This window comes from Meleagris gallopavo, chromosome 2 (genome assembly GCF_905368555.1).
Source record: "Meleagris gallopavo chromosome 2, MGAL_WU_HG_1.1, whole genome shotgun sequence".
Taxonomy (NCBI): domain Eukaryota; kingdom Metazoa; phylum Chordata; class Aves; order Galliformes; family Phasianidae; genus Meleagris; species Meleagris gallopavo.
In genome coordinates this window covers 17,154,826-17,283,688 of record NC_139405.1, presented here as the reverse complement: position 1 = coordinate 17,283,688, position 128,863 = coordinate 17,154,826, and the positions used below count along the sequence as shown (strand labels likewise).

General features: G+C 40.6%; 2 protein-coding genes and 1 long non-coding RNA gene across 6 annotated transcripts; 1 reads left to right on the top strand and 2 right to left on the bottom strand.

Annotated features, from left to right (window-relative positions):
• Nucleotides 1-21,207: 21,207 nt before the first annotated feature.
• Nucleotides 21,208-33,563, bottom strand: TLR5 (toll like receptor 5). 2 transcript variants are annotated; one of them, XM_085219170.1, is made up of 3 exons: nt 33,388-33,533; nt 27,653-27,769; nt 21,208-26,172 (listed from the first exon to the last, which is right to left on the bottom strand). In XM_085219170.1, the coding sequence occupies exon 3, from the start codon at nt 26,163-26,165 to the stop codon at nt 23,583-23,585; it is 2,583 nt and encodes an 860-aa protein (XP_085075296.1). In that variant the 5' UTR covers nt 26,166-26,172; nt 27,653-27,769; nt 33,388-33,533; the 3' UTR covers nt 21,208-23,582. The 2 variants fall into 2 exon arrangements, with proteins under 2 accessions (XP_085075296.1, XP_085075294.1); XM_085219168.1 differs by lacking the exon at nt 27,653-27,769 and having other exon boundaries at nt 33,388-33,563.
• A 16,562-nt stretch (nt 33,564-50,125) lies between these two features.
• On the bottom strand, nt 50,126-119,527 carry SUSD4 (sushi domain containing 4). Of its 3 annotated transcripts, none has more exons than XM_085219173.1 (8): nt 119,241-119,527; nt 80,499-80,711; nt 72,713-72,892; nt 69,536-69,724; nt 55,299-55,490; nt 54,678-54,822; nt 52,077-52,459; nt 50,126-51,184 (listed from the first exon to the last, which is right to left on the bottom strand). In XM_085219173.1, the coding sequence occupies exons 1-8, from the start codon at nt 119,461-119,463 to the stop codon at nt 51,156-51,158; spliced, it is 1,554 nt and encodes a 517-aa protein (XP_085075299.1). In that variant the 5' UTR covers nt 119,464-119,527; the 3' UTR covers nt 50,126-51,155. The 3 variants fall into 3 exon arrangements, with proteins under 3 accessions (XP_085075299.1, XP_085075297.1, XP_085075298.1); XM_085219171.1 differs by having other exon boundaries at nt 118,854-119,526; XM_085219172.1 differs by lacking the exons at nt 69,536-69,724; nt 72,713-72,892 and having other exon boundaries at nt 118,854-119,525.
• Nucleotides 50,951-56,728, top strand: LOC146544885 (uncharacterized). Its single transcript, XR_014881900.1, has 3 exons — nt 50,951-51,051; nt 51,819-53,495; nt 56,492-56,728. It is a non-coding gene; the product is annotated as an uncharacterized LOC146544885 (long non-coding RNA).
• Nucleotides 119,528-128,863: the final 9,336 nt, after the last annotated feature.

The window sequence follows — 128,863 nt, the reverse complement described above, 5'->3', positions numbered from 1 at the left end:
CACGGATTTCAGAATTCCATTCAACACAAGACTCCTGGAGAGTAAAAGAGAATAGGGGCTGGTTCCAGTGTGACAGTTGAAAGCTAATGAGGCTATAGGCATTAGTTTGTCTCTAGAAAGCCCATGAGATAGAAATAAATATTAAGTTATTATAGACTTGTAGGTGTGAACAAGCGGAGGTTGGGATCCTGTTCCACTCTGAAATCTAAGCAAGGACTACTGTATCCTGCGAAGACATCTCTTTGTAAGAGTTGCCAAAGATTACCATGTCCCCTGGGAAGCTGATGAACATCAAATACTCTACTGAATTGGGCAGGGTATTCAGTAATTGTGGTGATGATGCATAGCTTGGTACATGAAGACTATAGGAAAGACTGACAGTGGGAAGGCTTTGCTGTAACTTGCTCCTGCAGTGAGTCTTCCAAGTAACATCTATTTGATTTGAAGAGAGGAAAGAAAGACTGAATGTAGGAGGACAGTAGTTTGCTGGTGTCTCTGAAGTTAGTTGTACCTTTTCTTTAAGAATGAATTCCTTGAATGAGAATCTTCCTGGGAGCAGGACTTGCATCTTGAACCTGATACCTCAGGAAGAAAAAAAACACGTATTAGACTCCTCAGTTGTCTGTGTTGCCCATAGGCTCTGTATTTCAGATTACAGTCACATTTGTGTGGGTAATAGAGTGATTAGTTTTTTCAGTTTTTAACTAAAATGGTATGATAATTTAAAGTAAGCCCTTCAAAATATAACACCATGCTTAATATATAATCACTGTGAATGCAGAAACCTCCTCCAAAGTGTTTGTAGATGGGTTGGAAGCTTCTGTACTAATATAAGGGAATTTTAAAGTCATTATATCATTGTGTTCTTTAAGAAAATGAATATCCATAATTTTACAATAATCTGCAATTTGTTCTTTATTTATTGATGTAGAAGTATTCATTTAAAAATACTTAGGATTAGGAACACCTCTAATTTTGTTATATGGAGTATTAGCGGTCATTCTGAGAGAGATCTAAATATGCAGGTTGACAGATGACAAAGTTGTAGCAGTTTAAGAAATGTCAAACGTCATCAAAATAGAATTTCTGTATATAGACAATATTATGCTGCTTAATATAGGTAGCAGATGGCTGATTCAGACCAAATTCACACTGACTTCATTGAATTGGACCTCAAATTTTTTCCACATGCTGGCAAGCTGTATTAAATTTCACTTCTGTCAGTAACATGCCAGTTGATGATAAATTCCCTCTGTTGATGATAACTTTCTCATCCAGGTGACAGAGGAGCCATTGAGGAGAGGTGCTGTGCTGATCCTCATTCTCACCAACAAGAGGAGACTTGTGGGGAATGTGAAGGTCAAGGGCAGCTGTGGCTGCAGTAACCATGAAGAGGTAGAGTTCAAAATCCTTAAGACAGTAATTTTTATTTACTTATTGCCTTTTCTTGGATGCCCTTGTAGCTTATTTTTTTTTCCTGACATAGTACTGAATCTGTTATGTGTCAAACGTAGCTCTTTTTGACATTAAAATACACTGAAGGTAAGTAATTTTCTATGTATTTCTTGTAGCTATCAAACTGCATTTAGAAGCAGGTCTTCCTCTTCTCTTGCTCAGATTTTTCTAGACTTTCTGAAATACAGCTTGTGTAGCATAATCTCTGATCCTTTCTCATTTGAGATGCATAAATCCATTTGGAGAACACAATGCGTGAGCTTTCTAACAGTTCACAGCAGTATTTTGCCACTAAATAGGGCAGAAATAATGAGTACAGTGTTATATTGCCACTACTTCGAATACTTCTACAGTATTCGAAGTTTGTAGCTACATGACTTGAGGGTTTTATTTGGCATAGCACTGAAATAGTATAATCTTCAAAAAGGCAGGATTGAGTCCCTGTTCTCAAGCATGAACTTTGTAATATAAATGACAAGTAGTGGGTCATTCTTATCTTCTTTGTCTAACATTATCTTCACACGCACACCAAAAACAAACAAAAAACAAACAAACAAAACTCAAACAAACAAACAAAAACCCAAGAACACTGTTTAAAAAAAAAAAAAAAAAAAAAACTAATTCAGGAAGTATTAAGCAAAGCATCATAAAATTGAAAAATGCTCAGATTGGAGTGTTTTGCCAAGAGGGGAACTCTGCTGCTTTCTCTATTCTGTAAGGACCTCACTTAATATGTCCCATATGAACAGCAGGCTGCTGTAGAATGAGAATTCAAGAAACTCTCCTCTGACATCTCTTGATGGTGTCACGTGCCAGAGAAGTTTGACATGTGTAATAATTTTAACAGTACTGGGAAAAGATACCGTACCAAAAGAAAATGTCTTAATGGAGAGGCTATCATTCAGATGTTGCTCTATCTGGCATTGTCATCAGTTGCAGCTGAAAAGCAACATGGAACTTGAACTAATAGATTTTAAATGAGAGATACATAAGAATTTGAGACAGCTCAGTAGGTGCGCTGAATTAACTTAGATCTATTGGCTTCGAGTAATCCAGCTAAGGCGAAGTGAGGAGAGATTGATGCCTCAAGTCTTTATTTGCTTTGAAATAGTCTTCTACACAATACAGAGAGACTAAATATGTTGAAAATATGTGGAAACCACAGTATTTGAAACTAAAAACTTATGATCTCGGAGTCATAAGCTTTTTAAACTCAGTAGTGAACAATAGCATGTAAAAGTTGTTGATGTTTAATTAGGGAACTGTAAACTTCTCTGGATTTAACATTAGTTGTGGTTTAAAAGAGCAAATTTCATGAACTTGCAATAAATGTTGATGCGTGTTCAAGAAGACCTGTAACTCCGTGCTTCCAAATAGTTTCTAGCACTATAACTTTGATATAGTCCACTTGGCATCTATTATGCTGGTCCACAGGCACCGTAGTGCAACAGATTCAGCCGTCACTAGTCAGGACTTTGGATGGAGCCTGAACTGCCTGCTGAATGATCAGCTCAAAACTGGGACCAACCTTAAGAGCAAAACAAGAGTCTGTCTGTCTTCTGCCAGATGCTAACTTGTTATGGGCAACAGAGGAGGGAGGTTGAAATCTGTACTTGTGTTTTTCCCTTGAAGAAAGAAGCTGACTAGCACAGATGTTTCAAAAGTCAGAAGGCAGATAAAGTCATCTCATGAAGCCCTTATGAGGCTGTATAGGGGTAACTGAAGCTTTGTGGAGGTGCTTGGATTTTTGGTGTGCCAAATATATGGCTGGATTTTCTTAGCTGTTACTGATTTCCAAACTGATCGTCCAGCTTTTCATTTCACCCAGGTTATATGTAAAAAGTGACCTGATCTGTTTCTGTTCTGGCACTGTCAAAGAAATACTATGCTCATGTATATTTTAGGTATATAAAGTCTAGAATAATACTTCCTAGTCTTAAACTCCTATTGTTATAAACTGACGTTTAAAGTTGTTGTCATTACTTCAGCATTTTTATTAATAGTCCAGCCCTGCAGAGACACATAAACTCTGTTTTCATTTACCATTTTTAGTACTTCATGATTGTATTTCAGGATGTCTTTAAAATGAAAAAAGTGTAAATGCTGGCCCTGCATACACAGATGATTCAAGGTATCTACAGTTAGCATTAAAACTACTCGAAACAAATGACAGAAAAATAACAACTTCATCTGTAACAGTAGAACAAAAGCGTAATATGCTTCATTTCTAGTAGGTCTCTGTACGCAGCCCTGTGTCCAGCATGCACCTTTCCAGCCCACATCTCAGGGCTACTTCCACCCTTGTTCTCTTTCGGTTCTTCTTCCCGGCTCAGCTCTGGTTCCTTGCAGTGTCTGAATGTCCTGAAGTACAAGAGCTGGTTGTTGTACTGCAAGGGGACAACCAGTCTGGAGAGGCTGCAACTATGCTGTTGCGTGCCTGCTTTTTAAATACAGATTCCCAGACACAGACATTGAATGAGACCCGCTCTTGTATCTCTCTTCGTTTTCTGAGCATGAGAGTGATTGATCTCCAGCAAAGCAGGTGTGATGGCCTTACACAGCAGGGAACCCTGGACTGTGCAATCCCCAAGGATTAGTCCCCAGTCCTGAGAACTCTCAACCATTTATCTTGGGTCTGCATTTGCCTTTTGTCTGTTGTCATTGTGCTGCTCTGTGAGTTATTCTCCCCCACTCTGGGCAGCAGAGAGCAGCTCCCTCCTGGTGCTTGTATCCTGAAATCCTTGCTGCCAAAAGGCCTTGCTGCAGGATGAGCTCCCCTTGCTCACGTAGGGCCTTGTTGGAGCCCCTTGTCAGTGGAGGAAAGCTGGAAGGAGTCATTTATTTAAGTGGCCTTGCCCTGATATAGCTATTGTTTGCATTGCTCTGCCGCCTGGGGACTGGGAATGGAGCAGGGGCAGCATGAGTTTCTCAGGAGACAGTAAATCTGAGGGCCACGGATTTCAATCTGGTTTGTCTTCTGACTGTGCCAGAACTCAGACATTGTCTAACATTTCTTGTCTTGTTCCTGGTTTTTGATACACTTTAGCCTGAAAAGCCTGATTGATGTGCAGACCTGCTGGAGTCTTCGGCATTTACTCTTGCTCTGGTTTTGCATTGTATTTTAAGATAAGGAGAGCAAAGATTTGGGTCAGATGTTGTTGTTGCTGCTAGTGTCTTCCTCCTTCTCTCCACCCAACTCCATGCTATCTGGAAATGGGTCCACCCTTCCTTAGGAAGCCCAGACAGCAAGGAAGCCACAGCCTATTTGTATTTTTAATTTAGATGTGCCTGAATGCATGTGGATTTCCTCAGAGCTATCGCAGCTCTCAGGTTGGTTTGTTTTCTTCTTCAGAGGATCTGAAGTCTTATCTCCAGTGTATCCAACTAGACACAGACCATTTGTAACCTCTCCTGCAGCGGAAGGGAAATGGGGAAGACAAACTGGAGCAATGCCAAAAGACTACTGTTCTCAACCTCTGACATCCCTTCTCCACAGGATACCAGCTGATCTGTGATTGATTATCTGAACTGAGATTTGGCTCCCAGCTTGGAAGCTTTGCCGTATACTGAAATAGTTCAGTATAAGAGAAATCAGAGAGCTCCTGACTGCTTGAGTAGAGGTGCAGCAGACAGTATGTCAGCACCTAGAGCTCTTTGCTGCCACTGAGAAGGTGGTGTGCATCCTGGGCTGTGGGGTCATGCCTGAAAACCCTCTGTTGCCATTGGGTTTTTTTTTTGTTTGTTTTTGTTTTTTTAAAAAAGGGAAAATGGAATAGGAGCATCTTCAAACTACCAATCCGGGTGTAACCTTGTGGAAGCACTTTTATTTCTTCCCAGTGACAATCTAAGGAGCCCACGATCCTATTTTAGGAGCAGTGCCTAATACGGAACATCTCCCTCAGAAGGTTTTGAAGGATTGGATTGTCTTTCTGGCTAATGGTGCAGTGTAGTCTTTTTCTTTCTTGTTAACTGATGTATCAATGGGTTGAACCTGGGTGTGGAATAACGTGGAAAAAGTGCAAAAGCAGAGAGAGAAATATTTTCTTCCCTCATTGAGGTTGCAAGCTTGGTAAATGGGCTACTTAGTTTCCATAAGTGTTTTTACTTGATCAGGTAAAGGAAGGGATTGACATCTTGTGATACTCGCTCTGTTTCTCCTTGCCACCACAAGACATCAAAGTCAATGTTGCATTGTGTTTGAGGCCATTTTATACAATATTATGTAATAATTGTCTTTTAAGGACAGAGAACCCTCTCTTCTTGATAACTGGTCATCTATTTCATGATAGTTTATCATTGTTTACAGTACTCCCTGTGCTTTTAGCTCAGCTGTTCTCTCATCTTCCCTATGCTGATGCTTTAAACTCAGTACATGTTCCAGCAGTGTGCTGGCTTGGGAAAGTTTAATTCACTTGGCTAATCTATTGTTCCCATTTGTTTGTTTGCATAGATTTTAACAGGAAAAGGTGTGGAGTTTAGTCTATGGCAGCAGACAGCATGCACCCAGGGCACCTGGTAATGCTTGTTTGTGTGCACTATTTGTATTAATCAAGAAGTTTTGAATCTTGCGTGCTAAAATACTGTATTTCCAATTCAGAGTCTTCCAGTATGTAAATATAGAAGCTATCCTTTCTTGTAACCGAGAATGAAGAAAAGTGAGTAATTTCCAGTGGGAAGCAATTCTTGGGAAGTTTTAGCTCCATATGTATAGATTTAAATGTGTGTATAAAAATACAGGATAAGTAAGCAAGCAAGCAGAAAATTGGCTTTTTTAAAAGGTTAGGTATGGTCATAAAGGTGAGGCTGTTAAAAAATCCTGTTCTTACAATATTTACTTCTAGTGTTTATGCAGTTCAAGCTTTGAAATGCATCAGCATACTTTACTTAAGGAAGCTCAAGTTTACATTAGTTTCTAAAAATGTCATCTTTTACTTCTAGCTTTCTATGAAAGTTTGGTCTTTCTTCCCATATACAGATCTGTCTGCAGTATGCCAAGTCATTCATTACCTCCAGAGGGGCTGCCCTTCTTTGTTATACCTGGATTTCAGGCAGATGCACAGATGTCAGTGGGGCAGCATGTGGCTGCCTGCTCCTATTCTCCAGGCTTCAGTCCACTGTGGGAACCTAAAGCCTGCTCTCTGCCTCTTCAATACCAATTCAAGGTACTGATCTAGTTTTAAAATCAATAAATAGATCAAGCTTCAGCAACAATAGAAGTTGAATATTAATCTGTGTTTGGCTGTAGCTGCTGCACACTTCTAGGACCATTCCAAACATGCAGCCTCAGCATACCCATTCTCTTGATTACTGATAAGGAAGACATCTTAGAAGTTATCAGATGAATCCAAAATCAGAACACTCTGTGGATGCATTTCAGAGCTTTCCTAGAAAGCCATTTCATACTTGGGTACTTAAATTATGAACTTCATTCTCATATCTCTAAATCTCCCACTTGTCCTTCCTCTATTAACATGTTTACATGAACAGAAGAATGTTGATCCCCAGAAGGGAAGACTGCCAGGCATAACGTGGTATCTGCTTGATTTCTGCAACTTTATGGATAGGACAACAGTAAAAGAAAGTGCAAAATAAGGCAGGTAGATTTGTTCTCCAGCTTTTTTTAGTTTTCTGCATTGCTTCTACAGCTCTTTGTGTGTGTTCCAGATTTTACACATAAATATAAGATCAGCTCTGGAAGGCAAGGGTATTACCCAGAGAGGCACAGATACAAGCAGTGAGGCACAGATACAAGCAGTAAAGAGAGGCAGGTAATTAATGTACATATTAACTACCCCTGATTCAGAATTTACACAGTTCCAGGAGAAGGCACAATCTCATAAATTACATCTTCACTATTTTCATGACTATTCATGTTAAAAATTGTGTGAAATAGAAAGATAAGTCCAATTCTCAGATGATGGGTTAAATCTACATTAGTGGCAGATGAATAAATCTTTCTTCTGACTGATAAATAAAGCAAAGACCAAACTTGCTGCTCCCAGGTTTTTTAATATTGATTGAACTGGAATAAAAAGGATGTATGTAGAGGCAGATGAGCTGAGCCTTAGTCATGTATGTGCCTCTGAATGAGTATATTACTATCTTGTTGAGTACTAGACTTTAATGCTTTAGAATTGAGTTAACAGTGCCAGTTTGACCTTACAGGACATGCAGTTAAAACAGTCAGAATTAAACACTGTGTGCAGAAAATGACTGGAACTGTATTATGGGTCCTTGGTGGATACACAGACAATATGCTGGGAAGTAACTAGTACCTTAATGGGCAGTCATTAATGCATTGACATGAATTGTAGAAAACAGCCATGTGTGGTTCATCTGCCAGCATTTAAAGAGGAAAGCCAAAATTATTATTTTTTCATCTTGATACGGGTTGCTGCTCTCTCTACTCTGTACTGCTATAGGAATTTTCAAGGCAAATGAGTTGTCTCATTTGCCTTTCCTATTGTCTTTCCAGTGCACCCAGTTGTGGCTGTCTCAAAAAAGATTTAAATCCTTCTTGTGTTTCCATTGTAATTATGCTGAAGTATTGAGGGATGAGGGTGGGGAAGCTATTTTTTCTTGATCTCAGCTGACAATCGGTTTATCCTCCTGAAGTACGACAGCTGATCTTTGATCATTTTTCATTAGCTGGTGAAATATTAGATATTATTCATACAAATATATAATCCAGCTTTTGTTCTCTGAGCTGGTTCTGCTGGAGGATATCCAAGCTGGAGAGAAATGAACAAGGAAAACCGTGCACTGATGCAGTGTGCCTGATGTTACAGGCAGTGCGTAACGTGATTGCAGGTTTTTCCTGCCCTCATTTCCTCTTCCTGTTGGTCCTGAAGTTAATGAAGATTTGAAAAAATTATTCAGTATTTTGTTTGTATAATAAGTATTGATAGTATGAACAGTGAAGTTTTTAAACATGAAACATACTGACATTTCCTTGGGAAATTATAAGTGCTGTTGCTGTAGGGGGTTATATTAAATACAGTGCAGGTAGTATTTGCTCAAGTGAGGCAGGAAGTCAAAACTTTCCTCGAGACTTTATAGTTCAAGAATTTCTTATAAATTTTGCCAAGAAAGCAACATGTCTATGAAAACAGTTTCTGGAGTAAATCAAAATCCTTGTTGCCCTTAGGGCCTCACTGAGATCTTCTTCTCAGATATCAGCTGCATGAGAGATGAAAATAAATGTGTCTTTCTGACTGAATGCTCTTCTGCTTTGTCTTTCCACCAGCCTGGAGAGAATTAGTGGAGTCAGAGCTCTGGAATGCACATGGAGCTGTCAGGAATCTTGATATTCGAGGGGCCTGAGCCTTAAGTGAAAATCTAAGATGAGTGGCTGAACTAGCAAACTTCTAGAGAAAGAACAAACATATTACATTTAGCTATTTAAAGAAAGAAACTATTAATCAGACCTATAAATTACCATCTTTAGCTGTAACTAGCCATAGACTGGCAGTAGCAAGTGCTAGTTTTGTTCTGCTTGCCATTCAGCGTGGGAAAGTGGGTAAGAGTAAGAGGCACAGTAAGTCCTGTGCTCCTGTAAATGTTCTTAAAGAGAGAAGCTGGAGGAAGAAACTAACAGTCTTCTTACCCACTTGGTCTTCAAACTGATGGCTGAATGACAGCCAGCTTCAGAAACTCAGATCTCCTGGATTGTTGTTGAAACTGTTATGACCATAATTTTATTCAAATACAGTTTGAAAAATCTTGAAATGTTTTGTAACACTCACTGTTATTTTAGTGCTTATAAAGCAGGGAAGATATGAGAAATACAGAAAACACAATTTTGAAGACCTTTGCAAACAGCATAACCAATTTATTAATTAATTCAAAATATTTAACATTTTTACCGAAGATGTCAAGGTTTCTTTGTGGCTGTTTGACATTTTCTCTTTTTGTCTCTTCCTGGACCTTCTCTATTTTACCACTAAAAAAGTGAAAGAAGAAAAAAATAATTAAGAAATACCAACTAGCCAAAAAAAAAAAAAAAAAAAAGAGAAAGCTGAAGCGTGTTTTGTTTCATAGGAAGATGATTCTCACAAACAGATTTTTGCTGGAAATTAATGTTTTACTGGTTCCTGAAATGAAAAAAAACCCTCAATCTGATAAGGTTAGCTTGTTCTGTCTGAGAACTTTGATCTCTTTCCTGCCCCTGGCCTTTGTGCAGCTTTGTCTCCTTTTGTATAAATCACAGCCTGGTCTTTTCACTCCAATTTGGGAAGAATGTCAGGTATGCCTGTGTCAAATTGCCCGCATAACCTTCACTGCTTTAAGGCACACACTGACGGTCGCCTCTGTGTGACAGAGCCTAAGGTATCTGGTTTATCTGTCACTTCTAGGTAAAGTCACCTTCTACACTGACTTTTTCAGCTAACTTGACTAAAATTAGTGTCTGCCCACAGTTTCAGTGAAGTTATTTGGGCATTTTAGATTCTCATCAAGATTCAGATGTGTTCTTGAATTTCTATTTGCAATTACCTTCTTTTCTAATTTCAATTTAGACTATTCCAGTAGTGCTTAGTTCTACTTTTTTGCTGATTTCTATTTTTCAAACAAAAACAATTTATGTTATTTTGCTTAGCAAAATCTATGCAGTAAATGACTTATTTTTTCTAAGCAAACCTTCTTTCCTGTGGAGCAAAAGCTTTTAGAACTTATGAAGAGGCAGGTCCATACAGTGAAAATGCTATCAGAAAAAACTGGATTTCCCACTGATGTGTTTGATGTGTCCACCCAATCCTTGGCAAAAACTGATTTCAATGACTAAATTAACCAAAAAGTAAGCTATTGGATTATTCTTTCAGAAGTCTTTGTATTTATATAGCCAAAGAAATGGCTAAAGCAAGAAACAGGACTATGATTCTGGCCTTCACTTCTGCAACAACTTGTACTTTTAAGTTTCTCTGTGCCTTACCTCTCAAGACTAAGCAGTGGGAGAGACCATGCTGACAATTCAGAGTACTGAGAAAAGCTTTAAAAGTTCTCAGAAACTACAGGCTGTAATATAGCACAGATTATCAATAGTTCATCCAGATGCTCCCAGTTTGGTGATGAAAGGGACTAGTTACTGAATGCAATTTACCAAAAATCTCATTGTCTTATCACACAGATGGGCCACAAACAAATGGAGAGGAAACATGGAGATGTGAGCAGAACCTCATTTTGTCATAGTCTGGTTCCAGAACCAGACTCAGGACTAACCTTGGTTTTGGCTGCATCTTCAGATGTCTTCCATTTGAGAATAGATTCAAACCAATCTCATTTGGCTGATGTAAGTGGTTTGGGTTTTGTTCTGTTTGTTGTTTTCCAGTATGATTTCTTTAATTATTCCCCCAAATTGTATAGTTATTTACATTTCGTACATTGTACCTTGCAGCCACTTAGTCTTCAAGATCTCTATCCAGTGTTGTCGTACTTGGAAATACAGATTAGTCAGGTTCATCTGGTATTTCAGATATTGCTTAGAAATGAGACAGAAACCACTGAGTTTGAGTCTGATTTATTCCATATGATACTAATACTATATAAAAAGATGCTATATAAATATATGTACTGTATGAATAGATGCTGAAACACTTCCATGACTTAACTGTTCTCTTCAGATACTTGTACTTAGCCATCCTGAATCCATCTTGTTCTAGGTCAATTGCATTTGTGTTTGGATGTTGGAAGGAGTTTCGTTTTGTAGCATGTGCAAATGGAGTGAAAGTCACAGAAGTCATTCATGTATAATCTAAAGCCAGATATAGTACTCAAAACTAAGGAATTTTGCCTTTTAAGTGTTCTTGATGGATTACCTGGTTCTTCCTGTTCCAATAATAGCTTATCTGATCCTTTCTCTGACAAATGAAATCACATTATGAAATTACATTAGTGTGCATTGAGAGAGTACCAGTTATCTGCTCTGACATTTTATATATTGATTGAAACCCTGAGAGGCAAGAATGTCATGATTTATAACAGTACAGTGGAAAACTGAGAAACAGATGAGGTAAGGTTACAAAACACGAGCAGTGAATGGTACAGGCCTGACAGAGCTGCTCTGTGATCAGGATGTGGGAAGGAAGGACATGAGGAGTTCTTGTTCCCTTGTAAGTTGTTCCTCTTGTAAGTTTAGTTCGCTTGGCTGTTTTATTTTTCTATCTTGTCTTACCAACCTATGTGGAGCAAAAACTACTGATAGCAAGAGTACATAGTAATACCTAACCCAGCATTTCTTATTTATAGGTCTCAAAAACTCTTCAGAAGGGTAAATCAACAAAGATGCCCAAATGTAGACAGCCCAGCAGGTTGGCAAGGCAACCAGGATAGCCTGCAGCACTCACAAGGCTCAATCCAGAGGTCTGTCCTTTGGGCTGTGCGGCTTCTTACCACAAGAGCAAAGAAGGGTGATGTCAAGAGTGTGTTCCCATCCACAGTCTGAAATAGCAAGTCAGGTTGCATATAACTTAAACTGTTTTGTGCGGCATGTTTGGTTTTGTCGGCCTGCCAACCTTGGCCACTAAGAAAGAGCACAGAGTATCTTTTAGTGGAGGGTTTTTTAAAACAAGTTGTTGTTGTTTTTTTGTTTTAATTGCTATTTACACGTTCCACCCTCTGCCCTTTTTCAGCTGCAGGGAGATCCTGTTCTATTTTAAAAGCTAGGGCAGGAACTTGAGGCTAGAGACTGCGGCCAAATCAAACAGGAATCTCACCAACCTAATAGAGGGCTGGCTGATAATAAAGGCTGTCTTCCTAAGCCTTTAAAGTTCTGTTCCTCCAAATACGTTCACTTATCTGAAGCCTCTGGCTTCCCATGAGAGGGTATAAACATCTCCCTGTGCAGCAGGGTACCCTTTGACATTAAGAGGAAAATACAACTCAAGATAAGTTGAAGAGGCTTTTATGTCTAATCTCAGTAAGCATTCAGAGGCTGTGAATGTCTTTTTATCCTGAGTTGTTGGGGTTTGTTTTGTTTTGTTTTTTCCTGGGAACACATTTTGCATGGAGTTTTATTACATCCCTCACAGCTTTTTCTTTTTTTCTTTTTTTTTTTTTTTAAGTCCAGCTGTCAGTGCAGTACTTGTTTGGTCAGGACTTGTGTGTTTACTTGGCATCTTCAGTATATAAAACTAGCGCTGTTTGCATGGCTTCCATGCAGCCAATTCTGCTAATATTTTAAGGCTCTGACTAATGACGCTTGAAAGTAAATGTTTTCCAATTTTGACATTGTACCTTACTCACAAGAGCAAGTTTGATGTTTTAATTTTTTCACTGGCAGAAGTTTCGATTTTGTCACTGGTATTCCTAAGTAGAGTGATTTAAATAGGTGGAAAAGTTTTTCATCTTTTTGTAGGTGTTGAGAGGCTGTCAGTGAACAGCTCATAGAAAGCCCAACTCACTTTCATAAAAATGCGTGAGCTTATCCATGTGATTGCTGAGCCCCTGCACTCCTGCTGCAATAATGATCATCTCCTCCAGGAGTGTTGGGCTCCAGTGTGTGCTCCCAGACCTGTTCACAGTTTCTTGCTTCATGTCCTTTCCCTGAAGCAGAAACAGAGCTAGCTGGGCACTGGCTTGGGAGAAAACAAGGACATTTTAGCGTCACACTTACTCTTGTGAAGTGGAAGCTTCTTGAACCTTCTCCTTTAGGACAAGGGGTAGTGGCTTCAGGTTGTGCCAAGGGGGGTTCTGGCTGGATATTGGAAGACATCTCTTCTCAAAAAGAGCCATGATGCAGTGGCACAGACTGCCCAGGGAGGTGGTGGTGTCACTGTCCTTGGAGGGGTTCAAGAAACACGGGGATGTGGCACTGAGGGACGTGGTCAGTGGGGATGCGTTGATGGTCGAATGTGATAATCTTGGAGGTCTTAACAATTCTGTGATTCTGTCATACAAATGAAGTGTGGGAGTCCCCCTCTGCCTCCCAGGCCCTTCCACACCAGGTGTTCCCTATGTCCCAGCCACCTTACAACTATATTTGCTTTCTTCAAAAGTAAAAATTCCCTTGAGGCTCATGACACAAACTTGTTTTTAGATAAAGCACATATTCAACCAGTGTAATTAACCTTCAGTTTTAAAACCTCTGTTTTCAGATCAGCTCCCTACAGGCTATTTTTTCTGTTTGCAGGAATGCAGGAGTGATGCACAGATGGTCTGTCAGGATACTTCACCTATTCATTAAGTTTCATTAGATAACATTTGCACTTTGCCATTTACGAATGTGACACTTTCTGATATAATTAGTGTTACTCCAATCAGAATAAATGGCTGTTTCATTTATCTTAAGTGGGTCATTAAAGTGCCATTCCTGTCTTATGCCTCTGAAGCTGACAACCATACCTGCACACTCCCTTTTGCGAAGTCGAATCTAATTTCAGAAGGCAAATGGAGAAGGTAATGCATCAGGGCAGATGTTGCTTGTGGCTCCTGCTGAGAGTAGTTCCAGCTGATTTTTGCATGTACTTGATACTCTGATATACTGACAGAACTATTTGCTAAGGCACCTTTTGAAGAAATTCCCAGAGGCATCAAAAAGCTGGGAAATATTTAAAATACATAAGCATAATCTTCTGTTACTGTATGAATTCCTTTTAGAACTGTGTGGTTGTTAGAAGGAATATGCACAGGCTGTGGCTTATCGAGAGCAGTCCTCGGATCTTTGTTTTCCACACTTTTATTCAGGATGTCCTCTCTCCAGAGATCATGCTCATAACCTGGGTATAGCAGCTCTTTGTATTTCTCAAAGAGGTCCTGAATCATTAGATAGCACAATGCTATAAACACCATTTTCTGAGAATTGAAGGGCAGATTTCTGTGATTCTTATTTGGGGAAGGAACAGAGATATCTTTTTGGAGAGGGAGATTTGAGAGCAGTGGGTCACCATGGACTCTTCTGATAAATTCTCCTTTTAGATGTGGAATCCTTTGACAGCTACATGTTTCAAAAATGCTTAAGGCCACATCTGCAGGAGAGTCATCCTGATAGTTTTGGATATTGTAAGTAACAAGCAGGACTGAGGCTGAGATCATCTAGTTGTCCTCACGAAGATCTAATGTGATTTTTAAATTTCTCAAGAAGGGCAAAGATTTCAGAAAACAAAGCACATACTACTTTACATCTTGCTGTGGGATTAATCAACACAAGATATAGTAAAAATGGCTTTTCCTGAAACTGGAAGATCAATGAAACTCCCGGGGTAGCTTTCTACTGATGAAAGTGTGTCAGATTTTAGATTGCTAAAAATGTAAAAAAAGCACACAAACCAACAACAAAATAACTCACTGCCAACAAAAATCCACACATTTATTTTTCTCTGCATTTTTTCGTTTTTCTCTAGTTTTCTCCAATTTTGAAGATTTTTTTTTCTTATGGTCTCTGGTTTTCATTTTACCATGACTTCTCCTCCCAGTTCATCCAGGTTGCAACCATCAAGATATTTCTCTGGCTCTCATCTCAGATGACTCATCAAAGCCAAAGCACCCATTAATCGATCACCATCTTACTGATCAGCTTTATTTCTAGTAGTGTCTAGTACTGAGAAAAAGTTGTTTGAAGATGTTCTTCCCATCCTCCTCAAAATCAATGGATATCGTGAAGGTGAGCTGCAGTCAATATCCTCTGTGACCACTATCCAGTGACTAGATCAAAATATATAGAGTAGTGAAAAAAGACAAGTGGGAGCCAAATAGGAGGGATTTGTCCTTCTAGGCACATTGTGATAACTCATCAAGTGTTATTAATGCTTGTATATGGGAGCCATAAAGGTGAGGGTCTGGCCAAAGGTTCATAGGTTCAGACAGGATGTGCTGTTTTGTAATGCCAATGAAATACAGTCAACAGGATACAGAGGGGATTTCAATCTGAGTGTAAGGGCTGTAAGGAGTTAAGGAAGTGTAAGGAGTGTAAGGCTGTAAGAGTGTAAGGAAGTTACCGATATACATGAAGTACAGATTCCTCCATAGAAACTCTTTCTCAACTTCTTCCTTCAATCTCAGGTAAAGGGGTAAAGCAAAGGTCAGAAAGCAGTGTGTTACTAAATTAAGAAAGTCAGTGTTCTGAGGTCATCTGAGAAGCAACAGAACCTGTAGCGTGGCAGAAGGAAAGAGGAGGCTTTGCAAGGAGAGCCACTGTGGTGCTGCAAAATGTTTTTGGTGGATATCACCCCTGTTGTTTTATCTCATGCATGTGAAGTGTGGGCCAGTTTCTTGATACAAAGCCTGCTCCCAGCATGGAGAACAGGTACAAGGAATACTCCCTTCCTCTGGAAATTGAGAACAATCCAGCTGTAGTGGGTATCCTCTAGTATTGGAACTGTATCATAGACACTGGCACAGTAGAGTCACGCAGAGGAAGTGTCAAGAGGCTTTGTATCTACATACTGTATAGAGCTGCCATGTGAATGGGACAGTGCTCTGATGCACCAACAGGGCAGTGGGCACCTTGCAGTTGGCTGGCTGCAGCCTGGTTCCTCTCTTTCCGCAGGGATGAGCTGTTGGATGACTGGATCAGCCTTCCCCAAAATGTTTTGCTACAGTTGCTCTCAAGCTTTTTATAGGCCTTCTTCTTCATCTCTTAGCTTGCAGGTAGCTTATTCCTCTCCTTCAAAGTGTATGGCACATGTTCAGACTGCACGTGTGTCCTGGTGTGGAAACAGTCACACTGCCAAATCCTCCAAACGTTGTAAAATTCCAAGACCCAGTCCAAGTCTCTTAAAATAGCACATGTCTGAGCAAACTTCCTGGGGTTTTTTAAACAGCCTTCTGATGTGTGTGTTGGGGTATGAATGGAACTGCGGATTGCTGGAGTGTCAAGGGAATGAATGTATATATACCCAAATGAGAATATTATGAATGAGTCTCTTCAGAGAAGAACACTGATGAAAAGGACACTGTTAGCAAAAACAACCACAGAAGTACGAGCAAATACTTGGAAGGAAGAACACCCAGGGGGAGTGGGTTCCCACTTTCTAGTGAACTACATTATTTTCTTTTCAGAAGTTATGCTAAATAGGAAAGATTTTCCACTTTTAGGAAAAAAAAAAAAAAAAGAAAGAAAGCCCTGAAATGATGTCTGTCCTCAGTGAAAGGACTTCAGGGCATGATGGTAAGTGCCAGAGAAATGTACTTCCATGGCAGTAGGACAGACAGAGCTCTCTTAATAGGAAGTAAATTTTTTCAAAAGTTATGCTCTCATCTGTCATCATGGGATTGAAAAGCCTGACCATTTTGGATGTATTTACCATTGCAGCCCTCTGAAGATAGATGGATTTGCTAGACTCCCCATGAAAAAGATGAGTAAATGTGGTAGTGAAGACAGTGATCTGCCCAAGATTCATTCAGAGTTGAATTGGTCACCTTCATTTCAGGCTATCAGCTTCTCATACCATTCTCTATCTTTCATTTAGTCCTTGTATCTGCAGTGTGAGCAGATGGGGAGCTGGTAGGGAATGTGTCCTCTGTAGTAATGCAGCTCACTGCTTTCTTTACCTTGGAAACTACCACTAGCTTCAGATCCAGTTTTCTTCTAGTTGTTAGTAGTTCTGCTTTTGCTTAGCTGGGTTCTTCAGCTTTCAGATCAGACTACAGATCTTCTGCAACCTGTCTTTCCTTTCATGAGGTGATTTGTTTCCATCTTCTGCCAGGACCAAGGAAAGGAGAATTGTGTAAAAATGGGAAATGGGGCGGAAGGCTAACCAGGCTTTTCTAAAGCCTGTCCCAGGTTTCAGAAGAAAAAAAAAGAAATTCTTCGCTTTTTAAATTCTATCTTTACCAACTAGAATCTGCTTTCTCTGCCTTCCATCAAATTAGTGGGCATGGTGGTGATGGGTTGATGATTGGACTAGATGATCTTAGTGATCTCTTCTAACCTTAATGATTCTATGAAATCAGAATCCTCACTGCTCCTGATGAGGAACTGTAAAGCCAGAAATGTGTGAAACTCAGCTTGCTTCTTATTGATCTGCCACATATTCCTTGTTCTTGCTGGTGTGTTCTTGGAGAGTACCAAGGGATCTTGGTAAAGGTACCATGTGTTGTGGATTTCTCTTTGCTCCACAGAAGCTTGTAGTTCTCCTTGTGGTGTGGGTTGTGCTGGAGGCAGCACTGGCTGCTACAGCTAAAGGCTGGGCTGGCATCTTCTTACCAAGTCAGGCCTCTGGCAGGAGAGGCATAGTCCAGATTTCAGAGAAAGAGCTTTAATGGCTCAATGAGTAATCAATGTAGTGGATTTATCCAGGTAAATGGTTTGCAGGTCTTTCCTAGCTCTTATTCGTAGCATACCTATTCCTGCCACGTGTGACTCACAGCACAGGATGGTCCTTTCCTGGGTGGAAGCAAATACATTTGCAACAAAAAAGCAGTCAAGGAATTCTTGACAACATAGAACTAGGGAGATAACAAAAAGGAGTCACAAAGCCCTCAAAGATTGGAATTAAAGAAGCTGACGCTGAGAATTGCTTCCAACATGAGCAAAAGTAGCGTACAAACAGTGTAGTTTGTTGTTTTGTATGAGGATTCTCTGTTTGCTCCACTGCTCTTCATGCAGGCTTGAAGCAGTCTGATAACACTGTTATACTCTGGAAGCTTGCAAATAGCAGGTGTACAGCTGATCAGCCAAGCGCAGTGACTGCTCATAAATCTCTTTTTGCAAGAGGCTGGTGAACTGGCAAAGATTAAGATACTCTGAACAGCAGTGTAGCATTAGAGGCATGCTAAATAAAATGAAGACTTTTTTTATAATTACTGATATATACATACTATGTAATTATTATCATTTAAAATACCGACTTCCTTTCTTTGAACATCATGTCTAAACAGGAAAAAGCTAACCTTCCTGTTTGGAGAATTGTTAGTTTCAGAAGGAATATATTTTTCTCTCCTACTTGCAGTTTTCAAAGATTTTATTTTTAATACAAATGGAAAAGACAAACAATAGGCTATCTGAAAGGAAGGAAAACTGCACGTCTGAAGCAAACAGTCTGCTATGAATAGATAATCTTTGCTCTACGAAATAATTAATGTCACATCAATATACCAAATTTTGCATATTGGGAAAGGAAATGTAGACTTATTTTTGGCAGTGGCTACACTGTATGCACACACAGCACAGAAAGCAAAAGGTAAGGAAGGTTAGAAAGGGAAGAGAACCCTCCTCCAATCCGTGTGCAAGAGAGAATCACTGAGGAGTTGGGCTGGCCCAACAGTAGTGCCTATATATGATACCAGATTGAATAAAAAGTCTGAATTTAACATTTCTACCATGTGCTTGGCATGGAGTGTTCTCTGTGGTTGGTGTCTATACTCACAGTGGCCTTTTGGTAAACCTCAGCTCCCAAAATGTGCTCTTGTAAATTTTGTTGAAGGAAATACCTGTGCAGCAGCATCTGCAGTTCTGTTCCACTGTACGGAATTTTGATGGCTGCACAGTGAAATTGAAGACCAAGATGCTCAGCTCATCTTTACAAGGGATGAAATAGAAAACGTAACTAAAATGTGCGTATGCAAAAGTGCTTGTACCCCAAAGCAGAACAAAATCTTTGTCATCACAAAGGTGTTTGTAGCTTCCTGGAGGCTAACATGCAGCCTAGTGGAAATGTCACCAGCAGAGCTTTTGTAAGGACTACTGATGTGAATTTGTCTGTGTGGGAAGTCTTCATGTTGTCATTTCTCCTTCAGGTTATTTCATTTCAGTTAAGGCCATGTTTTTGTTGAGCCTATCTATTAACAACAACTACAAAATTTTGAACAGTTGAATTACATATGTGCTGAAGGCAACCATCTAGGGAGGCTTGGAAAGACAGCCTGTGTTGTCTTTACCATCTTCCTAAAGTTGTTCCTTCCTTACTCAGAGCCTGACTAATTTATTCACACTTCCTACTTAAGTGGAAGTATTGAAATACTTAGATTATTTCTTAAAACATTGGCTCTTGTATCTGTGACTGCATTAATTTCCACCTCATGATCACAGACAGGTAAAGATGTGGTCTTACAGAGTCAAATAACACTTATCATTGTTTTGTAATCTGTCTTTTGTGTGTGTGTGTGTGTGTGTGTGTGTGTGTGTGTCTGTGTGTTTGTTTTTTAATATACCAGTCTTCTGAATTTGAATGCCTTATTTCACACAACTGTAAGCTTGCATTTGGTATAGGGTAATGAAACTTTGCAACTATTTGCTAGAGCTAGTCCTCCTTAATCTACTTGATTTATGAGAGAATTCTGTTTGATCCTGTTTGCAGACTCAGACATCAAATCTTTTTCCTTCTCTTGTCTTTGCTTGCTTCTAGTTTCCATTTGGAATGAAATGGAATGGAATGAAGTGCCCTTTTGAAGAGAAGATGCTTAGGCTGCTTTATATACCCTTCCTAATTTTGGTGATCTCACGGAGATCCGTATGTGCTGCTCCTGCTCTATTTGCAGTGTTTTCAGTACTCACTCCTGCCACTCAGTTGTATATTGCTCTTCATCTGTAAGTACTTTGCCAGGTATTGGTCTTGCTTTGTGATTTAACTGTACTGCTGAAATTCACAGTTCTAGCAAGAAGAGAGCACATTAAAAGCCATTGTAAAATATTCAGTATCATATGAAATTGAGAAGGTGGCATACAATAATCTGAAGCCCAGATGGTCTCTGGCAGTAAGAAGTAGGAGAGCTGTCATGCTGAGAAAGACCCAGAAGTCAGCAAATGAGCTGAGATAATGATGTAGCACACGAAAAAGAAAGGCAACATGATCCTGAGTAACACATGCATAAGTGTCCCACTTGAAAGAGTGAACTCTGTAGTCTTATCTGTGCTACCACAGAGATAGTATAGCTGCTGGAGTGGGAGCAGTGACAGATAGTAAGTGTAAAATAAGAAGGCAATAGCTCTAGCAGCATGCTGAACCATCTCCCTAAGGAGGCATTAGCAACTGGGGTTAACAAATGTAACTGGATGACACTTTGATGAGCCCACTGTGTGTGGATGGGAAGGGGAGCAGAGCCCTGGTCTCGATGTGTGTGAAATAATAATCATGTAAAATGTGAAATTATATGTGGTCATATTATAGGTGAGTTTTATTATCCAACACAGAAACATGTTTGTGGAACCTGGGTTCTGGCCTCGAGTGCCCTGACTTCTAGTAGGAGTCCATGTAGACTTTGGACCCTAACAGGTTTGCTAACTGTAGCTCTTGAACTGCACTGGCTGCTTGACCGGTTAATGTTTATAATACACGTTGCAGTGGTGGAAGCAAGGTCGTACTATCAAGTATCTCAGCTGATACCATGTGGCACAGAGTCACTGTCCTCTGAATATTTGCCGTGGTGCTACTGCAAATACAATTCACCAGATTCCATCCTAATAGCTTGTTTTAGAGCCAGTGTCACACTTCACACCCTATTCTGGACACTCTCCAACAAGTTAATGTCTTCTATTGAGGAAGGTGAGTAAAACTGATGAGAGTATCCTTAACTGAAGAGCCATAAAATTCTAATAGAGCAGTAATGTTCCCAGTAAGCCTAAAGGGAATCTGATCAATAGTTATGAGGTTGGAGCTCAATTTATGGCCCTAATTCATCAAGCATAGATGTTCTCCATTTTTGTACAGGATGCTTTTGCGATTTCTGCTGAGCAGAGCAGTATAAAGTCTGCATAAGCCTTTTCTCAACAGTTCCTCTGGCTTTGTCATTTAAGAAGAGGTGACTCCATGGTGGCGGTGATCAGAGTCCTATGATCTATTTGAAGTCAATTTTTCAGTCTATAGAACAGACTGTGCCAACTGGGAAGACTGCATTTATTCTCAAAGACTCAGGCTTGGAGTGGTTTCACAAAGGATAAAAAAGAAAGTTATTTCAGATTTCATTAAAGTTTCACCCTGGATTTATTCATATGCCTGCAAACCACTCTGCAATCGGGAATGGTTCAATAGCATTTTCTGCAAAAATCCTTCTGCTGTAAGTGCCAGCCTCTTGGAGCAGAATTTGCAGAGCAGACTGAGGCTGGGCTACCTCTATTTTTATGACACCTCTGTGGTATAAGGATGTTTTCTCAGCTGGTCCTTACAATTGTGATCACTTTACACTTCCAAAATTGTATACAAAGATGGAGGCATACAGTGAAATTTCATCCAAAGTCTTCATTGCTTTTATGTAAAAAGTCAGATCTGTTCAAAGTCTGAAGTATATGCAAGTTTGATCTAGCTGCCTCCCACCCATGGCAAAAACAGTAGAAAGAAGGATTTAAAACAGAGTGGCAAAGCCTTAGTTAAAGCCATCTTGGCAAACTATATCTACTTATATTCAGTAGTTTCTCCATATGTTATCTGAATTAAATTTTAAGTATCTGAAACGATAAGAGTGTGTTATAAGTACAGAGTAAGGCCCAAACTGGAGAGGGCATTCTATTACTACAATGAAAAATGTTTTGTGAAAGTCATACAGATGTAATTTAAGAATGCTTTTAGAATTGCCATGTCTTACACCATGTGCAGATGCCTCAGCTAACAGTCTAGACCTGCACATGATCTTGATTGTACAGATTCATTCCTCCTTTGGCTGCCTGTCAGTGATGCTTAATGATGTTAAGTACTCTCTGACATAACCTCTGACTTCAAAGAATGCCTTTAAGTATTTGCACTGGCTAGGGTAAAAAAAAAATAAAATAGTTTGACATTTTTAGAGACCTGAAAGAAAGGCACAACGATAGCTTTCCTAACAGCCTGCAGGGTCTTTGGGAAGCTGAGACTGCTGCTTCTTTCTCAGACCTTCTGCAGCAGCATTTGTCTGTAATGTCAGTGGCTGCAATGGACAGAGGCAGGAGTGTAGAGAAACCCTCGCCGTTACTTGAACCAACAGCGACACCCAGGGCTTCCTGAGCACAGCTTGGTCCCTTTTTCAATCCCTCTGCCCCAAGCAAGCTTTACAAGGTTTAGCCCTTTTCTGTTCATGGATGCCTACACTGATTGAGACAGAAATAATATTTCACTGTAGTAGTTGTATTAATAGAATATTGAAAGTAAATTAGATCAGTCACAAATGCTTCTATACTCAAACAGCTGCATTCACATGAAGTGGATTGTACCTTCTTATTTCTGTGAAATAGTTAAGATGGTAGTTTTTGTTTGCAGCTCAGGTCAAGACAGCCAGTTTGTAAACCCATCTGTTCCTGCATCTTCACTACAGCCCATACTGGAATTATTTTGGTGAGGCTGAGGAAGTTTAGCTGCACAGTGCTGAGCTGCAGTTGTTGTTAAACCACAACAATGATGGATCAGACTTTTATTAAAATGACCCTGAACGTCTCCCTGAAAACGCATAACTTAAGAAAAGAAAGGTAAAAAGAAGAAAGAGCATACCAGACATTTATGACTCTAGAAAACTATTTCAATAGAATCAGAAAAAAAAAATCTTAATTGATCAGGATACAGGACATACCAAGAACAACCCACAAGACACACAAGTTATCCATATATTCCATCCACTGAATGTGAAAGCTTCCCGGGAGCCACTCATGGCTATGGAGGTAGTTTCTTGTTTGGTTTTCAGGCTTGCTTCAGATGTGAAGGGGATACCTGCTTCTCTCTGCAGGGTGGGAGGCAGCTGAGAAAATGACCAATTGGAACAGCAGCAAATGAAGCATCCCAGTAACTGTGGTTTCGCCACCATGCAGAGGAAGTGAAAAGGGGAAAGAAATGAATGAAGTTCAGAGGCTGTATGTTGCAGTTGAGAATCTGAGCCTAGCTGAGTAGAAAACAAACGAAATCTATATAGCACCATTTTAAAACATAAAGTTGTAAGGCACTCCCACAAGGTACAGTGGTCTCTTTTTGAAAGTAATAAAAAGTAAAAATGGGCATCCTCCTGTCACTGAAACAGACCTGGAAGTATGTAACACTCTGAAAATCAATAGTAAGTTGTTTGAAGCTGAGCATCCAAAATGTGAGGCATTTGTGATTCATTTAATTCTTCTGAAAATAAGTGCCACTGTCCATAAAATAATTGCACTTTCTTGGCTCTCAAGTTGTTTCCAAGTTTAGTAGGATTTAAAACGAAACTCTCTACCTGCTTTTTTAGGGAAGGATAAAGCAGATCTGTTTTGTCCTCCCATAGCACAGCTAAAATAGAAAGTATTGAGAAAGCTAGCGACCCATCAACTGTCAGTGTGAGACTGTCGCTATAGTTTGCAGCTCCATATCACTGACATTCCTTTGCACTCTTTTTTCCTTCAGAATTTGGGAAGAAAGGTTATCTAAAAACCAGTCTATATCTTGATAATCTTCAGGCCAACGCAGATATCGACTTCTTTGTAAAAAAATTCGAATTGGCTTGTGCTTCATCAGTTGATATTGAGAAAGTGATCCAACTACTACCATAATGAGAACCTCTTTCAAATCACTGAAGTATCTGCTCTGGGCAAAATTAAAGGCTTCTACACACCACCCATCTTTGAGAAAATGCCTGGTAACAACACAGATGGTTTTCCTGCTCTTCCATATAGCATCACGAATATTGTTGATATGTTCTTCCCCAGGCAAGAAATCTCGTTCCTCAAAGCACAAGGTAAATCTGTTTTTATCAAAATATTGTGAATCCAAGTGCTTCAGCAAAGAATTCTGGACCCATTCGAAATCATTTTTGCTGTAGCACAAATACGCGTCATACATGTATTCACTTGTATCTGCTGCTGGTGGATGGCTTCCTATCAAAGTTTTGGTGATGGTCTTATACCAGACAAAACAAATCCCCCGACAGCGAGTAAAAATAATGGCTGACATCAGAAACATCAGAAGGGTGACAGAAATGAAAATGAATACTGAGAACCTGAGTGTCTGCTGGAGTTCATCTTCATCACAATCATCATATGTCAGAAGTGACACTGGTACCCCTGCTAATGCAGGTGGATACACACAGTACCTGTCAGACTCTGAGCCAGCTAGGGTTACATTGGTTTCATTTAGCCACACTAGAAGGCTTTTTAAAGCACAATCACAGACATACTTGTTATGTGTTATATCCAGAATACTCAAAGTCATAAAGACTTCAGGCTTAGGGGAAAAAAGCTGGTTTCCAGACAAGTTTAGGTTTATTAGGCTTCGTGGAAAAACCCCAAGAGAGAGGTGAGACAATAGGTTGGAGGCTAGATTAAGTATTTTTAGAGATGTTAGACCACTAAAAATCTCCTGTGGAAGAGCACTAAGGTAGTTGTTGTTCAGGAATAGAATCTGAAGTTTAGACAGTGTCCTGAACACATCCAAACATAAACCTCTCTCCCACACAAGCTGTAACATGTTTTCTCCTAGATCCATATAAATCAACTGGCTATTTTCTATAGCATTAACATGTTTTTCACAGTAAGAGATACGATTCTGTTTTAAGGAAAGATACTGCATATCTGGAACTTGGAAAAGAACATACAGGTCACCCAGATTTGCAAGCCAATTTCTCTCTAATTCAATATGTGTTGCTGCTATTGCTGCGTGAGCTACAGATATCAGCTTATTGTCACCTAAAAAGGCAGTAGTCAGATGTGGAAAGGAAGGGAGTTTTTTTAAGGCATTGTCTCGGAGATCAATTATTTTCAGACTTACTAAGTTACTGAAAGATTTTTGACCAATCATCCCAATGTGATTTTGCTGTAAATCAATATAGATTATACTGTGTAGCCCCTCAAAAGTATAATCGTACAACTCACCTAAAAGGTTACTTGAGAGATTGAGAATTTTTAGGTTTTCCAACCCAGAAAATGCTTGTTTTTGGATTTGATTTACCTTGTTTCTGAAAAGGTTTAGAAATTCCAGATTACCAAGGCTTTTAAAGATTAAAGAATTGAGAGAGAAAATGAATCCATTGGAAATATCAAGCAAACGAAGATCACTTCTTGCTAGTCCTGTAAATGTATCCTTATCTGGATTTTTTAAGTTATTAAAGCCAAATCCTGAGCCCATTGTATGAAGGCGAAATGATAAATAGTTGATTTGAGTCCCCTTAATAGCTGTACAGAAATATTGGACTGTCTCTGTGCTCCAGCCATTCTCACTAACGTCCAGTGAGTTAAATGTAATATTTCTGAAAGGATTTGGGCATTTGGCCCAGACCATTTTATCTGTCTTATACAGAGTGTTAGAACTGAGGCTGAAAAATGAAAAGTGTTTTCCTTGGAAGCTGGTAAGATTACTTTCACACAGGTTGGATATCTTGTTGAATTTCAGGTTCACAGCTTTCAAGATGGTTAGATTATAAAATAAGGGGTGTGGATGAAGTTTTGTGATTTGGTTTCCTGAAAGATCCAATTCTTCTAATGAGCTCAAATCTTGAAAGTAACGCTCCTCCAGGATGGAATCTCCAAGGTTGTTCTGAAACAGACGGAGTATGGTCAAGCGTTGCAAACCCGCAAAAGAATCAAGATCCAGCAGAAGAATGTTATTGAACCCCAGGTCCAAGACACGAAGGTTTGGCAGGTTCTTGAAAGCTTCTTTTCCTATGTAAAGGGGAAAGACACGTTGTGTTCCAATTTCCAACAAGAACAAATCCTCCAGCAGTGGAAATGAAGTTGCAGTCACTTGTCTGATATAGTTGTAAGTTAGAAAAAGCTTTGCAGTGTCCTTTGGCACAGGTGGAACACTTGTGAGGTTGCAGGAATTATACATGGACACTTGGTCTTCTGAATAGCATCTTCTAGATGCACATATATCTCCAGCTAGTGATATACCAAAGACAATTATTAGCTGTTGATGTAACATTGTGAATCTGCATAAAAGAAATTAAAATATTAAGATTAATTCTGCTATTGACAGCCTGTGCAATAAGTTGTATAACAGCTTTTTAACAGTTGTAGAATGAACGACTACTGTCATGCTAAAAATGACATTAGGATAAATCCCAGATCGCTTTCTTTGAAGTCTGTGAGGTATCACCTGATTGTCTGATTGCTCAAAATATGGGTCCCGAAGACACATGAGTTCCCAAGACATGAAAAGTAACCCTACTGCTATACATCTTAAGATGTAACTGCTGCAAGATATAAAAAACTACATTTGCTGAACTGTAAATTGCTAAGCTATACAATAAGGTACATAGCATAATTTATGTATCTCATTGATTAATCCATTAATTTATTCCTACTCTGGATTTTCCATGCGTTATGCCATCTGTATGCCTGTCTCTCTCTCTCTCTCTCTCTCTCTCTCAGGCAAAAACCTCTCCAAAACAAGGCAAGTCTTTTTTACTGAGCATGGTGTAGAGTAGAGTGAATTATTAGCACCAAAGTAGTTGTTTCTGTACTGTAGGTAGAAAAAACAACACCACAGTTAATTAAGATTGCAGCCATCTGTCTCTCCTTTTTAAACAACATTCCTTGAAATGATTTACTGACTGACAACTCAGTGTAAGTTTTTTGGTGACCTCCAGCACAGTCTGCTTAAAATTGCAAAGTGTAAATCCTGGTGGAACCAAACCCTCTGATGGCCACCAAACAGCTACAAGGTATGCCTGTTTCAGAAAGGAAAAAGAGTTGGGCTTTAAGCTGGTAATTAAAAAGAGGTAAATCCCATTAATTTTTATGATTTAGGCACACTGCTCCTTAAACGCGCAAGAACAGAATTCTATGCAGAATTTAGATCTTGAACTAAAATTTTTTATGCTTATTGCTATTGTGTAAGGGGCACAGACTCTGAGGAAATGAAGAAGTATGTCAATAGAAAACAATCTGATACTCACATTTCAAACACCAAACGAAAGTCCAAGACATTTTTAACAGACTGCTAAATAAGAATTACTAATAGATTATTACAATACAATCAAGTCTCATTAACTCTGACACAGTCCCATAGAACCTAACTCTTAACAGAGTATCAAAACTCTGTTAAGAGATTTTAACTGCATCTTTGAGGAATTATCCCTAGTACTAGAAAATAATTGTCTTTTCTACTGCCCCATTTTTTATTTTATTTTTTTTTTACCTAGCAGGCACTGTTGAAAGGCTACACTCTAAGTAGCAAACTATATAATATTGTAAGTCTTCTTAATTACTACAAAAGAGATAGGGGGACTGAGACTGTGACCTTTGTAACATATATGAGCCAGAAAGGAGCTAGCTGTCCCATGGAGAGTCACAAAGAAATTGTCGTTCCCCTTTCCATGCCCCCAACAAAAAATACATTGCAGTACACACAGGTAAATTATGTGTTAGGTATCCCGTTTTTGCTGATGGCCAAGAACATTCACTTACTTGCTTTTAAGAAGAGTGATACAAAGGGGAAATTTCAGTTTCAGAAGTGGTTTTGAGTCGCAGTCATTAGCGTGCTTACTGTCCTCAGCTGCCTCCTCTGCTTCTGCCACATGGGCCCTGGGTCAGATATAAATCAACATAAGACAGTTTGCCTGATGCGTACTTAGGAGAACAATCAGCTGATTTCAGTGGTTCTGAATTGTCAGCCAGAGCTTTCAGAGAATGAAGCAGCAGAGGTGCTGGCTATCTGGACAGGCTCTAGAGAAATCACTCTGATAAAATTATCAAGATTTAGATTGTTAAAGATTTTTATCATAACTTATTGTAATGACCATGATAGCTTCCTGTAAAGAATTTTCCTAGGTGATGGCTCGTGCTAACTTTCACCAAAACATCCAGGCCATTTTCTGTAGGTCAGTGAATCCTAGATGAGTGGTGTGCAGTGGTACCAACTGCTTTTGATATGTGTCTGAGAATCTCACCTATAATTGCTTCAAGTCTGTAGAGGGAATGAACCTGAATCCTACTGCCAGCTGGGAAGGCATTCTTTCCCTTCAGCTTCATATCTATAGGTCTTGCAATCTGGAAAGCAGGATGTAAGATCTCGCTTGCTGTTATCCTGATGTCTTTCTATGAAAGACTGCTAGCTGTCACAGGCACTACAAAAGCTCCCAAGGGAAAGAGAAGAAAAATATAGGTTCAAACAATGTCAGCGTGTATTTCATGCCTGTAAAACTAATGCATAGAGGCCAGTCTTCTTCTTTCCCTTCCATACCCAGAAGAGACAAAGACCATCTAATTGTCCGTTTTGATTTTTCATCCATGATGAGATGTCTTTGTATTAAAAAAATTAGTGATTTAACAGAAAATTAATCTGTGCACTGATTTCACCATCACTCTACAGTTTTGCTTGTGAATGTCTACAAAATACACTTAATCCAAGTTCTGTATATACGTATCCAGAGCCAGGCCAACTGAATAGAGACTGTTTTATATTTCTTTAACCAGAACTGCAGAGTTTGCAACAGATTCTGTGAATAAGTTTCTAGACAGAGTGGAGCCATACCTCTGCTTTCTGACAAATTCTAAGATTTGATTTAATTCTCTAGTTTCAAATCCAATCATCAAGAGATAATCATATCATTTCAAATGTTACATTTCTGATTTTTAGATATAATACATTCTTTCTAACTTCTGTCCCTCTTCTGTGTTCACCAGAGCTGTGGTACAATCAACTGAGGGTCGTGCCCAGATGGAACTTCTAAATTCCACTTGAATTATTTATAGCCTTAGTAGGACTTTTTTCTGACACACACTGCTTCTCTCTCCACAGCATCCAACATTACTGACAAAAATTGCAGGACATCAGCCTCCAAACCTTGGAAAATGACACATCTAAGTGGAAGGAGACACTGAAAGAACCGTGAAACAGTTTACTGCAGCTTTCCAGTATTGCAGAACAAAGGAAATACTGATTGAATGCAACATTATGCCAAAGAAGCACGTATGGATAAAATGAAGAAAACAGGAACGTCAGGTGCTAATTCTGTACTCGATACTCAGCTCTGAAGTTGAAGCTAAACTAGCTTTTTTAATTCAACAAACCAAAATTAAGCAACCATTCTTGTAATTCCAGGAGTTTATCATCTTCCAGAAGAGCCCTTAAGTTCTTGGATTGTTGTCTGCTCAGTAGCCAAGCTTCAGTAGGAGAAATATAACATACTGTTACCTGACATACATACTTGCTTATAGCCTTGTGGTTAAAGCGGTGTCTTTAGTAGATACAGCCTGAAGCTTCTCAGACTGAGGAAGGCTAAGAACCCAGATACTCTGCTTCCTTAATGGTCTAACTGGGTCATGATATCATGATATCTCCTTTCTATGCTCAATTTGAAATAAAATGTCCATGAAAGGTGTGCTCTGCTCTTGATTCAGGGCTGCAGTTCTGTCAGAGATGTTCCATGCAGGTTCCCCAGAGGATGCAACTTATGTGCAGGGCTGTTCTGTGCAATGGTTTGCACATACTGGGAGCAGCAGAAGAACATGGTGGGGCTGTGTAGGTTGATGGCTGAAGGAAGGGCATATGGATCAGATTTTGAAGACTTGGTTGTCCAAATTCTATCGGTATTCACCTGAATAGATTAATGTGTTTTTCTCATTCATCAATTCTTGGGTCCCTTACTACCACACAAATGAAGGAGCCTTCCTTTCCTGTTATCTCTGTATATCCTCAGCCACATCCTGATTCTGTAGAGAACAGCGAGTCATTTTTACTTCTTGGAGAAAGTGCAGATCAAGGAAAGTACCCTCATCTAAAACGTTACATGTTTTTCTTCACTCATGGTATCACTTATGGACATCTACCTAAGGGACTGGTTATACACACTGACTGAAGGGCTGCCTGTATTTGATATTTGGTAAAATTTCTTAGGAAAAAAAAAACCAAAGACCTTCAAAAAGCACCCTCTTTCTTTTAATCTAACAGTAAGCCAGCTGACAAGGAGTTTGTTTATAATATTTATCTAGGCCACAGCAGAGATCTTAAAAGATACATCACAAACAGTAAGGCCAGCCACATAAAGGGCAGTGAGAATATGCTATTGTGAGAATATGTATCATTGCTGTTATCCTAATAGATCAAATCTACTTACTGAAAGAAAAATAAGGCTCCACGCTTTTTCCCTAGCTCTAAGCCATCATAATATATGCATTTGAGCTTGTAAAAAGTTGTGCAATGTAAACAAACTGTTAGTGTGGGGTCCCTCTAGCCAATTACAATCTAAATTAAAAAAGAAAAAAAAAAAATCAAATGATTAACGAGTGTGCCCTTCCAACCCCCTGAGCCTCTCCCTTAAGCTGCTAGATGCTTAATCCAAATACAACATTTTCCAACTTGAAATCAGAAAGTATGCTATAAGGCAGGTGAGTGGTGAGGCAGTTCCTTTCACAGATGGGAGACCTAAAGCAATAAGGCATTATGTGACCTGACAGAGCACAAGTGTCATAAAAAACAGCCACTGATTTGGGTAATGAGAAACTACGTATTGGATGTCATTATCTAGTTCCTGTTCATCACTTAGATTCATTTTTATATGCCCTAAGATCATATGACGAGATGCAGACATGCACACTTCAAAGACCACGATTCCTCTATTCTTCTGTTATTACAGCTCTTGTAAAACAATGTGGTCTCCAGAAGGACAGGAAAATAAATCTGAGTGTTGCTTGGGAGGGAGACACTCAAAACAGATCCAGGCACAGAGAAAGTGCTGTAGCCCCAGAGTCCAGCCCCTGATGCTGCCTTGAGCATCTCCCTCCTGAACAGCACCAGCCTGCTTTTCTGTGCTGGGCTGGTGACCCCACTTGGTTCATCTGCCATCCCCAGGCAGCCCTGGCTGCTCTCTCTGATAGGGTTTGATGAAGGCTGAGAGAGACTCAACTAGGCTTCATAAGGGAACCATCAAGGTTTCTAGTAGTCTTCCAAGCCATGAGGAAAGGAACTTCTCAAGGCTTCCTTAAGGGCAGAGAAGATTTTTTCCAACTCACTGCTATGATTGTTTCCCAGTGGGAGCACCTACTCAAAGCCGCATAAACCATCCACATGCTGGTGTTCTTGCTGAATCTGTGTTGGTTTCTTTTTCTTTGAAAATTAATATGCAATACCTACCTGGTTTAGACTAGAAGATGCTCTAGGAAAGACAAGTAGCTATTGTTTTGGACTGTGTTTTTCACAAAGTGAGTTTAGCCCAGGGACAAAAGGGCCCTTTTTTTGTGCTTTCACAGTAATTAGAAGCAGCCAGGTTTAACACTCTCACCTGAGAAAGATCAAAGAGATCATAAGAGGTAAATATCAAGAATGACAGCTAGGTTGGAGGTTGCATTTTTTAACTTAGGAGAGGCCAGCGCTCAGAGATTTGTCAGAAAATCCTGAGGAAGAAGTGGAGAAAGGCATTCAGAGCACAACTCTTAGGGCCGGAGGCAGAATTTGGTACAGCCTTGCCTACAAAACCAATCTTTTAATAAGGCTAAGCTGCACTGTGATGCCAGTTAACTGGTGGTCAGGCAGAAAGCAGCAGTAAGGGTTGGTAGCTGAAGTCAGCAAATATTACTCAATGGCTGGAATGGAAGTAACATGGTGGTCACTCCATCACTCCTGCAACTCAGTCTAAGCAGAGTATTTAGTAAGGAATTATTAAAAGATCATATGGACAGGTGCCGATAACAGACAACAAAGAAATATTTGCTTTTGCAAATATGTTTTCTGCACAAATATTTTTTAGAAACTATTGAAACATAATAAGCTGCAAATGTAGGAGAGAGACAACTTAATTGAAGTTGGAAACCTGCTCTGCTCTTTTCTTCAGACATTTAAATGGTAATTTCTGAATTTCTTTGCAATAGGATTAGAGTAAATTTAAGTTAGTTCTAACCTGCCACTGGAGGTGCAAAAATGTGAGAACTGTATTTATAAGTATAGGTGAAAGAAGCCTGTAAGCCTGTGCTGTAAAAGCCATTGTTCACAGGAGATGTAACAAGTGAAGAAGGTAGAAAAGCAGCTGGCCTGCCTGAAAGTCACTGCATGAAGTGACTGCTGAGCTCCTGTACAACGCAGTGCCAAACCCTCCTATGTCAACAAATACCCACTAACTGCTGAAGCACTGATTACTTTGGACTCATTGAGTTTCTAGAAGTTGTTGCACAATAACAGCGCTTCAGGAAGAAACTGAAAGCTTGTCACCAATTAGGAGGAAGACGATGTCTCATCTGCCCTCAGGCATAAAGCCAAGCTGGATGAACTCTCCCATGACCCGGGAGATGGTGGTTGCTCCTTGCAGTAAGTCACAGAATTAAAGGTGTACCTTAACAACAGATCACTGCACAAAACAAAGCAGCACCTACTGCTGCATTTGGACATATTCTGAGCTAGAAGTACACTTACATCAAAACAGTTGTGTGGTATAGCCAGATTTAGATGCAGACTGCTCGGCCTTAGCAGACCCAAGGCATTGCCAGGAGTACACAAAGCAAAGTGTTGCATGCTCAGACAGCTGAGCATGACAAAAAAGGGGCAGAGAACTTCTCTGATAAGCAGGCAGGTGGAGTGGGGCCTCGTCAACTCCTGCCTCGGATGCCTATGTACCTCTTAAGAATTTCACACCTTGACTATACCAGTGCCTCACCACTCTTTCTGAGAAGTATTTCCTCGTATGCAACCTGAAGCTCCCCTGGTAGCTTTGTCAGCCTCGGGGGGAGGGGAAGAGGGGAGTTGCTGGATAACATACTGCTTTAAAAACAGGTAAAGTGCAACCCAGGTGACAAAATCTCCCGCAGGGTGGATACCAACTAATGGCTCAGAGGGGAAAGGCTGAGGTGGGAAGGAGCAGCTCGGCGCCTGGACAACCACAGGCTGCAAAGGACCTCCGGAAGGCCATCAGCGGGTCAGGCGCGTGGCATCCGCATCTGCTCCGACCTGCCCGGCTGCCGGGGAGGCAGAAGGTGAAGGAACACAGTGCACCCAGCGCCAGCCCTCCTCCCGCACCGCTGAAGAACGAAGCCCACCATCACGCCAGGAGAAGCAGAGCGTAGGGGTAAGCGCTCAGCTCGCTGCCCGCAGCACGGGGACACACGGGTAATTCTTGGATGCGTGGCCACGGGACGCCCGGCCCTCGCTTTGCCCCGTCCCTCCCGCTGCTCTGCCCGCCCCGCACCCCGTGCCTCACGCCGCCCGCACTCACCTTCCCCGGCCCCGGGCCGGAAAGCGGCCGCGCCTCCCGGGAACGCCCGGCACCGGCTCCCCTTCTCTCCTCCCCCACACACGCGGCGGAGGGCTGCGCGGGGTTTCGCTGGCCGCAGCTGGAAGGTGTGCGCGGGGCGGGACGGGTCGCTACGGGCACGCGGCAGCAGTTAGCAAATGCCTGCAGGGGGCGGCCTTCTCGCTGCGGCGCGGCCCGGGCTGTGGTGGAACACCTGTGGAACGCAGGCACGGCAGCAGCTATATGGATGCAGGCTGACTTGCTGCCATCAGCCGCCGTGTGGGGATCTGCACAACGAGCAATATCATCTGTATTTGGTGATCCTATCGACTCACCTCGGTGTGAACAATGTAGGAACGGTGTTTGCTGCTTGGTGCTCGAGTTTTCATGTTGACAGGCACGTCTATGGAGCAAGCTTCGGGGGGACCTGATAGCAGCCTTTCAGTACCTGAAGGGACCCCCGGGAAAGCTGGGGAGGGACTTTTATAAGGGTGCATAGTGACAGGACGTTCTTTAGGAAGAAATTCTTTATTGTGAGGGTGCTGAGACACAGGCACAGGTTGCCCTGAGGCTGTGGATGCCCCTCCCTGGAGGCATCTAAGGCCAGGCTGGATGGGGCTGCGAGCAACCTGGTCTAGAGGGAGGTGTCCCTGCCTACAGCAGGGGGTTGGAACTACATGGTCTTGAAGGTCCCTTCCAACACAAACTGTTCTGTGATCTCTGTCACTTCTCACCCTGACCAGGGTCACACTGCCCTTTCAGTAAAAAATTTCTTCCTAACATCTAACTTAAATCTTCCCTCTATTAGTTTAAAGCCATTCCCTCTATTCTCTCGTTGTCAGACCATGTAAAAAGTCGATTCCTCTCCTTCTTGTAAGCTTTCTTTAAGGCCACAATGAGGTCTCCCTAGAGCCCTCCATTCTCCAGTCTGAACAAGACCTATTCCTTCAGCCCATTTTCATAGGAGAAGTACTCCAGCCCTCTAAGCAGCTTTATAGCCTTCTCTGGACCCATTCCAAAAGCTCCACATCTTTTTTTGAGCTGGTGGCCCAACAAACTGATGCCAAATGGTAGTTCTGTATCTACTGATTTATTTACCTGGTACAGTGACTCTTAAAGAAGAATACAGTATCCAGGAATCAAAAGGCATTTAAAATATGAGTACAGAGTAATTTTTATTTAAAAATTTTACTCTAATCTTCTGGAAAAGATTTTTGTAAAAGAGCTTTTGCATTGGCCAGATAACTTTTTAGCACTCTGCTGCTTGGCCTTATCCTCAGTTGTGACCTGGGGATTCATTTACATTGCATAGGAGAGTTTCCAAAAATGTTAGATCTACAGGGTACGCTGTGTTAACCAAAGCATCGCTAATCAGGACAGCTGGAGATGCCAAGCAGAATGAGGGTTGTGTCCTGAGAGTCACCCATGAAATGAGTCTGGACTCTGCTGTGGTTGTACAGCTCTAAACCTCTTTTGGAACCAACTGCCTAAGACAGCCATTACACCTAATTTCCAGCAGTTGTAGCACTCCTCTCCTGCTCCTCCAGATCACTTCTTCCAGAGCCTCTTTTCTCATACTAGGATCTGACTTCTGCTTCTGTCTCTGATGTCCCACCAGACCATGAGGAGATCTCACTGGGAAGTTCTCTATTTCCAGCTGACGCTCTTTCGCTTTACATGGAATTGATTGGGCCAGAGATGGCAGCAAGGTGCCTGCCTCATGCTAACCTGGCTTTTGTACTGTGAATTATTGATATTTTTGTCACTTCTCCTTTAGGTATTATAACTAACAGTACATGCATGTATTTTAATGGTATCAATGCAACTCTTCTGTGATCCACTTGTGTTAAATCAGGAGGGACACTGCAAGACATTCAGGCACTGAAGGAATAATTCCAGAGCCACAGTAATGTACTTGTGTAGCTAGAGATTAATTGTGCTAAGTTTGGAATATTGCATTTAGATGGAACACGAGGAATTAGATAAAGCCAAATAAAATAGCTTAGGAAAAGTCCTACAAAATTCTTTCAGATCACTTGGGTTGTTAAAAAGTGTTTGTTCTGTGCAAATTTGCAGCTTGAGGAAGCGGTTGTGATACTTAAGCCCAAGAAATATAATACTGATTTTCTGTTTGGTCCTGCTTTTCTCATTTGTAATAGAAGAGATGGAACTGGATATTTTTATATATATAAGTTATATAAGATATATATAAGTTCAGAATATATTCAGGAGTGATCTCTACCACAGTGATAAACTGGAGAAGACAGTAAGGATGTAGCAAGTCTCATGTTCACCCAGTCTGCCACCCCTTTGCAGGTAGTGACAGTAACACTAAGCAACAGAATTTAGATGTTTGACCCCAATTTGCACATACCTCACCCTGTGGAAGTATCCTATTTGGATACTTCAGTTTCCATTCCTTTATTGTAGCTTGTTGATACAAGTGGGAAACATGCAAGTATTGTGGGTTGTTTGTTTTGTATTCTGTTAACATAGGCCTCTAACTGTTCATCCACATACATAAAAGGCTGGGATGTTTTATTTTGAAGTTACTGAAGCAAGCCTGGAACCCAGAGAGAACTGAAGTGACACCTTAGCTGGTTTCAGACTATGCATAAAAACTTTGTAAATGTCTAAAGCAGCAGGGAAGCAAGAATCCTTTCCTAGCTTTATGTTTTGAGAGTCTTTTATTTAAAATATTTGGTACATTTCAGCATAGAAGCTCATCTGAGGGTGATGCAGCATTCACTGCTGCTTGTTAACCACACCATTACAGGAATGGCTTTTGTGAAAGGTTGGAAGTCCAACCTAGAACTTTTTTAGTTGGGTGCATTGAGTTTCATTTCTCTAAACTATGCTCACACGTTATTATTACAAGTGAAATCTTGGTTCTGAATTAAATCCTTTCTTTTCAATTATTAAAAACCTCTGAGTTTAAAATACATAATTCACAGGGCTCTATCAAAGATGCTGACATACTCAGCTCCTGAAAGAAATGAAACAGCTCCGTGGTCTGTTAAGCAGCCCATTTCTTTCTCATACTCCCCCTGACATACACACATCACATTTTTCACAGCACTGTGCTGACACCTTTAAATGCCTGCTTGCACAGAGGAAGCAACATAATTCCAAACAATGCAGAGCGTGTTGTGTTTTGACTACAAAAAGAACACCTACACAACCATCTCGTGTTGTTCTGTCATTTGCAAGAAATAACGGAAACTAAAACCAAAGCTGTCTTCCTGCACTGTGTCTGTGCAAAGAAGAGGTGCTCCCAGCTCTCCTTTGCATTATGCAGGTCACATACATGTGGTGAGTGAGATACCCAGCAAGCAGGCTCACCTGCAAGTGCCACTGCCTGTGGTTCTACTGAGCTTCAGTCAGACACTGCTAAACTCTGACTGGGATCCCAGTCACCATATAGGGTTAGGAAAAAAAGGAGAAGAAAGGATATTCTCTCTACTGTGTGCATCAAAACACTGAAAATTACAAGCAATCACCCACAGATTTTTACCATGTCCTCAATTTTTTGCAGTCTCTTGAACTTAAATACTGATACACTTAATTTTAAGGATATTAGTAATTTCAAGAACACATCTTATATGAAAGTTCAGTTCTAAAAGGCCAATATAAGTGTTAGAAGCTTTTGTAACAAACAGTCATTTGTTTCATATTTTGGTAAAGACTTCAACAGGTTAATAGGGTGTTTACTGCAACACTTTATTACCAGCTATGATGTCTTCTATACTTGTGCTTGTAACATTTCCAGTGCATACCACTCCATTTTCAACGTGCTCATAAAATATATTAATAATCTACAATCTTTATAAGCTCCCTTAAAATGCAACCAGGATATAATCTTTACTGAAATAAGATCCAAACACATGCTCTCCCTTGTATTTAATGGAGTGGATTTAATACTGAAAAAATGTGCTTCCAGCTAGAGAACAGGCCCTTGCGTGTGCTGCTTCTGCAAATGATGTTTGCCAGCTATAAAGAACTCAAGCTATGAAATTCTAAGCCACAGAAGGTTATCTATGGCAAATGACTAATGCTTTCTAAATTAAGGCCTATAACTGCACTCTAGTGATTAATGCATTAAATTACTGATTTCTTGTGTGTAAGTCTCTTACCAAATGTATTTCTTATTGTGCCTCTGGGCTCTCTACAACGTACAATAAGCAGGTGAAATACATGATCATTGCTCCCAGTTTTCCACTAAAGCAGGCTTCAACCCACAGAAGATCAACACTGTAATGAAGTCATTATTTCTGGAGACGTGCATTTACATGTCTTGCATAGCTAATGAGATTAGGCCTCTTTACCTTGAGTCTCAGTTAGAATTATCACGTGAAATATCAAGAATTATTTCGTATGGTTTTTTCCCCACCTGGATTTCACAACAAATGGACAAATCTGGGGTCTTAATAAACATCCAGCTTTAAAAACTAAAAGTCAAGCTGTGCGCTGTTGAGTGGAGAATTACTCATGTCTTAGAAAGGTTTTATCAAAGCAGTGAACATAACAGTTTGTCCACAGAATGGATAGAATAAGACAAGATACATCTCTGCATTTTGCAAGATAATTATTTTCCCTTTGTGCATAGGTAAGGATCTAAAATGAGCCTCTACAAGTGATATTTTTCTGCTGCAGGTAGCATCAATTTTGAGCAAGATGTGTGTCGGTGAGCTCTATTCTTACTGAGCTTGAAGGCTTCAGAGAGTCAGTTTTTGCACTCATGTCTTTTTAGCCTTGGCTACCACTGAGTTCAATCAGAAATAGGATTATATTATGTTATATGAGCAAAGGAAAGAAAGATCAGCAAAGTTTGATCAATTTATGGAAGTGCTCTACCAGTCTTGATGTTAGAATAACTCAGCGTACTACACTTTAGCTTAAAAAATTCCCATATTATCATTTTAATACTTGCTTTAAAATGGAAGATGATTATTAGACTGAAGTTTTATCTGTTGAAATTATTGTGGTCAGATCTTGCTAAGATAGCTTAGTGTTATATTTATCATGCTTTGAATTCTGAAAAATAAGACAAAAATACCCCAAAGGACGGTGTTTTAGGCACAATTCTGGTACAATTTAGATACATATGGTTGGTTGTAAGAGAAAAATGTGCTCCCATGCTTAAAGCTGCAGAGTCTTGCAGACTGTACAGCCCCAGACTTCTTAATTCAACACCTGTAGGGTGCACAAGCCAGCCCCAGCTTTGGGTACTACTGCTGGGCAAGACAGACAGAGCTGCAACATCCTGCCTCCCATGGCCATGCAGAGCAGACCTTCATTCAGTCAATGCCCACCAGCCAGGCATTATCCTGTTCCCCCTGTTCTGCAAAAAAAGCTGACCTGAGCTGAAAGCTGGGCTGTGGTATACTGGTCTACGCTGGCTTCTGTGCTGCTGAATTACCCAGCATTTGTATGTGAATGTACACATACAAATATCCATACAAACTCAGGTCTCTATCCACAGAAACATCTCAGGAATCACACAGTGATATCAGGTAAGACAGCTGCTAAAGAGAGAGAGAGACCCAAGAAGTAATTCCTGCAGTGTTAACAAAAAGGAGACATGAAGGTAAAACAAAATCCACTGGTAACACCAAAAGAAATGTCCCATGAAATTGAAAATTGAACATGCTGACAATATGCCAAGTTTCTGTCTGCAGCTGGGATTCAAAAGTCAGCACCTCCAAGACAGCCTCGTGCTTCCTCCTGCATTCAAAACATCTGTCACTTAGAAACAGCATATTTGATGGGGATGGCTCTTTGCTTCATTCTGGCCACTTCTCCAAATGTGAAAATAACAGCTGAATTGCAACATGTCATGTTGTGCCATTCAAAAACACAAAGGCTGAGGACAGCAAAAGAAAAAGCACAGCAAATTACTTTTTGCACTTCCAGGAACGTTATTCTTTCCAGGATCTCCAAAGTGGTTTATTAGCAAAGTGCATCATATCCTAGAGAAAAGGTCCAAAGCATTTTTTTTTTTCCACATGGAATGATGTCTTGCAAGCATCAGAAAAATGATATGAAATCTTGATACTAGCTCCCATTTCTACCAAGAATCAAGAGCAAGTGTTCACAAAGAAGGATGGATTCCTACGAGTTCAAGAATAAAACCCAGCACGCGTACATTTGCACATGACTTTTCAGCCTGTCACTTCATCTGGAAACCTCAAGTGTGGCAAGACACTAGTTCCCTGTCTGGGTGACAACTCTGGTAGACATGCAGCTTGTAGAATCATAGAATAGAATTACAGAATCACTAAAGATAGAAAAGACCAAGATCATCTAGTCCAATGGTCTGCCGATCCCTACCACGCCCACTGACCATGTCCCTCATGCTACATCCCCATGGTTCAAACATCTCTGGCGACAGTGACTCCACCACCTCCCTAGGCAGCCTGTGCCACTGCCTCACCGCTCTTTCTGAAAAGAAATGTTTCCTAATGTCCAACCTGATCCTCCCCTGGTACAACTTGAGGCCATTACCTCTTGTCCTATCACTGTTACCTGGAAGAAGAGGCTGATCCCCCACCTCACCACAACCTCCTTTCAGGCAGTTGTAGAGAGCAATAAGGTCTCCTCTGAGCCTCCTCTTCTCCATACTGAACAGCCCACTTCTTCCTTCAGCTGCTCCCCATAAGACTTGTGCTTCAGACCCCTCGCAGCTTTGTTGCCCTTCTCTGGATATGCTCCAGGGCCTCAATGTCTTTCTTATATTGAGAGGCCCAAGACAAAGCAGTACTTGAGGTGAGGTCTCAGCAATGATGAGTATCAATGGCAGCACCTGCCATGGTGTCACCACAGCCCTTCCTGCAGAGTGGCCTGGCACCACTCAGCCTGCTGTCCCACAGCTGGTGATGTCCTTGTCCTGGGGTCTTTGTTGCAGCTTTGTTTCCCCTCATACCTCCTTATGCAGAGCCCATTCTGACCAAGCTGTTCTTATGCTGACAGCAGGTTGTTGTCTAGGAGTATTTGAAGGGAAAGCTTACAGCAGGAGGTAGCTCAGTAGACGTCCCATTGCTTCTGTCTTCATCCACACCTGAGAGTCCAATCTGTCTGATAGGAAGTGTTTTTCACATTTATATGACCTCTTCTTGGATTTTCCTATCATCTGCTTTGATGTGACAGCAGTTTCTGCTCATTTTGTGCTATCGGCAAAAGCCCAAAAATACTGCTCTTATCTACACCTGTTCCCGCCATAGAAAGTGCTGCCTAAGGAAACGGGAGAGACTGCAGAAGCTATGACTCACTGCTTGTGAAGCAAACACCTCTTCAGAAATCACAAAATGGCATGCTTGCTGTTTTAAGTAACCACAAAAGTTGCTGGGTTTTTTTTTTTTCTTTACTTTGTATATTTGAGACAATTTTGTGTTTTATGCTTGCAGGACTGTTGGATTTCCAGCTGGCTTGCCCGCAGTGCTGTCACACTGTGCGAGGCTGTGCAAGGCCAGGATGAGAGGCAGCAGGTAGAAGGGTAGAGAGAATGGGGAGCAAGAAGAGCCTGGTTGTCATTACACTGTTGCCTCACGCCTCACCCATTTTTTTTAAACCTGATAAAGATGATTGAAACTTTCCTGGTTTGGGTTCTCTGCACTGATGGAGCTGTATGGGTCAAGGCCCAGTACAGATGTGCACAAAATTACAGCCTACAATTTTCCATGATGATGCTGATGGAGAAGTCTCGAGTATTTCCCAGATACCACAGATTTGTGCTCTTTGCATTTCCAACTTTTTTCTTGGAATCACAGTTGTGTTTGGCATCTCTATCTACATCTAAGTCTATCCACATTTTGAATTTAAAATCTGTCACTCTGCTTGGCAGCAGTTCCCCCATACATTTTTAGCATATACTCACTGTTCTCCACAGACTTGTTCTTCATTTCTTTCTCCAACTAAAGCTTTAGCTCATCCTCCTTTTAAAGTATAAAACACTCTCTTCACTCTGCAAAACAGAAAAACAGCAGTTAAATACCAAAGGTCTTCAAACTTTATTTGATTTTCAGTTTATGTTATCACAAACAACTGTCTGAGCAGTGCCCTGGGGTGCATGCCTTTGTCATTCAGTAAACAAATCTTTTCTACTGTGTTTAAATATGTACTTACATGGCTAAGGCTGCTTCTTTCCAGCAAAAGCACTTACAAACATATATCACATTAAGCTTTGAGATTTCAACACAATCAGAGGCTGATATGTTGTGGGTTTCTGTGCTGATTTTTCCTTCCAGGTTCCTAATTTTGAACACAAAATTTGGCTGCCTCACTGTGGATTCCCTATTTCGCAAGGGCACAATTAATCTGAGTAGAAAAATGAATGTGCAGCACCAACATGACAACATGGCTAAACTTAAACTTCATTTGTTTGTTTATTTATTTTTTAAAATTGTTTGATTCACTTAGTTTTCAGTGGCACTCCCTTTGGAACCAATGTTGAAAATGTTCACTGCCTCACACAGCTGAGGAATATGTGGATACAGTGAGCTGATAGTATGCTGCTGATTAAAAAATCTAACACAAGGAAACAGAGAAAACAAATAATAAAGCACTGATGCATGGAGAGGCCTATTCTGCCATAAACTGTGGCAGAAGCATTTCATTTCTTGTGAAAGTATGACTGTGACCTTTGCTGCCTAAAATATTTAAAATCTATGCTTATTTTTTTTTTAACTAGTTTTTAGTTTAAAATAATTTTATGAAAAAAAAAAGCAATTATAAGATGAAACAGTGTCAAGTTGCTGTTCTTGCCAGAACTGCCAACTCTGGCAACCCCCCCTTGTGCTGGAAACCAACACGAGACCTGTGAATATGAAATCTCTTTTTAAAACCAGGTTTGGAAGGCAGAAAATCTTCTCAAGAAAATCTGTCCATGTTAACGGATGGATGTCATTTCCTCCCTTGTTAGCTATTCTAGAGCAGGCAGATCTTTAATTTACATCTGCTGTCTCCTAGTGACATAAAATATGGTTTGGTGACACAGTCTAAATGAAGAAACTGAAGGTCAGAGAACAATTAATCACCTTCTCACTCATAACTTCACACAAAGATATTAGGTATATTTGGGATACTTTGACATCTGAAGATGAAGACAATGCTTTGCTGAATTTAAAAGGTGCCTCAGAGGATAGTGGCTTTGTTTTCATTGAAACAAATTGGAGCCTCAGGGTCCCACATGGTGCAATGAAACTGTCCTTTCCCAGTGAGCAGCTGTTAGTGCCTGGAGCTGCTGAAGACTATTGATGATATGCTGAAGACTATTGCATGGCATCACACTGTGAAGGCTTACATGAATGCAGAATAGCCTCAGTTCAGCTAACTGGAGATGCAGCATCAGAGAGGTGACCTTAGGCTGAATGCCTGGCAATTCTTCCCCCACTTAAAACAGAGAGAACATAATCATAAAATCATAGAGCGGCTCTGGTGGAAAGGGACCTTACAGACCATCCAGCCCTAACTCCAACTAGTGGGCAGGGCTACTCCCCACCATCTTGGGCTGCCCAGAGCCCCATCCAGCCTGGCCTTGGGCACTCACAGCTTCTCTGGGCAGCTGTGCCAGCCCCTCACCGCCCTCTGAGTAAAAAATTTCTTCCTAACATCTAATCTAAATCTCTCCTCTATTAGTTTAAAGCCATTCCACCTTTCCCTATCACTATTAGACCGTATAAAAAGTCAGTCCCCCTCCTGCTTGGAAGTTCCCTTCAAGTACTGAAAGGTCGTGATGAACTCTCCCCAGAGCCTTCTCTTCTCCAGGCTGAACAAGCCTGCTTCTTCAGCCTTTATCACCTAAATCTTTTAGTAACTATGTCTGTCTCCAGTGAGATGCATATATGGCTGGTCAGCGCAGCACCATAAGCTCAATTAAGATGCTGGACTTACAACTGCCACAATATCCTGTTAGTGTCTGGCTTCAATACTGCTGTACTGGAGCTACACATACTCTGCAGTGTGAATGCATACATAAGCAAACCTGGTGCGCTGGTTGTACAGAACACCAGGGGCATCTGGCCTTGGCACTGGGCTAACCATCCTGTTTGCTGCAGCACTCCAGTAAAAGCCAATTATACCAACCTTCAGTAACATTTATATCAGTGACAGACTGCAGACATTTATAGTCTTCATCAGTGAACAGGCTCAGCTAGGCTAAATTGTTCTGCAAAGCGTTATAGTAAGTAATTATCAACAACAGGCAGCTATGGTAATGGTTACAAAAGAAAGAACAACTGGTTGTGCAGTCATTAGCTCTAGAGCATCAAATGAGGCAGGCAAACAGCATGGGCTGTGGTGGAATTAATAGGAGGGAGGGCAGCAGCAAGTGCCATCTCCCACAGGGAGGGACAGCAGTGGGGGGCTGAGGTAGATGCTGAAAGACACTTGCTTTGGCAACAGCAGCCTGTACACAGCAGTGGATAGATGGAAGTCAGATGCTGATGGTAATAAGGCGCATTAAAAATAAATCTAGCCTAATTAAGTATTTAAGAAAAAAAAAAGACATGAACCTGACAGCTCAGCAACTGGCAGCTGTTTAGTTCTAGAAATTATCCCAAGGATAACAAATCCATACTGGAGCACCAGGAAGCGGGCAGATGAAGTGCCCTGCTGTGCACCCTGCGTTCCCTGAACTGGGCTGGAAGTGTCCGTTTTCTGAAGCTATGGGCCCTCCAGTTTTGGAAAAGAGGGTATTTTTAACATCTCTAACACTGAACTCCCCTAAAACATTAGCTAATTCTTTGAAAGCCTTTGGCTGTATGCTTGTTGAGAAGCATTCACCTGCACCTGTGAATTCAGGGCCAATGAAAGTGAGCTCACAAGCTCAGGACATCGGCAGACAGATCAATCACGTACGTAGTGATGTGGGCTTCCCTCAGCATCCCTCTCTAACAACTGCCATGCACCATTTGTCACCAGAGCGAGGAGTCCTGTGTCCCTTCTTGTCCTCTCTGCTGAGAGTGTAAATGAGGAAGGCAAATATGAGCAACCTCTTTGGAGGGATCGGATGTTGCCTGCTGGGTACTGTGCTGCAATTAAGCAACTTGTTTCACATCCCAGCATGACTGAGACGGCAAGGTGAAACAGAAGCAATGCTAGTTAGAAAAAGAGAAGGACAGTCAAAAGATGTGCAGAGGGAAAAAAGAAAGCAAACAGTAAGATGAAAAACATAGACTCAAAACAAAAGAGCATATCATGCATGGGAAGCAGAGGAACATATTACAAGCAGAAGCGTGCAAAAGAGGCTGCTGACCCCTCCAGACAACAAAGCATGTCTTTCCTTTCTGCTGCTTGACTCTATTTTGGGCCAGTTACATTAACCAAACAGCTCCCTCTGTTCCTCCTGGAGAACATGGGGAACTCATTCACATATTGTCCTGGATTTTACTAAAATGTAAGTGGCCTTTCTTCCTCCTCCAAATTTCCGGTTGAGATTTGTCTGTTTTTTTTGTTTGTTTATTTTGTTTTTATGGCTGCACATCCTGAAGTGGGACAGTGATAGCAAAGCAGGGCCTCTTCCTGCCATAATGCAACCCCCTGGAGAACTGCATCAAAGAGATGAGAAATGCCATGCTGTGGGTTTGGGGCAGATGTTCACTTACTTTCTAGCTCTTCCTGCCCCCAAGAATTCCTGCGAGCCCAAGGACAGGAGCTGGAGATGAGCATCTTTCATCCTTGCTGCTCCTCATCTGACAGTCAATATGCTAAGCTGTGCCAACAGATGCAGCACAATGCAGACAGGAACAAGCAGTTCTTGTGACATAGGAAGGAAGTTTTGCATAAACATGACAATGGTTTCTGCACTACAGCACCTGAGCTGCTGTTTTCCCTTGAACTCAATAGGTGTCTTCAGATAATTGCCAAGAGAGGATTTACTTCACCTAATGCACAGAGAGTATTAGAGGGGCTGCATTCATTTGGCTGCCTGAGATAGATGCAAAACCCAGAAAATCCCATATTTGGATTTGTCACAGAACAAAGTTTTGAAATCTATGTCACTGTAATGCAACAGGGCTTAATTCACAGGATTTCACTGGAGTTCAGCACACGCTACGTGAAAAGCTTCTTTTGGTGGAATAGAGAATATTTCTGGCTTTGATAAATCATGACCAGTTTGCCCAGCACCATCGGTTTGATATGCAGTCAGCCACTGTTTATTTGAAATCTCTCACAACAGAGCTTTATGGCAACTTTCTCAGACCATCTCCTCCTGCCTGTAACCTCCCTCAGGCAGGAAGGTTTTTCCTAATATCTAACCTCAGTTTCTGCTGCAGCTAAGCCTATTATCTTTGTCCTATTTATGTGGATGCTTCCCTTCTACTTTGCAAAATATGCTTCTTACAGAAAACCAAATTCCTCTGTCCCCTCTGGTCATCTGTTGTTTACACACAGCACTACACGGTCTCTAACGTGACCTGTGAGTGCAGGCTTTTCCAATAGTTGCTGATTCTCTCTGCATGGCTTCCCTCCAGCCACTTCACATTTTCCTAGAAGAGGGGAAAAAAACTGCTCATCACTTGACACAGCACTCTCACTGAGGCCTGACTAGTGCTGAGTGGAGCTGAAGGATCGCTCCATGCATTTTAAAAGTTACCGTTCTGCGTAAACATCCTCATATTGACATTTAACATTTTCACAACAGCCAGGTCCTGTTGAGTCATGCTCAGGTTGTGATTCACTCCCTGCAGAGCTGCTGCTAAACCTTGGATCCCCACCCTTCCCCCAGTGCTCTGCAGGTCAAGCCCTTGTTTGTAAGCTGGTGTTGAAGGCTGGCTTGTTGCTCACTTTTTCCTCCTCCTCCTTTTCATTTTTTTTTTAAAAACAGCATGCCAAAGCCACTTCTTGTTTTTCTTTTCTGGAGTTCTCAGTAAGCACCCTCCCCTCCCTCTGCTGACAGCACATGGGTTGTTTGTCTTCACTAACTTGCTGCTTCTCCCCTCACCAACAAAGGTTTTCCCAGGTTTGTTTTTTATTGACATCTAGACAGCTCAAGTGAAAACAGCTCATGATTTGCATGAGATGCACTCCTCCACCCATCTGGCTTCATTTGCACAGGGAACATACTGTCACGATCTTTGAAGCTCTCCAGTCCCTAAGGGCCCCCAAAGCATTTCCCTTCCAGAAGATCTAGCTCAGAGCTCGAGGTGACCCGAGCTCTTTGGCCAGGGCTGAGGGCAGCTCTCAGCCCAGGGAACCAGCTCACAAGTTGGGGTGTGGGTGCAGATCCAGGGACCAGCAGAGCTTTTCCTGGCAATTCCAGTCCAAAGCAAAAGAAAAGCAGAGACAGTCCTCTGTTCTCCCCTCAAGTGTGCAAAACCTCTTAACTCAAATCACACAAGTATTTTCCCCATAATACCCTTTCAGGAAGCCCTGTAAGCAAAGAGTAAAAACCTCTTTTTCACCTTTGCAAGTTATATTTAGTACATAGCTATCAAAGGACTGTCAAGCAATATCAGTACATCAATGTTTTCTAGTGGAGGTGCAATTCTGCACTTTTTAAAATAACAATGGTCTAATAAGCCATAAACTTAAATTTATTGAGCTACTCTGTCTGACCTCCTTAGCTGAATGACTGCAATACAATGCACACTGCAGTGTAAACCCGTAGAGCTCCAAGTATCATCCAGAAGCTTTCATAACAGAAATTAATGAATAGGAGTCCAAAAATTTCATAAGAAATGAACTTTTGCAAACTGTTAAAAGACCAGCTAAGGCAGATTGCATGATATTTTGCAGAGCACCTATAGTAAGTTCAATACTTTTCATGATATTACAAAACAAAAATCACTTAACTGACCATAGGCTTGCCAGGTACTCCAAAGCTGGTGTTACAGCACTCAGGTTGTTTGCTGGTGTGACGATGAAGAAATTTGGCTGGCAGTGCAAATACTTCTGGAAAGCATAGGACCTAAAAAGAAAGGAGGTGGCAAAGAAGGTACTAATACCTCACAGATATGATGCAATACAAAAAATTTCACCTGAAAAAATTGCAGATCTTATGTAGCAAGAATAGAAGATAATACGCAATATCATAGAATCATCTACATTAGAAAAGACCTTCAAGATCACCAAGTTCAATCTGACCACGTCCTTAGGTGCCTAGCTATATGCCTCTTAAATGCCTCCAGTGATGGGGATTCCACCACTGCCTGCAGCAGCTGGATTCAATGCTTGACCATCCTCTCTGTGAAGAAATTTTCCCCAGTATACAATCTAAACTCTCCTGGTACAACTTGAGGCCATTTTCTCACATCCTATCACTTTTCACCTGAGAAAAATGTCTGACACCCACCTCACAGCAGACTCCTTTCAGGCAGTTGTAGAGAGCAATGAGGTCTTCCCACAACCTCCTCTTCTCCAGATGGAACAATCCCAGTTCTCTCACTTGCTCCTCATATGTTTTATTTTCTAGTCCCTTCACCAGCTTCATTGCTCTTCTCTGCACACCCTTGAGTAACCCAATATCCTCCTCGTGGTGAGGGGCACTACAAGATGAACATAGCAATCGAGATGTGGTCTCACTAGAGCTGAGTACAGGGGGGATGATTACCTCCCTGTTTCTGCTGGCCATGCCTTTTCTAATACAAGCTTGGATACATGCCAAGGGCTTTCAAGGCCACCTGGGCACACTGTTGGCTTATGTTGAGCCTGCTGCTAACTAGCACTCTCAGGTCCTTTTCTAACAGGCAGCTTTCCCCAAGCCTGTGTCAAGTACACCCAGCACTTACCTTTGTTGAATGCCATACGTCTGTGTGTGGCTCCTCTAATCAGATTCCTCTTCAAAACCTTCCTGCCCTCAAGCAGACAAACAGTCCCACCTAACTTGGTATCACCCGTGAACTTCCTCTCATCCAGATCTCTCATAACTATACTAAAACAGATCCAGTACTGAGCCATGGGGAGTGCCATTGGTGACTGTCTGACAGCCAGACTGATCTTCACAGTGACATTTTGAGCCCATCCAGCCAGCCACTTCTTCACCCAGCAATCTGTATGCCTGTCCAAGCCACAAACCACAGTTTCTCCAGGAAAATACTATGGGATGGCATCAAATGCTTTACTAAAATCCAGGGAGACAACATCCACAGCCTTTCCCTCACCTATTAAGTGGGTTATCTTGTCATAGAAGGATTGTCCTGATTGTATGGTGTGATGACATTCAGGATGATCTGCTCCATGATATTCCCTAGTACTGAGGTCAGACTGACCTGAAATACATGTTCACTAACCTCCAATCAACTGGGGCATCCTCAGTTAGCCAGGTCTTCTGGTAAATGGCAGAAAGTGGGTTGGTGAGCATTTCACCAGCTCCTTTAGTACCACTGAATGAATCCCATATGGTCCCACAGACTTATGAATGTTCAAATAATGTAGTAGGTCAGCTTCCTACTGGAGTTAGGTTCTTCACCTAACTCTATTTCATCTTTCAAAGCTCCAGCAGGGCTGGGTACCGTGAGAACAACTGGTCTTACTGCTAAAGACTGAGGCAAAAAAAGGCATTAAGTACCTCAGCCTTATCCTTACCTTTCATCACTGCATTTCCTTTCACACCCAATAAAGGATGGAGATTATCCTCAATCCTCCTTTTGCTGTTGCTCTATTCACAAAGCATTTTTTTTAAATTGTTCTTTGCTGCACCAGCCAAACTGAGATCCAGCTGGGCTTTGGTCCTTCTATTTTTTTTGCCTGCACAGCTTGACAACAGCTCTATAGTTCTCCTGAGTTGCTTGCACCTTTTTCCAGAGTTCATAAACTCTTTCTCCCCAAGTTCCTGAAGAAGATCTCTGCTCATCCAGGCTGATCTTCTCCCCCACAAGTTTGGCTTTTGGTGCATTAGAATGGACTGCTCCTGTACTTCCAAGATTTTTTTCTTGAAGAAAGTCTAAGATCAGAAAGTAATCTAAATCAAAATGATCTCATCAATGAAACTGGGGTATAACTGAAATTATACGAATAATTGTCTCTCTACTGCACACTATTCTGGTGGCTTTTTTTGTTTTTTTGGTCTCCATTAGCTTCTTACTGATATATAGCATTGCTGACAGAGTGCTTATAAACACTTTCTCGAATGTTAGCTGCAGTCTATCATACCACTGCCCCGACTCATTAGTGGGGTCAGTAAATGTTGCCACAGTGCAAAGAAATAATTAAATAATCATGAAAAAACAAGAGAGCGACTTGTGGTGATCCTCTACTTAGAACAATAGAGATATCATAGGCTTACTTCGAATATAAAATCAGAACTTGGTCTCATTTTTTCCCTTTGCTTTGGATAAGCCCACGATGGCAATCTCCACCATTAACATATGGTGAATTCTTTCTCAAAACACTGCCAGTCTAACATATGTTTCATCTGCGCAATACCATAAATAAAGTGGAAATTTGCTTGGCTTTCAAGAAGCACATGAAGCAGCCAGGAATTTTTCCTGACAAATAACGAATGGCCTGTGATACGGCAAGGATGAACTATTCCTACAATCTTTAGTATAATGCTCTGGCACAGCATGCAGAAGAAAGCCAACAATAACAGGTGTAGATAAGCTGTGTCATTGCTGCACCTATTTCATGTGCTCTGACTAAATAAAACCACTCTGTCCAATTGGAGCTAGATAATGGATATAAAATGCTATAGAGTGGGGGTTCTGCTGTCATTCCATCTTTCAGGTGGGAGCTGGTGAAAGAAGAAAGGAAGGGAAAAAAAGGCCAACTAGACACAGTCTGATAAGTCAAAAGAACTGAAACTGAACTTTATTTTTTTAAAGTATTCTACAATAATGGCTCAGAATACTACCGCAGCGCACAGGGACAAGGCAGTGCTCTGGGCTATGACTGTAGATTACTCTAATGCATGTATTTGTCAAAGCTTAAGGAAGGTTGAAACGTGGCAGTTCAACATTTCTTAAGCAAATATTTCATTATTTTAACGCTTTCTAGGTCTTTCATATGATAGCAGGATTTATCAAATGCAGTGTAGTCACAGAAGTCTTGCATAAATACAAATATTGATACTTTACCTTGAATATTGTACATTATATAAATTCTGCCTTACCTTTAAAAAAAATCTCCAGGTCATTATGTGATCCGGAGTCTTTCCTTTTCTTTCTCTGTAAGAGTTTTTAAATATATATATATATATATATTTATATGTATTTGCTATCATACATCAAAGTACATACGAATCCCATTCTTTTCTGCAGACATGGTATGAAACAAAATAACCAACAACCAAACCGTAAGCTTTCTGATTTACATAGGAAAGTCAAAGAAGATCTTCCCTCTTTTGCGTGTGTGTTTCGGGACTAGGGTTTTTTTTGTTTGTTTTTGGTTTTTAAGTTTGAAAGGATTCTTCATAAACTAGAGGTCCACAGATCATTTAAAGCAGTCTTTATAAGCAAATTTACATACTTTGACATGCTTTTGTGAGGCAGTTAGTATCAAAATCCAACAGTATTTCTACAGAACCATATGACTTTCTGCGATGCAGATATACATTTCATTTCTAAAAAGCCACAGTTCTTTTTCTACATCTGCTCTCATCAAATCCCCAGGATTCATTCATAAAATTGCTGTTCCAAGTGCTGATGTTGTTATCTCCACTGTGGATTAAGATGTACACACAATCTGGTGACATCATCATGTGGAAGATTGGTAAGTACCCTCCCCAGATCCACAGATAGTTTTTTCTATCTCTGAGTGCTCAGGATTCATGTCACCCAACAGTGCAATGGGATGATGACATGTCTCCATGCAGGCTAAGGGTCTTCTTCCATCAAAGGAATCTCTAGAGAAAAAAGAGAAATGGTATTGATTACAGGCTGGGTCTTGCCTTTAGATATTTTCAGAGTAGCATTATTAGCAACTCGGAAAAAATATAAATGCAAAAATCTGAACAATACATAAAGAGTCTCCAATTCTCTACCCCATATGAAAATCACAGAATCACAGAATTGAGTTAGAGGGGACCCTTAAAAATCATCTGGCCCAAATCCCCTGCAATGAACAGGGACACCTACAGCTCGATCAGGTTGCTCAGATTAACCTACTAAGACTATCCATGTTTCCTAAAACAAGTTAGGCCCACCAAAGCTAAGTGCAAACATCCTTTCTACTACATTTAACACGGAATCGGCATTCAAAGTAGGCAGAGCCTTACTGGCATCTTCATCATTCCTCCCACTCCTTCCAGCTGTCCTCTCCCACTTGTGATGCCATTAAAAGTCAGCCCCAACGCTATGGTGCAGGAGACTTCTTCCACCCCAATCTTCACCCACACTTCTTTAAATGTCTCTAAGGAAAGCTAACTAGTTTCTTTATTAAACTGAGAGGCCTCTGTCAGAACTAAATGAAATTGTATCAATGCATGCTCGTGATTTAAATGCAAACAGTAATACACGATGATCTCCTTTATACCACAGGGTTCGTTCCTGCATGTTCTTATACTGTGACTCCCATGTCCATAAAGTGTATGTAAATGCTCACATGCCTTAGACTGAAAAGTTTATCATGCATGCAGACACCATGAGCTTGTCAGCGAAGGCTGCTAATTCTGACTGGATATAAAACACATGGTGAAAGTAAAAAGCAGGTTAGCTGGCTTTATTGTTGCTCTGCCTGTACAAGCAAATGTCTAAGGACTCGCATATGGCACCCAAGTGCCCCCATGTGTGACTCACCATCTGTAATATCAATCCGTGGGCTCGTGGACACAGCCTCCCCGGCAGTGCTCCGGGATGCATCAGTTCGATCTGAGCCTGCAAGCACTGCTGCTTGGCACACCGGGGGTGAGTACAAGCTTTGGAGCAGTTCAGAGGAGCCTGATTGACTCTCACAGCTCTCGAATTCACTTGGCAGCATGTCTGTAATCCTGGGGCCAGGATAAGCAGGAGGACTTTGATCTTCTGTCTGCAAAATATGTCCCTGGTCCACTGTGGCTGAGTATCCAGGTGCCAGAGCATTCAGGCTGCTGCTTACAGCTTCATCGTAGGAAGGCAGCATGACAGGAACACCATCCACTACCACGAAGTCGGGGTCACCCACAGAGCCCTCCTGGTTGCCTCTAAGTCAAACACAGGAAAATGATCAGAGAGCCAGAGGGTTTCATAGAATCGTTTGAGTTGGAAGAGACTCTTAAAAGCCATCGAGTTAAACTCCCTGCAGTAAACAGGAACACCTGCAGATAGATCAGATGCTCAGAGCCCTGTCCAGCCTAACCTTGGATGTCTCCAGGAATGGAGCACCCACCACCTCTCAGGGTAACCTGTGCCACTGCATCACCACCATGATTGTTAAAATCTCCTTCCTTATATCCAGTCTAAATCTCTCCTCTTTCAGTTTGAAACCATTTCCCTTTGTCCTACCACAACACACCCTGCTAAACAGTCTGTCCCCTTCCAGACCCCCTTTGGATACTGGGTTTCTGAAGCACCTTGGAGCAACTGCTGAATGTAAGGAAACACAACACTTCCTAATGGCACAAATTGATGCTGCAGGGCCATTAACATTCACAGAGATGTTTGCCTCACAGGTCTGCAAAAATCTGTTCAGATTGACAGTCAGGTGGAATCCGTTACAATCGGATAAATGAAACAAGTAATGTGAAGCTCAGTTTAGAGAAGGGAAAGAAAACATGTGCTTGGAGGAGATAAGGAGTGCCATTTGCTGTGCCACGCAGAGTAGGTATCATGGATATGAGATCACAGATGTTACTCAGCAGTCACAAGTGTCTGAACCCCTGAAAAGATGTGGGCTAGAGCAAAGAACTGTTTGCAGCATATGTAAACAGACTGTTACTGGATGGCAGGGTTTTGTTGCCAGATATTGGACTCCTTCAGTTCTCGCTTTCAAAGGATGAAGGCATTTAGCACTAGGCTGGTTTCCTTTAAAAACAAAACATTTATATTATGCTGGGAAGGTGTGGTAAACCCCGAACTATCTGTTTTATGGTCAATCAGATCACAACAGAGACTCAGCAGGAAGGAGTTGGTCCCAAGTACCATTGGGAAGAAGAGGCCAGAAAGCCACTTCAATAGGCTAGAAGAGAGCAGGCTACCTGTGGTGGAACCTTTTATCCTCAATTCTTCCCAGTTACACAGGTATATGGATACTCCCCATATCCTGTACATATGAATATGTATGTTAGTTTATACATTACTTCTATAGAATCATAGAATCATTAAGGATGAAAAAGACCACTAAGATCGTCTACTCCAACAGTCAACTCATCCCCATCATGCCCACTGACCACATCTCTCAGTGCCACATCTCCATGGTTCTTGAACACCTCCAGGGACAGTGACTCCACCACTTCACTGGGCAGCCTGTGCCACTGCATCACCGCTCTTCCTGAGAAGAAATGTTTCCCAATGCCTAACCTGACCCTCACCTGGTGCAACTTGTGGCCATTACCTCTCATCCTATTGTTGTTACCTGGGAGAAGAGGCTGACCCCCATCTTGCCAAATAAAACATATATTTTTGTGTACATACACTTAATTAACAATAAAACTGCAAAGTTCATTCTCCTGTATTGGCCTGGGGACATATTCAGTAATATACAGCTTTTTACCTTTCTCCTCTATACATGGTAGAATAGAGACAGAAGAAAAAGAAAGAGGAGGAGTCACTCAGTCAAAGTCCATAGCAAACTGAGCACAGACCGAAACCTCAGAGTGGATCTAAACCCAGATACAGCACTAGCTCTGCCTAAACTTTAGCACACCTGTCTTTGTTCTTCCACTGGTACGATAATAATACCATCTACCTGTCTCTTTATGGGTGCTATGACAAATGCCTAATGACATATGCTGATAGTATTTCATGGAAGTAAATGAAGATGTAGGAGATGTTTATGAGGGGACAGCAATCCTTAAATTTAATTTTGTCCACAGGAAAAAAAAACACCAAAAAAACCATCTTTCATAAAATTCACATTACTGAATGTACAGAACTTAAAAAATTAAGTCCCTCAGCACCCAACATTGAGTATTTTAAACTATTTTTGCTGCCAATGATTTTCACACAACTGTCAACTATTCTTACACGCAGAATCAGGAATTCTCAGTAGTTAGCAGAGCTGTAATTGCACCCAAAATGAATCTGGACAACTTTGCCTTTTCCGTAGAACAGGTACGGAAAGTTCTACAGTTCCAGGGGTGCCCGTCTCTGCAGGTAGATCAGAGAGTGGAAATGGAATGAAGAGCCCCAGTCTTAATAAAACAATAAAATAAAATAGTAATAAAATAACATAATAAAATAATTAAAGAAAACAGTGCAAACCTTGGAAGGAAATGTGTCTTAAATTTGGTCTGGAACATTCTGGCTAAAATGACTAGTAGAAGTACTAATAAAACGCTGGTAGCAGTAAATGCCACTATTTTCCATGTAGTCAGGAGGGTCTCCTGCGTATTTGGCCAGGTTTGTTCTGTAACAAAAAGACGATAATACCAGTTATGTCTGATCATTACTGTTGCTAGTTTATATTAATTCAACAATACTCAGAAGGGCCAGATAGGATGAGAGATTTCTTATATGCATGTTTTACATGCACATACATATACATGAATCAAATTTACACTCATTAATCTAATTCCAGATACCAAAGCAGCCTTAACAACTGAGGCCGGACCTTGCTTTTTCCTCTTGATGTTATTTTTACACATGCAATCATAAATTTAGCTTATCTATATATTAAGATACCAACATTCAAAAATACATCTGAAAAGCTAAGTATTGAAATGATTTAGGATCATTCAGGAAATAAAATATACTGCATTTAATGGCATCTTACATCAACAATTGTCACTTGAGCATGAAATAATGAGTTTCACCAGACATTACCCACCTCCTCATTTGCTGAGAAGGAGGTGGGCTACAGGAGGACAGAGGCTGCTCCCTTACCTGTTTTGACACAGTAGACTTGGTAGGAGGGGAACCACTCTCCATACTGGCAGGTGATGTATTTGTAGTCATTGGTGAGGGTGTAGCCGGGGTCACAGTAGAACTCTACCACTGTCCCGTGGTTGTAGCGCTCACAAGGCCGCGGATGGCAGATGTAGTCTCCATGGCTGACCATTGGAGGTAGCGGACAAACTTGGGCAAAACAAACAGAGAGAAAAGGAGAAAGAAGTTAACCACAGCGACTGACGAGTGTGCCTCAAAACCCCCTCCAGGCTCCCTGTCTTGTGGGTAGGTACATCTGCGTGGCACCAGTAGATGGATGCACGCACCTCCTGCAGCAGCATGGGAGCTTTTGGCTTACACCAGAAAGCTCTGTTGTCTGCTTAAGGACATGAAAGATGGCACTGGTGAAGCCCTCCAGCCTCTGGGCGAGGGGCGGAAGGAAGAAAGGGACATGCATGGCTATAGAAAGGCTACACGGGGATGGAGGGAAATGGTCAGAATAAAGACAATCTCTTTCCTTATGAAGCATCTCAAATTCAGCTGTAAGATCTTATTTTTTTTTTCCCCATTAGCACAGTTGACTGATTGCACGCCCTAATTAAATTCTGCAATATTCACTTTTATAAAGAAATTTGCTATCAGCAGTGCTGGAAGAGATGCTTGGCACACAACGCTGCTTAAGCAATTACAGTTGTGCCACTGTAATTTTGTCTCATTGGGCTAAGACCACACCAGTGCTATTTGTGTTTTGTTTTCTCTGAGCAGCCCTGGTGATTCCAGCAGGATTGCTGCTGGGGTGAGGCACTGAATAGAACAGAGGCTGAGGCTGTGTTAATTAAGTACAGTGGTGTACATGAGGTTATGTAAATAAGACCGAATTACAACATAAACATGTGAACTTTTATTGTAGATCCCGAAACAAGAAGAAATGCCCCCTCACACTGCTGGGAAATTAATAGTTCAACAGAGCTGAAAGAGCAGTCTCTAGGATGCAGCAGCTATAAAGCAGCTTGCAGGCAGTGCTTTTAAAAGAGAGGAAACTTATATACTGAAAAAGTATTATTTGATTACTATTTTCTTAAGTATTGTTCCTAGCACAAAGGAAAATAGGTGTAATGATGTCTAAAATGGCTACTTGCTGATTGGAAAGGGCTTAATCCAGCTAACTGGACTGTTTTATCTCCCTCCAGAGGCAGTAACGAATGGGATTGGAGCCTCATCTGTGGTCTGCCCACCCCTCTGCCTTGTGCCTCCCTCACACAGCCCAGCCCTACTGCATTGATTTAAAGAATGAAAATGCCATCTCTCCAAAGAAGAATCTTCCCAGAAATTACAATGCAGCTGCTTCCCTCTGTGAACCTTGTTACATGAATAATGTATTTCATAAAAAAATACACAAGATATTAAATGAATCTTCAAGAGAAGCTGATTACAATGTGCAGCACTGTCTGTTCCCCATCCCCTGGAGACATGGTTTTGTTTGCATTTTCACTGGCAAGGCTCAGTAATAACTTGAAATCAGAGCAAGTAATTCACATAAAAATTCACATCCTCCATACTCTGCATACTTTCCTCTAGGTCCATGAGAAATAGGAAGAGTTTACTGAGAGGTGAACTCAAGACTGAAAACAATTTTCTTAAGAATAGGGCAAAGGTGTGCGTCTGAAATAACAGAAAAGCACCTTTGTCTGTATCAGTGATCATTCCTCTATTACAAAGAAAACAATCACAGAAAGCAACAATTTTAGCCTACTGTAAGGAAACCTCATATATTTTTATTATCTACATTTATAGCATGAGAACAAAAACAGTAACTTAAACTTCTTTGCAATTGAGTTTTGGCAGACGATGACAGGCGGCAGGAGATGTGTGGATGCACACAGCCCTCCAAGCTACAGGGAAAGTAGAGCACATCTTATCACAGAGGGCAACTGCTCTGATAAACAAATTCCTGCTCTCCAGCCATGCACCTGCTGCCTTTCCTGACACACCAAACCCCAAACCTACTAATGTCATTAACGGCCAAAGCAGCCTTCTGAATTAAAATACAGAAATAAATAAATAAACAAAAGCCTCAGTGCTGGTCTCCCAGCTCAGGAATAACATTTTCCAGTCAGATTAAAAACCATGCATTGTGGGTACAGCCCATATGCGGAGCTGTCAGTTTGTTTACAAATGGAGATGTGCTTTAGAAAACCTGAGAACAAGAGCATTGCTCTTAGTGTAGGATATGTCCCTACTGCTAAAAACGGGTGCCACCCCTCCCACTGACACCTTCTCCATTTCAAGGGAAATGATCACGTACTGATGCTGCCCAAAAATGTCTGTAAACATTTCTGTAAAGTGCTGTACTATGTTCATTGTGAGCTGGAGTAAGATTTTAAATGGTTGTACATCCCAACCGCTCTAGCGTTAAATTACAACAGTGGTTGCAATTAAATGGGTTTCAAAATATCATAGCACAGAATCATCAAGGTTGGAAAGACCACTAAGATCATCTAGTCCAACCAATGAAGGATTTAGGCTCAATGGAAACAAGACTTTGTTCTGATAGCTGGGATGTCAGAATCTGGGTTTTTCAGTCACAGGACTTCTCCCTCATCACCTCCTATGAACGTTATGTTCATCAAGTTTAAGGAATCCTCCAACAGTAGTATGGGCAAACTGGCCCCCACATGCATTTGTGAGCAGGGTGATTAATGATCATCAACACTCAGGTTCAGAGCCTCTTTTTCCAAATGAAATAAAACCAGATGAGTTACATCACCAGCAACCAAAGATTAACTTATTTCCACACCTGGGCAGTTAGTCATACATCTAGTTCCTTTTTCAACGCACTCCATTTTCATCATCATCCTGGCCCACGATCCTTTAGAGTCAATGGAGGACACAATGAAGTGGCCTTTGCTTTAATCATAGAAGACCAAGATTTCCATTCTGGAGGACTGTTGAGCACTCTTGGCTCTCAGTAGACAGGCTTTTTGTGCAGAACTAGCTGTCTTACAAGGCCAATTCCTGATATTTCCATAGTATCATGCTAGATATCAGTGCACAGTACCAGTGACACAGACTAAAGTAGTGTGGCAGATCAAACATGAACTAAAACTCAGGTGGCAAAACTTCAGCCCAGTGAAGTTTTCTAGGGAAGTTAAAATTCTTGGAACCTCAATGATCATTCCTTGGCTTATTTGGCAATTGCAGGCCATGGACTTCAGGCAAATGCATCAAATGCATCCTCTGCGCACCGGATCCAGGATTTCTGGATTAGTCTTTATAGAGCAGTTGGCCACAGGCTGTAAGGGGACTCACAGAGACTTTACAGCAGTTATTTTCAGTCAAAACATGAAATCATTAAATAAAAAGAATGAATGAACATGTTCATATCACAAATAAATCCCTTCCGGTAAGCTCAGGACTGCTGATGCTCCGGGAAGCTGTAGGGAAGAATTCCTGACTGGATCTGACAGCCAACCCCTCCTGCTCTGAGGAGCAGTTGGAGCTCGGGGCTCTCCAGCTATGGGCTTTCTGCTCTCACCAGTTTTAGCCAAAGATTAGTACTCTGATGAAGAACTTAAAACCTGGGTTCCAAGCCTTACATTCCAAACACAGTTACATACTGCCTTGGAGAAGAGGACCTCCTTCAGGCGTATAGGAGATAGTTATTAACAGAAGACAAGAATACATCCTAGTGCTGATGTCCTGGAAGCAGAAGAAATGTCTGTGGTGTCCTCTGCAAGGCACCAAGCACAAGGCAAGGGTGACTCTGCTCCCCACCCAGTGCCAGTGGGCACTTGTACATCAGATCAATGAATGAAGTTCTCCTCATTTTTTCTACCCATTATGGTCAAGGAGCTTTTTAAGCTCTACCCAGAGGATGCTGCAGTTAATCTGCACTGCTGACACTAGGACTGTAGGAGGGAGAGAAAATGTTTGGCATTAGCACAGTCTCAATTAACACTGTTGGCACAGAATAACGGTGTCACATCACTTTTTCAAAGCCAGTGGTAGAGAGATGACAATGAAGCTTCAGATACGTAAAGTGCTCAAAATCTATTTTTAGCCAATAGGTTCACAGGCATTCTGGTTAGTAGTTTAGAGTAAGCAGGATGTAAATTATTCAGGTTTTGCCTAGTTTTTGTACAGAAGCCAGAAAACAAATGCAACAATGTTTGAAACACAGACTGCTGAAGTGCTACGAAGAAGCAAGAAGCCTGTTCTCCAGCTTTGATTTTTTGTGTAGTGGGGATTTTTCTCCTCCAGCCTTTCATGTATCATACTGGTTCCTATGTTAGCTAGATAACAGAAAAACCCAGTGTAAGGCCAGCTGTTTTCTGTTTCACAGAAACAGGATGGACAGTGCTAGTGACATTTGCACCAAATCAAAAATAAAGCTTCTTCCAAATTCACCACGAGTCCCTTTTTATTATGTAAAGAGTGAGAAAAGATTAAGATGAAACTTCATGACAAGGAAGACACTCGGAAGCCCTCGTTCATCACTGCTACCCTCCTGCCTAGCCATCTTCTGCTCTGTGCACCTGGCTGCCTGTACACAGTCGAGGCAGATGTATCCCACTGCAGTGCACAGGGCATCCTCAGCTCCTCACACTTGTTAAGCAAGAACAGGACACTCAGTAAAAACCCTCTATTCTACCGGAACACAAATTCTTACTTCCCTGGAAAGCACAGTGAGTGACCTATATATATTTCTCCCAGGCTGTCTGCTTTCCAGCCCTCTCATCCCCCCATGCAGCCAAGGGGCCAGCTGACAATCCTATGCTTGGCCACCAGATGGGAGAATGTGAGAGTGCAGTTGGGAGAAGCAATTGCTTTTCACTAAATTGCATTTCCATGTCAGAACTGCTAAAATCCATAATTCAGTTCCAGCATATTGCATATGCATAATCAGTTCCATCCCTATCACTGTTTATGGCAGGAGAACGCAGCAGTTCTCTGCTGCATCCCAGCAGACCCAGTTTCCCATCTAAGCCTACTAAGGGTCCTTCTCCCTATGATATCTTTGAATGAGCACATCCTTGTGTATGTCCAATTTGAATTCTTATTTTTACAGTAACACTGAAGATGAAACCTGTTTGTTTCATACTCAGCCAAGAAGCCTTTCTCATAACTCAACAATTGCTGTCCTGTGAAGGGAGTTAGTGCTCATTTTAGCTGTGATTGGAATAAGTGAGAATTTGTGGCCACAAAATCGCATTTTGAAAATAAAGGCATGCTTTGAGAAATTTTCCTGATTATTCTCATAGCAAAACAACAACAGCACCAACATGGCTACCAGAATAGAAATAACAGTGGAAAAAACAAAGTGACCACCAGTTTATAAAGTAACTCCTAATAAACCCAACAAATAGACACAAAGAGAAGCAAAGATACAAGATCATAGAATCGTAGAATAGCCTGGGTTGAAAAGGACCACAGTGATCATGTAGTTTCAACTCCCTGCTATGTGCAGGGTTGCCAACCACCAGACCAGGCTGCCCAGAGCCACATCCAGCCTGGCCTTGAATGCCTCCAGGGATGGGGCATCCACAACCTCCTTGGGCAACCTGTCCCAGTACTGAAGTTGCCAGGAAATTTATTTATTTATTCTACAGCAAGGATTATTCAAAATACCTTGTTCTTACCCAGTAATTTCCAAATTCTTCTCAGTCTCCAAGTACTTAACCTTCACAGTGCCACCCACATTATTTTCCACTGAAAAGACAGTTAAGCAACTCCTCCTTGACCATTCAGCAAATCAATGGCAGCTGTACTGGATCTCATGACTCCAGGCTGCTTGCTCTCATCCCTAAACAACGACTTGGTACTCACTAAAATGGCAAGGGAAATCTTTCAATGTGAGCACAGTGAGAAGCACTTTTCACCTTCCACAAAGCGTGAAATGAATCAAATAATCAAGTTTTTAATGAAAACTTACTTCTCCGGTCTAGCTCTGGCCAATACCATCTTGCTGAAAATCACTATCACTGATACTAACTGGTTGAGCCTAAGTGAGACATTATAAAACTGGTTTCAAGATAGTTTTAATGGTAGTTTAACATTAACTGGTTCCCAAAAGGAAACAGAAGGTGATTTACAACCACATATAGTACACAGAGCTTCCTTGCTCCTTGGAGTTACAGATTATGGAGCCTGTTTTGCAGTTTCAGTCAGCTGAGCTCCTACAAGGAGTATCATAGAATCATAGAAGGTCCTGGGTTGAAAAGGACCACAATGATCATTTTGTTTCATCCCCCCTGCTATGTGCAGGGTTGCCAACCACCAGACCAGGCTGCTCAGCGCCACATCCAGACTGGCCTTGAATGCCTCCGTATCAGACCAAATCCACAGTCACCTTCAACAATCCTTCTATATACAGTACACAGCCAGTGAAACATTGATCTTACTGCCAAAGCCTTCAGTTTCAAATGCATTTCACACTATATATGAGCAGAAACTCCCTCTGACAGAGCTTTCACCCATAAATTATATGTTCACAAGTGCAATTTTTGTTTAAACTACAAAAATTGATTATTATGAGTTTGCAGCAATGGAGAGCTTAGGATTCTTTTAGCAAGATGCCCACAATTATCTTCAAGGAAATATTTATACTAATTAATCACAGAGGAGTGTTTAAAGCATCACAGTCTCATTTACAGCGGATCAATTTTGCTTTCTTCATCACTCAGTTCTACTTTTCTTGCCATTCTCAAGGCTGGCTGACTTTATGATCACTAATGGTCTTTTTAAGACACAGAGAAGCAGAAACTGAATACTTGGCCTCATTTCTGAATGTGGAGCCAGCAGCTTGTGATAATTTTTCTATAGAATTGATGCCATTACGGGATCTTTGTAATTGAGTTTTCCTGCTTTTCCTTTCCTTGCCTGAGTTCCAGTTGCCATCAGGTACTGTGCTCCAGTGACCTACTGTTAAGAACTGCTCTCAAAAAGAAACAGAGATAAATACTGAAGCTGGATTCCTGTTAAAGAAATCATCAAACAGAAAAACTTTTCTTGGGTAGTAGAAAGACCACTCCAGGAAGTCTTTTCTCCCCAGTTAAGTGACATTTGCTATGAGCAATTGACATAATAAACTACACTTGTTTATTGACTTGTGATTGGGATGCTTACGGGTTGATTGCATTCGTTTAGTTTGCTGGGGACTGCACAGACACATACCAGGAAGGAATCAGAGAGCTGCAAAGAAACCCACAGCTTGGGCAATAGAGAGTGTCAGTAGGGTAAACCTGAACCTGGAAAACGCTGGAGGAAAATGTTCAATGTGCTTAGAAGTAGAATGTATGTGGAAGTGGGAGACAGTGCTGCTGGAAAGCTTTCTAAGAAACCAAGACATGTAGGAGCACTCACTAGGAACGTCTGAAGAAGCCAGAGTTTAGTGTGAGCTGGATGAACGAGGGTTGTTACATTGTTATAACTCTCTTTAATTGCTATTCCTCTTTGTTGGTAGGAAATAATCCCTTGAGCCTGCTTGGTGTTACTTACACCTGTCAGTAGGGCCTGATGGAGGAAAGGAATGCTAAATCCAGCTGCACCTGCTGGAATAAGAGAGCTCTACCCCAGGGCCTAGATGAACGCTGAGAAAATAAAAATGTACCTTCTGGGAAAAGAAAAAACACAAAGACCCATCCCCCATGGTGATACTAGGGAAAAAAAAAAATAGTAGTGGGGGGGGAAACAGCAGTTGATAATACCTCAAAACCTGCCTACAAAACTGGAAAGATGTGAAAGAGTACCAGTTTCTGTTATTTGTGTATATTTACCAAGTGCATACCTATGCTGTTTGGTGAAATTATCTCTATTTAAATGTTGGTTCTTGTCTCTGAAAGTGAACAAACCTACACAGCAGGTAGACCTTCTATTGCATAGAATCTACATCTGTACTTCCCACTGATTATGAAGAACGTCCTGTGACTGCACTGGGTAGTCAAATTTAATCAACCTGTCCATAAAGCACAGACAAATTTGATTCCAAGCTAGACAATGTAGTGCTCTTTTCCCTTCTGAGGAGCCCTGCCAGATTTAAGTTAAAGATTAATACTATAAAACAGCCCTCAGGGAGAAATTTCGTCTGCTTTTCCCCACCTAACCCTCAGCATATTTAAAGCACCATGGATAAAATACTACATGCATCTGGCAGCTATCACGGAACTGCAGGGCAGAAATTATGGCTCTATAAAAGAGTTTGGATGTCTGGCTGATTCACGAAATGCTAAGGAGTTTCTGAAAGGTACACAGGTGACAGAGCAGGTGTAAAACAATGATTTACTTTGACAATCCCGTGCATCTGGCAGAAACAGAAGACATAAAAGAAACAGATTACAAGTTGTTCTGTTTCTTTCTTGAAAAACTATGAACAGTGCAGAATGTATCTACTTCAATCACAGCAAAGATCAAAGAAGATTTCTGCAATGCAAAAGAAGTGCAGTCACTTAGAAATATAATCATATTTATCATCTTCAAACAATGTATTCAACTTGGAGACAGTTCCCTAAACTCTCTGTCTCTTCATGCCACCCCTGATGAGATCTGTAAAATGTCCATTTCTGTCTATCATCCTGTTCTGAGATGTGTTCTGGTCTTCTTTCTACTTTGCTTTAAAATATATCTGCTGCAATTGAGTGATCTGAGGATTATGAAGCAGTACATCCGCAGAACAATACCATTTGTCTGCTGAGTATTTTGTGTCACTGTGCTCCCTCTGAATTCAATTCTTCTCCACACCTCTTCAACTGTGGAAAAAGATCTACAGATGAAAGGCAGAATCCTCTAAGAACACAAAAATTCAGACATTCCAAGTCATCTCTGAGGAGCTCTGTAACATGTTCAGCCCCCACATTCGTAAGAGTGGCCAGACACATGCACCATTTCTACAGCTTTGGGTGATGAACAGGTAACTACTACCTACAGTCCAGAAACTCTTACTATGACTGAAGTACTTTTTTTTTTTTTTTTTTTTAAGAAAACTTTCCTTATAGATTTATCACATCTGCTTCCTGTGACTCAAACATCCCAAGGGCGAAAGACTATCAGCCTATTTTGTCCTTCAGTTAGTGGTCCAAAGGAATCACAATGTAAAGGTGTTCCCCAAGTAAAGGAGCGTAGGACATTGTTTTTTGCTGCTACTTGAGCATTTGCTGTAGACTGTCAATTCTGAGAAGTATTTCTCTAGGCACTGATTACATTCTGAAACTCCACTGCAGTCAGTGCAGTTAAAAACAAGGCTATTATTTATTTCTTAATACTGCAGAGTAAATAGAATAGAATAGTTCAGTTGGAAGGGACCTTCAATGATCATCAAGTCCATCTGCCTAATATTTTCAGGGCTAATCAAAAGTTAAAACACATTACTGAGGGTAATGCCCAAATGCCTCCTGAACATTAACAGGCATAGGGCATCAACCACTTCATGAGGAAACCTCTTCAGTATACTCCAAGGCCATCTTCTCCATAACTTTTCCAAGCACTGAGTTAGACAGACAAGTCTGTAGTTGCCCAGGTCTTCTCTTGTGCCCTTTCTGTAGACAGGTATAGCATTGTCTAGCTCCCAGTCAGCAGGAACCTCTCCAACCTCCCACCAATTTAGTAGACAGTTGAAAGTGGCCCAGCTACAATGTCTGCTAATTCCTCCAGCGCTCCAGGATGAATTCCATCAGGCCACATGGACTTAGGAAAGTTGAGCTGATACCACAGTATTTCACAGGTTGCTCATATTGCTGCCCTCTGCTCCCCCTACAGGATTTTCATTTGTTTGAGATCTGCTGCATCAACATTATGATCTCTGAGAACATGCATCAGTTTGTCATATTGGAATTTATCTAAAGCCTTCTCAAAGTCAACAAAGAAAGGCAGAGAGAAATCCTTTTTTGCTAATGTATAATATCTCAGGCTTAGGATTGCTTACTTTATTCTGACTCTTAAATGTAAACTGATCACAGACTGACTTTTCCCCTCTCCAGTGTATTGCTGTATGTTCCATCGACAATTGAAAACATTTTAAGGATAAAGCTTATCAAATGTACAGTGCAGTCTCGCTTATGGTATTTGACATCAGTAATTGTTATGTAAGAATGATGATTTTGAAGCTTTCTTTCAAAGTATCCTGTGTGTAATTGTTTAAGGAGTTTAAGCTACTGTTTTAAAGTACTAAGTGGCTATGGCATTTCACCTACAATAACACCTTCCTCCAGTACTCTCTCATGCTTTTTTCTGCTTAGGTTCAACGTCACAACCATCAGATCCTCTCTGTTAGGGTCTGTCTCACTGTATTATCTTCAGAATCTTCATGTGAAGTATCACTTAGAAACTCTATCCTTGCCTGTATTCTTCCCCGTCTTTCCAAAACATTTATTATATATCTGTAGCATGCTTCATCATTTATAATTCTCGTATGACCAACTCCCTTTTGTTCTTCAGCAGTTTCCTAATACTTTATGTAGACTGTTTGGGTTTTTTTTTGGCTTCCCTTCTGACTTTGCTGGGCAGTTTTCTAAATTCCTTCCATCCCTAATCTCACTCAGTTTTTGTTAATTTCTGTAACCAGGAGTTGTACAGTGTTATGACTCTTCATCCCCACTCACAATGAACTGGTTTTATGTACCAGTTTTGAAATTCCTTCAGTTTTCCTCTCTTCTATTCATTTGATCCTCACTTTGAAGTCTGTTACACAGGTTTGTTTCATTTTCAGTTGAACCTACCCACAAGAACTTGTAATACTTTGTTTTACATACTCTCAAGCTTAACCTATGCTCAAGAATCTGTTGGTTCTAGCATACAGAATTAGCTTCAGAACTCTTTTGATATCTCTGTGTATCTGATTTCCGGCTTTCGTGCTCAGTTGGGCTAATGCTGAAACCAGGCATTGCAGGTACTAGAATCACATCTGCTGTTTGTTATCTCAATCAACTTGGTTTCCCTCATACTCTTAAATATAAAGCCAGGATTACTCGATTACACTATGCATACACTGCTTCATATTCCAGCATCAGAATTACAAGCAAATTCCCCTTGCTTTTCCTTTCCTTGCCTGATTCCCTCCTCATTCTTTGTAAGAGCTTTTCTTTACATCTTGTTGGAAGACTTCCAAAGGGAATAAGATTAAAATGGAGAGTCCAGATGGCAAGGTGTGTAATCATATGCAGATCATGTTCTCCCAGTACTAATGGCTAGACTTTTTTTTTTATTATTTCCCCAAATCCTTTGTAATATCTTTATTCACACCACAAACATTTTATATTTCTATTTAGTAGTTTGGCTGTCCATTTCTTTTCACAGTTTCCTTACATTCTGAAGTGTTTGCTCTCTTCCAACATTTTGGGAAACCATCTCATTTTACAGGAAATTTTTATACCACATATGGTAAAATCTGCAATTTATGTTTTCTTTTTCCCCATCTTTTGTATAATTGATTTTACAGAAGGCAATCACTAACTCGCACTAATTTCCGCAGATGGATAATTAACCCCAAACTTGTAATTTAAAAATCATATTAATAACTAAATTAACAATTTTCTTTGTTTTTCATATTTCTTTAGTACTATGAAGTTTCAGTAAAAAAGGAAGTTTAAGAAACTTCTGTATAATTATGGAGTTCCGCTACAAAAAAAAAAAAAAAAAAAAAAGGGTATAAAGAAAGTTAGAGATGTAAATCAAGGAATAGAAGAAGAAAATTCAGGGTTAAGATGCTTCAGCTTACCTTTTAAATGACTGTAACAATTTCCAACACTGCCAAAACAACACAATTTCCTCTAGCACCATTCTCTCATATAGCTGAACCATTTCAACTGAAGCTTCCCAAATGATTCAGCTCGAGGCAGACACTCGAAAATCAATGTGAATGTTTTAAATTTGGCAAAGTTACAAGCATTTAAGAAGAGGATCTCATAACAGTAAATACTTGGCAATCTGTGCTAGCGGCGTCCTCATTTGCCTGAGCTACAACAACTTCCCTGATCAGAACTAGCAGCTGCTGCTGAGAAGCCCCTGCACACCACTGCAGTGCTGGCTGCACATCAGTACTAGGTAACACAATCTTCATGCAGAAAAAACCTTTTTTTTTCTTATCAAGACAATGTCCTGAACATAACAAAGCCTCTCACAGGAGCGTGTGAAAGCTCTGCTCTTGCCATGCTGAGAACAAGACAGGGCTGAGCATTGGATAGAATGAGGTAGGGCGGGAGCAAGCAATGGATTACACAAGCTGATTATTCCTTCCTACCTTCAGCTACTGTGATTCTACATCTGAAGTGCATAAATGCTATCAGCATACACCCAAAACTCCAAACCTCACGTACATCTGCTTTAGAGAGACAGCTGCTCCATACAATGCTGAAAGTGAGCCAAGTGATGCCTAGCAGAACCATGCAGTTAAATGGATCTGCAAACCCTTCACCAGAATCAATCTGACCTAAAAGGAGGCAAAATTTCTCAAGATTGACAGATAACATTTGTGAGAAAGGTTTCAAGAATATACAACAAAATGAGGAAGAAAAATTCTGCTTGCCGCACAATAAAAACTCCAAAATAGTGTACGTAGCTTCAAATCATTGCCACATTGAATTACTGAGTGGAAAATATTATTGGGAGAAATTTGAAAATGGAATTAATTTGTTATTTGCAGATTTCCTCTCTGAAAAATACTTCTTGGTGAGATTATACATATAATATATATAATATATATATACATATACGCATAAAAGGAATACCAAGGAATGAGCTTGAACTTGGTATGCAAAGCGAGGAATAAAAAAATATGCAGGGAGGCAGTTTAGTTCACTGGAGTGGAAAACTGCAGCAAGATTTCAGGGGTATGGCACTCCTTGCATAAATCACTTAAACACTTCCCAATGCGAGCATCTAACGTTGATTTACTCCATTCTATTGGAGTTAATGTTGAAATTTGTGGCATACCAACTGACATGTTCCTACAGCATCTCTCCTAGGTGAAGCTGTCTGTGGTGGCCTTCAGTGACGGAAAGGACACTGGCATAGCTTTCTATGTTTCATACACTGGGATATCTATATATTAATGCTCCGATCTTCCTAACTGAAGAATTGTCATTATTATTAAAAGGGTTCACTTTCTTTGTTTAGGACTAACAGGGCCTTCTATTTTTTTTCGAGTTATTTATTTTCTGTGATGTAAAAAGCAACAACAAGCAAACATCCCAAAAGGTATTACCTAGATCTAGTATGCAATTAATTTTTCATGGTGAGCTAAATCAAAATAAAAACAAAACAAGCAAACAAAAAACCAAAACCACAAAACCCTACAAAAGACTCATGTCATCCCAAAACTGCAAAGGTATTTTAAACTTTGGAAAAGGATAATTTCATTACTTTTGTGTATTATGCCACTTTGTTGATGCTGTTGACAAATTCTTACACTCCCAGAATGTTTAGTGTTTAGCTCTCTGAAATTAGCATCATTCAGACATTCCTACAACTGCTTTAAACTAAGTTCTAAATATAGATATCTACCTTGAAACAGCAAAAATGTACTCCTTCTAGAGTATGTATTTCAATTCTGCTAACTTCCTGGGATGCTTTTTACTTAGGATGCAATATGAAGATGACAGAAGATGGTTCACAAGGTTTTGATCATGTATGGAGTATTCCATTCAGTGTCTTTGCAGTGTCCCTGCAGCTGCAGCCACAGACTATTTCTTTTGGATGGCTAATATCTATCACACTCTGACCACAGTTTTTAAGTTCCTAATCAATAAAGTCATTCACTTTGGTTGCAGATGCTTCCTTAAGGATAACTACTGTGAGAAACAACCGATTCTGAAGTATGCAGCAGCAGCATGTGGCACTGAATAAAACTGCCCAATATAAGAGTCCGCATGGAGCATTTTTTGCTTAACATAGAAATGTGTCTGTATCTATAGAAACACTGACCATCTGTATGTGAATGTGAACTCCATAACTCCCTCCATATTTTCATCAGAAAAGCTGCAAAGATTTACATTTTCAAGGCAAAGCAATCATCCCTGTTAAGAACTTTCCCTCTTGCAGAGAGAAGCCATGAGATGGACAACCCCAGCAGCTGACTGCAGTGAACTGGAGCTGGTTGCATGCAATACAAACTGGGAGCATTCTGCGTGGCCTTCAGGAACATTACACATAGTAGAACTGGAGATATAGCCCTGGCTTAAAATCACATTGAGCATGCTGATTTTTGCAAAATTAAAAGCAAGATAAGCGAACAATAAGACATTTACCTTCCACATCAAGGCACCTAGGTGGGCTATCTGACCAGATAAGGTTATACATGCACTCAAGGAACTCTGCCCCTTCTAGTTTATATCCAGGAAAGCATTGATAATACACCACTGTTCCTACTGAGAAGGAGGACTCGAATTCAGAAATATTAATGTAACTATGAGGAAGAACCAATGGCCTCAGGCAACCTGCAAATTAAGAAGAAGGAAGTATCTTTTATTACAAGGTGCTTATCTTATTCATTTTAACATACCCAGAAAAGAATTCCTAGATTGAAGAGTACAATATTTTTCACCTTCTCTACCATGAATGGTATAACTACATGTTCTCCCTCAGATACGTATGCCTCATTATTCTTTTTGAAACTCTTCTATTATTTAACCCACATGCTTTGTTAGTACGGGATTAAGTCTCAACAAATCCAGGGAAGGTTTACTGAAAATTACAGTATTTTGTTGCACAAACATTCACTGCTTTAGCAGATGCCAATTCCTTTTTGAGGTAGAATCTTAAATAAATAAAGACTGTCATTTATATAAACCATGAATTTTATTTCTCCTCTTAAAACAGTCAGGTAGATCTTAAATATTCAAACTGCTCTTGTGATAAAGTGCACACAACTGTAAAACATCTGCAGACAGAATTAATGATTTTGAGGTTGCAAACTGAGAAAGTCTAAAGGGATGTCATTTCCTATGAGCAGTCATATGATAAACACTGAGCGAGGGCTCAGATCAAACTATCAAAAGTTTAAAATACCTGTTATCAACAGAAATGTTAAATGTAGTCAGAGGCTCCATTCTACCTCTAGAATTACTCTCGAGGGATTTGTGACACGGGTGGTACTCAGCTGTGACAGTTAAGTGGTCACCAGCTGTGTTTGGTGCAGAAAAGAAGAGGAAACAGCAGTGAAATGAATAGATGGCATGACTTTCTGACAGGTTATTCACATATATTCAAGGCTTGCTTTGAGGTGGCATTTAGAGAAGATATTGTACTAGAGAAAAAATAAAGGCCTCATGGCATTAGAAATCACCCACTGGATAATAATTAATAGTGTTGATTTTAAATTTGCGTTAATATCTGATTACTAATCAGGGAATGATAAATATTACAAGGTTAGGAGACAAGCAGGAGTTTCATTATGGCAACCCAGAAATGGGTCTCTTGACACTGCAAGAAATTTGTGAAGGATGTCTACAAAGGCTCACATAATGTTAAGCCCGACAGAGAAACTAGAACCAGAGTGAGAGCATCTCTTGTAAGATAGTAGCACTGCTGTGGATGCCCAGCTACTGTCTATAAAGGAAAAGTCTCCACAGTACTTGAAGTGATTATTTCCTTCCAATGGCCACTTGAGGAAGAGGGATGAAAACAAACACAAATATGACTCTGACAGCTGTTTTACTAGCGGGTTATCTCCTTGCACAAGTAAACCATAGGCATCCTATCTCCTACTTACTGCCTGTACCACAGTCAGATATGCCCCTCACATTAACTGCTCCTGCAAACCAGGCAGCCTGCAGAGGAGGATGACATGAGCAGCCTCCAATGCGACAGAAGGGAGGAGTGCTGCCTGCCCAAGTTTGCACTATACTGTGGAAGGTTTTGCCTTTCTGACTCAGAACTTTAATGCCAACAAGGTCTTTGCAGTGCAGGATCAAGATTTAGTGGAATTTGTAAAAATTCTAAGGGTTTGTGAAAATCCCCAGTCTCCAAACACCTCCAGCTGAGCCTGGAAACTTCCTTTTGACATTTTTTTGCCAAGTAATTCACATCATTCCAGATCAGTAATTATCATGACTACTGCATGTCAAAAATAGTCTGAGGCTTGATTTTTCTCTGTTCTACAATCCTTTCCCGTTGTTCTGTCAGAAGAAAAAGACATCTCAGCATCATGAGACTACTGCCTGTTATAATCAAAGGGCCATATAAATGTAATTGTCAGGCTCCCTACTGCAAGTATTTGAGAGCCTTTGACAGTATTAGTGTCTAACAAGGCCAAAAAAAATTCTGCAGTTAATTCTGTAACAGAATTATTGATATTAGCAAAATAAAGAGGATACTGGAATCTGAGTTATCTATTCTTTACCTATCTGGTAGTTACAGCACTTTGCTCTTATGCAATCGACTTCATAACTTTAATTAGCATGGCCTTTATTTTTAAAAGCAGTAAACATTGAGTACTGAGTAGCAGCAATTGATTGCTATTTATAGTATAAATATAGCAACTGAAGAAAGTAACAACCCAGGGGTTATTTCCCATTTAATGCTGGCTGTCACAAAATTTCCACCTGGATCTTTGGTAAATACAGTACCTACAAATCCACCTTGTTTGAGTTCACCTCACCTATCTGCACATCCTAACATCCTGGTTTTTGATCTCTCTCTTTGGGATGGTGAGTTGGCATGGGTTAAGCCACTCTTCTTCTTAGCACAGATAGATAAAATCTTTCGATGCTCTTGAGCTGGCCAAGCTTGAATTGGTTAAAAGGCAGTAGTACTAAGACACACATGTCAGAAAGGTGAAATTAGAGCAGACTGGGAGTTAACTCTCATTAAATAAAGCTGGCTTACCCCCAACCACTACTTGCAGTTGAAGCAAAGCTGGATTCTCAGACTAATACTAATACTGCAAGTTCTATGACCAATGATTTTTCTGGACAAAATCCAATCTTCAGTTTTCGATCAATATCAATCAGTTTAATGGACTGTGAACCCAACTATCAATTCTGCTGAAAACTCAGAGAGATGAATAGGTTCCAGGATCTTCTCTCTTCTACCTGTGCCCACTGCACATGGCAAACAAAGGTAAATTGCAGCAAGAAGCTTAAACCTCTCTATAAATTGGCACAAAAATGTAATCTGCCCATCAAATCATTTGCTGATATTCTGATTTAACCTTGACTTCTTTTAAAAATGTGATGCATCTCTGTAAGATTATAAACTATCAGATAAAACAATTCATAATTCAAGCATGGATATGTTCAGAAACCAGTATCATCTTTTCTGCGGCAAGCAGTGGGGTGGAGAAACCAAAGTAGAAGAAGAGCTATTCAAATACTCTACAGTGGGACTGAAGAGACCACTGTCATCCTTAAAACTGCAGGAAGAAATACTGGCAGGCTATCACAAGGTGCATGAGCTATAAAACAGGATGTTCTGGTGTACTAAACCTTGACAAATGGGCAGATTATCCCAAGTTCCATCGTCTTGACAAATTGAAACCATGTTGTCTAAGTCAGGGTAACGGATCTGGAATCCTTCATGACAGCTGATTATTAACTTATCTCCAGTCCTGTAAGTCTTGTTATGAATCTCTGCATCTTCAACATGTGGAACAAGGCAATCTGTGACTTCATAAAGAAAAAAATTGACTTAATTAAAAATAGCACGGCTAGCTATTCAGTAATCAAGCTCTTAAGCAAAAATTATCAGTTAATATAAGTGCTCTGCTTAAACCATTTGGACAAAATGCATTTCAGCAAATATATACTTTCCCTAGTTAACCATCAGTTACAAAGTCTATAGTGTGGTACTAGAATCTGATGTTACAGTAATGGACGTTTTTAAACAATCACAATTAAGATAGTTTAGGAAGACTCCTTTTAATTTTCTCCTTCCATTCATCATGTGCAAATTACACCGCACACTGTGACTACACGACGGTCCATGCGACGGCAGACTCTTTGACAGCACCAAGGACAAGATGAAAGAGGAGATAAAATACAGATATGAACGAGGAACAAAGGGAAACTGCAGTGTTAGCAGAGAGACAGAATGAAAATCAGGTACTGCTACAAGGGCTTATCCAACTTCATTTCACAGAGTTCATTTTGAGAATGTATTCATGTTAATCTCATTGATTCTGTTTTAAATCAGGCCATTTTATGTGCCTGAATTCACATGCCTTGAGAGGGTGTGAGATTTTAAGCAACTAAGCGCCATCTCAAGGGTTTGTAAAGACATTCAAAAAGTGGAATAGCTACAAACCTCCAGCGATATACAGTCATGGGCTCTCTTACCTGTCTGAGATACATTTATCAAGCACTATAATCAATTCAAGGTATGCTCTGGTGCCAAAAACACTAAGATATGAAATAAAACTCACATGACTAAAAAAATGAAAGATATCATGAACAGTGGAAGGAAAGGGTGAGGCACAGTTAAAAACATTCTGCTAATACTGAATAATTAAGAGAGATGCCAAGAGGATATGAAGGAACAGTCCAGGTTACTGAAAGTTCATCCTCCACATGAATGCAAAGTGAGACTAAACAGAAGAGAGGAAAATATCACATACTGGGAAAATATAATCAAAATTATCTGGTTTTCTGCCAGCAGTCAATCTATGACACAGATGGGGATAAAATTTTCCAGGCATCAAAACCCACAGAGTGGTTCAAATAACAGCAAGCAAATAAAAATATTGCAAGCCTGTTCTATGTTGTTTTATTTTCAAATATTTCTACCACAAGGAGTAATCGCTTTCATTTAGGAATGTAGTATTTACTAAAAAGAAGTTTCAGCAGTCCTTTGAGACTTGCATAAAAGTGAAAGTTTCTGCCATTTTCAGCAGTAATTCGTGCTGAAGAGGTGGAGGGAACTCCAAGTTTGGTCTTAGCAGGTTACAGCGAGCATGCACAAAGTAAATCAACAACTTGCCTCTTTGTTTAGAAACACAACTTTAAGCAAAGTAAACTGCAGTTTAGCATAGCACATGCAAACTACTAAGAGCAAACATATTTCATGATGTCTTCATAGAATCACTACTGTTGGGAAGGCCACCTAGTGCAACCACCAGCCCATCCCCTCCATGACCACTAACCATGTCCCTCAGTGCCACATCTCCAATTTCATAAACACCTCCAGGGAAAACTTCATTTACTTTGGCAAAGTAGGTCATTATTACTCTCAGATTCAACCATTAAATTTTACTAATATGAAGTGGAAAGGCGTTGCTTCCCCATTTGAAATATATCACCCAGTGTACTTTATGTTATAAAGATGGTTTCTAAAATACACTGTACATGCCTAAACTTCAGTATTGGGCTCGGATACATTAGTTCAGAATTTCCCCATTTCTCATGTTGCTTTATAGGTATTCACTTATAGACGTCCAAGTCTGGGATGATGTGTTCCTTGCCAGGAACCTACAAAATGCACTAGGCTAAGGATGTAGGCATCCCACTTCCAAGACTGAGCATTTTTCACTCTTGCTGGCAAGTTAATCAGTGAAGCAGACAGCAGAGGTTGCTGCATAAGAAATGCCTGATGCAAACCTCGTCTACTGTCATGCAGAGGCTGCCCCGGGCACTTCCACAGCTGGGATAAGATGGATGGGGGTCCTGCTCTGCAGCCCTGCAGGAGGAGGGCTGAGATGGATAACGGAAGATAATATCAATGAGCAGCTCACTCTCTTGGCACAACAGCTTTCTGTTGCTACACAAACAAAAAAGATATATATATATGCTGCAGTAACATATGAGATTTCACTTCCAAAACGGGGGAAATTGATTCTGTAACAATGATCTATAACAGTGACATCATTCTCATTATTCCAAATAACAGCTATAGATTGAATCAATTTAATCGGATAGATGCTGGTGGAGAACAGTGCAAAGTTGCTCACTGTACATTATATGCTCACTAGATCCTGGCTGGCTTTGATAATGGCCCTATTACAAGCCCCAGCTAAGTATGGGACTTTCGTACAACAATATTACAGTGCTTTTTCCTGATGCCCCGTGAGCAAATGGTTTCCCACTGGCTGAGTTTCTATTGTTTAGCACTTAGCCAGGAATAAATTGCAGATGCCCCCTCTCTGCAAACAGCTGGATTAGCTGGCACAAACTCTGTTTGGAAAAGTTGAGAAGAAGTCACCAAATTTTAAAATGTCCTGTCCTAGAAAATAAACTGCTTTATTGCAAGCACTTTTCTGCAAACCCATGGAAGTCTCTAAACCATTTAACGGTGTCTTTAACCAGCATCAAACAGTAATGGCTATGACTTACATTCTTTTCTGCCACTTCTATGTGATCTGCTTGTACTGAATGTGTGAATATTAAAATGGGTCGGCCAAGAGCATGCCCTTGTTAGGAACAATTCCTTTTCTTCCAGAGGCACAAAGGCAGTGGTCCTTGTGCAGATGGGGGCAGCTGGCAGGCCCCGCACTGATGTCATCCTGACCTACTCTTGATGAAGATGCACACTAGGAGTCCTTGGCTTCAGCAAACCATGCTCTCACATGTCAAAGGAGGATATTTTAGCATATAAGATTTGTTAAACTCAATAGTCCAAGTGCTCTAGTTTGTATGCAAACAATACAGTGGAACATTGAACCAGAGAATGATAGAATGGTTTGGGCTGGAAGGGACCTTAAAGCCCATCCAGTTCCAATCTTCTGCCATGGGCAGGACTGCCACCCACCAGCTCAGGCTGCTCAGGGCCCCATCCAGCCTCAAGCATCACTCAGAGATGTTCCTTCCAACCCACAGGGAAGAAGGGCCACCCTCTCTCCTTACAGCAGCATCTACAGAGTTAAGGCATCTCAGCAGGAGGGCTATGGAAATAGTCACAAAGACTCTACTGTATGCAGGAACAACTATCCTCTTAAAAACAAACAACTAAGATCCAAATTCTCTCTTTCGGTAATATTGAATCTATACTACTGTGCTAGTAGAATCATTCCGAAAACGTGAGATTTCAGTGCATATTAAATGTCTTCCTTGCTGCCTTTGCTTGTATTCCAACAGTGCACAACGGCTTTTCCCAAGACTAGTGGCCATCACACCAAGCACAGGTTACATGCATCATGGGGGAGTGCGTGACCAGGCTTAAGAATTAAACACTGAGCAAGAGTGTTAAAAGATAAAAAAAAAGTCTTCAGTCACCTCACAGATCCAGGGACAAAGGCTAAGAGAAATGAGCGCTAAATGTCATACGAGGAAATTGTGCCCAAACTGTGCTCTAGCCCGTTACGTTTACTGCCAGTTTATCATCCCTGCCACTGGGAGAACAAGGCACTGAGCACATCTCAAAGGCATCTGCCTGCAGGAGCACTGGGAGAGCAGGGCACAGTTCTTAGCTTCGTTGCTATCCCCACACAGACTGTAAATTTAGATTCAATCTCATAGGAAAGAGGCAGCATTTGTTACAAGTGGGGCAACAGTCTCAGCAGCCACATTATCACAGTGGGAGAAGATCAGATTAAAGTGTGAACAACACGACATATTGCTCTTAAACAGTAAATACAAAATTCCTACCTTAGAGCTTTGGCATTTATGTGCATAACTGCATTAGAATTGATGGAAGTTACACTCACAACAGGCCATAGATCAACACGAGAGCATAACTCTAAGCAAGCCAATTCTTGACAGCGCATTTACTGGCACCTAGTCATGCAACTTCATTCTTGCACTGACACTTAAAGTCTCCTGGCACTTCACAAAAAATGACAGAGTTTTAAATCCAATTAACTGAATGAAGAGCAGTTTTAAGATTGATTACATTCTGAAACAAGTTTCTTTTCTTCCTTTTGTAAATATCATTAACTTGTGATTAGAGATTATTCTAGCAAACATAAAGACAATCATACTTCATAACATACAGGTATAAAATCATATGTAACTAGCCTTAGCTGAACCCAAACTCCTGAAATTAACTTAAAATCAACTGCAAAGTACTGAATGTTTTTACTGTTCAGGCTCAGATGGCAGTGTTTGACCTTTACATGTACCATATGGCACCAGAGGCATGGAGTTTATACTCCGGTAGCCATGGCAATCAGCCTCTGCCTTAACTGGGTGAATGTCATACAATGCTTGTTTCACCCCGTGATACGTCAGTGACAAATGTTAAAACATTAACTTTCTACTTCAGCAGCAGTTGTTACAAATTTCAAATTTCTTTTCACATGCCATTATAGAATTTCTGCAATGAAGACTTCTATCTACATCATAGATAAATCACAGGTAAATCACAGAACAGCTTAGGTTGGAGAGGACCCTAAAGCCCTGGAGCCCCACCCCCAGCCATGGCCAGGACTGCCACGTCAGCTCAGTCTGCCCAGGGCCCAATCCAACTTGGCCTGGAGCACCTCCAGGGATGGGCATCATAGCTTCTCTGGGCAGCCTGTTCCCACAAAAACTGTTCTAACTCCTTGACTGCTCTGCTTCTGTGCCACGCTTCTGCGCTCCCCACCTGCCCATTGTGCTCCCTCCTCACGATTCTGGTCCTGGTACACACAAGAACCACACTGAAAAGCACTTCAATAAATGGGTAGGTCCCATGGATTGCTGCTGAACCTTTGCTTAGTATTTCTTCTGAATCACTGGTTATATTATATATTGGAAAGAAGAATTAACTTTGTCATCTATTTCTTTTTTTTCGAGCTAAATCCTAAGATTGTTTTAACAATACCTGATGGAAGAACCATTAATCAGGAAAGCACTTAGGCACTTGCCTCACTAAATCCTATATCAGGGTCCTACTCTTCAGTCTAAATAATAAAAAGTATTTTTATGTATAGTTCATTTTGGGAATAGAACTTTAAGAGGACTAATCACATAATTACAGCTATGCTCAAGCTTAAGTGCTTTGCTTGATCAGAGCACTGGCTTGCAATCGTTGTTAAGTGTTCTGTGCTGAAAAGTAATGATTATCTCCTAAGCACCTGTTGTCACATCATCCATCACGTTCTTATCTTCCAATTTCTTTCTTTTTTTAAAAACAGTTGGAGAAAATTTTGATCACAGTGATATTAGCGGCAGCTCTGCTGTTGAAGGCATTGTGATCTGAAACTTCTTTCACAGATTTCCATAGATTTGGACTGTTGGGGCTGGGAAGAGGTCTCAGTATTCAGTAAAGCACTTAATATTCAATAAAATAGGTCAATGCTTATTTAAATAATGTGGATGATACAGGTGCTATTTCAAAATTACTATTATGGTAACTCCATCACTACTTTTTTTGTGGTCTGTAAAAAGATCATACCATGTGATACAGTGTTGAACACCAATATCTAAAGACATCAGTGCCTTGATACTCTTTTCCTTCTTTGAATAGCCTAATTGTATCTGTGGCTACAAGGCTTGAGGACATTATTTTCTTTCAACAGGAGTGTGTATTACTGCTGCACTAATTTTGACATTAAACATAGCACAGCTCCAAATAATTCCATGACTTGTGCCAGGGTTTCATACTATCTACATATGTAGTTGAGGCCTAGGTATCAAAGTTTTTTAGCCAGCACCACCTAATAAAATGATCACCACTCTCTTTTTTCTTATCAAGTTAATTTCTATCAGCTATGACCTATGAATTTCTTCAAACTTGCATATAATTTCAACATTGAAAATCAAGTAAAATCTGCTCAGTGCTATGGGTAGAGTGATTTAACACAGGATTTGTTTGCACTGCACAGCCAGTTCCCTAATGATATCAGCAATCCTACCTGTCATTTGGACTTGCTCCCATAATTTACCCCTAAACTCAAGGGGTACAGTGTCTATACTCCTATTTGTTTGCCTATATGTTAAATCTCTTTTGAAAGTAGATCCAAGTCTTTACCTGGTGTCACAATCACCACGTCGATAATCTATCCTAGAAGAGTTTGGATGGGCCATAATTCTGCTAAATGTTTCAGAAGTTCTCAATATCATTCCTGCTAAGACCACTGCATTGTAGCTCCACAAAGCCACTGCAGAGCCGTTCTGTCTGAAAGATAGGCTGACCTGTGTGGCCCATTTCTGGTTCTGCCTGTGGCCGCTCCACCACTTAGGATCTGTGCTGTTCAGTCACTCTTAGGTTAATTTTCCTATGATCACCCTCAAAACGGACAGCACATTCTCATACAATTTATGAGCTGGTGCTACTAGCCTGATTGCCTTCACATTCTACATACTAATTGTAATGTCAGTGCATATCAAAAGAGAGCTCAAGACTGCATCCCTCATGACTCTGTTGCCTATGGCATATATTACCAAGACCTCTCCTTGGCCAACTGGACAGCTACCTGAGAGACCATGGACTACTTGCCAATTATTTCTGGCTACTCTCCCCAGTACTTACTGCATCACATTGACAGGACTGTCCACCTTGAAATCAGTGAGGCAATTGCTGATGTTTTCAATGGAAAGACAACACTAAAATGCGCACACTTGATTTAACTAACACTTTTCATGTCTGTTGATTTTAATAGCCCTGTTGACCAAAATAATTCAACATAAAGAACAAGTTATAGCTTTAATATACTTAGTGGAATAAATACACTGCTTAGGGGGGTATTTTTGGTATTTATATTTATGATATTCATATTAATCCCGCTTCTAAAAATTCCCGGAAGAAGAGAGTAATTTAATGCCCTAATTAGTTAAAAACAAATACAAATTCAAAAATGCACTGCAATAAAAATAAGTTGTTTTATGCATAATAGTCAGATTTATCTCAAAGTAAACTTCTAAATTGACTTTAAATTTTTGCATTTCATGCATATTTAATTTTCTTACTTGAATCATGCACATGCCATAAAATACAATTGTTTAAAACTCCTGATTATCAGGAACAGTGGCAATGGAAGTTAATTATATTTTCCTAGTAAGATATTACAGAAAAAAAGCATTAAGTAAGCAGTTTTAACAAATAGCTATAAACAGTTTACTGATAAGAGATTGTTTTCTTATTTCTCTCTGCATCAATTTGTAACTGGGTAGAAGGATTACTTTTTTTTCCTTGAGATTCCTTTATGTCCCTTTCAACACATAGACACGCACACAGAACCTCTCACAGTACAAATTTAACAGAGAGATGGTGATTATGGATGGGAAACTCCAGTATGTATCAAATAAGATCCAATAAAATGGACTCCAGCCTGTTGTGGTTTGTGCTGAGACACGAGGACAAGGTACACATACAAATGAGAAGCACTAACACTGGTGAATTGCTTTAAGAAAACTGACTTACCTTCTTGTAGGCACACAGGTTTATCACTTGGTTTCCAGCTCAGGGAGCCATTAAAGTGTCTCACACAAAGTTTTTTTGAAGTACCATTAAGCCTGTATCCTTCTTGGCAATGAAACCGGACTACCACGCTTTCAAAGAAAACACCTGCACTGGGTGTCTTGTATCCATGCTCAGGAGCTCCAGGATCCGCACAAGCTTGTAGGTCATCAAACCCTATGTCAGACAAAGATACAATCAAACCGTGTTCATGCAGCCATAATCACACCTTGTCTAGGTTTCCCCATTGTTAATCTCCATACGGGCCTTACATCTTCCAGTAATGTTCATTATCAACCATATATGGGTACTGGGTACTCCAGACTCGGGAGAGGACCAGCCTCCAGCCACAGGACAAATATATGGGGGAGAGAAATATTTCTGTCCTATTAGGTAACTATGGAGAAAGCAAGAGCAAGCACATTCCTCAATAGCTGACCTATACAGAAATTATGCACTGACTTAATCTACCTGTGGGGATGGCACATTAATCTATCTGTAATTATTTCTGGGGAGTATTGGGTTCCAGAGGCCTTGTACCATTATTGGAAAGAATAATAATGTGCCAGAAGCAGAGTGGAAGAGGAAATAAAGAAAAGGATATGAAGCCTAACTGCATCATGCATTTAAACAGAAGATAAGCTGCTAGGTACAGGGACCTAGTTTTTAGTTTTTAGATTTTTTAGTTGTACAGGACATCCACCAAAGGGATAAAAGACACTCTAATGCTGGAAATATGTGTTTTTCCTATGAATCTGGCTTGGTGGCCCTACTAAACTCTTAAAACACTTTTATGAGAGTGCTGTATTACAGCATTCATGCCAGAAGGGATTTTGTAAAGCCATTTATATCCATAAAACTAACTGTAAAATAACAAACAAAAAGCCAACAGTTGCAATCATTAAATGTGACTGTTTATCACTTAATCAAACCTATTTCAACATCATTTACATAAAGTGAGGCTTTTTTTTTTTTTACTGCAAACTAGCCATGGTTTATCACAGTACCGAACAAGTACTGCATACTGAAAGAGCAGAAGAGTTTTGCAGCAGAAACAGCAGGGGGGCAATTAATGCTGGTGGGAGAGGTGCTTGAAAAACTCATAAATCATCACATTTTGTCTTTAATGTTTTGATTTTAAAATAACAGCACTGGAAAGCCGCGGCTACTTCCTGTGTGATAAGCACAAAGTGCCTCTATCAGAGACAATTAAGGTACTACAATAGAAGAGTTTTCAACACAAATTTGTTCTGAAAGGCTCAGAAGAGCCACCAGAAGGTCTGGCATTTTCTTGATTCCATCCCATGGGTCAAGATCCCTGTACTGAACTCTCCCAGTAGGCTCCCATTTCCAAAAAGTGATTTGAGAGCAGGATGCCAGAGCCCCTGCCCACATCCATGCAGTCATCCCCGACCTCCAGCCTCTGTAGTGCTCACATATCAGTGGCACTTCAAATAAGGAGATGCCACTGGCGTTTCTCTCTTTGGGCAGCTAAGCCAAAACAAAAGAGCAGAGAATCTTGGAATAGCTTGGGCTGGAGAGGATCCTAAAGCCCACCCAGCCCCAACCCTCAGCTGCAGGCAGGGCCGCCAGCCCCCAGCTCAGCTGCCCAGGGCCCCATCCAACTTGTCCTGGAGCACCTCCAGGGATGGGGCACCACAGCTCTATGGGCAGCTGTGCCAGGGCCTCACCACCTTCTGAGTAAGGAATTTCTTGAGCATCTGCTCTTAGCCAGTTTTACTCTTCCATACAGTGAAATTTATCGCAAGGAGAGATGGGTTAGTGCAGCAGCAACCAAATGGAAAAGATTTCTGAACTTCAAGTCTATTCATCTGCAGCATGGCTCAAAATTTCCAGTGCAAATCATCTAAGACTCTGTAGTTTGGTAACATGATGAGCAAGGAGAAATACAGTCATTATGTTCATGAGATTACATACGGTAGACAATACTTAATAATAGAGAAGGGCTGCGCATTTTTACTGGAGATTAAATAGAAGACTCTTATTCTTCAAGCACCAACCTTACATCATTCAATAAAGTCAGCGATGATCTTGATTAATTTTCCATTAAGCAAAAGGATAATATGACATTGTTACAGTCAGAAAGATTAGTGTAGTGGAAAGGCAACATAGTGGAACGGCAAAAGGACAAACAGAAAAGGAATGTTCACTCGTCTCCAAGGATCTAGGCTCATGGGGAAAAACTCCACAAAGGAGGGATCTCCATCCAGAGATCCTTCCCCAGTGGGGGTCAGCCCTTCAAAAGAAGTGTCAGAGGTGCAGCCAGGTTCCACCCTTCCAGTCACCCAGCTGAATAGCCTGCATCTGTGCTCCAAGGACTGACCCAGTCCTTTCCCAGGTGCTCAATCAGTGGTTCAGGCTGTGACTCAACAGTTCCCATACAGACATATAGTTCAATTTTGTTACTTTGGACACCTCCGAGGTTATAGCCTGCCTTGAAATACACACATTTTCTTACTAACTGCATCAAAGTACATAAATTACTCACTGTTAAGCCTCAGGAAAAAAAGGGAGAGAAGGGGAGAGAAAATGATGCACACACAATCACATACAATCTGCAGGATATAAAAATTAGTCAAGCTTATTCCTTAGTTTTCATTAAGTCAAATATGCAAAGTTAGAGACTGTGGGATTGTCAGCACAAAACTCAACACAGAAAGCAAGAACATTCTTCTCCCCCGGTGCAGCTGAATTCAGTGACCCTGCTGTCATTTTTCTGCTGACCTTTAACAAGCAATGATTTTCATTCATTTTGCAAGTAAGTTGAACTTGAACAGTCTGTGAGCGGAAAATGCAACACCCAAAGGGAAGGAACTGGAATATGGAAAGAAAAATTAATTTCTGTATCCCTAGTTTCTACAAACCCAGCAGTGAGCTTACTCAGCCACTGAATAAGATACGGCACACAGAGTCAGCACAGAATCACTGCTTCCATGCAGTATTTCCATTGCTTGTTCCTGAAGAGAGGAAGAAGTTTCAAGAAATAACCACATAGGCTGACTGTACAAGCAATACAGCATGCTAAGTAGTTCAACAGCTTATTTAGCTGAGAGTTAAGTCTCAGTGTTTTCCCCTTTATGTCTGAATCTTCTGGTACAATATTCAAGAACAGCAATGCTTAAAACACTCCTGAGAACTGCAGTCTTCCAGTTGACCTCAGTGACATCAGAGCTGGACTCTTTACATGACAATAATTTCTATATAATATAACCTTATTTTTCTAAAATCAATCTTATGCTGTCAAAAATGAATGAACACAGAATGAATGGTATAGTAAGTATTTTTGTCTTGTCATCTTTGATTTCTTTCCCTTATCAAAGCTATGTTTCTAGAAGCAGCTACTCAAAATTGTGATGTAGTATTTTATTCAATGAAAGGAGCAGTATCATGTCACAGACTGGACATCTGTTGCTTTGGTCATTTTAGAACCTGAATAAATCAGACAAAAAGTGTTTTCAGCCAGAGCTGTAAGATAAATCTTGGGAAAGAACCATAAAAATCTCATAAATGGGAAAGCCATGGTTACAGCAGGAAAGTGTTATCTAGCAGGAAAGAGTATATCAAATAAGTTTTAAAATAAGTTAGAATGACAATGAATTCTATTTCTTTATAAACCCTTCAATGAGTCACTGGGGATGAAAAGAATGAAATTTTACTTTGTCGGCTGTACTGTTTTCATGGTTAGAAAAGGGAAAAATGGATTATCAGCGTCTGCTAGGAAAAAATATACAGAACACCTATCCATTAAAGCGGTCAATTTCCATAGTATCTACAATAGCAAAAATTTAGAAAGTTCAGCAGCTATCTTCAAAATCAACATTGCGTCACCAGCACCAATTTTATGGGAAGCTATTGTACGGCTTTAAATCCCTCAGTTAGATTAATCTAACTAGAAGACTGTGTGTGTCATGGCACCTTTAAGGAATACTGCTTAAAATACAACAAGCAATAACACTTTCTGATGAGGCTCAGAAGTATGCAAATTCATCATTACCAGCACAACATGTAGTTGGTACAGAATGTACTTTGGCTATGGTATTTATTTTATTTCCACTGCTGGACCGTCACAAGGCTTTTAACCTGGATAGAGTGGAGGTATTTTATATGGGTTTTTGTTTTACCTTACATACTTGCTGTTGTTGGCCAGACAAAAATTATGACAAATGAATCAGAAGATTGAAAAATAAGCAATGCTTTCCTTGCTTGTAAACTTGTAAAACAGTTACAGTCCATCTGAATGAAGTGTAGTGCTGGAATCCTGCACTGTATGTTCTCTCACATACAATGGTTCATCTTGTCTCTGGATGAAAAGCCTGAAATATCAGAAGGCAGTTATCTGAAAAATGCCAGAAGTTCCCAAATCCTGTTCAGTTCTGAATTAAAGTAACAGTTCCTCATACTACTGGATAGATTTCTCAGTCAATCTGCAAATTCATACAGCGTGCTCTCACATCAGCTAAGAGTCTCAATAAAATATTCTGATCTGAGGTTCAATGTGAGTATCTCCATTAACAGACTATTCCTTTGGAAAACATACTTTTATGAAGTCTGTAAACTGGCAAATTGCTCACTGACAAATACAGCTATTCCCATTCCCTGTGCTAGGGTAATGCAGACACACTTCACCACATTTGTATGTCAGTGAGCAGCTTGCTCTGTCTGAAGTGAGCTGCAAAGACAGCCACTCTCCACTGCTAGAAGAGTGCTCCCAACAGAAGTCAAGTGAACAGAAAGGCAAGGGGTAAATTACGTCTCTGTAGTCATGTGGGATCGTCGTACCACAGCTGAATTTCAGATATACCTGAAATAAAGCAGGAGAAAGAATCCTTCCATCCCTCTGCACTTCCCAGAGTCTTTTTCTCAATTTCCACATTTGTCTTCCTCATTTCCCTCTCCCCTCATCGCCAAATCTTACTGCATTCTGTAAATTCATGCTGCTGTGCCTGCAAAGCTGCTGTATGGCAATTCACTGAAAAACTGCTGATGTTGTTACATCAGAAATGGCTGCACTTGCTCTTGAGAGACATCACTCTCATTTCAGTTTGTTACATACACACAATGAAGTGATACACAATGCGTAATAATATTAAAGATATGGCCTGCTTTCTGTATTTGTCTTCAGCTGACAGTATGATGGAGACAGGCTTCCCATGCACCAACACCGAGACCTGGGCTTCCTCCATCACCAAATTCTATTTCAGAGAGCAGAGGGATTCTGAGGCTTTGCAGCCTCTGGCAGGACCAGACTGCCTACACACACATTTTGTAAGGAGCCTGCAAACATGGCAGAAGCAGGTTATCTTAGGCCAGCTCACAGTAAAAAGCCTTATTAGGACTAAAGCAGAAAGGCCACAAGTGCAAACGCGCCGAGGGTTTCCTTGTCTCATACAAAGGAAAAGTCATTTTCATCCCTTTAACAGTTTCTGCCTGTTTCTGTGAAAGCCACGCAGGCACAGCATTTTGTGCCTTTGGCTGTTTATGCTTCCTTGTGGCTGGTGATGTTAATTGAGCTATCCACATACCACTGTAACAAGGAAAGGAAGGATGTGCTCAGAGTAGCATCTAGCCTTCCAAGTGAAATGAAATTATAAACCTGTAATTTCATTAGTGAAATGCCTGTGAAAATCTAAACTCTCTTTAATCCCTTAAGGGTCACTAATGCCTAAGCTTCCCTGAGGCTTCAGCTGCCTCAGAGAATCCTGCCCTGTTTAAGATGTGAATCACAGCCTCACTGACCATCCTTGCAGAAAGCTCCCAACCTCAGCATGGTTGGATAGCCCTTCTCACTTGGCTGAGTTTCATCCAGGGCAGCACAACAAGCTGCTGGAAGAAAGGGAGATGTTCAAATTACCGAGGAGAAACAGAACAACAAATAAGAGTTCCAGGGGTGGGTACTTGGCATAAGCCACAAGTTTTACCTATACAATCAAGAAGATCATTAAGGTCTATTCTTCTTTGAATAAACCAGAAGTGTGAGCAGAAAAATAAGCAAGTCTCTGTGTAATACACTGCACGGGCACCAAAACATCCATGTGCAACAACAACAAAAGAGAACGTGCATGCCATACAAACAGCAAAAACTTCCAAGAGAGGCAACCCGCCACCAAAAAGGCTGAAAGGCTGCCTCATTCACAATGGCCCACTATTCTTATTATTCTACTTAATGCCATCTTCTCCAACCCTGTGTTCTTCAACCAACTCCAAACCAACTCACCACCTAACCCTTGCAGCCTCTAACTAAGACCAGAGGAGGTCCCAGTGCTCCCACATGTACCTCACCCAAGGGGCCCTGCACATCATGCTGGTGTCTGTGCCACCACTTTACAGTTTTGTATGTGAACCTTGATACAGGATTTGTCCCTTTGTTACTTGCACATGAAGCTAATACACATGGAAAAAAAACATTTAAAATTGCTGGAAAAGGAAGAAGATGTAGAATTAAATTAGCAGAGCACTTTAGTAAACCTGAAAGAAACACTAAAAATGTGCTAGTTTCTTCTTCAAAATGAGTTTCTTCTTATTAATATCTTAAACAGCATAGGCCTGTCCCTTTAATCATATCTACTCCTTAAAATTAATATAGCTGTGTCATCTTTGTAAATAAGCATTTCATTTTTAATGCAGGAAGCACTTGTTGTTTCCAGCCTTTGTAACCTCACAACTCTGGCTGCATAATTTATGAATCTTTACGAAATGTCACATGCAACTCTGTGATCCTCTGAACTTAGCATCACTTAAATAAAACAGAATAAAGCAGAAATTAAATCAGCCCATGGTTCCACTGACAAAGCCAAGCTCTTCCCACCATAATTTATTTTGCTTCAAGAAAGTTATCATTGCTCTCCTGGTGTGCATCAGGATGAATAAAAGGCAACTTATCAGAGAAGGAATACCACAACATCCTAAACTTCTATACTGGTATTAAGCTCTGGAATAATTTAGAATGGCGGCACGTGCACACTGAGGCCCGACCTGAGGCTTGTTCTGCTCAAGCATTAAGCAGAAATAACTGAAAATCTGAAGCCAGGGCCTGCTAAACTTTCTGCAGATATAAAGTAAATTATCTTCTTCGTTTCCATTCATCCAGTTAGTTCAGTTTAATGATTGCTTCTATTCAAACTGCAATCTCTAGCAAGACTTCAAAAAGTATGAAACTGGATTTTTCTTTTCTATGCTGTGAAAAAGAACCAGGCAAAAGTGAGTGACTCCTTCCAGCTCACTTTTTTTTTTTTTTTTTTTTTTTTTTTTTTTTTTACAGATAATACTTCAGGTTTCTAACTGAATTTTAAATAGAGGATGTGCTTACATAAACTTATTTTTGTGTGTGTTTACCACACAGATTAATTTTAACTCCTTCAAAATGGTCCTTCTTCCAAATGCTATTTCCACACTTTTTATCTGAATTCTGAACATCTCTGAGTTGTAGCTTCAGACAAACACACTTTGACATGGATGATGAGTTTTCTAAACAATCTGATTTAAAAAAAATCAATCAAAATCTTCCACCATAATAAAACCAAGGATGCGGTAAATGCACATTAAATTCTATCTCTCCTTCAACAAACAAGCACATATCTAACACATCCTCCTATTCAGCTTAAGGAACCGTAATAAAGATAACACTTGCCAACATGTGCTTGTTTCCTAGTGACCAAGAAGAGCCATAATAAGGAATTAAATAAGTAAAAATTAAAAATATGAGGCATTAATGTATTTTCAGGCCGAGATTTCCTTTTTACTGATTTAAATGTATATGCTCATTATTTTGATTTAAATCAACCAGCCCCACTTGTATTTTGTTCCTCACACATAACACTTTATATATTATACATCTAACGATTTCACTAGAGTTGCAATATTGTCAATGTGGGAATCCAGCCTTAGGTCACTGAACAGGATTAATAACAGCACAGAAAGCTACTAATAAAAAGTGCCAAATAAAATAAAGCTATGCTCCCATAATTTTAAGAATGTTATTGGCCAGAGGTGTTTTTCAGTATCTAGGCGCTGCTGTTTATCAGTTCCCTATGTTTCGTATTCTGGGAAAAATTAATTACCTTTACCAAGAGTTGGTTTAAACATTTTTAGTCTAGACTTTAGTGCATCCCTTAGGAAATATAGCAAAACAAATAAACAAAACAAAACAAAAAACAAAACAAAAAAAAAAAAACCCAACAAATGAATCATGAGCTAGTTACTATAGTAATATTTCTCCTATGCCAACAGCATATAAAATTATTCATCACTGCAAATCTGAAGTAATGAAATGTCACTTACAACATTCAGCAGAGATCCTTGACTCTGTAAGATGCAAGAATCAAATATACAACCACATGATTTTGGAGGTTGATATTTATTTTCTAAACAGTTACACGCTTCCCTATATAGTGTCATATGTTTACTGCATGCACTAGTATGGTAATTCAATAATTTTTGCGTTTCAGCTGTTTAATTGAAATTGATTTTATACTTTCCCCCCAAGAACAGACAGAATTTCATATAGAGACAATCAGGATTAATGTGTGAATATTATAATTGTTGTAACTTTTTAATAAAGTGCACAGTAGAGAAGACTGGGGATTTTAAAAGCTGGTACATAATGCAGGAGAGCAGACAGACAATAATTCCAGCTTCTGCACTTGATTCCTTATCATAAGTCCTCTGATGCTTCTGTATACTCTGACAGCTCTTATGTCCTACAGTGTTTTATTCTGTATGCACCTATCCATGAAACTGTGACCTTTCCTCTTAGATGTGAACTGCATCACAGTCATCCATTCTTTATTTGCATTTTCCTCCTCTTTTGAATGTGCCCTATCTGAAAAATATCTGGAAGACTGCAACAGTGCAGAGCTCGTCTGCTTGGCTTCTGAGAAGGGCTGAACAATGAATCACTAAACAGGCAAGAAGTGGATGCATTGCTTGCTGGCTATTTGGTAAGCCATGGTTTTGCTGGTCCACTACGTATCTTACAAGTGAGGACTGCCATGTTGCCTTTCAACTTTGCTCCAGATCACACAGCAAAACACTTCTACTCCAATAGGGTTTCTACAAAGATAATATCCATGGGGAAAAAATACACTGACTGATTTTGGTCCCAATATGGACTCAAGAACTCCTGATTTCTTTCTGTGTTGAAAAGTGAACTTACATGCCTACGTTTTGCTAATACTGCTAGCATTAGGCACAGGTTTTAGTTTATTGTTTCCCTTCATGAGAATCATAACAAGATTTCTTGTTATTTTGACAGAGCAAGACAAAACCACCAAATTGTATAGAAAGGAAGAAGCACAGGTAATGAAGCACTGTCATCATACTGAAACAGTTGTTACTTACAATTTTTCATTTTAAATACCCTGTCCTGTGAGTTATTCTGTCCATAGTGCAAAGACTGGAAAAAATCAGAGGCAGGCTAAGATGATGCATATTTATTCCTTCCCTTTTGACTCAGAATTGTGTTCAGTTCAATTCCTCAGTAAAGCGGAAAAAGAACTCTAAAATTTGTTCCAGATACTGTTTAAACAGCTGGTTGAGAATGGGAGTATAGCTGCAGGTGCAGGGCTGTCTACAAAAATCCCCCTGTGTGCATGATCATATTGCAGATACACATATGGGCACCCTTCCCTCATCCCAGTTGGGTGTCTCCACTCCTTTGCTGATAGCAGTGGGCTGAACTGGCTGGAAATGAGTCCTGCAAGATGTTGGAAATTTCTTTGGAAATGCAGTTATTAGTAATAATTAAGTAATTGTAATTAGTAATAATTATTCAACATTATTAATTATTATTATTATGAACAGTTCTCTAGATCCCTCTTTTCCACCTACAATTTTCCAGGCCTTCTCCACAGGGGGGCTTCTAAATTGTTTCAATGATAAATGTCACAAGCACATTCTCAATATTTGTGGCAAGGTTTTTAAGACGAAAATCTTACAAATCTTCGGTGTGTAAAAAACCCTCTGGTCCAATATTTCCCCTTTCAACACAATCTGCTTCCTCTCTTGCCATTTTCTTATCAGTTCTGCAGTTCTTCTATTAATCCAAATCTTCACGTAGAGTTTCCCTAGTGGCAGTTTACTAAAGTCAAGACAGACACTATCTGCTCCATTTTCCTTGCCTGAGAAACCAGCTGTCGTCTCAAGAGATTTACAGATTAATCTGACACAACCTTTACTTAACACATCTACGCTTTATTTTGTTCTTAGTGTATCTGCAAGATTTTTAATTTCTATAACTTAGAAAAATTCCAAAATGCGGTGAATTGTTCAATTGGAGTGAACCAAGTTCTCTTTTCACAATCTCCCTGGTTATAGAGATTTCCAATTTTGTTTTCATCTGTGGGTATTACAGATAGTATCTTAGGACACTGCTGGAAGTCCTCCACTTTCAGCTATGCATATGACAACGAACTCATGCAGAACAGGACGAAGCCAAGGACAGAAAAGAAACTGGAGGAGGAACAGCAGGAGTGACTCAGTAAAGGCACAGTGATGAGACGTAGTGACGTACAAAAATATGTTTGCCTGGAAACCGGCTGGCAGTTGTTTGGGTGGCACTACCACTAAGAGAAAAGAGAGAAGGAGATGTGACAAGAAGCAGCAGCCTTAGAAGGGTTCCCAGTAAGGTAAACAGGGAGCTGGAGAGGAACAGGAGGGTTAAGAACCCTCAGCCACAGGCAGTGGAGCAAAGAGGAAGAACAGCACACCGAGACAAGGTCCTCAATGCCAGGAAGAAACTGAGGGGAGGTAGAACAATTTTGGAGGCTGTTAATACACCAGGAGAGCCCGCTCAAGAGTTAACAGCCTATTCTTTTGAAACAGAAGAACCTGATGTGTTCTTTTGTTGTTCTATTTTTTGGCTTTATTTGTTTTTCTGCTGACACTTCCAAAAACTACAATGTACTCTGCACTGACAACAGTGAAGTTGAGGCTGTCAGATGAAATCTAATGCCCTTTATATAATATACAGAATCTGCTGGCAGGCACTTAAAAGACTGGGACTTACAGCATTCCTGTGCATGCATAGTAGGTAATGCTGAGATATCTGATGCTCAAAATATTTACATAAAAGCCAATCTGAAAATCACATACACTGGTTAAATTTAAAGAATACAGGCATCTGTGCTTCAGAAAGTAATCACATCCCTCCCAATCATGAAAATAGATTCTCATCATTTTGAAGGACTAGAGGAAGAGGAAGCTGTTATTTAATATTTTATGGTGCTATAAATTGACTAGCTGCGAGCTAGGAAAGGTCTGGAACTAGCAAAGAGATTATTCTTTGTTCTTATTCAAGAGATAAGAGTTTTAACCACACAAACAATGAATTTATTTAAAAGTCATCTTCCTTAATAGATATTAATTTGAGGATTTCTGAAGTTCCTCCTTCCCCTGAGGGTTAAATGGCTCTTTGCAGAGCAACAGCTGCAGCAAACCTAGTTAAAATAACAAGCATGCAGTACACAGATCCATACATACATGCTCTGCTAGAAACAGGCAGCATACTCAGATTTATAAGCATGCAAGTCCCCTAGGATGTCATAATTGTGTTTGTTCTTTTAATAACTTCAGGCTCCAGTGATCAGAATAAAAATTCTATGCTGAAGTTAATGCTTCATCCTTACTTCACCCCACTACCCTGAATTATGTAGTAAGCAGACTTAAATAAACGCAGGTGTCTGACTCCCTCCTTATACCATAGACTCCAGCCACGCACATGATGGGTTGCCTGATTTTATTCAGGGATTTTCTTTTCAAACCTTAGATTGTTCTTACAAAATATTTGGCTCGGTCGTTTCTTTTTATAATACCACAGACTTTCAAGTCTGCCTTCCAGTGTCAGATGAATTGCAGTTTTTACTAATAAAAGCAACATACCAAGATTCTGGACTTGCAAAAATAGTTGAGTTATTTGGACATTTATGTTCTTCCTCATTATTATGTGTAAACATCTCTAATTTTTTTCCACAGCCCAAAACACAGTTAGTTAAGCAGCTTATTAAGTAGGCATGGTCTTTCAGTACCTATTTTGGCTACAGTCTGTCAATACTGATCTTATGATAATAAATTATTTTTTACTCCTCTTATCAGACTTCAAATCACTGTATAACCAAGACAGGCATGTATATTACCAACTTACATGAAGGGCATTCAGTAAAACAGAGTCAGGTCAAAAACAGCACAGGCTAATGGTGTGGTGGTGAATAGGAAGCCTAGGTTAAATGACCAGAATTTGGCTACAAATACTGTTATCTTCACTTTCTGGCTACCTTTATTAAAAAAAAAAATTTAAAAAAAAAAGATCTTTCTATCTGACACTATCCTCAGCCTCATTTGAGAGTAGAAGTGAACTGCTTTAGGAAGTTAATATAATTTTAATATAATTTGTTCTTATTGGGTTAGGCAAGCCTTGCTCTATTCTGTACAAAATCCACAGGTACTTTTTGCGTCCAGTAACTCCAAACAGTTTCATATTAAAACTCTCAACTTATCTGTTGATGTAACACACTGATGCAGTCCCAGCACCAATTTCTTGACCATTCCCTGCTGCCTTCCGAAATTCTCCCTTAAAACCTCCTTTCTTTCTTGCTGTTCTTCTTGATAGAACTCATCCACCATAAATTGGCATTCAGTGTATAGCATAATAATTGACTTTCTGGAGCTGCTCACACCTCCAGTCGTAAGACAATCCTTACCAGGACCCTGATGGCATTGGTAAACCTTAATGGCGCTGACTGGCCTCACCTGGGACACCTACCCATACCCTCTTCCCATGAACCAGGAGCTCCAAATAGCTCAGCCCTGGGCATCCAGACCATCCTTGGGTAATACTATTAGGTGTACCTGTCTCTGGCCTTGTCTTGCTGGGCCCATATTGTAATCCCATCTCCTGCTGCCTTGACTGGATGCCTTGGGTGGCCGCTGGATCTGGTTCATTCCCTAGTTGCATCTGGGTAGTTGATAAGTACAATCCAACACTCAGCTCTGCCCCCCTGGAGCCAGAGGGACTGTGTGGGACTGCATTGGTAAAGGAATGGTTATAGTGGGGTCACCCTCAGCTCATGGCTCCTTCTCTGTGGAAAGTCCCTCTGCATCCTACCACTAGCCAGGACAAACATGTCATCAATTCCCTTCACTGCTTTCCCTTCCTTTTTTTTTGTGAAGTCCAAGTTCCTCATCCTGTCCTCCCTATTCCCAGTTCTTTCTGTGCCCTACCTTTCTTCTGCATTCTCCCCAGGATATAATTCAAGCTGCTTTGTTTTTCCTCAGTCTTGACTTTATCTTTTTATGCCACCTCCCCATCCTCCATTTCTCCCCACGCATGTCACGTTGTCTTTTAAATCCCCTCTCAAAGCCACACTTACATCATTTATTCTTTCCGGGTGCCAGACCCAGCTGCTTTCGCTTTGAGGGTTTTTATCTATGAGGCCTTTGGGTTTAGGTTGTAAAATCCAAAGATAAGAAAACATCTTTCCACGCTTGGTGGTCTCTTATATCATTCTGCCCTATCCGTGGCCTGAAAATTTTCAGCTTTTAATTAATTTTCTGCATTTCTCCACAGGCACCTTCTCGAATTTCTTCACTTGCTATTAATTTTCTATGAATACACTGCTCTACCCACAAACAGAGAGGCTGCCATTGATCTGATCTGCCTTACTGTCAAGATTAGAAATACCTGTTCCCGGTATGAAAAGAAGTACCTCTGCTCCTGATTTCTGACTCAAGCTGTTTCGCAGCCCACATGGTGCTCACCAAAGGCACATCAATCACCACACATCAGACAGCACTGACCTCCAAAACCAGCGATGGTAGTTACCAGTTCCCACACTGACGTGACACTGACCCAGTGCTCTTTCCCACACACAGGGCATGCCTGTCCTCCGCACATTTAGACTTACAGTTCTCTTAAAACACAGCATCTTGTGTGCAGTCAGCAACTCGCTGCTGGACAAAATTATAGGGTAAGGTAACATCACATTGTTCACTTAAAACTAAGATTAAAAGAAAGATTAAAGGATAGCCCAGATATTCCTCAGCTACAAGGATATGGACAACTGCCATATACTATCCCATGTTTAAATGGCCCAGGGAGCAACCTGGAATGCTTTGCAGTGTTAGGATTAGGCCTGGCTTTGTGAGCACAACTGTACCTGTGTGCTGCTCAGAAAGATCCTGCACCCCACGTGCACACATACATGTTCACACACATAAATATGTACTCTAGGCTTTAGCTTAAATGTACATTTTAAAACTCAGCATGTTTCAGAAACTTAATTGAAAATGGAGTGAAGATGGAGGTCAAAGGATTGTAACCCATGGAAAAACTGAGGGAACTCTGATATACCTTCGAGCTTCTATAAGTATAGCTTGCTTGAAACTGTAGTTTTCTCTTAGGTAGCAAGGGATGCTGTCTCAGCTCTATCAGCTGCTCTGCAAGGTATGGAGGAATTACAAGTAGAGATACACCAAGTTGGGATGAACGCATCATATATTTGGAACTCATTTAAACAGTAATCGGGCAAACTCAGATTTACAGGCAAAAATCTCATCTTGTTACACTTACTTTTGAAATATGGCATAATCAAATGAGGGACAAAATTGTTTTAGTGGGATTTATAACAGTAATGAAGAGTTACATTCTTTTTGTAATGACATTGTGTGATACATTTTCTCTTCTGGGAGTCAGATTCTGAAGTATTTTAATCTGTTTCACCATTCAGCAAAACTGTGAAATCCTCATGAGTATCAGGCCTGTACATAACTCAGGTAATATCCTTCAATTACTGCTCCATTTTGGTTTTATTTACATAGTAGATACAAGACTTGTTGAAACTTGTACAAATCTGTAGGCCATCAGAAGAGATTTTTCCCTAATTCACAACTGTGTTGTTTGGGGACAGATGAGGGTGGAGGGGGAATAACAGAATTACCAAGGTTGGAAAAGACCTCAAAGATCATCTAATCCAACCATCTACCTACTGCCGATATTACCCACTGACCACGTCCCTCAGTGCCACATCTCCACAGTTCAAACATCTCTGGGGACAGTGCCTCCATCACTTCCCTGGGCAGCTTGTGCCACTGCATCACCGCTCTGTCTGAGAAGAAATTTCTGCTAATATCCAACCTGAACCTCCTCTTGCACAACTTGCGGGCCATTACCTCTCATCCTATCATGGAACAGCAGACTGTAAGGACCCAAAGGAACACAGCATTTTAACTAAAACCTTCTGAGAATTTATTCATGGCCTACAAAAACTGGGTGGACAACACAAGTACAAATAGCACTTTTTAAGCACTGCTTAAAACCAGCCCCTGCTTTATCACATGGCAGAGGAGCCAGGCCTGCCTCTCACACCACTACAGGCTCCCTGAGAGCTCCTTTTAGCTGGTGCCCCCAAGGCCAAAATACTGGGGCTTCCCAAGCTCAGCTGCAATAACAGGCCATGCAAGCTCTTCACTCAGGAGATGAAATACATTAGGTTTAACTTTTTTCATCAGGACTATTTGACGGATGGATTCCTAACAAACAACAGAACTGAGCTGTTGCATTATTTTATATATGCTCTGAAAGCTCAGGGGAAAAAAAATACAACAGATGAAGCTAATGAGAGCAGAGAGATGCATTTTTGAATGCAACATCATTACTTCAAATCAAGTCTGCACATTACAGTAATATTTTCTTTAAAGGAAAGTTAAAGCTTACAGAAGTTTTTCACATCAGGTGAGATAACAGATCTTATTCTTTAAATACTCAAAAAGATAGGCTATTTTTTCAAACAGATCTCATATTCTGCTCCTATGTGAAAGTACTGCTCAATAGCAGTGATGAATGAAATATCTTAAAGTAAACCTTATATTCTGCTGAAAATCATTCAGCTATTGCTGCAAGAAATTACCTTTTTTTCCTTTTTCATATAAAAACTACATTGTTGCTCTTGCACAACAGATGTGTTGTTATTGCTTCTTCAGTTTTGGAATGCTAGTCTTATTTAAATTAATGTAACCACCAGAGGGAGCCTCTGATAACTTTATAATAAAGAGCTATTGAAAGTGACAGAGAAATTAATGAAAATAATTATAGCTGAGAAATTGAGTTCCAAGAAGCAGCAGTCTTGCCTCAAGACCAAATTCTATTTCAGTGAAAGGTTTTGTAAAAAGATGGAATTTATGCTATAACTTGCTTACTCAAAAATGGAAAGTATGCAAAGGAAGGACAAGAATAAGACTGTGATGAGAGCACCTTTGATTAACAGTTGCCTCATCTAAAAATGCAATAACCCTTCCATCTGGGTGAGTAGCTATAAGCAATTCAGATTACTCAAGCGAGCCAGCCTTTTAACACTGGATATTAATACAGAAATACACTGAGATAATAAAATGCTATCAAATTTTCAATATCTAGATACAAAGCTTTTAGAAGATTTTGCAAAAGAGAACATACAGCTTGTTTCCTATGCATGGAGTCTGTGTGTATACAGGTTTTTTATATGCATCATGGCTGCCTTGCCAAGCAGATGGATGAAAGCAGAGTTCTTCAAAAAACAGAGTGGGGCTTTCTCAGAACTGTCAACATCTTGCACAATCTCCCTCAAGCTCCCTAGACAGCTGACCTTCAAAACGTCATTAAAAATATGAAATATTAAAAGTACACTACTACGAAGTAGCATCTGTGTTTTATACCCTAGTCCTTCCACGGCTCTTCAGAAGAAATCTGCCTTAGAGCATATATTGCTCAGAGGATGAAAGAGGATATAGTATGTTTGTGTCTGGTAACTTCCACAGTACATTTATTGAAATATTCATCACTTGTTCTAGTCTCTGAACTACTTCTGAACTGCTTATGCCGTTTTTGAGAAGATGCTTGCCATATAAAGACTTTGCATGTCATTATTCTTAACTATCATCCTTCTAACCAAGAAATCTTGCCAGAGGGGCTTTACTTCACCACCACAAGAACTTAGGTCTTAGATTACTAAGGGTGGAACTAGGATGTTTTCCCTTCTCTTCCTACTAAAGGAGGGAAATGTTGTCAAGCAAATACCAGACTGTTTTGCTAGATGATGTGTGGTACTTACCATACTTTCTCAAGATGCCTCTCTTGTACGCTAGGGGACTTCAGTTCTTTCCCATATGCAAAGTAAATATCCTACTGGAACCCATAATGGTAACACTGATTATTTTTGTTATTGCTTTTCTTTCCCATTTCTGAAATAACTCTACATAGGCAACCTGGGTTAAAATAGGTGATTGCTCTGAGAAAGAACACAAGTGTCTACAATGGGCTTAGACATAAGCAGGCTGGAAGAATGGCCAGATGAGCAATTTGTAATTTTTTGTAACCTGAGGGTCCACGCAATCCAGTGTCCTTTGAACCTCTTCCAGCATGTCATTTACTTTAAGAAAGCAAACTGATGCTTTCCTTTGTGCAACTCTGCTCTGACCAACACTCCTCTGGGCAAAAAGGCAAGTATTAAGTATCTGCAAACCCTGACACACTGAACACTGGTATTTGATCAAATCTGTTCAGGCTTATCTGCCAATAAAGCACATCTCTAGTACTCAGGCCTCGCACCTGGGCAAATTATGTTGCTGCTCCAAAAACTGATAATACAGGAACACTTCAAATTACTTACTGTGAAAAGTAACTCAATTGGGCACAATTATATATTTTGTAAATTTTGTTCTAACATTTCCAGGAATCCTAAGCTATGAAGGCAGAAAGAAACCAAGCACGGAAAATTTCAGCCAAACAATTGTCATGTTGGAAACAAGGATTCCTAATAAAGCAAGCTTTAGCTACAGGTATCACCACCAACTCCACCTTCCCCAATGCATCACAACCCATCTCATCTACACAGCTGCTCATCACACCTAATATAATCACTGTTATATAACCAGCCACAGCACAGACCACTTGATATAAATGTTGATGTCATGGTGATTTTGAAAAACAGCATTTCTATTAACGTGCTACCTCCAGCTCTCCCAGCTGGCTGACTGCAGACTGTCTCCCAAGATGTTCCAGTTCCTCCCTGCGGAGGTTTTTCATGTATCTTAATAATAATTCATAACATTTCTATGGCACCTTTTACTTTGACTCCCACTGACATATTCAGCTGCAACTTTTAGAGCAGCACTAATATTGCTGAAGCTATGACTGCCTTCAGTATGCACTAAGGCAATATTTGCAGGGAAAAGAAATATATTTTGCTGCAGTAATTAAGATCTTTATTAAAAATGGACCATCTCACAGGCATGCAAGGCCTTCCTCACGAACTCTGCTTTATTGTCCTTACTACAATTATGAACTGGAAAATACTCATTTAATGGCATGCTGGCCAAATATTCAATTGACTGTGAATATGACCTAACAAGGTTTCTGAAGTTTAAAGTTTGGAAAGATTTTATATTTAGAACTGCAGTCAAAATCTAATCAAAGTAGAAACATATTTCCAAAAGTCCTTCTCTCCCTCTCAGCACTACTATCTTCACTGATCTCTTTTCTCTTTGATATATATAAAAATAAGTGCGTAACTATTTAAGTTTTATGCAGAAAATTAAAAGGCGAATAAATACATGTCAGAACAAAGTAGACACTGTAGATCAATCTAGTACAACAGCAATAAAGAAGAAAATGAGATAAAGTCACTTTGCAGACCATTTCCTAGCATTTATTTTTCCTACTTTCAGCAATCACATGCCTGACATACATTAGCCTACTCCTAGTCACATACATGAAAGGCCAAAATACAGTGAACAAACATCAGTGAGTGTGGTCTAAAAAGCATAAACCGGATTTTCCGTTTGGCATGGTCATAAAATGCTAAAAACTAAAATATCAGTATGCTCAGAGGAGGAGGACATACAGATTTCTTCCACAGCCCCAGAAGCACCTCTCCATCTCCACACACCTCACTTCTACTTCCAAGCATAGTTCAGCTTCTCATCCCTAACTGGCATCTCTGCTGGCTCTATGAAAGGTCATGAGGATGGAAAGCGTGATGCAGGCACCTGAGCAAATGAAAAATCCATTTCACATTTGCAAGGTCCTTTAATACCTTTTTAGAAGGCAGAAATCTTTTGTCATTGTTGAACTAAGGTCACTGAATCAGGAGTTTAAAATATAACTATTTATTTATCTCTTTGTCCAGACTCAAGGTCTCAAGGCCATCATGGCTTTTATGTAACCAATTATGACGTGTCTCCCACAGAGCAGTCATTTTATTCCTATACAACCAAAACGTGGTTGCTGCATGTTCAGAATCAGATGTAAGCAGAAATGTCTCAAAAATGTATATATGCCTATCAAATCAGCTATTTTGCATCTTAATTCTTAAAACCATCCACTTCATTTCCTAGTTGCCTGCACTTGAGAGACATTTGATCCTATCTGTGCACTGGAGATGTACGTCTAGGATTGACTATCAAATAGCTAACTGTAATAGCCAGCATATTCCAATAAAAGCCAGTTCATATGACCTTCTGCATCTTTGTTTTACCAAAGCCAGAAACACTTCTGCTAAGCCATCTGTTTCTATTATGAAAGCAACAACACAAGGACACTGAAGAACGTGAGCTGTGCCTTAACTGTTTGGTCCTACTTGCGCCAAGGCAGCATACAGTCACGTTGTGTTCCATAAAGAAAATAATGCAACAAACCATTCCTAATTTCAGCTGAGGTTAGTAGCCAGGCTGTGCTAAAAACACCTATGTCATTCATAATAGCAATAACACTGATGATAAGAGCAATAACAGACCACAGTATCAGGTTATACTAACATCTCTATAGCTTTTTACTTTTTAACAGTCACTCCCTTACTTACATTGTGCTATAGGCCTTTAACTCTGTACTGAAAATGTTTCACCTTGATCAAGCACTATATATTTGTTCTGGAATAAAGTTATAACACATATGAAAAAGGGGAGGAAATGTAGATTACATGCTGCCAAAATAAATATTTCCAAGGAGCTATTTTCAGGCTGGGATCATTCAGGCTCTCAAATACAAGCAAAAAAGTCCACGAGGACAATACATACAAATCCTGCTGTATACACCTGAAAATTTCAAATAGAAGGCCTTAGATCTTCAGCTGCTTCTTTATGTTAGGAACATACTGCAGCCTCACACTCAGTTGGCCTTGAGTCCATGTCCTTTGGATGTGAGCTGCACATCACAGTCACCAGGAGCCAGCAGTGTACCCTTGAGGCCAAGAAGCCAATGGAATCCTGGGGTGCATTGTAATGCAATGGACACAAACTGGAACATAGAAAGTACCATACGAACACAAGGAAAACTTCTTTACTCAGGGTGACAGCACTGGAACAGGCTGCCCAGAGACGCTGAGTCTCCTTCTCTAGAGATATCCAAAACCCACCTAGACACCTGACTGTGCAACCTGCTGTAGCTGGGGGTTGGATTCGATAATCTCCAGAGGTCTCTTCCAATCCCTACAGTTCTGTGATTCTGTGTTCCCACAACTGCATAAATTCTATATAATGGAGCAAGCCTCATGCACGTCTTTTGTCCTTGACCTGGCTGATAGACAAGTCAGATAAGGAAGCCTTTTATGTTGATTTGTGCTATATGACAGAATAACAGGACCATTCAGATTGGAAGAGACCTTCTGATCATCTTGTCCATTGCTCCAGCTAAAGCAGAGTAAGCTACAGAAGACTGCCAAAGACTATATGCAGTCATGTTTTGAATATCTCCACAAATGGACAGCTGCTTCCTCGCTAAGCAACATTTCTCAGTACTAGCAACCCTCACAGTCCTGCTCTGCAGAGCTGCTTTAGTCAGTCAACCCCAAGCTGACTAGCAGGATTTATACATATCTGAAAATGAACTCCTTTAAAATGTGTGCTTGCCTAACCTTGGACTTGGATGCAGATGCACAAATGGTACTTTAGAGCAGGACAGGTAGTGGAATTTTTTATGACTGACTATGAAGTATTGATTCCTCCCAGACATTTATACAGTATCAGAAGAGATAGCTGGTCCCTTTGGTAAAGATAGTTTCATAGAACTCAAGTCTCCCCCGTGCATGAGAAGAGAAACTCCCACTGAATGCCAGTAGGCTTTATTTCTCCTATGAAACAAAACTGATTCTCTACTTTGTACATCCATCACTCCAAAACACAGATGAAATTCTTACTGAGCACTCTTGATTTCCAGCTCCAACCAAGGCAGAAGTCAGTATTTTAAAAGGTAAATATTTAAAGAATTGGCTACTTTCAGGTTGCTTTAACCAAATGCAAGTGGTAGGCAATCCATTGCGGGCATGTCTTCCGGGTATTTTATTTGATATGGACATGGCTTCTGTAATCATAAATATTCTTCTGCTCTTATGTCACTTATAACTTTAACTTGTGGCAAAAGCATGTGCCATTCTCACGTTATGGCTTAACTACCATGCCACACTGCATAAAGACAAACAAAACTACAGTCTGTAAACAAAGAACACATCCCCAGTGCTCAAGCGTGCCACGTTTGTTTCAGGATCCAAAATCAAACTGATCCTCAAGATCTCTAAGTTCCACCCTCCCCCACAATTCTTCCCACACTACTGTAGCAGTTGCAATCTCTTGGTGATCCTTGGACTGAAGTTTTAAGACAAGACCTGCAACTACAACAGGTGTAGGTGGCACTCTTTCTCAGGGCCCTTACATGTAGGACATGATTGTGATCTCAAAACTTGCTGTTATCAAAACAAAATTCTCCTTCTTATTCTCAATGAGAATAAGTAGGAAACACACAAGAAAAAATATAACCATGTTGCACTCCTGTTTAACGAATTACAGAAGAAAGGATGGATTTATATTGTCAGGCAGATGGCTTTTTTGACTTTTTTTGCACAGACAGCTCTAATAGTGGACATGCTGTTTACAGATCAGAAAGATGCACATGGGCAACCAGGTAGAAAACATGAAATCTGATGTGCGTAGTTCACATCAGTTCTGCACTTCTCTCTCAATGCAAAATCTGACTGTGATTAGATCCTCCTCCAGAAGATTGAGAAGAGAGAAAGAGTTAGTCTTCAAGAATTGCTTGAATCTGAACTTTCGAGGATGTTTCTAAAGAACTATTTGCTTTATTTTAGATATCTGACTAACCATTATCTGATTAATATCTTGTCAACTCTGGAAGTTCTGCCTGACAAGGCAAAACTTTCGAGAGTCGAAAATATAACAGAAAGAAATTGAATGTCTGGTCAGTTGATTGTAAGACCAAACTGTTGTATAAAATATAGGATATTAAGGAAATTGTGGCAGAAGACCAGATTCATTGCTGTCTTCAGCCTACAACAGTTAAACACCCAAATGGAGAGATTATCATTTTCAACATACTATATGTGTATTGTAGCATTGCCTTTTTGAGACTGTAAGATCTTTTGCCTAAGGAGCCTTCCAGTCTGTCAATGCTAATAAATCAGCAAAAAATGATATATCCATCTCAAAACTGAATAAAAGTACAGTTTTGTTACAACTATTTCAGTTATTTGTTCCTTCACGTTTCAAATAAGAAATCACAGGCCTCCACACTTGAAAGAAACACATAGTGCAGGTGGGATGTGAGTGGGTCTCTCAATCACTGCGTCCCAGTGATCCTAGGTGCACAGAGACATCTTAGTGACGTCTGCTGAGAGGTGTTCATCCTTCATACTCACTTAGGAACAGTCACTTGCTGTGGTGGAGTGGATAGAAGATCCACGCTTAAACAAACACAACTTCTCGATTTAAGAAGTCACTGCATCCAGCAAATGCTTGAGTATATACTGGCATGAAGAGCTGAATAATAAGCAGGTAGAATACAATATTTCACTCCATTCCAGAAACTCTACAAGCTTAAATCTGTAGCGATGTTATTTAACCAACTACTAAATAACTGCAATTTGGCTGTTAAACTTGACATTTGGAGCACGATCCATTAATGGTCTAACAAGAGGTAAAGTCACTCATATTTATCTATTTAGAAACCTTTTTGCCTTAGTTCACTCATCTTGTAGCATATATGGCATTATCTATTGATGAACAACCTGTGTAACAAGCATAGTAGAACATTTACTGACAAACCGTCACATTTAGTAACTCCCTGGTTGTAGTTGACTCGTTATGCAAGCTGAACTTTATATTTAAATAGAGTGAGTGTGCACAGAATGTGTCTCGGTATTTGCTTTGTTTTTTTTTTTTTTTTTTTTTTTTTTGAAATATGTTGTTAAGGGAAAAGCATTCTGCCATACAAACCGAAGACACTAAACACAGTAAGCTACTGTCAGACTTAAAACATGAACTAATTTTTTATAACTGCTATGTTGCATAAATAGACATTTGGAGTCTGTTTAGAAGTTGATTATTTATGTAGCACTTTATAATACACTCTTCAGCAACAGTACTATTTTCATGCAAATTTGTACTGAATGTATTTTTAAAATACACGCCTTTTGTCTAATATTCTTATTTAGAGGCGAATGGTTCAGAAGTGCTACTCTGATCAACATCACTTTTATAAATATAATGGGCCCCATTCAGCTGTGTTACAAATACAGAGCTGCCAGAATGTTCCGTAATTAATATTTCCTGTCTTTGCAGAACACTGAGCAGATGATAACTTGTTAAAGATATTTCAGTACAGTGGCCAGAAGTCACTCCCCACTAATGGTGCCATAAGATTCACCTTTCTAAGATGGTGCAAAACCACAGATTTCATCTACGTTTACTACAAACTTGGGGAGATCACCTGTGAGAATGAAGTCCTTTGGTTAAACCTGTGGTCTCCAGCACTCCTTTTTATGTTAATAACATTGAGTAGGTGGACAGTTGGACTAGATGATCATAGAAGTATTTTCCAATCTTAATGATTCGATGATCACAGGATGTCACCTCATTTGTTAGGGCTCAGTCTTAGGCAAACCTTTTGTGTTGAATGGGAAAATTAATGCTTATAGGAGGAACTCTGGGACCTAAATCAAACCCACAACATCATTTTCGAAATAAACTGCAAACATGCTGTAGCTTCCAGAGAGACCAAGATTCTCCTATGCGCAGTTATAAATTACAGTATGAGGTACAGCAGAAAAAAAAATCTCATGTTAGGCATTAGTCTACTACAATTCCTAAAATTGGCATTGAGGGAAAGAAACCTCAACAATGTACTAGATATTATATTTTAAAATATTTTCAATGTCAATATTGTATAGCTGGAAGTATACAACCAAAAAAAAAAAAAAAACCTGAAAATTGAATTCTTCTGTTTTCTCAATTGTGACGTTTTTGCTTCTGATGCAGCCAAAAGTATAATGGTTTTTATATTCAGAAAGTACATAGGAGAGGCCACAGCAGCAGCCTTGTGTGACAACTGGCTGTCAATGTAAAACTGTCAGAGGCAGGAGAGCAGTACAGTCTCTTGGCCCATTCGGTCCTGGTTTTCTTTTTTCCCTTCCAAACTGACAATAATTATTGGTAATTGTCAGTGACTTGGGACTATGTGACAGATAGGTATTCCATGGGAGGACAGTAAAAGAAAGCATTCAGAGGAAAGCAACTGTAGGTTTGGAGCTAACAAGTGGTGACCTGCTGAAGGAATCAATGAACATACAAATCCCAGCGGCGCTCAGCCTGCTTTTTAATATACACCAATTCGATATTCATTTCTGATTTTATTACAAGTGAACTTTTCAAACCCCTGCTCCTATTTCTGGCTGCATAACTTTGCATTCTGTATTTATTACACATGTATAAAGAGCGAGGTAATCATGTATATTTTCTGCTCAAGCAACTGAGTAAGCAGTGGGCCTTCACATATGTGTAAATGCATATGAGTGAGCTCTCATCCATACTAACACTTTGGTTTGACAGTGGCTAGTTCTGTGGGCAAGCCATCAGAAGACAGGTTGAGGCACAGTAAGGAAACCTGTCCCATCTGCAAAATTGAACTGATCATGAGCTGTCAACAGAGACTGAGCTCACAAAGAGCTTGAATCTCACAATGCAATAGTGCCTAAAAGGCCATGCCGCTAAAGAAAATCCTATAAATAAAGCCATTTCTCATCACAGTATTACATCCTTTATTCAAATATCTAGCACAGAAAAAAGCAAGCAAAAAAATGCAGCTGTCCAAAATCTTTACCATCTGATCTGTAACTCAATGACCACTATTAAAACCCAGGACTCCTTCTGCAACCAGCCCTATGCATCAGTAATGCTATCTGCTTCTTCCTGACAGCTCAGGTTTTTGTGTCTGAATGGAGTATTGCAGTTGACACCATTTCTTTTCTCTGAAGAACAGAGAAAGCAGAAGTCCTCTGAATTTTGCTTCGCTGACTGCTCAGAGGATCTGAGAAAGCAGAGAGAGCAGGTGGGCAAGGCAGTGTGCACAAACATACCTCTGACCTCGTCAAGTCACCCAAGAAAGGATGTAGAAGGGACACTTCAACTGTTAGATTCCCTAAGGTATCCGATAATACATACATTTTTCTACCTCAGAAATTTTTATTTTTATATATTTAGCCAAAAATGAGAACATCTGTGGGGCTTTTGGCATTGACAGCAGTCTCTGTACACTGGTTGATGACCCTCCAGACAAGGGCTTGGATTACAGTGTGACTCTAGAGCTGCACTATTCAGCGACTAAAAAATGCTGCAGTTTGCATGGGGAGGGTACAAATGAGCTCTGTTCCATCGTGGCACTTTTATTTCCTGAGCCTGGATATCTCCTGACAAGAAAAAGGATTTGCATCCCAGCAGCATTCAACACCTACAGACCCTGACATATTTAGCAAGAGGTACAGTGATTCAGCACACAGAAGGATTAAAAATAGTGTCGTGGCTAAATTGCTTCCACAGTGCCTCTAAACACTGACAACTTCAAAGCAGCCACTTATGATACCTGAAAACTATCTGCAATTGCAATTGCATGTCCACAAGCAAAGGTCACAAGACATCCTCCAGACATGAATGCAACAAGCAAAAAGCCAACAATAATCAGACAAAAGAGCCTGATGGTAGTTACTGAGCAAAATCATGCTTCCTTTTTTATGCACTGCAGCTTTAAAGAGGAATGAGTAAAAAAAAGCAAGAAGATTGAAGCACAGTGTAAGCTTAGCAGCACCACTGTGCCTCAGGATACCATAGAATGGATACAGAAGAGCTCAGAGATACACAGAGACTGATTCTGATTTCACTATCTGCAATAAATGTGTTTGCTTTGTGATATAACATCCATAATCAATACTGAAGGAATGCCAGACAGTGCCACTCCTACTTGAGTGACTGATCAAGAAATAATTCATCTCCATGCAAAGCTTACCCTTGTGCATCTCCCAAGGTCAGTGCCACTCTGGGTTATCGGCTGCTCTAAGTGCTGGCTGACTTAAAACTGCCTAGAGCAAGCTTTAAACTTACATACCCCACATCTTTGACAAAATGTCTGTGTCTTGCTATATCTAAGTTTGCAGTCCCCTGATAATGCAAGGCACATTCTTCCCCTGTATTCCATATTCTCTGCCCTTTATCTGAGCTCTCTTTGGCTCATATGTAGCAGAGTGAAGCTTGATTATGGAGAACATACGAGTATCACTCAACTGACATTCATCATCATATGTCTTCCTTAAGAAATAATTCAAATTAGATTTAAACACTGTTAAGTTGGGGTTTTCTTATTATTTATTTTTATTTTTTCCCAAGAAAAGATTCCTGTATGTGCCATTTCCCACTGTGATTTAAAAGGAAAGTAAATCTTTTCTTCACTTTCATGTACGTGCATGCAGTAATCTCCTTATCAAATATGCTGTATAGCCACTATGAGCTACTATCTAAGACCTAAAACCCATGTAATCTGAATCAAGCTTTTTGCTTTGGTCATCCTATTAGCAAGTATCCAAAAGGCAGCAGCACCTCACCAGTCTGCCCTATCCCTCAGAGCAGCTCAGGATTTGAGTTCTCCTCCACATGCAATAAAATCAGTTACTTTTTCTATTTTGAGTGTTTCCAGCAACAGTTCAAGTCCCAAAGTGTCTAAGCAAGGACGCCTGCCACACAAGAACTCAAGGAATGAGGCTGCTAAGAAACCAAAGAGTTGTGTAGCATCTTGCACAAGTCTGACTGAAAAGAGAAACATGAAAGTTAAACTTCTCAGTAAGACCAGTTTGTTCAACAAAAGACACAACTGGTAAGGAAAGATGAACCTTTGCACCACTGCCTCCCCTTCAGAGCTAAAAATAATAGTGAGTCATGCCAGCAGCAGTGTTGCTGTTTAGCTTTACAAATTCGGGTCATTAGGCTTACATGTACAGAATGATTCTCTTCCTGCCACACATGAAATGATAGTAAGAACGTCACCACACAGTAAATGGGCTCCTTGGTTTCAAAACTCAATGCATACTTCAAAAATAAACAAAATTAATGCAGTCAAGTCCAATATGGGAGTCAAGACTGAAATTACTACTACTACTGGGAAGGAAAAGGAAGCAACACTTAAACCTCTGTACAGCACATCCCTTGAACCCTCTTTTCCTCATTTATACAGACAACCTGCTTTTTTTTTTTTTTTTTTTTTGTATTAGAGATCAAGTAAAATGATTACAGAGTGTTTGTGAAGAATTGTTTTGAAAGCCAGAAAGCCAGTTGTTCTAGACTGACAGACCAGATGATCTGTAGAAGGCTACAAGGGAGCCAAGTTATAAAAGAAACATATCAAACGTTTTTAAAGTGCCTTGTAATTTCCCAGAGAATCTCCAAAAAAGGCACCCATCCAACCATTCATTTTATTTTCAGGTAAGTACTTTTGAAAATGGGTCAGGAGAGGAAATAACTCTGGACTGACAAGGCTCTACGGGAAAAGGACAAGAATGAGTGATCTTCAGATGCTGAAAGGAGAAGCTGTACAGCCTATAAAAATAGTAGAGAAGGTACTACAGAATTTCTGAAGCCTCCTTCTTCAACTGAGCATAATGAAGAAGCCAAGGGCAGGAGTGCCTGAAGGAAGAGTTCTTGGCCCCAGAGCTGGGAGACATCTGGACAAATGGGAAGTGCTGGACTTCAAGGCATCCCTTCTACCAGTATATACAAAGAGCTGGTTGAAGTGGGAGTCAGCATCCTCCAACCAGCTTGAGGCCATTTCACAGTTAGGTCTACTCACAGAATATGGGATCAGACAAGACAGAGAAAAGATGGGCAGATTTCACCCACCTGCCCAGCAACAGAAAATTTTTCCAGATGGGAGCACGAACTCAGACTCATTGTGGTAATGTGGTACCAAGATAGACAGCCTCCCAAGGAGCACATCACACAGCAAAGCACCTGAACCTCCCGGCTAGGCTGGCAGAAATGCCCATCTACATCAGTCTCTGAGCCACATCTGAACTCTTATTGTAGAACAATTTCATAAGGTCAAACCTCTTCATCTCATACAATCTCCGGTCATCTCTACCTCTTCAACTGTCATGGTCAAGCATAAGAGATAAAGAGCCAAAGATCCCTTGTAGGCACTGGCATTGATGCTGGCTGATCAGAGCCTGAAGGACTGCTTCTGAGGGAAAAAGGAAATTCACAGAAAAAATGGAAACTTGATAAACAGGAAAACCCCCATATCATCTATTTCCACAGAAGTTCAGAGCAGGGAAAAAACAGAAAATGGTATTTCCAAGGTAGCAAATAGCAGCATCATGTTAATATCCTCAGTATGCTGCCATTCTTGTTGGCTCCTGAAACTCTGATGCAGCTCCTCGTGCTGCTTCAGTTCTGTAGATTTTATGATAACAGAATCACCTGACTGCAGAGACAAAAAAAAATCATCATACAGAGAAGATTTTCTTCTAACTATATCTGTTATACAGTATCACAGGATTTTTTTCTCTATTAAAACTACCAACGAATTAAACAGACTCAACCATGTCAAAAATTGACCTTAAGCATCAAGTGTCAAGGTAAATTCAAAGTTGCAACATTGTTTCCTTGGAAGAAATAATTAATCAGACATCAGATCTGACAAATAACAACCTTCTTTGAAAGTTTGCATTTTCAAATCAGTTTTAAACAGGCCAGGAAGGCCAATGGAATGAATCATTTACCTGAGATATTAATGCACTGGAGTGAAATCTTTTTAGCTGACATAATTCTGAGCTCCTTTAAATGAGCACTCCCTTATATTTTTATAATCTAATAATGATGATTCTGACACTCTAAAAAAAAAAAAAAACAACCATTTTACATATAATTTTTCATTCTGTTTTAACCAGTAAGATTCCATCCAAGTGATAAACTTGCCCTGTGTTCATACTAGCTTTATGAACCACACAGACCTACTTGTTCTAAGGACAAGGTTTTGAAGAAGCTGGAGGTTGAAGAGGTCTTCTTGGTTGGAAAAACCAAGAAAACTTTCATACAAGCAGAACCAGAGGTGAAAAATTTGCCTTTTAGTAGCATCCAGGAAAGGCACCTCCCAAAAGGACAAGGCCACTGCAAAAAGATATTTTTCAGCCTGGTTTTGACAAAATCCCTCTCCCCACGATGAATGTAGTTTATCTGATGGATTTATTTTTAAAACGGTATATATTTGAGGAATGAAGTTGTACTCTTTACTGTTACTGTATATATATGAAATAAAAAATGAAATAGAATCTAAATACGCACAACAGTATTCTGTTTTTCATCCCTCACATGAATCCAGTATTCTCCTAAAGGGAAGCATTAAAGGCAACAGTCATCCATTTTGCAGTGTGAAAAGAAACCTTGCTGTAAGAAGCAACATAAGAATCTCAAAATAACTGTCCATGAGAGTAGTATATATTTTTACAGTTTCTCTGCTGGGTTTGGGGGTTTTTCGTTTGTTTGTTTGTTTGAGATTCTTATTAATCTCCAGCAGATATGTAGGCATCTAGCTATGTGGGCACACTCTAATGCATTAACACATGATTGTATGTGAAGACAGTTACGTGCCCCTCTTTACTAACAAGGTTGTCCCATGAGTCTGCATGCCCCTTCCTGCCTTTATTTCCACTCACTTTTTACAGCCAATGTGCAGAGTGAAGCATCCCAGGATGACCCCATTTCAAGAAGTTCATCGGTGTAACGGAGCTGGGCTTCATCTGCTCACATACGCTTATCTTGGTTGGTGAACACTTGTACTGGGATTTTCACTTCAGGCTAAGGTATCCAAGCATCTGCAGATCACCTTGGTCTCGACAAAATAGGTACTAGAGAGCATCCCTCTTGTGCTGGTCTCTAAGACAAACATGCGGGATGAGGGCATCCGTAGCAGACAAACAACAGGCTACGAGCAAGGGATACCTCTGCTGTATCTGAAAGATGGACTCTGCCATTTGAGCAATCATTCTTCAAAAAGGGAAGAGAATAAGGCCTGAAAAATCCTCCCCACTCTTTGGAATGTGAACCATACAAGGTGAGGAAGAGTTTTAAAGTGTAGGTATTACGCTGGGACAGGTATCTGAATACTGTCAGAAGGCCACACTACAGTGGAATATTCTCATTTTTACCACTACTCATAACAGCATCATTTTATCTTAATTCTTTCAAGATTGTTGCTAAGCTAGTAATTGCAATCAAGCTATTTTACAAGTCCAATTTACAGGAGACCAAATTATTTATTATTTATTTTCAGTTCTAAGTGGATCATTTGTGTTTTCTCCGAGTAAAATGATGTGGAGAAAATATCTCTAAAAATGTCAACTGTTTGTCTAAGTAGAGCGATACAGAAAAATGACTGCCTCACAAGCACCCGTGATTTTCAGAATACAAATCATTACTACACAAACACAGTAATAGCACGTAGGCTTATACATGGCATTAGAAACAGATGAAAGACATACTCCTCGCTGTGAAGTTCTTACAGCTAAAAGATCCAATTTCCTCAAGCGAGAAGTCTTCTCAGTTTCAATCCCCACACCATCGCAGTCCTTTCTTATTAATTCAGATCTGCATGTGGTTTTAAATGGCTCAGATTTATCTTTCAGCCTAAGAAAGACATGATTTCCCACACATTGTCTAATATTCTCAATCCACCCCTGCCTGTGCCTCCCAGAGTGCTGAAGGACACAGTCTTCCTGGATAGCCACCATCAGTGCTCTTTTTACTGAGTGTAGGAACTTGGGCACAGAAGCAGATCAGCTGTAAGTAGCTGGTCCTTAAACCTCTCATTAAAATTGTTTTTTTGCAAATACAGATGGAAGTCTTAAACAACTGACTTCTTTTGTATGGATCTCATTGACTACCGTGGGCCATTCAGTACATAAAATTTCACTCAAGTCTACAGAAGTAAAATACAAATTCATTCGGGTGCAATTTAGTGTGGGATTAACCATACTGTTTGCACTGTGATCAAATACAAATGATTGGTCTCATATCCCAAAAGATAACAGACTACATAAATAGGCATTTTTTATAGGAGGTCCCCAGACTTATTCCTCATTCTTTCCAATCATGGCTTTGGAAAATCCTTGTCACTCCTTCCAAACTAGCAAGGCTGCTAGTTTGAGGGCTGCTGATGAGATATCTGACCTAGTGTTAAATACAAGCTTTGCTGACACCTTAACTAAACCAGAAAAATGTAAGTTAAACCATGAAGAACCATGCCAACTCCTTCTCCACCAACAGCAATATATGAATGTAGGGTACAAAGTAAGCCTTAGCTCTTGGACTGTTAACTAATAGCTAGTTTTTCAGAGACATTTTGCTGGGTAGGGGCAGTCAGGATTCTTCCAGTCCTGACCAAGGGAAGCAGCAGCACTCAGGACAGCCAGAGACACAGCACTGGCACGCCAGCAGAGGGTATCAGAAAAAAAGAGGTATCAGAAAAACCCTCTTAGTGGTTGAGAAAGTAAAACACTCAGAGAGATCATCAGGGAAACTGTAGAGTTTCCAACAAAAAAATCTTGAGTTACTTCACTGACATACATCCAAGGATCCTGCCCAGGGGCTGAAGGATGAGCCACAAGTGCTTCTGAGGTCTCTTCCAGTCCCATCTCTATAACTCTGTTGTCAAACTTATTATCCTACCTATCTCCAGAAACACAGAAATGACTTTTTAGAGCCTTTTTTTTTTTTTTTTTTCTTTTACTGTGTGCATTCACAAGTGCTAAAGACAGAAGTGAGAACAGAACACCTACATTACAGGCTTCTTCTTCTGTGCATCTTCTCCTCTCTCACAGCATGTACTGGGACTTTTCTCTTGAACCTGTGTAGTGCTCTTCAGTCTTTCGACAGATCAACAACTACATGTGCTGGCATTCTGCACTACTAAAAAAGATCTGAAGGCTTTTGCTTCCAATCTCTTCTTTTTAGTTTGTTCTCCAGGACTGAGAGTCCAGCAAAACAGCAATTCTCTTGATTCATGGTTGCATTGTGTTCTGCTTTTTTTTCCTTTGGTGGTGCACAAAGGTGTATTTTTAGGACACTATCTCATGATCCCCTTGATAACCCAACTTCTAAATAATTCTAATCCTTAGCAACCTAACCTATTTTCTTCTTCAGCCCATTGTAAGCTTTGTCTCCTCTTTTCACTTTCCAAGCAAATCCAACCTTTTTAAAGATTTTGTACATTTTTACTGAGCACAGAATTGAACTTTACTTAGAAGTTCTTTGCACCCTTTCCTGGGCATGCTTCTCATCTCCACATTTCATACAACTTCACCACCTGCAGTCAGAGATTTCTCGCTGCAATCAGCAGGAAATCAGTCACTGTATCTATTTTATCCATCTATGTACTCTCCATTATAACTTATGTTTTCATGAGTAAACAGGGCTTTGTGGTCATGCAGCGCTCATGTCTAACAGCAGAAGCACGGTAGAACTATTTTAAAGGCGCATGTAATGCTTTTCTAATGTTCTTCCGTGTAAACTATCATCACGAACCATATGATCCAGAAAGGCAGAAATATCATTCCCAATAATGTGTGTTTTTCACTTTGAGAAACTGCATGATACAGTTTTTTAATGCTCGACCCTAACTTACAGTTTTTTATTATTTTTTTGTTATTATTCAGGAGGAGATGCCTTCAGGGTCTGGAAAAAATGCCTTGTACTATCTTAGATGTAAAGGAATAAGGCAAATAAACTACACTGGAAAAACTGCCTCTGTGATTTGCTTAAGTAGTAGTTTACAAGAATAGGAAATCCGTTGCTCATTTCAGTTAGAGGAGAGTCACAATCAAAAATTCCTACTCTAACAGCTGTGCCATACAAATGGGGATTAAGAATTTCCCCAAGTTCTATTTATAAAAGAAAGTGCTAGGCTAAAATCCAGAGGATCTCTTCTCAGTCTATAGAAGGATTTGTTTCTTATGTGAAATCTTTCCAATGAGCAGAAGATCAGCCCAGTATGAGCACCACACAGTTCGGAAATTGATATGAGCAGCTAAAAGGCCGTGTGAGTCAAGGGCGACCCATCGGGGGCATGAAGGCATGTGCTGTGCCAGCAGGTGCTCAGTATGTGCAGATGGCATCAAACTCTTCCACTGGCCTCAATATACTGAGAAAAAAACACCTCAATTTGGGCAAATCCTACATACAACCCAGATGCTGGCAGTGTAAGACAGTCAGAAGGTAAAAACGTGTATGTTGACAATTGCTATAATGGACAGCTCCACTATGAAAACTAGTAGATGTACGGCTTGAAATTTGCTTCATTATGCTCTGCTTGTGCCAAGTCAAAGAAAGGGGCTGAGAGGAAGATGTAAAACCACGCGAAGAGGCTTGTTTTGCAGCTAATTTGGTGAATTTGGTATGATACATACACCTTCAGCCCCCTTAATAGATAAGCAAAGCTAATTTTTACACTTGCTGAATCCAATTGTACACACTACACCACTTAATCCCTCAAGCTCATTTTCTGACCAATTTATGTTAACCACTTGATGCAGCTCAGTTTTTCTTTCATATTAGCACTCATATGTAGCAAATGTGAACTTGGGCAATGATTGATTGTCCTTTTCATGTCTAAAACCTCATAGAAATGCACAGCACAAGTGTAATGCTTTCTACTTTTTAAGTAATGTGCATTTCCTTGAAAAAGAATTAATTTCAACCAGAAGTAGGTAATCAGAAAAAAATTGGTGCATATGACCCATGTTATAAAAAAAAATCCAAAGAAAGCCCTATATAACAACAACAAAGAAAGATAACTTCTTCCTAATCTTCATATATTTGTAAGACTGTTTAATTAATAATCAATACTACAAAAAAAAAAGTAAAAAGTGTTAAAGAACCATTCACTGTGACAAACTTATACTTTGTCAAAATTCATAGTTCTCACTCCTGTCACAGGTTCTTTAACCATCACATAATACGTCTGTGAAATAAATCACTTATCTACTTTATAGATGAGAAAAATCAAACAAAGATAAATAAGTAATTTTTCTAAAGCTATAATCATCCATAATACAGAGATCATGATACAGACTCTTGTGATTCTGGAAACAAGAAAGCAGATGGAGAAGCCTCCATATCCCTTGGTAAATCAGGGCCATACCTCCATACTGCAGGGTGCTAACACCCACATCTTGCAAGGCTGCAGGTGGGAAGATGTACCACTACAACAGATGATGATCTCTCATCCTCGGGTATTGCTGACCTTGCCTCTTAGATACAAAATGGACACAAAATGGAACTGAAATGTCAACTTCAGCCTCAAAGAAAAGCAGGGGAGCTGCATGGGGCAGAGATAGGTCCAGAACTGAAAATGACAAGGACGTGAAAAATCTGTTCCTTGAAAAATATCCAGATCCTCCAGTGAGATGGAGGTTAAGACCAATGCTGCAACCTATCTGATGATTTTGCAAAACGTGCAGACAATTCTAGGCTAAAATAACTGTTTTGCTTGACAAGTGATGCAGACACTGAAAGGGAGTGAGCAAAATACATTAACTACAGACTTAGAGAGTTTATCAGGAAGCATTCTGGCTTTTCAGAAAACAGTTTTTATAAATAATGCCAAAAGTTTATGTAAAGCAGATACAGGGAATCATTGGCTGCTTTCTCTTGCTGAAAGCAACTGCACATAGGCAAAAAGTAAGTTCTAGTGTGGCTCTGCATCACTACCACACAGAAAATTTCTCTTATTCCAAGGAAATAAGTATACCACTCTTAGAAAGCCAACAGATCTGGTTTCAGTAGCCACAACATCCAAAGGCAAGCAGAACCAAGATTCCAATGCAACACATGAAAACCACAAAGCTATAAAAACTCTGCTTTAGTCTGGAGAAAAAAAAAACTACTTTGTACTGTATAATTGGTATTCAATGTAATGTTTAAAGGCTACGCAACACATTGGCTTTGTTTGCCACCCTGCACGATGCCATGTGCCTCCTATCTTAAAAGCATCCAGTGATGTGAAGGGATGCTGCCTGCAGAGCACACGCCCAGGGGAACTCAACAACTGGATTACAACACCAAAAAAGCAGCACATCACCTAACCCCAACACGCAGCCGTGGGCAGGGCTGCCCCTCTCACTACCATGCCTTGAGATGAGGCCTGGTGACAGTCCAAGGCCTGCTCCATGCCTACAGAGATGCAGCTCCTTGGGTGATGCAGCCCTGATCCTCCCCGTGGGCCCTGCAGGAGATCAGTGCTGCAGGACAACACCAATTTAGGAAAATAAAGCCTACCATTACTAGCCCTCCCAACCTGTTCCCACTTTCTTCTTTTCTTTCTTTTTTCCTTCGCTACAGAATTACAGCAAAAAAGCAAGATAAACAAAGATGATGAGATGAAAGCCACAAGCTAGAGTATGAGAGATTTACTTTATCCTCAGTGTCAGCAAACTTAAATACACCTGGGAGGAATCAGGCATATTGACATCTGAAAGGTTTGTTCATCTGAGTTCACTTCTATAGCAAATTTTCTGCTAGATCCTTTTGGAGAAAGTCAGAATGTAATAAACAGAGTTATTCTCTGTAGGGTTATTGACAAGAAAAAGAAGAGTCATAAGTAGTATTGATTTGGGGTGAAATGGTAGAACGCGACAATCAATAGGACTTAGTCAGACAGAAAATAGACGGAGTCATGCAAGTCATGACAGGGTTGTTACAGGAGCCAAATTCTCCAATCAGATAAAGACAGGAGGAAGCTGTAACTGGGATTCAAACATAAGCAGTGGATGGATTTATAGAAAAAAGCTACACCATTCATTTTTGTTATTAATATGCAAGATGCTTTTTATTTTAGCATATTGCCAGCACTGTTTTTCTAAAGCTTTTGAAATAAATTCTTTCCACCTCCATAGTATTTTCATTAAATGTCATCGTAGCTCTTTTCAAATCTCTGCAAGAAGTATGATTATCCTTATTTAACAGATAATGAGAAGATATAAAGAGACTGGGGCCACATTTTCCAAAGCAGTCAGTAGTGCTGTGTGCCTTCTATCTGCATACACAAGCCCATAGAACACAAGTCCTGAAAAAACAACAGATGCAAAGGTCCAAGGAAGCCACAGCTTTGGTTGGTGACAGCGAGTGCTTGGAAGTTCTCAAACTCTGGGTCACAGGCTGAGGAGCCAGAGCTGAGCCTTCACAGGGAGCCATGCGAGCAAAGCGAGCTCGCTCACAGGTACAACAGGGCATAAAATAGGAAGAATCCTAATGTGCAGCTCTCTGTTCTAATTACAGAAGTCATTATTTTACCACTCAGATGATTCAGGGTGAAAAAACACCCTGAACGACCATATATTCTATCACATGAAAGATCTGTGCACTTAAAAGTATTTATATAGCGCATAACTTCCCAGTACAACCCCACAGAAAATAACAGCAGTAATAACTTAGAGCAATGAATCTTTCCAAGTGGTTATTTTAGCCATGCACAAGCATTCAGTGTATAACCTTTCCCTAGACTCTGGGCAAGATTTTAGTCTTGAAAGATCCTAAAATGCCTTGCAAATGCAATTTGATACAGAATCAGCCACATTGCCAAGGTGAACGGCAGCAGTGTTAATAACAAGCAACATCATGAAAGAATTTATAGCAGGCTATGATGAAAACTACTACATCCAAGGGAGACATAAACTGCATCTTGAGGAACCTCTTGCGCTGCTCAGCCAACTAAATGCTGACAAGCAAACTGCAGTATGCACACGGCTCTGGGGAGAAGGGGGTCCTTGGGTCACCCTGTTTTATGAATGGAGACATAAAAAGGAAGTCAGGGAACGACAGGAGCTCACCCAACTGCAACTGGGAGAGATGCACAAGAATGGCATCACCACACTGGAAGGTGAGCTGGCCAGGAAACCACAGGAAACACAAGAGCAGAAAATGCCACTGATTTCTAAAGAGGGGTTCTCAGAGCCTGCAACAGTTTAAAGGCTTGTTTAGCTGGAATCACATTTGCAGTCATGAGATTTCTATTGGAAAATGGCATTACAGTCCTGAGAGAAAATTACGACCAAATCACATCAGGAGGAGGATGGACAGGGCGACCTCTCCAGGTCCTCATCAGACATATTTTAGCAGTTCTATGGTCAGTGGCAGAAAACGCTTCAGGATCGGAGCTGCTGGGGCTTAGGTATTTCAAACATTTTGGCACAACTCTCTGGCACGAGAAGAAGCCTGTGCAATTTTTGTACCAAACTCTGCCTGCCATTTGTGATGCGATTCAGTCACGAGCTGCCTTGTTCCCCCAGTACAAAAATATATCACCATGCCGGAGTGGAAATGGGAAGCTGCTCTCGTTATCGCAGTTAAGTTCGTTCTGCAGCGAAGCAGTTTACTTTAAGACTTTTCCCGCAATCCAAGTCTAATAACGGAATCGTTTTCAAGCAATTTTGTAATTAAATGTACCTGCTCAAAATATCACAGGGGCTCAATAGTTTGAAACGATAGCGTAAAAATGTAATTAAAATGAAAAAGGCCAACTACGACTCGGTCCTTCCTCCAGGAGGAGAGCGCTGAAGGACGTTCCAAGCGTTCCTTTTTAGACCCAAATCACCTTCTCCCACCCCGCGTTTCCGCTCGGGGACCGGCACCGAGAGTGATCAGAGGGATGTCCGACCGGCACCAGGCTGGGGGAAGGCTGTTTAAAATAATCATGCTAAATAATAACAGAATCGCGCCGTACCCACGCGCAGCTCCGCTCCCCAGCAGGGACCCGGCTGAGGCTGCCTTCTCCCGGGGGGCGCACGCGGGGCGACCCTGAGGGGGGATTCCCCCTCCGCTCCCCTCGGGGCCGCACGGGGAGGAAGTTTCCCCGCTCCTCGCTCCCGCCCCCCCTCCCCGGTGCTCGGGGAGCCTTCGCGAGGAAGGGGGTCGGCTCAGCCCGGCTGCCGGGCAGAGCGGGGGCCGCCGCCGCTCACTCACCGCCCGCCGCCGGCCCCGGGCCGAGGCTCAGCGCCAGCCGCAGCCAGAGCGCGGCGGCCAGCGCCCGCCGCCTCGCCGCCGGGAGGGCACCGCCGCCGCTCGCCTGCTTGCCATGACACATCTTCTGCCCGCCGCGGGCATCCGGGGCGCCGCCGCCGCCGCCGCCGCCGCCTGCAACGAGAGAGCCGCGCCGCGCCGCCGCCTCGCCGCTGCCCGGGGCTGCGCGCCGGCTCCGCGGGGCGCCCCCGCCGCCGCCTCCGCTCCCCGCGGCGCCGTCAGCGGCCCCGCGCCGCCCCCCGGGGCCCCTCCGCCGTTGCGGCTCGGCGGCACGCAGGCGGGCGGCCCCGCGGACGCGCGCAGGCACACGCGCGCGCGGCTCTGCCCTACCTGCGCGGGAGGCGGCGGGCAGCCGCAACGCGCACCTGCCCGGCCCCAGGGAGCCCGGCGCTGCGGGACCGGGCGGCACCGCCGCCGTGCGCACGCATGGCTGCCGCGGGGCTCCGACCCCGAGGGGGTCGCGGAGCGGGCGGCAGTTAGAAAGCGACGCCCGGGCGGATCGAGTCGGTCTGAAATTCACCGCCGCGCAGCAGTGAGTCAAACGCTGTCTCATGGCTACGGCGGCGGTGGCTGTTTCCTGCTGCCACCTACAGCGTGCCGAGCTCGGGGCATTTCCCCGCTCCCCGCCGGCAGTAACCACGGTGCCTTCTAGGCAGGGAAGGACGGGACAGCGACCGACCGACCCACTTGGGATCCCAATGGAATTCTACCCCGATGGCATGGAAATCAACTTAAAGGTCACAACGAGAACGAGAGAAAACACGTTAGTGACAAAACGTCCCAAAGCAAGGCCGTATCCAAAGACGTGAGGGCTCCTACCAACAGCCTTGCTGTGGAAATAGCATACCTTGTTGCTTTGGGGAGAATATTCTGTGCTGTTAGAAGTATGCATAGGGCCGGAGTCTCATTCGAGTTTCAGCTATCTTATGCTGGCTTCTCCAAGCTCAAACTTAAAGCAGTTCGAGAGGGATTTGAGCTCAAGTCAGTGTATTATGCATCAGTTAAAGAACAATGTAAGAAATGTAGTTCTTTGGACTCTCCCCTGGAGAGAATGGGCACCTCGTAAGGAAATACAGGTCTTCCACTAAGGAAGCAAAAGTACATTGCTGATTTTCAGCCTAGTGACTGTTTTATCACTTTGCTGCTCCTTTTCAACAGGAAAATGTGGAAGCTGTAGAGCCTTTTCACCCGAGCACGACCAGATGATTTTCACCTCCTCAGCCAGCCCAACTAGGTTACTGATGGGTCACACAAGCTCAGCAAATAGGACACAGGTGCAATTATATGCTGTTGATGCTTCTGAGGCAATAAGTTGCTGGCTACTACAGGTGGCAGGACTGAGCAATAAAACCAGAATTTCTGTTCTCTGTAATAGGTGACCCTGCTCTTTATGTCCCTGGTTTGATAGCTCTTATTTTTTAAGTCAAAATAACAAAAGGTAACGTCCCTAACAAGGTGGCACCACTCCTGTTTCATGCAGATTAAAATGTAAAGATTTCAGCATGGATGGGGGCGCTGCACCCAGATACAGACTGGAGGAGGAGGAAGAAATGGGTGAAATAATGCCTGTGCTGATAGATCCTACTTAACCCTTGATTCTGCAGTTCTGGATCATAACATGCAGCCAAACAGATCCAACCCCAAAAGTAATCCCTCTCTCCAGGCCAAGTAACAGAACTGCACAGAACTAAACACCACTCTTACAGCATTGCACCTAGAGTCTGCTCACAGGCCATTACATCATGACAGATAGGTGACTTGGCCTTATGGTATAATATAAGATAATATTTGGCAGGTCTGAGCCTGTCCAGGACCAGGGCTGTGTGTGACTGGCAGCAGCAGAGCACTCTGTGTGCCAGCCAGCTCAAGCTTTCCACAGAGCAAACTCTGCAAACTAGGTCAGGTTTTGCTCAGAATAATGCGGTCCTGCCCGTATTTGTTGGATAACTACACAGAGCTCTCATCCAGAAACTGGGAAATTCCATGGTCTGAAGGATTCCAAATACCTCCCTCCTAAGTTTTGTCAGAGCACAGATGCTATAAGCACTGCAGCTGCAACTATGAGTTGCATATGAGAACTTCGGACAGTTCTAGAATACTCAGTCTCATTTTTCTGTATTATTATCACAGCATTAGGTCCAGCTGCCTAATGTTTCCAAGTCTGGATTGGGAGATACATAGGCCAGAGACCATTTCCTGTTGATAGCTTGCATACAACTTCTCAGTTTTTGAAAGTAAAGAACGTTAATGATGTAGACATTGGCCCTCCTGTGCCAATTGGGCCCATTGCATAGGAGTGTTGTGAACACCTCTGATTTCCAAGCAGAGATGTAGCCCAGAAAGTTGTGTACTAGAAGATGAAGTTGGGCTTTACGTGCTCATAAACAAAGTCAGAAGGAACTGTCCCAGTGATGTGGCTGTTGGGTTAGGTTCTTTGGCTGGATTCTGGTAAGGATGAAGAGGATGCAGCGGTGACTGGAGCTAAGGAGACTGGGACAAGTTATTTGTGGCAGTGTGAGATAGTAAAAAAGACAGCAAGGCAGGTTATTTGCAGTTGAATGAGTATAGGGGTGCTCAGTCCATGAGAAAAAGTGCAGCTTACTTCAGAAGCCTGCAATGAATTATTCTAAAATCTAAAATGGCAGTGACTGGCACTGAGCTTTGGCTGGTAGGACATCAGCCCAGGCTGTGAGTCCATATTGTTGCCATACGTCCTCCAGGCCTCCTGGCCACAACCCAACTTCCTTTTTCGTGGGCCACAGGAAAGAGCAATTGCTTCCCAGCCCCCTGGCCAGCTTACATCGCATTGCTAAACAAAATTCTGCTGGTGAAAACAAGGAGAAATGTGCAATGGTGTGCTAAAAAGAATTCTGAATGCCTTGCAAGGCACAAAGCTATGTAGAGCTAAGATTTAATAATGATCTTGTCATGCAGTTACGGCAGGTAATAACCTGGGATATGTGATATTTCTTGCATTCTTACCAGGCTCAAGTTTTCAAACATTTTCAAACAAATTTGTGAATCATTGCTGACTTTACCAGTTCAATTTAAGCCACCGCTGCAAATCAGATAAAACCTTCATGCAATTTCTTCATACATGGAGTATGCTATACTTCTGTTTTAGCTTAGAAGAATCAGTGAGCCTCGATTTCACTGAAATAAGGTGTGTGTGGATGAGATATGCATCATTAACCTATGTGAATATACCAGATTATCATCAAGGAAAGAATTTCTCTTCTTTGGAGCTAATGTTGATGTTAATGTTTTTATGTTAGTATTCATGAACAAATGAGTCCCTGAGTATTTTCCACTCAATTTCTAAGTGTGCTTTGTTCCTTACCAGAGCTCACCTGGAGACTTGTTTGTCCCAACAAGGGCTCCCCCCTACACCAATCTGGGCAGATTTGCACCAGATATCTTGATTTCATCACTTCATTTCCCTCCTCTCCAGAAAGGCCATCTTTCTCACCTATGTCTTCCCGAAAAAGATTATTGCTGTCCCTACAGTAATTGCTGGGTTTGCAGGAAAGCAATTATTCTAAACAGAATGCTTTAAGGTGATTGCTTTGAAGAGAAGCTTGCCTCATAAGCATGCTTTCAAGAACAGATATGCGATGAGGAGAATAATTACTCTGATAAATTCTGAACCACTAACAATGATGATGGATTGAGAAAAGCAGCCTTAAAAAAGCTGAGACCTGATTCTGCTGATGCTCAGGATTGGCATCTAGGCCTTCTCTTTCTAAAACACAGTCACTGTCGTTCAGGTGTGATAGCACCCAAATGTAAAAGGTAATACAATAGGAGAAATCTTTCTCCTTCACTGAGCCACTATCACTTGTAACCATAAAACCGCATCTGAGACCAATTCACCAGCACTGATAATGAGAAAACCAGTGTAGTTTTACCAATTAGTACTGATTTTGTTTTATTAGAAAAATAGGTAGCATAGGGAAGATGGAGTTTGCACTGCATTTTTGTTTCATACTGACCTTTTTCACATAACTAATGAAAAATTCTAATCTAAAGAGCGCTTTAATGACAGCTACAATTTAATTAGTATAAAATATTAATTATTTATATTGCCATCAATGTAGTTTAGAGGAGATTACAGAAAAAAATAAATGGTACCAGGCTAGCTGGAGAACCTAACTGCACAGGATTTACTGAAAGGTTTGCTCATGAGCACATGAAGACCTTGGTTCTGTTTCTGCCAAATCGTGCTTACCACCACTGCTGTGACTGTGCTTGGCCCTTACTTTCCAGTAGGCAAGCAACTGCCATCAGAACAATGTGAAGAGAAGCAGTTCCAGGATCTGAAACAATTTAAATCTATTATGAGTACTTCTCATCCCACGGGACAGGAGGAGAACAAACACAAAACACAGCACTTGATTTGCAACACCATTCTAAACACAACTGGTACTCATCACTCATTAATTAAAAACTTGTGCCTTCCCTTGCACAAGCCAATGAGGCGAGCTTTCCACACAGGTGCAAAATGAATGGGCTGCATGGCTCAGTGGGATACAGGTGTGTGCATCTCCTGCCTGCACTGTGTTTGCCTTCAAGCGTTTAATTAACCACTAAGAAAGTAGAAAATTGTGTGCTACCTTTTTCCTCCCATAAAGAGCAGCTTTAGATATTCCTTCAGGACACAGGAAAAGAGGAAGGAGGGATTGAAGAGGAGTCCCCCTGAGAAGAGAGGAGGAGAGACAAAGCAGATGCATTCACACCTCATCCTTGAGAGGCTGTGGCAAGAGCAGGGCTGCTGTTTAAGATCCATTTCAGTGCAAATAACTTTGCTATCCTGACAGAAGGATAACAGAAAAGTGTAACAGAAAGTTATCTAGCACATTATAATTTTTTCCTAAATCGTTGAGATTTTTGGATTCTATCCTAACCAAATGCCATGTGAAACTTTAACTACACAACACATGGGCAAATATGAATCTGGTAAGAACTGGTTTATTTACATCTCACACAATGCATGCTTGTTCGTTTCTATGTTTCTTGATAGAGATATAGGGGTTTGTATTAGCTTTATCTCATAGGAAAGCCACAGAAGACCTACAAAATGATACATCGTTGTTACACTAGAATTATGGTTACTTTCTTCTCTATCAGTTTTGATGATCTCTGTGGTCCTTTTTAACCCAGGCCATTCCATGATTTGATGAATTCAATAAAAGCCAAGGCACAAAGTAAACTTTTAGAAAAAAATCCACGATGGAAATTAAGTACAGCGAGCGTTGTTGCAGCCGGAAGAAAGAGACCAAAAAGAATAACGTACCGGGCAGTTCTTGACATTAGGAGACTTCGAAGAAGCAAGATTTTGGATATGAGCTGTTGTTATCTCTAATTTCCTTCTTTATTTTTCTACTTTTTTTCCATGCAGCCACAAAAAATAGCTTAATACAGCTATAGCCATATTGCCACCCAGCTGTGCTGACTGTATCAGTCTTTCTTTTGGCTCTCAGTACAAAAAACAGTTCAGGTCCATCCAGGTTTTCTCTGCATGTGATCCGTTCTCCTTTTTTGGTTCTGTGTTTTGTAATTCACTATCTGGCAGCTATGATCAGGTGAATTGATAACTAAAGCTAACTAGAAAAGTCATGACCACAATTCTTGCACGCTGTGGGAAATTCATAGTAAAAAAGAAGACAATATTGAACTGACTGCATGATAGCTTTCTGGTATTTGAATCCCCATAGAATTCATCCAATTCTTTATACTTGCTACTGGAAAGTGAATCCATCCAGGTCTTGTTTTCATCAACAGGTTAATTGAGATAATATTAGTTATTCCTTTTTATTAAGTTTAGTGCCATCTTAAGGCATTGCTCCTCTTTGTAATTAGGCGTTAATGTTAATTTATGTGAGGTGATTGCTTTCCTCAAAGTGCAGAGCACAAACTGAAATAGAAAACTTATTTCTCCAGGGTAGCAATGTTAACGTATTCTTGGTGCATAAAACATCAGATATAGCATGCATGGCTGGAACTACAGATAGTGGTGATGATGGCAATGGCTTGAGATGATAGGCTCTCAGAATGTAATGTTAAATTTATCTTCATTTAATCAGACTTTCTAAATGTCACTGACCATTACGTTTCTCTCATTTAGCCCAATATGTTCTGTATGCTGAAGAATCTTGGTGTTTGGCTAAACCTATGTTTCAATAAGTGCATCCCGTTATCTTGTGGCAGCTTGTTCAAACAAGTTAATTGCTTTCCACATAGAAATAAGATCCTCAGTTAACCAGTTTGAATTCCAGCTTCCATATACTGATTCCTTCCTACCTTTTTTCTTCTGGAGGTCAGAATCCTTTCTTAACTGTGATCCGAACCTGCTCAAGCTACCAGAGACCAGTGGCAATAAGGGAAAAGCACTGACAAATGAACAGTCTTCTCTTGGAAGGTGAATCGCTCTTCTTTGGAGCAACAAATCTCAAGCTTGCTTTCACTATTGAGAAGCTTGGAGTAGGCCTGACCCTTTCCAAAGGGATTACTCCATGTTAGGTGATGGCAGCCACCACCTCCAGTGCTGTCTTTTTAGGGAGTTACCACTGTTCTGTACACACCCTGCTCCTAATAAAATCCCTAACTGCCTTATGCTCAGCCATCAAGAATTCATTATTGTCTTTTTTCCCCTCTCTCCATTTTCCACACTTAACAAATTCTCATATATAGTTGGCTGTTCTGTTATACTTTTCAACTGATGACTTATCAATTCTTATTCCTAATTGCTGCTGTCATATTTTCACAGATTCTAGAAGGCCTTTCAGGTAACTCTGTCATCTTTCTTGGTATTGGAATCATGGAATCCATGGAATTGAGCTCATCTTGAAAGAGCTCACAGTTCTCAATCGTATTTACTCTGTATTATGTTTTTTATTCACACTAGCAGACTCAGAAGATTTTCTTCACCTTTGAGAAATCAGTACTTCTGAACTACTGAGATGTATTAAAGCCTGTTTTCTTTTTGCCCATTTTGAATATCAGCAAGAAGCAAATACCATTCCTTGGCTGACCACTGCCCTCTGGTTCAATTAACTTTATTTGTCATAGAAGGGTTCAGCATCAATTTAGTGTAGGATGGATGTTTTAAGTTAGAAAGTTCACTTTATCATTTTTAGAAAAAGTGCCTTTGAAGTAAGAGCCACAGAGCTTGTTACAGTTTTTCACATACACGAGGCTTATGCAGAAGAGAGGAGTTGTATATGAGAAATTTTGTTGCAAATGACTTGAATCAAGAAGTTCTTGTTTGATCTGTCACAATCGAGTCAGAGATAATTTGAGATCATTTGGGTGGCAAGATGGATTTCAGCTCATGATTTATTTATGAATCTGAGAACAAAGATTATTTATGACTGCAAATGTGGAGTAAACTGTAAAATTTCATCTATACCTGAAAACGAATCACAAACATTGAGCCAATATTGCGATGACAAACTTCCCTCCCAATATACTGTTTAGCAAACATATCATTATCTCGTTACCTGTGGTCTTCGCCCCTGAAAACTGGCAGTTCTTATTCAGGCAGCAAAGATTTTTTAGCAGAGGAAAACATAATGAAATAATTGGTTTTGAAATAAACAGACATCAGTTCAGATTAGAGAGGATGCACTTTAATTAAGGCATCATCCAGAAAACTTCATTTGCAAGGGACACATTCTGTATCAGGGAATGCAAAAGCTGCTATGTTAAGGACTTTACTGGAACCAGGAACTAGTCCTCTTAGCTTCATATAGAAATAATTTTTCTATGCCAAGGTCATAGGTCCATAAAAAAAGACAAAAGATCACGACTTCAAAAGCTGTGTGCTACATTTAATCCTCCTTACAATGTGCTGAATGTACTTCCCTGCAGTTTGGTTTTGCTCAGAGCTGAAGCCATTAGCGTGCACACTCCTTCAGCAGAGTTACATCGCTGAGAGTAATTCTACCACAGCTCAGTGCAATTTAGTACTTCTCACCATGCCTGAAAACAGGGAGCCCATGAATGCAAATGGGAAGAATAATTTCATTAAATTATTTTTACAACTGCATAATTTCAGTAATTAAAACTTTTACTTATACCGATCCAGAAGCTAGCAGAATATTTTACTAATGCACTGGCACTTATTAGATTTGTAAGGTTCACTAGTAAATTTGTGGGCGATGCAAGCTGCTGTTAAAAAGCTTCAAGGAGAAAAATCATTGAAGAGCATTTTGATTAGTAGAAATATATTTATGTGAATTACCTCCTCAAATTCAGCTTGGTAGGAACAGATGGGCTTTTTGCACATATCTGATTCTGTGGCTATTTTGCTGCACTTCTGTTGACTCTGATACACAGGTGTTTCTAGGCAACACTTACTGAATTCCCTAAGGAAAAATATCAGCATAGGAAAAGCAAAACTGAAAGCTGCCTGAGCCAGGAGGAGCAGAGCTGCGCTGAGGTAAGCCAACAGACCAGACTCTCAGTTATTCAAGGCCCAAGAAATATTCGTATTTATTTCTTTGGGATTTGGGTCAAACTTCTAGGATATGATCTGCAACACCAGTGAGAAACTCAAACTAGGTGGAGCCCAAGAGAAATGTAAGGGAGCGCTGAAAATAAGTTACTCGGCAAATAATGATGATCACAGTCATTACAACCATGACCAGAACATGGAAAACAAATGCAACAAAGCACATACATCACACAAAAATCCTGATCATATGTATTTTATCTTACTCAAGAAAAAATCCTGCATGTCCAACAAAAGCACATCAGGGAGCAGGTCTCTGTACAGATGTAATCACAGCATTAGATTGAAGAAAGAAGAAATAAGTCATCTCGAAGTTCATAATTCGTTAGAAATGCAGTTAGAAACTACAGTAGACTAAGAAAAGTACATGATGTTTTTTTCTCTCCTCTGTTTTTCTGCCAGAAAGGTCTTATATCTCAGCTTCTTACAAGATTGTTAAATTACTAGTCAAAAGAACAAACCTTTTAAAAGATTTAGAGGTTTTACCTTCTGGATTATATACAATGGTGATTTAATGCTAACTGGCTGCCATGCTGACTAGAGCAATTTTAGTCGTAACAATTTATGGGCTGCTCAGAGTATGTCCCAAAAAGCAATGGTGATGAATTTATGAGTTGTTCTGCAAGCAATGGGACTGATGTTGTGTCCTTGTCCCTCAAGCCCCCCTGCAATCCCAGGCACCTCTTTTGGCAGTCCTGGCTGTGCTAGGGCAGAGCTGGAAACATCCCAGCCATTGCCACCAGTGCTCCACAAAACCTGTGATGTAATTCTCCTCACCTGCTGCTCTAAAGGAGCATTGATTCATCGCCTTTGCTTCCTGTCCAGACTCAGATTTCCATGTAAACAGAAAACTGCTATCTTTGTCAACTTCTTTTCTTTTTCACATTGTGTATTAAATTAGTCAATATACTCAAACGTTAGTAGAAAGGGGAAATTAAATAATGGAAGAGGAAAACAATGTTTTAGCTGTTCTAAGTGTAAAAACTGCATGCATGGAAGAAAAAACAATGGATTAATTGTTCTGGTAGATAGAGGCTTTCCTGTTCTTCAGAAGTTTGTTTATTCTAGAGTAATCTGTCTAGCTTGGGGGCCCCTAGTGCAAGAAAGATATGAGTCAGTTAGAGCAAGTCCAGAGGAGGGCCACAAGACAGGCTGGGTTTGTTCAGCCTAGAGAAAAGGCTCTGAGGAGACCTTATGGAGTACTGGGGAAGCACTCCAGTACTTAAAGGGAGCCTACGGGAAAGATAGGGAGGGACTCTTCATCAGGGAATGCACCCTGATGAAGGACATGAGGTTACTGCTTTAAGCTGAAAGAAGGTTGCACAGAGAAGCCGTGGATGCCCCATCCCTGGAAGTGATCAGGACCAGATTAGATGGGGCTCTGGTCTAGTGGGAGGAAGACCTGCTCAAGGCAGAGGGGTTGGACTAGGTGGTCTTTATG

Bases quoted from the DNA above. Each gene is read 5' to 3' on its own strand.
- TLR5 (XM_085219168.1), bottom strand. From the start codon at position 26,165: ATGTTACATCAACAGCTAATAATTGTCTTTGGTATATCACTAGCTGGA.
- SUSD4 (XM_085219171.1), bottom strand. From the start codon at position 119,463: ATGAGACAGCGTTTGACTCACTGCTGCGCGGCGGTGAATTTCAGACCG. The intron at 80,712-118,853 runs GTGAGTGAGCGG...TGTCTGACATAG, and splicing joins CCCGGGGCCGGCGGCGGGCG to GGTTTGATGACCTACAAGCT. The intron at 55,491-69,535 runs GTAAATGTCTTA...GTTTTGCCCAAG, and splicing joins TAGGTGCCTTGATGTGGAAG to TTTGTCCGCTACCTCCAATG.